Source organism: Echiichthys vipera, assembly GCF_963691815.1.
Source record: "Echiichthys vipera genome assembly, chromosome: 15".
Classification (NCBI taxonomy): Eukaryota; Metazoa; Chordata; class Actinopteri; order Perciformes; family Trachinidae; genus Echiichthys; species Echiichthys vipera.
Window position 1 is genome coordinate 7,733,501 of NC_139840.1, and position 127,632 is coordinate 7,861,132.

Consider the following 127,632-nt stretch of genomic DNA (forward strand, 5'->3'; position numbering starts at 1 on the left):
TTCGATTTAGACAAGTATGTGTCCATCAGCTGGTGTCAGACTGAAGACGGACCAGCTGACCTACCGTGAACCAGCTCCAGCTCTCCTCCTGGTGGACTGCAGTGTGAAAGGGAGCGCGCGTGTCTCGCACGTGTGCAAAAGTTTGAACAAGTCAAAGACCCGTGTACGTCTGAGCGGCAGACCGTCCTCATCCCATCCCAAACTCCGTCCTCCTCCAGAGTGTTTTTGATTGAGTGCCTTTATTCTGTGAGACAAAGAAGTTATCGGTCAGGTGAGTCAAATACAGCCAGACACTTCCTTAAACACCTACATTTAGAAGAACAGTCACGCTTTTCTTATCTGTTCGTTCAACATGAAGCTTAACACAAGGACTGGAAAACAGGGAGACACAGCTAGCCTGGCTCTTTCCAAGCACCTTTAAAGCTCATTAATAAATGTTATATTTTGTTTTTGCTACTTTGCGTGAAAGCCGAAGGTCCCTGCTTCCAGCTAAGAAATAGTTCCCGCACATAACACCCCCCAGAAAACCACAACCTACTGTTTGAATACAGATTTAACAAGCTATGACGCGTTCATTAGTGAGCTTTAGAGTTGCTGGCGGGCTGATTTTGTTACCTTCAGACAGAACCAGGCTAGCTGTCTCCAGTCTTTATGCTAAGCTAAGCTAAGCTAAGCTAAGCACCTGCTGGCTGTAGCTTTATATTTAACATGCAGACATAAAATGGTATCAATCCTCTCATTTCACTTCATTTTCATCCAATTCAAACAAAAGAGAGAGAAAATAGTACCTTTATCTTGTGAATCATCTTGAATCTTGCATCAAAAAACTAAACAAGGACCTTGGAGATAAAACAAACCAAAAAAAACAACATCAGACATTTTTACACAATCTCCGGTTGCTGCAAAGCACATTATCTCTGTACGTTACCTGTGACTTGTCGATCACCAGCCAGCGCTCGGTGCTCGTCTGCGTGTCCTGTCCGCTCAGAGGCTCCCGTAATCGAATCTTCACTTCAACGCGACCTCCCGTGGGTTTACGTCCGTCCATCACCTGACGCCACAGACACAAGGGTCCAAGTTACTGATGATCATTAGTCAGTGAACGCCTTAGAGAAGAGACGGTTGTGCGTCCATCTTTCTCCGTCGGCTTTGTGTTGTGTTTCTGTTGCTCTGAAGGCCGCCTACCTCTACGATCTCCCTGAGTTCACTCTGTGACTCAAGCTTCTCCAGCTTCACGAGGGCCGTGCCGATCGGCTTGTCGCTCCGCAAGAAACCGCTGTGAGGCAACACACAGCGACAGCATCACTGTGGCAGTCTCAACACGACAACACTGAACAAAGTATTGTTTATCTTTTTGGCTACTCTGACATGGAGGCAGTCATGAAATAAATAAATAGAATGATTTTCCTTTCACTCCAGTGTAAACAACAACACGCAGGAACTTTATTTAGGTTGGTTTAGGGTTGGGCGATAAGGTTTTGATATTAATATTTGGGTTCTTATGTTTGAATGAATGCTGTAAAGTGCAACTGCACCAAAATATTTCACTGTATAAGAACATTTTTATGTTTTGTTTTAGTAAAATTAGAAATACCTTTAATTCAACAGCATGGTTTTGATGCATGAATTTTTTTTGTATACATTTTTTACCTAGTAGTGCAACACCAATATTGTGATAATCATGACAACATTAACTTCCTGTCCGTTCGTATTCAGTGCCCATGATGTTGACCTCCTGAAAACTGCGACTCACCCTTTGTGCAGCAGCTCCAGTTTGAGGCCTTTAGACGCCACCACCCTCCTGAAGCCGCGGTGGTTACGGTTGATTGACAGGGTGAAGCTCTGGTTGTATTCTGGTTTCAAAGAGATCACACAGGAAGACACGGAGCTTTCTGAGACTTTACATAGCAAGTATTTTAGATGAGTCAACCTTTAAACAGTTTGGTTTTGCATTTTTCTACCTGAAATTCTTCACTGATGAATTTGAAAACAACTCAAACAACTTTGACTCAACATCCTGTAAATTATAGTCTGATTATGACGGCTTTATTTGTCCTGTGAACCCTCCATGTTTAACATTAATGTATTTTTTTTGTCATTTTTGTTTATATTCTTTGAAGATTCCATCCTCTTTATTTTAAAACATTATAACATTCATTTCACACATTTTTTATTGCAAATTTATGTTTGATATTTATGATTCTTGGCTCTTGCAATACTCATTTTCCCTCTTTCCTTCCTGCTGCTGTCAGACTTTACAATCAGCACTGCTCCCAATAGACTACTGACCTCATCCTGTACCCTGTACCCTGCACTGTGCAATATGCCTGTACTATGGGCACTTCTGCTTTTTGCACTATTTTGACATATTTAATCATATTTATTCACTCCATATTACATTATTACAAACAAACAAAACAAGAAAAACTGCACTATATCATGTGAATATGTACATATGTCTACTTTCCATTTTCTTCCCTTTTCAAATTTAACTTTATTGCTTCTTTTTGCTATTTTTTTAAAATCTTATTTTGTCATTCTGTTGCTGCTATGACAAAAGAATTTCCCCGTCTGCGGGACATTAAAGGTTTTCTGATTCTGATTTTCTTTTGCTATGTTTATTGTGACCTTTATGTACCAGAACACCACGGTAACATACTTGTACTTGGTGATAAACCTATTCTCAATAACTTGTATTCTTAAAACAGTACACATCTTTTCACTGATTTATTCTTATCCTGAAATAAAATCACTCATGTAGTCCGAAACATAAATTAGGTGACTCATCTGCAGTTCACGAAGAGTGTCCACACAACTTGGGGAAAGTCAGACTTAAATAGGTTCTGACACATTTTGGACAAACTGATGAGATTTAAAAGGACGGGAGAGAAATAACTTAAGTACTTAAAGTAAAAAAAAAAACTTTTTTCGAGGAGAGTTGAGTGTAATATTCTGAAAATCAACATCTATTTGGGAAAGAAGTGTCACTGCTGATTCACGTTGTTGATATAGAAACATATGACACACAGATCTACAGCGGTGTTCGCGTCTCACCTGGGGAGTTAGTGTTCTTGATGACAGCTGTTTTGTGTTTCTGAGGCTGCTCCTGGTGACAACAAAACAGAAACCAAACGCTTTAAGGAGAAAGTCCCCGGTTTAGCCTGTGGTGGCTGTGAAAATGAAAACTGTAGCTGTAGTTTGAGTCTCTTACCGTGCTGGGGTAGGGGAAGTCGAACTTGACGTATGCGTCCAGATCGTTTGTCTGGATTCCTGAAAGAAAACGAGAAATTTAAGCACAAATTCTTCCACAAGGCCGTAATGTCATGAAGCTAAAGGTCGCAGTAACTTATATTTAAGACTTTTAAAAGACATTAATAGTGTATTTCAAACTGAGAACACGACTGAATCAAAACAGAAAAAATTAATGTCGACCTACGGGGACATTTTAATGAGATTTAAAGTGTAACTTTTCACCAGACCTACAGCAAAGCATTTTTTTTTTTTCTAGTAGTTGCAGAAACCATGTGGACCAGTTGTACTTTATATAAAGCCTGATTTTTGTTTTTACCATTAGGAGCAGGAAGATTCATCCCTTTGACGATGACCACAACCATATCAGTGCTGCTCAGGTCTGGAAATATCCTGAAAGGGACGGTAGGTAAGAAAAAACACTGATTTACATCCTCACGTACATTAAAGCTGTTCTCTTAAAGAAGAATTGAGCATGTTGTTTCTAGCGGCCTCTTTGGCGGTAAGATGTAACTGCAGACAAGTCTCTTCCTTGAGAGCCCTCCATCTTGTCACATTTAGGGTCGCAATGAGTGTTCATTTTTTTTTTTTTGCTCTTTTGTAAACTTTATTGACACACATTCACCTCTCTACTTCTGGTCCGTCCCCTACATGTTACCCTCTTAAATCCATACACACAAATGGTCCTATTACACTTCTGCCCTTACAACAAGCCTGACTCAGAAGTTGGAAGTTACAGAATTACGATAACAAGTGAATGCAGCATAACTGTTGGTGACAATCTTGGCCGACAGACCAACTGCTGTCAGTAGCGTCACTAACATGGCGGCGCATTTACATCTAGGGAGGGAATGTCGCCACAGACACAGACATTACGATACTCAGCAAAAAGGCAACAAGTGCTTTCATTATTATGATTAATCACTATTGTTTTTCTCACTCTTTGATAGAAAGTGACTTAAAAGACAATTAACTAGATGAAAATCTTATGGAGTGCAGCTTTAAAGTAAAAACCTTTAAGTCAAAAATGCTTCAGCAAAAAAAAATAAAACATGAATAGGACGAGTAAGCGGTTCTAATGTTTGAGACTTACTTTCTTCAAGTTTGAGTAAAATATCAAAGCACATCTCAGGCGATACATAACCTGGAATATATCAACATTCACTCAGTGGCCATAAATAAGGAACACCTGTAAAATCTAACGCTGTCTTTGCCGGCACCTTGCTGGATGATGTTGCTTTGCAGCAGAAATTGAGCCTGGTTCAACTTCCTGTCCCGCTGTGTCGATGCACTTCACTTTAACTAACGAGTCAAAACTTGTCAGGACTGAAGAAAAGTCGTATGAACTTTCGCAGGATAATATCCACCTGACAGTGTGAAAAGATCTCTCCTCAAAGTGATGTTTGGGAGGAGGCAGACCTCTCGACTGAGCCAGCTTCAGCACCTCCAGACTCTTCTTACAGCTCTCTGCCATCTTCTCAAACCTGGAACACACACACACACACACGCACGTTTTTACATAATAATAAAAAAATAAGATGATTAATCCACTTAACTCCAATAGAGTTGGAGTTAAGTTCCAGTGTGAGAACAGAGTTTGTATGTAAACTGTGACACAGGAAGCTTACTTTGTTGTTTCGCCGACGTTCCCCAGGTGTGTGAACTGTTTGGAGTGAGTCATACATTTCTACAAAGGAAGAGGAGAAAGAAGAAGGAAATGTTTGTCTTCACACAGCGACAACACGAACAACAGTGTAGAGCAACCAGACTGGGAATAGAAAAACTAAATCTTCTTTTATAAAGAAATATCAGACATCCGAAAGGATAAAAATTAGTCTTATTAACATCCTGCCTTGACTGAACATGATGCTCGAGTAAACGTGCTTCACACTTTGGAACCAACATTTTTATTTTAGGAAGATGTTAATGAAAAAATTTGAGGTTTATCCAACTTCAAACATGAGTTAGATGGAAAAAGCCAAAATATAAAAAATTAAGGAGGAATAACATACATTTCTTCTCAAACTGTCAAAACGATAACGTTGATTACTAACCGTGGACACGAAATCATGATAATCAGTAATCTTACGTCGTACTGCTCTTTGAGGATCTTGGCCAGTTGTGTGTAAAGCTGCTCGGCTTTCTCTGAGATCTGCACGTCGCTGTGATGAACCAGGATGAAGTCGTCGTCTTCGTCACCGGGGGGTGACGGCACCTGCAGGGTACAGAACAGAGGGGGTCAGCCAGCAATAATGTAACAAAAGTCATAAAACTATCGTAATATTAAATAAAAATATTCAATAGAAAAAATGAGGCGTGCCACTACTCTCATCCAACTCAATTTCCTGTACTGAATCAGGTCTATTTCTAACACCAGGTCGAGTTTAGGTGAATCAAACAAAAGATTCAGTAGCAGAGGAAATCTCCCATCTGCTCACCGTGCTGATGTCCACAGTCTTGCCGCTACGTGCTGCTTCGATCATGGGGTCGAAGCCCTTGGCAGTGCGGAGGAAAATCTTGGCCTGCTCCATGTCATTCTTCTGCTTCGCCTGCAGAGCCGCCTTCATGTACTGCTTCTTCCTGCTCTCCAAGAAGTCCAGCTGCTGACCCACTAGAGGACGAGGAAAGAAAGTAAACCGACTGTAAACAACAATCTCTGCAGAGATCCAACATATAATTAGTTGCAGCACTCTCACACAGGGATCCAAATAAGGTCATTTGCATGGCTGAAGATGGAAAGACCTGTTTTTGTTCTTGTATTTGTCGTGTCCTGGGATAGTAATATCTACAGTATATTGTAATAAACTAGCTCTCTCAGAAATAAAAAGACGTCTGTGACCTGCTTCACGAGAGGCTGAAGTGAGTGTGTGGTGTTTCGGAGGAAATCTGTCTGTTTGGGGACTGACCTGTTGGTGAGAGTCCTTCCCTGGAGGCTGTTCTGTCGGGTGACGCTGACGGAGTCCTTCTCCGTCCTTGCCCTGCGGAGGGGACATCCAACATGGGCTTCTTTGGCTCTTCTGGAGCAGCAGGCTTACTCTGCAACAAAAACTAAACACTATCAACAATTTCTCGATAAAAACATAATTCAAAATGTGTAATGTGCTGCTGATGGGCCACCTCCTCCTTCTCCTCATCTTCATCGGCTACTTCGGCAGCATCAGTGGAGGTGAGTTTATCGGCTGCCTCCAGAGCAGCAATGAATCCCTGCTCTGCTCCTGTCGCCTTTTGGCCCGGGATTGGAGGAAAACCTGAAAGATAAAAAGAAAATTTGTCATTCTGACTGGCACCTAAACACTAGACATACTCATACATGCTTAAGTACAAAAACATATCTTGTGGTGCTGCTACAGAGATTCACAGACAGCTTTTTTAGTGATACAGTACAGAGTAAACCCCCAGGATTACAGAACCAGAAACACAATTACAATCCAATTTTACGGAGCTAAAAATACAATCAACTCAAAAACACAAATGGCAACAGGATCTCACCAGGGGGAACCGGCAGCTCATCAAAGTTGACCGCTTTTCCTGCTTTGTGAGCTCGGATGGCACTCTGGTATTGCTGCAGGAGGAGCAAGGTTAAATATTGTTACTGAGCTGTGCTAATGCAGCTGTAATTGGGTAAAAGGAGACAACATTTTTTGCTGTAAAGTGTTAGAAGTGTAGTGTGTAGGAATAGTGAGAATGTTGTTTTGTCCATTTCTAGTATTAAACGTCTGTTCTGGTTCTTTATTCATATCCACATATTTTTTCACATCATTATTCTATTTACATTATTATATGTGTATGTGCATATAATCAATAGCTATACAAGAACTTTAACAGATATAATCATGTATTAAGAGCCTGACAAACACTGCTTTAGGTTTCCACACCTTCTTAAACCTCAAATTCAAGGGTTTTTCAAGGACTTTAGAGGCCCAATCCCCTCAAATTCAAGGACCCACCACGGCATAGTTCAGGACACGGATCAAGACTGATTACTGTTACAACATTGCTCATTTGTATGAGATCCAGCTCACAGACAACAATTAAAAAGAGAGAGTTCAATGTGGGAATAATTCTCACACAAGCGGACAGAGAGGGATTGTAGCCTATTTACTAACATTAATTCAAAAACATTATCAAAAGGACTTGATAGCAAAATGTAGACACGTTATCATTAGTTATATGTGTTCACTGTTTTGTTCCACTGTGAGAAAAGGGACCTGTTCACACAGTGGAACCTGAGGAGAGTCAGCGAGACAGCGGATTGCTTTGGGAAAAGCCGAGATAAAGCACTTTTAAACTTTCAGAGCAAGACTTCAAGGACCCGTGGGAACCATGTGCAGAGATAAAGACATCAGAGTCTTCCCTTATACCTTGGCGATACGGTCGTGCATTCGGGCCTTGCGGTCGTCTCCCCCGGCTTTGGCCTGACTGGACGCCTCCACATACTTGGCTCGTCTCTGCTCAAGAGCCTCCAACACGTCTTTGGGAGCTGCAGGTGCTGATGGAGGGGCAGCGGCTGAGGTGAAACAACAAGGTTACGAAGAGTTTCTCTAGATGTGTTTAAAACATCAAATAATGTTAATGTTATTAAAGAGGACTAAGAGTATCTACGGGTACACAGCCATGCTGTGAGCCAGTACTCAGGGCTTTAAGCTAAATGCTAACATGCTTCCGATTTTAAGGTATAATATTTAACATGTTTATTCTCTTAGCAAGTTGAGAGACTGTACTATGTGACGAGCATTAAGTCAAAAAGAAACCCAAGCAAATTTTAATTGTGACTACCTGCAGCAGCTGTAACCGGTTGGGTGCTCTCAATGTTTTGACCAGGGGAAGGTTCCTTCAGTGGAGCAGCGCCTCCTCCTGTGGCCGAAACAAAGCAACATGAGATGAATGATACATAAAGAATCAGATACAACAGGTTTCTATCCAGTAAAATTATTATTTTAATACATTTGCTGAAGATATGTCTTGATGAAGCTACTGATTATACATTTCCTCATGTGCATTCCCTCCCAGAAGATACTTGTTACCTCTGATGGGTTTCTAGACTTGTTTCTGTAAAATATAATCCAGGGTTTGTGTTGAAAACTAAACCTTTTAGATAGTTATTGTTCTGCAGTTCCTCAGCATTTTGCTCCTGTTATTTAGGATTGATCATATTTCACCTGCACAATTACGTCTACTTTTTCCATCTTTTTTTGTAATTGATTTCGAATAAAGTCACATCAATTCAAACTTTTTAGTGCCAAATCATAACATAAGTGATCTCAAAACACTACATATAGAGAGCACACTCTGACTTATTTATGATTTAGAGACCCAACTATTCCTCCATGAGCAGCAAAGTACAACAAATGATAATTATTATTATTATCTATAATAATAATCATAGAAGTCAAATCAGTACACTGCTTTAAAAAGCATCTCAAAACCCATTTGTTTTCTTTGGCTTGTCTTGATTTAATTATTTTTATGTTTGTGTGTTGTACACGGTTTTGTCCTTGTTCGCTTCGGTCTCATATCCACTTTTCCCTTCTGTTCTTCCCGTTTTTAAAAGAGCTGTATAGACGGAAGTTTTAGTCTGGTTGTGTGTAAAACACTTATTTCCTCACCCTTTACTGGAGATGGAGGGAGGCCACTCAGGTCGACTGCTTGTCCTTTTTCCAATGCCTCAATCACCGCATCGAAACTCTGCAACAAAAAACACCAACAAACCCAAACTCTGTCAAACACAATGATGGTCTTTGTCTACTTCCAGATTGTTGTCATGTTTGACATACTTGAGAGAGAAATCCTGCAGCCAAAAATATTCAGGGACGGGCTCAGACAAGAGACTGTTAGCAATGTCTCATTAACCTTTATTTAGCAATAATGTGGTAAGAAAACAACCAGTGTGTTTATTGCTGCTACATACTCTTGAAACTTGTTCTGCTTAGCAAAATTGTTTGAATATTTTCACCCAGCTGCAGCAGAAACAATGCTTTATTATGTGCACTTAAACAGTTGTAGCTCAGCAACTACATATTTCATTTAATCTATAGGGATGTATCCTGTTGGTACTGGATGTTGCTAAGAACGTCATACTGGTTTCCTGTGTTATTTCGTCTTAAAATATATTTTTTTAATCTTCTAGATTCTACGAGGAAGTTGCTTTGTTCTACCTTAGTCTTCTGGTCATCTACTAGTCACATTTACCCCAAACAGTATCTTCCTCCTGCCTACGTGTTAAAACCTTATTCCTCACTGAGAGCAAAATACTGGCACAAAACACAGAAAACATTCAAAGTTATACAAAAACACTGCTGATACAAATGTCTGTGCAGGAGTCTTTTAGTCCCTTTACTTACCTTGCTGGTCTTGAAGTAAAGTCTAGCTTGCTCCACATCTCCCTGCTTCTTGGCTTGTAGAGCTGCCATCTTGTATTCCTTCTGCCTCTCCAAAAGCAACGTCTTGGATAGCTCGTTTTCTGAAGATTCACGAGGACAGAGAGGCAGAACAATAACCACATTCATCCCAAACTGAGAAGCTCGAGAATGTGTAAGTGTATATGTAACCTGCGCTGGAATATTTTAGTTACGGTTGCTATATCAGACGACTTTTGCTAAACAGTATGGCAACGTCTACACCTTTTAGACACCTTTTGATACCTTGTTTTAAGACAACAACTATCTAGGATACCAAATGTAACATATCACAGAGGCACATTTTTTAAGTGTCTTTGCAGTTTGTAACTCAGTGTAAACACAGACCATCAGTTGGACTGGTCTGAGGCTGGTCGACGGGTTCCTCTGTCTCTTCCTCCTCTGGAGATGGGACGGTGCTCAGAGTGTGAAGGGTAGTAAAGGACGACTGCTCCTCTTCACTGCTGGGGGTGATGATTTCCGGTACAGCAGGTGGCGGCAGCGTAGCCTCCGACTCGCCCTGCTGACCTGAAGGAGCGTGTTCAGGAGGCGAGGGTACTGGGGGAGCAGGTCGTTGGGGAACAGCAGGATGAGAGGTGGCCCTCGGGGCTCCCGTGGCAACAGGAGGAGGGATATCTGCCTCGTTCACAGCTCTCCCTTTCTTAACAGCAGCTAACATCGTCTCCAGAGTCTGTGGAGAGCAACGTTAAAAGTCAGTGTCATCTGTAATTGTGCAGGATGTCTGAAAGTTAAAAAAATGAAGGAAGCATCACTGCAGTCCAGTATTTACAGGCATAAATTATAAACACAACTATGAAATAAACATCTTAAATTATGGGTTTGGAGAAGCACTGAAGAGTGTGATCAGACACATGAATACCAAACGACTGCGTTTCTAATCCGTTGCTGTTGGGCTTGTTTAGTGTTGCTCATAATTTACAGAGGAGGCCTTCATTGAGGAATTATTTTCAGCTGACTTATTTTTGCCTCTTGAATAGAAGAAATTCATTCAAGTTTGGAAATGGAATCGTGTTACTCAGAAAATAAAGATTACAGATAATACAGTAAATAAACAAAGGCCCTCCTCGATTCTACTACGTCACATGCGTTAAGATGACAAAAAATACACTGAAATCATGTTGAATATCATATTAGACATTCTCAAATACTTCAAGATTTGATTTTGTAAATGTTTTTTAATTGTTCGTTGATATGACAAATCATTGCCGCTCTCTGGCGACGCACTGTAATTAAATGGCTGTAATTAATGGCGTCAGTAGTGGTTGGTTAATCATTTACTCATGCTTAACAGACTGATCATAATAAGAGAAAAAAACTTTTGGTTTGTGAAAAATCCCTTTTTTCAGGGATAATTTAAGAACACTTAACAATTACGACTGCAGACAGATTATTATGAAAACCAATTATTCATGTCTTATTAACATTTATAAGTGCAGACTTGATGGTTATTTGAGAGCATGGACCCATGAACATTCACGATTTGGATGTAAACATTCATAACCTTATTACCAAATAGAAAAGGACAAACATAATTATTTCACCATTTAACTGATTTACTATATATTCATGATAAGAAAGACATTAGTTTAAACTCATTACAAAGAGTGCCTTACGATAAACTGGTACCAACAAATCTGTACGTCACATTTCATGACATTTGTAAATCCTCCCATATTTTAACAAAGACAGACAGTAATTCATAATGAACATGTTGCTGCACCTGGAGCATCTTTTATCCTGTCTGCAGGATTCACTCACCTTCAGGCCGCGGTCGTATCTCCTGGCTTTGGAGGTCTCCCCTGCAGCTTTAGCGTTTTGTGAGGCCGTCTTGTACATGTCTGCTCTCTCCTCCAGGGTGTGTTGGAGGCTGCCGGGAGCTGCTGGGGGGGCCTTTACTTCCTGCGGTTTCACCAAAACAACAGGCAGGTACTGTCAACATTATCTGAAAACAGCTAGTAAATCTACGCTCGTGTGCGTGGGTTGAGAAAGCATTTGCCACAGATAAACAATAGGAGGACATAGCTAATTCGACAGATCTGAACCTCATCTTTATTCACTTGATTAACATACTTTTTTTTTAAGTATTCAAAGAAGACCTTAACACAGGTGGGATCAATATGAAATGTCTTTACAGGAATGCACAGACTTCCAGAATCACGTCATTAAGTTAACAACTATTGTTTGGAGATACAGAGTTACTAAAAAAAAAAGAAATAGGCAGCTAATTTTCAAATCCAGCGGACGTCTGCCCTTTCCTGTTACCGGCAGATTTGGACACGTGTTTTTGTGTCTGGTAGTGCGAGCACATGTTGTACCTGCGTCAGTGGCGAGTCGGGCGTTCCAGCTTGAGATGATTCAGCAGTGGCAGAGGATGTGGAGGAAACAGTTACAGCATCCTCAGCCTCCCCCTCACCTACCACTTCCTGTAGCTCGGCCTGATGGGGAAAGATACAGCAACTGATCAACAACTTTGACTGTTTATATGCAAGGCCGGATTTTAGAAGAACAGAAAGTGAGACGAGTTCTCTGTTTGGTAAAACTCGCAGTTGTTTGACAAATGAAATTCCTGTGAACCAAAATGTGCAAATTGAAATTAAGGCCACTTAATTTAAACTGCACACATTTTCCAGCATTACTTTACATATATGCCGGTTCAGGTGTTGCTTTTGGGGTCATGAGCCAGTAATCAGGTGTACCTCTGATGGTTACCTAGGTGACATTATTACATGTACACCTGCACCTGACAAGCTCAACTCTGCGCTGAAAAAAGTGCTTGGATAGATTAGCCCACATCTTTGCAGGAATATTATCTTTGTGGATACAAAACCTAAAAAACAAAGCATTTCAGGAATTAAAAGACTTGGAGAAATGTGTATTATATATGAAATGAATAGGTTTGATTTACTGTAGAGCTCTTTACAGGTCTAAGTAAAATTCAATTCAACAGCGGCAGCTTATTCAGAACGCTCCCACACAGTCACGCATTTAACATGTTGACACTGGGATTGCTCTGGGGATCCTTGTAATAACTCGTACTGCATCCTTGAATGAATAAAGTAGCAAACTTATCAAACAGGAACATGTTTGGGATAGCAAAGATACTAAGACATGATATCTATCAAACAGGAACATGTTTGGGATACCAAAAGATACTAAGACATGATATCCTCACTCTGTAACTTGTTGATTTCCTGCACTTTAGAAGTACACCTTACTTCCTTCATCCTTAAACTTTCAGCCATAAAAATACCAGTTAAAAATAATAACATTTTATTTGAAGCACCGTTCATGTAGTCTTGCGTTGCCACACCCTACTCCAGAGCTGAAGGCCTCATGTCTCGCTGCCCCACACATAAACTCTGGGATAAAGGAAAAAAAATGCTCTGGGTTGTTTGCATTTCTTCAAACCAATCTGAACTCCTATTGGGCAGCGAAGCTCCAGACGGGGCCGTGCCTCTGCAGTATAATCTCCGGAGGGAACTTGTTTTGGTGGAACATTTACACTTAGAGGTGAAGCGTGCCTATACTTTATCTCTGGAGGAGCTCACTGGACTCAGACGATATGCAAGCTATACTGTATGTTGCTGTTACAGAAACTTAGTAAACCACAATCACAGGCCACGTGCTGGATGTCAGGCTTTATTATATCTACTGAGCTAGACTACCTTTCAAGTGACCCAAGACACTAAATCAATAAAAAAAAAACCTCTGTCTAAAAACATTCAAAGAATTAAGATAAGTTGATATTAGTTACAGAAGTGACACCAGTTTTTCTTTCTGTTTTTGTACAACATAGGGTGCTTTGTTATTTCATTCCAAAAAGTACTTGAGTATCTACCATGTTATAAATGTAAAAATTGACATTATAGGCTCACAATGGGCACTTTTGAAACCACATGGATGATGGCCAAAAGGTCCACAAGCGATACAGTTATGTTTTTGATGACTCTACGGTTTGTCGTGTGTTGGATTTATTGGGTGTGTACAGCTGTTTAAATTAATTAAAGTGTATTTAAAAACACGTCTGATAAATAACCTTCTTTGTCCAGACTCTTGGAATCTAAACAGCCCATGGCGTTAGAGCAGTGATAAATATACACAACACCAACCAATAGATCTTCATCATCTTCCAGGTTACTGTCATCTTCGTCCTCATCCATGTCTTTCATACACTCGTCCGCCATTCTTGCGATGTCTTCCATGGGCAGGGGGCCTACGACACAAACAAGATGCCATGTATCCCGCTTTTGTATGTTAAATTAACAACATATATTACATAGTCATGACCGAAAGAACGAAGTCGCGTGTACAATCGTCCCAAGTGGGTTTTCTCAGGAGGGTGGCTGGAGTCTCCCTTAGAGAGAGGGTGAGAAGTTCAGCCATCCGTGAGGAACTCGGAGTAGAGCCGCTGCTCCTTTGCGTTGAAAGGAGCCAGTTGAGGTGGTTCGGGCATCTAGTAAGGATGCCCCCTGGGCTCCTCCCTAGGGAGGTGTTCCAGGCACGTCCAGCTGGGAGGAGGCCTTGAAGAAGACCCTGGACCAGGTGGAGAGATTATATCTCCACACTGGCCTGGGAACGCCTCAGGATCCCCCAGTCAGAGCTGGTTAATGCGGCCCGGGGGAGGGAAGTTTGGGGTCCCAAGCAGTTGAAGGTGAGAGAGTGAGTATTACATGGTAATGTAGTAAAAATTAGTGATAGACTGATATATCGGCCAGCCGATATTTGCGTTTTGTAGGTGTAACGGTATCGGCCACTGCAGGTTGTGTGTTCGCCGTGTGTTTTCCAATCATTATTCACAGACAGGCGTCAGAACAACATGCAAATAATAGTCAAATCACACAAAGATGGTTTGTTCACAGGACTGTTTGTCCGAACCACTGCACTCACTCTTCCTCTTCTGCTTGGCTCTTCCTCCAGCAGCAGCTTTATCTCCAGTGATCGCAGCAAGTTCAGCCTCCAGGTCCGGGTCGTCGAGAGTCTCCTCCATGCCCATCATCATCTCCTCGGGGTCCAGGTCTACAAACAGACCCATCTGAAACCAGGAAGTAACAGATTACCCCTTGGAAGCTGTTGTCAGGAGAAAACGTCAACACAAGTTCATCATTGTCGTTGTTGTTGTTGTTGTTACCTGCTTGGCCGCAGCAGCGCCCTGGCCTCTGGGCTGCGGTGCTCTCTTCTTTTTACCAAACATGTTGTTGTTGTTGTTGTTGTTGTTGAACAAGCCCCTAAGCGACACTCCAGCGGTCCGGACTAAAAACACATTAAAAGAAGCTCGTTTCCTGTGGTGTAAATGTCATGTGCGTGGTCGCGGCCGTTAATTGAAGTCATGTGAGCGGTTGTCAGGTGGCTCCGCAAACAGACAGGGTAACTGACGGTTATGTTAGCCGTGCGGCTAGCTGCTATGCTAACCGTGTCTGTCGCCTGTAACTGGAAAAGTTTGTTTGGGAGACGGAAGACGAATGTTAGTGTCCCCGTTAGCAAACGTTCAGGAGAGTTGCGTCCACGTTTAAAGCGCGAGTGCCTTTACCTGCTCGCTCATCGGCACTTCGTCAGGTAGTTTCCAGAGGTTTCATTTCTGCGGTTTGACACGGTGAAGGGTTCGCTTCAGTGCGCATGCGCAGGGCGAGGGAGCGTCCGAGGATAATTAAAGGTGCAGCCCTGCGTTTTATCTGACCGGGTTCAATGCACACATACATGGGTTAAGTAAGAAATACGTCTATAACTGTAATAAAATAAAGTTTTATTGTCATTTGCATAGGAAACATCAGATTTTCTTTCATTGACATTCCTGTCGGAGGCCCTGCAAGTGCATGGTATGGACATCTAACTGTATAGTATACAATGTGAGTGCTAAATGCTAAGCACAATTAATAAGCACACAAAATTGAATTTATTTTTATTTTTTATTATAAGAATATATTTTTCTATCAGTAGGACTTGTTTTTTGACGTGTGAGGATTATTAGATTTAACCATAGACAGAGGCGGTAGTAGCTCAGTCCATAGGTGACTGGGCTGGGAACCGGAGGGTTGCTGGTTCGAGTCCCTGTGTGGGCCATGAATGGAGTGTGGACTGGTGGCTGGAGAGGTGCCAGTTCATCTCCTGCCGAGGTGCTGTTGAGCGAGGCACCAAACCCCCAACTGCTCGGGGGTGTGTGTGTGTGTGTGTGTGTGTGTGTGTGTGTGTGTGTGTGTGTGTAAAAATATAATAGACTGAAAAATGTCCCCCCATTCGCGGGACATATAAAGGAATTTTTCTTCTTAAAAACATAAATAATAAAGAAATATTAAGTAATAATAAATTACCTGTTATTATATGTATTCCCAGTTATAATTATTTATTATAATAAAATAATAACACTCTAAATTTACTCTCAGAATGACAGGAATGAAGTCAGATTTCAGAGAATAAAAACAATTACATTCTAATATTAAAAACAAAACAATAAAGAGTATGTAAAAGTTTCTGACTTTATTCTCAAATCCCTGGTTTTTAATCAGTACATTATTATTATTAAATACAATTTTGGTCCTAACCATAAAGCTGTTTTCTTCCTTAACACAGTCAACTCTAGCGCTGTTAGTCAGTTCATAGTGCTGCCAGTTAACCACGGCAGCGCTGCCAAATAGTTGTTTTTGTGCTACATTTATGTGAAAACAGAAATAATATCTACTTATGGTAAATAAAAATGATAGAAACATCTGTTTAATTTAAGATCTTTAATAATACATAGTTTTAGGTAGGGCAAAAACGACCAACTGTATTTAGACAGACATTCCAGTTTACAGTCCAACTATGCTCCGTTTCTCTCAAACTCTCATGAACTCTTTGGCCTAATTTCACAAATAGGGGAGAATAACAATGTCAACGGTATTTTGTAGACAAATAAACTTTTATTTACTTCTTAATAGTATACAGAATAAGACAGATAACTGATTAATAACAAGCTGTATGCCTTCCGTGATATAAATTGAGATTAAGAGGTGTAGGATGAAAACCGCTCATTATAGACAGTTTAAGCCTTTTTAAGACGTTTAGTGTAGAAAGAACTTGATCCAGATATCTCTTTGGTGTATACTGCACAACAATAAAATCAAGTGTAACGCAAATTGTTAAAAATGCAAATGTTTACATGTCAGCTGACACATCGGGTGGAGTGATATTACAGATCCCTGTGGTTGCTGCTGAGCAGTTTGGGGTAGGACGTGCCGATGGATCGCCCGTGCCGATAGACAACCAGCTCCAGCACGTACTCGTCCACTTTCACCACCACAGATGTCGCCTTCTCAGTCGACATGAGGAAGATGATGGTGAACAGAGCCACCTCAAACTCCGGACTGACGCCAATGAAGGAGCCACCAATCGGCTTCACCAGACCTTTCCAACTGAACTGCAGGTTCAGAACGTGGTCGTCTTCATCAGGCTGCGAAGACCAAAAAGCTTCATGAAGGCACTCATACCATTATAAGGTGTTCAGTAAGTGCTAAATGACACAGTGTTTTCTTACTGTATCTTTTCTATCTCTTGCTTTGTAGCCTTTGTAGTCAACATGGTCGTGTTTCTCCTGCAGGTAGAACTGGACCCAGTTGTGAAGACCCATGATCTCCCGGTTGAACTTGGTTTCTCCCACAAACACATGTTCAAATCCACAGGAATCCTCTCTGTGATGAAAAGCATCAATATGTTGCAAAGATAGGTTTATCGATGTGTGCTCACATACATCCTGAGATTAGAACTTTATTTCCTCTTTATCTACTGTGTTTGCATTGCTGCCTAGATGAAGGATGAACGCACTAAATGTAAAACAACCTGCGACTCTCCCTTTAAGAAGCAGCTGAAAATCAAATATATGCAAATTAAATGTTTTTATCAGTACAACAAACAAAATTGAAGTTTAACCCATCCACAGTTCTTTAGTACGAAAGTGCGTCCTTGGAAAAAGAAGTTTGACTAGAAAAGTTTAAACTCCACTTACTTTCTACCTTTTTTGGGGCAGTTTTATTTTTAGCAAAACTCATTTGACTGATGAAGACTGTGAGATGGGGTTAAAAGCTCCAGAAAAGTCAGTGAGTGTTTATTATCAAAGTGTTTATATATGTATGTATTGATATAGGGCTACACGGTGGTGTAGTGGTTAGCACTGTCGCCTCACAGCGAGAAGTTTGCATGTTCTCCCCGTGTCTGTGTGGGTTTTCTCCGGGTTCCCCGGTTTCCTCCCACAATCCAAAGACATGCACGTGTTAGGTTCATTGACGACTCTAAATTGCCCTTAGGTGTGAATGGTTGTCTGTCTCTGTTCGTCTCTATGTGCCCTGCGACAGACTGCCGTCCTGTCCAGGGTGTACCCCGCCTCACGTCCGATGTAAGCTGGGATCGGCTCCAGTACCCCCGCGACCCCGACCCCGGGATAATCGGTTGAAGATGAATGAATGAATGTATTGATATATATTTCTTTCCACAGTCTCAAAACAGGATTACTACTAGGGCTGGAAGATATGCAATATTGTGTTGTTGAATATTGCAATAACAATATTACTTGTGATAATTACATTAAAGACATTTAAGTCTACTCAGCTCTACATTTCTGCTGATTTCAGTTTGCTGCTGAAATACAACCATTATTCTTAATTGTGCGTATTGTTGTATATTGTTTATACCTACGCTTAACCACAATGTCTATCACACTCAGTTAATTGTTTGATTTATTTTACGTTAGCTTTATTTTGATTTGATTTATGTTTATGCTTATTGTTACTCTGATCCTTTCCCATCTTTGTATTGAAACTGTTGCACAATGACTTCCCTTGGGATAAATAAAGCTTCTTGAATCTTGAATCTTAATGTTGAATGAAAAAAACTGAAAAAGTAATTTCCGCCATGATTTGAAAAATGAATTGAACACAAAAGGCACCATTAAAAAAAGAACGATCGTTACATTTTAAAGTGCAGTTTTCTACTGAAACCGAAACGCTCTCTCTTCATTACAGCAGCTCCCCCTGCTGTTAGTGTGAAACTCACCCTCCACTCCTGTCCCTGTGGTAGAGGCGGAACCAGATCTCATACAGTTGTCTCTTGAACTGTCCGGGGTCTGATGGTGACTGCCCCTTCCTGACCAGATACTTGTGAGCGCACTATGAAATAAAAAACGGACAGCATGATTACAGTTCAAGCTATAAAATAGTTTGTCAGGATGAAACTGTACTCTTGGAAACCCTGGAAATAGTCAATATGTTTTTTATCCGTTAAGCCAACATGGACGAGAATTCATAAAGTGCCAGAAAAACTGATATTTAAACATCTACAGATTGAGCAAACTTGCCGGGGAAGATCTTGTGATAAAGACCCAGAACGACTAACTGGCTTTGTTTTGAGATTGTTTTGTTCACTAGTAAAACATTTAACGTATAGTTCCTGTTATTGAGCACAAAATAAAGTGCAAGAAACATTTTCCTAAAATAAGGATGCAGCGCAGACTAAAAAGCTTAATGAAAGAGAAGTTACAGTTTTTATTTCATGTATTGTGATAGCATATATACAGTTGAACGCATTCTACCAATCTAGAATCATATATATTATTATTTTATATCTATCTGTATGTTGAGGATTAACTCTTTCGTATAGTCTGTGGCTGATTCAGATTTTTTTGAAGTGGCATTGTATGAGGTACTTATCCATAGTTAAAGTATACGGTATAGATACAGAATGCAATGTGCTGCTCTGGACAAAAACTGTCATTTCACCTCGCAGAACACGGGAGTTGCTGGTCTACAGCTGCCTCGATCTGTAACAAACCAGCATCTCCTGTGTTCTGTGAGGTAAAATTACAGTTTTTGGTCAATCTGGTGGCTTTGACGAGAGCATAGATAACGGCTTTAGTTCCCTCTGCTTATATTTAAACAGGGCTGTTCGACAGAAAGGGGCGGCACGGTGGTGTGGTGGTTAGCACCGTTGCATGTTCTCCCCGTGTCTGCGTGGGTTTGCTCCGGATTCTCCGGCTTCCTCCCCAGTCCAAAGACGTGCAGGTGTTAGGTTCATTGATGAGTCTAAAATTGCCCGTAGGTGTGAATGGTTGTCTGTCTCTGTTTGTCTCTATGTGCCCTGTGACAGACTGGCGTCCTGTCAAGGGTGTACCCCACCCCACCCCGATGTCAGCTGGGATCAGCTCCAGCCCCCCTGTGACCCCGACAGGGACAAGCGGTTGAAGATGGATGGATGGATGATGTTCGACGGAAAGATAAAGCAGTCAAAATATTCTAAATAAAGTCTACATTTAAACTGATATTGTATATTTTAGATGTTCCTTTTTTAGGTGGCTAAAACACGTTTTGAAGTGTGGCCCAATGTTCTGTGTCCACAGCACAGAACATTGCTTCAGTTCTGTGCCTGCTTGTCCAAACTGCTGCAGAATACAACCTCATATAACCCTACTTCAAATAAATCCAAACTACCCCTTTAACGACATGACTCCTCTCTCTCACAGCCACTGCACCTTCATGACTTCGGTCTCCATCATGGAATTGATAAAGAGCCTGTTCTCCTGAAGCTCCTCTGACGTCACCGTCTCTGACACGCCCGTGGACACCTCGTAGTTGTCCAACAAGTTGATGAAATCTGCATTAATAAAATACACATGCAGGTAGTTCTGGCAAAAGAAGGAGTGTAATGGGAAGAAAATGAACTGCTACTTACGTAAATATGTCTCGATACCCTTGAGTTTGTCTTCATTGACGTAGGTGAAGAGAGGAGCCCTTGCCCTGTCTCTGGCATAGTTACTGCCTTGAGCCACATAACCTGCCCTCCCCTGAGAAGAACACATACAAATACACAGACAGACATCAGCATGTAACTGTAAAGGCAGGGAAATTGACTGCATGGGTTGCGTGTATCTCTGACTGAGGGTTTTGCATTGCAGACTAGCGGGCAAAGGCTGATTTGCGGTACTGACCTGGAGGGAAATAATGTAATCAGTCCCCGGCCTGAGGCGGTTTGTATCCAGGCGCCAGAGTTGGTTTAGCACCTCGGTGAGCTCCTGGTCGGCCTTTTGACTGTGAAAAAGTGGGAAAGCAGTGAGTTAAGTTGAGTAGTAGTGTTAGACAAAACAGAGAGGGCACAGTAAAAATGAAGTTTGAACTAGTTCATATTGATAGCTGTACTTTGCTGTTTATTGTGTAATAATTGATTTAAAAAATATGTTATGTTTGATGGGGAAAAAAATGCTTTTGTTGCTTGTGTGAAATATTTGAGAGTATTTTGCACACAAAATGCGTCACTTCAAACTTCACTTTTAAACTTTCTCTTTAGGTTTGTGTGTGAACTGCAAAATTCAAAATGATAAAAATTGTAAACTGGTACCAATTTTGGAAATAGAAACTTGGCATGGCTGTTTTCAAAGGGGTCCCTTGACCTCTGACCTCAAGATATCTGCATACAAATGGGTTCTACGGGTACCCACGAGACCTACTTTTACAGACATGCCCACTTTATGATAATCTCAGACAGTTTCTCATGCAGTACAAATGTTATTTTCACCTATTCTAAAATGGTGTGGTTGAATATTCCTGCATACTGTCTTGAAGTGCATAAATTGAGTATGAGTGCTAAGCTGAGACTCTTGAGCAGATGCTGCTTCTCCACATCTACTGTACTCCACCAGTGAGGTGTCCTACTGCACAGCAGGATCTAATGTTTTACCAGTTTAAAAAGAGGTCCCTTGTTTTACCAACACTGATTAAATCAACCAAGTAATGACATTAAATAGACCTCCAGCTCATCACAATACCCTTTTACTGGGACACAGATAACAGATAACAGCAGTTAACAGGAAGTCGCCCTAATATATCAAATTCTTAGTAGAAAAAAAAGCTTGTAATCTTGTTTCAAACTGGATTTTCAAGTACTGTAATTTTGTTGGTCTAAAAAAATTTATATTTTCTGGAAGTGAGGGGTCAGTTCACCCAAATTACAAAAAAAACAACCACTTCCCTGTATTCTAGCTGTGTCTAGCCGGACTGACTGTATCTACAAAAAAGAGGAATAATGTTTTTGTGATTTGGGTGAAATTACCATTTCAAACAAATGCAAAAATGTCATCCAGGTGTTCGAAACTCTCGCTTGTCTAATCAAGTACAGTGATGAATATTGTACATTTTAAGAGTCAACTTGCACATGTATTACTTTGTTCCGTTTAAGTATCATTGAAATGTTGCAGTTCATGTCGGCCTTGCATTAAAACGTAGCCAATGTTGCACTTAAGCTCTCTGATGGGGAAGCTCCTTTAATTTGCATTCTTTTAAATAAAGTGTCTCTGGCCTGAAGCCCTCACATCAGCTGAAGGTCTTCTGTTATTTTATTAGTTTCGTTCCCAGGGACCAGTCTAGCCTCTGGTGTTTTCTTCCTTGGCTGCACGAAAAGACCCCATCTCCATCATTGAGTTACAACTCCATCACGAGGCCTAAAACCTCCAGATAATAGCTGTTAGGACTCAGGGTACAATGCGAGACCATGATCAGTTGCTCCCGTGGGTTTAAAACCTTTGCATCTGCTCATTATCTTCAAGTGACAATGCCATTAAAAGTGTCTCAAACAACCGCCACACCCTTCCTGCCATCTAGACAGAGCAGCTGTTCAACACTGAAAAAGACAGAGTTGAGTAAGAAGCAGATGACAGGAAGAAGGAGCCCTCTGACACAGAAACTTCTCTGTTCTTAAACAAGCCAGGGCACAGATATGAACATCACAAGGGAGGACAGCTGCACACTTTTATCACAGCAGAGACTGTTCCTTGTTTGTGCTGTTGCATAACTTTACCCACTCATCAATACCAGAACCTGCAGCACTCACTTACAAACAAACAAACAAACAAACAAACAACCTCAACATCCTTGATTACACTGTGCAAACCTGTCATCTGCACTGAGAACAGCTGTTGGACATTTGGAAACAAAACCTACAAACCTTTACTTATTCTCGACATCACCATCAATAAAGTATCACGTTACAGTTTGGCTGATGTTTACATGAAATAGTGCGTCTTGACTGTAAACAACGTGTTGAAACGGTTTAAAATGACTGGAAAATGCCAACAATTAGCTGATAGGAAACATGCACGTGACAGGAACTGTAGAAATTAGTTTAAAAGTTAAAAGTTATTCGGGTGCAGCGATGTTATTTGTCACCCACAAACCTACCTCCGTGCTATGACTCCGTTCAGTGCAGAGAGTTACTTCCCATCCTCTCAGTGATACTACCGTTTCATGTGAACTGTTATCTGAGGTGTCAATCATGACGTTACCATGGGAACCTGCAATACTCAGCCAATTATAAGACCCGAAGATGCGACACGCCCTCCTGTCATTAAAGGGGCGCACCCCATCCTCTGGTTAATAACGCAACAGTATTCACTAATATTTTACCTCAAAACAGTCATTAGAGTGTGATTCCTGTCTCCTGAGTGATATAGCAAATAAACAAAAATGTAGGCTATTTTACTAGACTCTGAATTAATGTCTTCTTGGAAATCCTCAAAGCAATTTCAGTCCCAGCCTGGTCAGATGCGTACATGAACTGATGAAGCCTCTTGGATGAGAGGTGAAACGTCTTCCTATACAAACAACCAGTCCAGTTGTTTTTTGACTGAAATTGCTTTGAGGATAACGATGACCTGGACGAATGAGAACATTCACAGGCTTATTGTCTTCTTGGAAAATGATTAAAGCCTGTGAACCTCCATGCAGGTGTTAATGTGGATGGTTAGACCCCTTCTCTGGACTGTGTGTGTATTGTGGCATGTTCTTGAGCCTCCTGTTAGCTTTGTTGCACCTGTTAAGGCAGGAGAAAAAATGACTATCATTCTTATTGGGAGATGGAGATTTGTGACCTCATAAATTCCCATCCAAGCTCCGCCCAGCTTCAACCCAGGCGTCAGCCAGAATAACTGAAACACTTGTGCGGGTGTTCGGTAACCTGACTCTCGCCAGATGAATTGTGTTCCGCCTTTCTTCACTCATCCATCTGGGATCGCTTCATAGGAAAGTGATTTCAGGAGGCTGGGCCTTGTCAAAAATCCTTGCATATGATTGGATAAACCACTTGTCCGTCATCTTTATTGATGTGCTACTTCAACCACTCACATCGAAACCAACCTGTGACACTGATGAGTGACGCCAAACACAACAGCCAACATCGTATCCACCAACAAAAGCCTTCAGAGCCGTTCTCTGGTTCTTTTAAAGAAGAAATAATCACTAGATCGGACAACACGGATGAAATAGCAGCATCCATGTTGACGCCTGCTTCCTCGATGCGAGCCGCCACAGTTGCTTCTCTGCTACGTCACATCTATAAAACCCCGCCCGGTGGTCCTAATTGGTCCGACCTTTTTTCACGAACCCTGAAGTCCCTCTGCTATGGAGCGAATCTAGATGGTTGAGCGGAGCTAGGGGGAGCCAAGGCGGAATGAAAGTCATCTGGCGATAGTAAGGTTTGGTGTTCAGAGATTTTAAAGTGAAATTCCAGCGTAAAATCATCCCAGGGTCTTTTTTGGCAAATACACTTATCAAATAAGCCATCGAGACAAATTTTTTTCGTGAATAAACTGTTAACGGAGAAATCCGGGAGAGTTGCTAACAGCCAAATGTGGCCAACACTGATTAGCTCGGGGCAGTACGGTGAACGCATTTGACCACTAATACTGCTCAAAATAACACCAAAACTCTGCAGTAGCATGAGAAGAGTCCTTACACATATTAAACAAAGCAACAATGAGCTCCTTCTTTTGGATTGCATTAGACAATCGACTTGAATGGACTTTACTAGGAGAGGAGCTGGTACCTGGGCCAGTAGGTAAGTCTTTAAAACACTCTTTTAATAAACTCCGGGTTCACTAACTACGTTGTTTGTGTAAAGACTCTTCTCATGCTACTGCAGAGGTTTGGTGTTATTTGCATTAGTGGTTAAAATAGACGTTTTCATGCCTTTACCGTACTGCTCCGAGCTAATCAGTGTTAGACCCGGGGATGATTTTACGATTTTTTGATCTCACAGATATGACTTGTTGTTATAAAAAACATGTTGTTATAAAAAAAGCTATCATGATAAACCGTCAACAAAGAACCCACAAATATTTAGTTATTTAATAACATGTTTTGAAATAATTCAAATTTCATCCCATCATCTCATCTCATCTCATCTCATCTTCATCCGCTTATCCGGGGTCGGGTCGCGGGGGCAGCAGCTTTAGCAGGGGACCCCAAACTTCCCTTTCCCGGGCCACATTAACCAGCTCTAACTGGGGGATCCCGAGGCGTTCCCAGGCCAGTGTTGAGATATAATCTCTCCACCTAGTCCTGGGTCTTCCCCAAGGCCTCCTCCCAGCTGGACGTGCCTGGAACACCTCCCTAGGGAGGCGCCCAGGGTTCATCCTTACTAGATGATCCTGAACCACCTCAACTGGCTCCTTTCAACGCTAAGGAGCAGCGGCTCTACTCCGAGTTCCTCACGGATGGCTGAACTTCTCACCCTATTTCTAAGGGAGACTCCAGTTCTTTCGGTCATGACCCAGCTTTCATGACCATAGGTGAGGGTAGGAACGAAGATTGACCGGTAGATCGAGAGCTTTGCCTTCCGGCTGCTCCGATTCTCCGGCCAAACTCACGCTCCATCGTCCCCTCACTCGTGAACATGATCCCGAGGTACTTGAACTCCTTCACTTGGGGTAAGGACTCATTCCCTACCTGGAGTAACAATCCACCGGTTTATTAAAAGTTAAAAGGCCATATATTGTGATTTAACACATAAACACATACATTGTCGTTAACCATTTGACCATTTAGTATTTTGATCGTATCAACCCCTGATTTTTCTATCAAACTTCTCAAAATGAGTCTTTCAGTCGTATCATATTTGTCAGGTCCTTCTCTGATGTTGAGGCGTTGACGCGTCACAACACCTGCTTTTATTTTGAAAACCACCACCGGAAAGGAGTAAACTTTTGCTTAAACGCGTCAGCCGCACGCGCACATGTTGTTGTGGAAGTGGGTTTGTCAAAACTAGCTAGTAGACAGTCAAGTTTAACTAGCTTCACCGCGTTTGCGTCGTTTATCGGCTCTTGTGTTCACACGTAGCCTCTGCGCGGCGGTTATCAGCTGTTGCCGCAGGAGAAGCTGACGTCTGACGGGAGAAAGCTGCTGTTAGCCTGCTAGCTTAACTTAGCCCCTGTAGCTACAGCATGGCAGCGCTGCTGGAGCTGATTGCTGGGAGCTACGAGCAGATCGCCTTTGGTTACCGACTGAATACTGATGAGAAGGTAAGTTGCGGTGTTTTATTTTGTAGTTATATATCACAGTTAATCTGCGTTGTATTTTCTTCTCTCTGGTTCTTAAAAACTAAACTGTCACTGAGATTGATGGACAGTTTTTAACAGGACAACAACCTGCGTGTGATACTATAACCAAAAATGTCATGGTCTTCAGTGCCTAACGGTGGGCAGTGTAACCAGGGATCGACCGATATGGATTTTTTAAGGCCGATGCCAATTTTTTTTCATCAGCCTTAGCCGATGACCGATACGGACTGCCGATTTTCTTGAGTAGTTATTGTTTCGTACATGATACAGGTTAACGCGAATAACATGGAACTACGTATGAAACACATCTCATCATTAAAGCTCTTCTGGGCGTGTGCTATGGCATCAGTGCGATGGCAAGGGAAATCTACCCTGCTCCAAGTAGGGAGAGAGGGAGTTGGAAACACACACACACACACACACACACACACACACACACACAGCCAAACCTCTAGTCAGGTGGTCGCTAAATAAAACTCCTAGAACAAGCACAGATCCCTTGAACGTCAGCATTACTTTATCCGATCTATGCATGGTCTGCAAGTGAACTGCAGCGTCTCCAGCTACACTGAGCTGTCTTTGGACGCCCGTCTGTAAATAATGCCGGAAAAAACTGTCGGCGAACACAGAAGCCTGCATCGGTCGATGCCGATACAACGCAAATATCAGCCGATAATATTGTACGCCCAGTGTATCGGCCTATCACTAAGTGTAACCTCTGCTGTCAGTGCATTTGGTGATGTCCAACTCTGTGTGCTTTTCTCCCGGTTTAAGCGTGCAAGTTGTTACAAATAGTCCGTCGTTATTTTTGTTGGTCATGCAGGAGTGGACAGCCAAGGCAGACTTCACACATCACGCTCACACAGCATCCATATCATGTGCAGCAGCCAGTGAGAGGTTTGTCGTCACAGGAAGCAAAGATGAGACCATACAGCTGTACGACATGAAGAAGAGGATCGAACACGGAGCTCTACTGCATCACGATGGTGAGTATCTTCGGTTTCACATCGGGTGAAGTGCGCTGACTGATTCTACAATGTATGATGATGATTTCCACAGATGTCTACAACTTTTCCTTGTCGTACCTTGTCTTGGTTTTTCCGTTTCTTATGATCCAACAATCTCTTAATTTACTTATTTATTTATTTATTTGATTTTGTTGGAATTCAGTAGCGTTCTTCCTTCTCTCTGGTTATTTAATGCCAGTATCTCCGGTTGTTCAGGTTTAAATTGTAGCACATTTATCCAGATGACTTCATTGATTGTCTTAACTTCAGGGACAAGATGTATAAATATCTCGCAAGACTTATTTGCTTTTTACCATTTGTCACACTAAATAAAGACATTAGCTTGTGGTCTGCACACCTGACCTTAACTCTCCTGTATTTCACAGGCAGCGTCACCTGCCTGGAGTTTTACGGGACGTCTCATTTACTAAGTGGAGGAGAGGATGGACTCATATGTGTGTGGAGCACAAAGAAGTGGGAGTGTCTGAAATCCATCAAAGCTCACCAGTAAGCACAGAGAGAGATGCTGCGTATTGCTTGCGCTCGTGTGATTGTTGTCTTGTGTTTTGTTGGCTGGGACGAGTCAAAGTTTAGTAACTTGCTTTATCCTCCCTCCTGTGTTCCTCAGTGGCCATGTCACATCGCTGTCCGTCCATCCATCTGGGAAACTTGCACTTTCAGTTGGGACTGATAAGACTCTCAGGTAAAATTCACAGCTCTGCAATGAAGTCTGTGACGAAGACGATTCATTTATCATGGAATCAAAAATGACTGTTGCGTCTTTTCTCCTTTTAAGAACATGGAATCTAATTAACGGAAGATCAGCTTTCATCAAAAACATAAAACAGAGTAAGCTTCCTTTTGGATACTTGACTCAAGTGCTGTTTCAGTTCTTCCAGAATTATTAGTACGTCTAACCTTTTCTTCTCTATACTTTTAACAGACGCGCACATTGTCAGATGGTCTCCAGATGGGGATAAATACGTGGCTGTGGTGAATAATGAGGTGAACGTCTACGACCTGGAGACGGCCTCTGTGACGGCAACAATCACGAACCCCAAGAGGATCTCAAGTGTTAAGTTCTTGAACGTGAGTTCTGCGACTATGACTGAGAAACTTGCACTAATATTGACGTTTATATGTGATCTGGAGATGTCACGGTTGAGATGACCGGTATCTGCCATTACACCAAGATGTGACAGTACTAAAGCGACGTTAGAATATGTTTAAATGGATGTTGTTATGCTGCTTGTTGTTCAGAACGCCATCCTGGCCGTCGCAGGAGATGATGAAATTGTGAGATTCTGTGACCTGGGAAAAGTGAAATGGTTGTGTGAGTTCAAGGCCCATGAAACCAGGTACATTCACTGTTTGTTTTTGTTTTTTACTTCACGCATAGATCAACCGCCATGCATGTCTGAAAGTCATCACATGCAGGTGTTTTTAAGTATGCATTTAGGTCTTTGGAGAATTACATTTTTTTATTGCTTGAAATTAAAAATGTACACCAATATTGAAAAACAAAAATGTTTCTTTTACAGCGCATGGCATATTGGTGAAAACTGAATATAGCTTTTGATTTCAGAGTGAAAGCGCTCGACAGTTTCATGATGGAGGATTACTGCGTGCTGGTGACGGCTTCAAACGACGGCTTCATCAAAATGTGGAAACAACATCTAAAAGAGGCACGTCTCTAGTGTTATTGTTGAATATTTGAGTGTAAGCCATTTATGTGAAACTTCGAACGAAGAGCAGAACAGTGTATGTATTAAAATAAGTGATAGACCGATACATCGGCCGGCCGATTTAGGCCCATCGTTCTCGGCTGATGCGGGCTGCTGTGTTCACCCGGCATTATTCTCAGACAGGAGTCCACAGGCAGCTCCTTATTGCTGGAGACGCCTTTTTTAAGTTGAATAGATGTTCCTTTTTTTAAATAGAGACTCGTAACATTTGTTATCATCATTGTGTAACTTTTATGATGTAAATTGAGGAAGCAAAAGTTATATTGGCTCCAAATATCTGCTCAAAAAAAATCAGCAGTCCATATCGATCATCGGCTAAGGTTAATGAAAAAAAGAATCAGCATTGGCCCTAAAGAAGAAGAAGAATGACTTTATTTATTCGGGGAAATTGAATTTTTTCACTCTTATTATTAATCATGTTACACACACAGGCCTGAAATACACACATGCACAGACAGGACCTATACATGCAACTAAGGAGAGATGTTGGAGTGAGGGGGTTGTGAGTGACTGGCGCCTCGAGCAGTTAGGGGTTCAGTGCCTTGCTAAACAGCACCTCGGCAGTGCCCAGGAGATGAACTGGCACCTCTCCAGCCACCAGTCCACGCCACATACATGGTCCACACAGGAACTTGAACCAGCGACCTTACGATTCCCAGCCAAGTCACCTATGGACTGAGCTACTGCCGCCCCAACACACTTGTGTCTCCAGTGATCCCAATTTCATGCCGTCTGATGTAAAAATGTTTCATAAAAATTACAAATAAGAAGTCCAGTGTCAGACTCAGTGACACAGAGATATCAGTTGTCAGAAATACACTTCGCAGCAGACTCTGACAACTGGGTGGAGGAAGGGTTTACTTTTACAAAGGCATCAGTTACGTCTGGGCCTTTTCCTTCCTTCCTACCCTCCACTTTTTGTCTCATCGTTTTCCATCCTCATTTCATCGTATCCATATCGGTCGATCCCTAGTTAAAATGTTATTTCCATTAATGATTACCTGTTGAGCTATATCAGCAGAATAATTAAGTTATTTTAAAAGGAATCATTAAAATAAGGTATTCACATATAATTGGATAAGTAGTAAAAATGGCAGACATAAAACCTGTTAGAAGAAGAAAACAAGGATTAGCAGAATGAGACTGTTGTTACCTACCGAGCTGCTGTTGATGTAGAAATGCTGCTGCCGTCCAACAGGAGCTGGAGTCCCCAACTCTCCTCTGGGAAGTGAACACAACGGCCAGACTGACGTGCCTGGCTGTGTGGAAACCTTCATCAGTGCAGCAGGCCGCTGAGGAACCAGCTGCTGAGGCGACAACATCTAAAGGTAGTTGTCCTGCAAACACTTGACTTTTGTTCCACATCATCATCACAATACGGAAGAGATTTGACCTTTAGATTTATGAAAGTATACTGAGGCTGTTGAGTTTCGTCTTCTTTTACCTTTAATGTTGATAGTAATGCACTGCAGGTGGTTCAGCTTCCTCCCACTGGAATTAAATATGGGTGAATCTGTTTGCTTCTGTCCACAGAGCTCACTCAGGAGCTTTCAAAGACAAAGAGAGTCCGAATAGTAGCAGAAGAAGTCGTTCTAGAAGATGAGAGCAAACCCAAAAAGAAGAAAAAAGGTGCTGCAAAATGAAATGGAAAATAACGTGTTTTATTATTCATGGACTGTTTCATATTTGGACTTATTTGGTCACATGCGTGCGCTCTTTGTGCTTCCCACACAGAGGGGATATAACGTACAGCTTTTTGTGAATATATGTGTTGTCAACGCTGAAAATAAGACAATAGGAAAGTAAAACGGGCGACAATAAAAATGTTTTATAATTCATCGACTGCTTTTTATTTTAAGTTTTCAAACGCATTCTCTTTTCTAACAAGTGTGTTTATTAATTTCCACTACAACAAGATAAGATACAGGCGCAGAATGAAACAATCGCAGTACCACTCGTCTTCAATGAGATAGACATCACAGGGCAGAAGCAAGTGTTATTTTTTCCACAGTCCAAAAACATAAACAATCCGTCAACTCCCTTAGAGTGAGAAAAGCATTACAAAATTATATATATAACATTATAAAAGACAGAGTGAAAAACAGACAGACGTATAATAAATACATTGTTACATGGGGCGGTAGTAGCTTAGTCCATAGGTGACTGGGCTGGGAACCGGAGGGTTGCTGGTTCGAGTCCCTGTGTGGACTATGCATGGAGTGTGGACTGGTGGCTGGAGAAGTGCCAGTTCATCTCCTGGGCACTGCCTAGGTGGCAGACACCGAACCCATCTGCTCGGGGCACCGAACCCAACTGCTCGGGGCCCCGGTCACTGGCAGCCCCCTCGCTCTAACATCTCTCCATTAGTTGCATGTATAAAGGTCCTTTCTGTGCGTGTGTGTATTTCGTGCCTGTGTGTGTGTGTACAATGAAAAATAATAGAGTGAAAATTGAATTTCCCCATTCGCGGGACTAATAAAGGAATTCTTCTTCTTACATCTTTTGTTGATGGTTTACACACGGGGAACATGCTTTCCTCCCCTCTAAGAACACTGTAAAAGATCCCCACATACGGTCAAAAATGAGATATTTACCCTTTAACAGGAAGGTGAGTTTTTCCTGTGCAAGTGAAGCTGATCGTCCTGAAGCCAGACACTAATACTTGGTTTGGAAGTAGATTTCCAGGATTTGGCTATAGTGTATCTATAGTGTGTTTGCCTTGTGGCATGGAAAGAATATCAAACAAGCATTTACTCAAAGTTACCAGGGGGAGGCGATAAAGCACAGCTGCTGAATGCATGTTGTGAAGGATATATTTGCTGGAGAGATAGTGATGAGTCGGTTATGAGGCACCACTGTTGTTCTTTGACACTGTTGAAAATCTCATTCAATGAAAAATAATGAAAAACTCTAACATACTTTTATTTTGAAATAAAGCTGTACGACACAGGAAGTGACAACATCAGGTTAACATTCGGAAGTTGCTAAGTACCCAAACTGTTGTCAGTTTAAGCGTGTTTCAAGTAACGTTTTCACTACTTTGTTGTAACGTTAACGTCGCGTTTGGTGTCACACGTTGTTGTTGAGCTGTTGACAAGTTGTGTTAAAGTCCCGGTGCTGCGGATATTCATCACACGGTTCCTGGAGCCCGACATGGCCGCAGACTGGATTGGGTTCAGCTATGCCGCTCTGGTGTCGGCAGGAGGACTCATGGGTTACATGAAAGCAGGTAGAGAGACACACCTACATGTCCTGTGTTTAGATACAACTACAGTGAAGGAGTTACTCACGTTACTTTAGTAAAAGCACCAAAACTACACTGTAAAAACCCAAAACACAACGTTTAGTTAACGTCAGTTGGTTGAGGTGGAGCTGTTTTTGTTTAAATTCTCTCTGTAACTAAGGATTATTTTCTTTTAAGGATGAATCTGCTGATTATTTTCTTCACTAATAATCAATGTATCAGTTAATTGTATAGAATATAATGACTTTAATGATCCCAGACTGGGAAATTATTGTGTAACAGCAGTAGTGGGTCAGCAAATAAACACTTTGTACATAACATACATAGAATCAAATATATACATAGTGTATATATACAGTGCACAGGGTGCCATAAACAATAATATATACATCAAAATATGCAAAATATACCTAACAGTAATAATATATACAAAAAAAAAACGAGAGAGAGAGTTATTATAAAAAGTGATGGATTGTGGCAGGAAAGATTTCCTGTATCTGTTGCTACGACAGCGAAGCTGAAGCAGCCTTTTGGAGAAGGTGCTCCGCTGTCTGACCAGTGTGAGTTGGAGAGGGTGGAGAGGATTATCCATGATGGAGAACAGTTAAGTTTATCGATTTATCCATGATGGAGAACAGTTAAGTTTATCCATTTATCCATGATGGATAACAGTTAAGTTTATCCATTTATCCATGATGGAGAACAGTTAAGTTTATCCATTATCCATTAATTCTATACAAAACTGTTTGGTTTGTATAGTGCCAATAGTGTAGAATACAATATTATTAATTAATAATAAGAAAAAAGGTAAAGCAGCAAATCCACATCTTTGCGAAACTGGAATCATGAAATGTTTCCAACTATTAAGAGAGATTGTTGCAAATTAATTTAGTCAATCAGCTAATTGCAATAATCCTACCTTCATGAGAGTTTTGTTTTGTTGAAACTGAAAAGGAGGCAACACATTGGTGATAGAGACTATGACCCACTGATGACAGTACTGTACTATTAACACATGTGCAGGGTTACAGACTGGGTGTCTGTGGCGACACTCCTGGAAGAGTGTTTCACTTAAACAGAAATTATAAAACCACCAGGACTGAAATGTTAAAGGATTTATTCCGCTATAAGTTTGGGGTGCTGTTGAAGTGAAGTTACATTTGAGAGGTGTTTCTAATATTTATTCTGACATCATTGATATGATTGTGACAGATGGATCCATTTAATTCCCCACTTGACCTGCGTTTTCCCCCACAGGCAGTGTGGCCTCTCTGGCTGCAGGGCTCCTGTTCGGCGTGCTGGCAGCAGTCGGCGCTTATCTGGCATCTCAAAATCCCAAGAATGTCTGGCTTTCACTAGGTGAGCGAGTTTCGCCTGTTGAACTGTCACAGTCCAATTGCATCTTTCACAAACGCAGGGTGATAAAAACGGTTTCCCTGCAGGCACCTCAGGAACTCTGACCGTGGTGATGGGACTGAGATTCCTCCACTCATGGAAGTTTATGCCAGCGGGTTTAATGACCTTAGTGAGGTGAGACACAAGTCCTTCTTTAAGATTTCACTTTCCATCTGAAGGATTCTGGGATAATCATTTACAATATTCAGACATGTGCTTTCATAAACCTGAGACAAATAGAAATGTGTACTTTTCAGTCCTTTTCCAAACGTCCCCTGATATAAATATGTCTTTTCAGTGCGCTGATGCTGGTGAAGATCATCACTGGAATGCAAAAGAAACCACATGCATCCCTCTGAATATACCTGTTCTGTGTGTCTGTACATATTCTTAACATAAAAAAGGGTCATTTGTGCAGCCCACATACTGTTCATTCACAAACATCGCCTCATGGTTTTCTATTACAGTCTGGTTATGTATAAAAAAATGAAATGAAATATTTTTTTAAGAGGAAAAGGTTACAAGAAAAAAATACATTTTTATACAGTTAGGTGATGCTTTTACTTTTAAAATATATCTTGTGCTGTAAAATAATAAATTTGATTAAAAAATATATACATTTTATTCCATTTTCTACTCTATTATTAAAAAAAACTACTAACTAATAACTAATACTAACCCTAGAAGTAATTATTAACTATATTTTATAACGTGGCAAATGTAAAAACAGACGGCAGGAAACACTTCTCTGAAGTCTATCTTTCCTGGCTAAAGTGCAGAGGGACATTTGTCCCATGGTGGCGCAGAGCGGACTGCGATGCTACTGGTGGCCTCCGTATTTGGCAGTCCAGTCCACCCGTCCGTGCACCGGCTGGGTGTTTGTGCTCCTTGGGCATGTGTTCCTGCCCGTAGCGCAGGATCCAGGGATCTGAGGATTCAGAGATCTGCTCCTCCACCCTTCGTATTCTGAGAGATCATCGTGAGGGAGGAGGAAAGAGTGTTTAAGTCAAACGTCAAGCTTCATTTATCATAGGCTGATTTAAAAAACCTTTACCTTCATTTAAGAGCGGCAGTTTCTTTGAGGAGGTCTTGCTCTTGGATGATTTGATTTTGGATTCAACTCTGAGATCAACTAGATTCACAAAAAGAAAGTGGGTGAATATTCAGGTTGGAAGAGTCAGGGTCTGAAAATACTGCTGAAAAAAACCCTGACAGCTCCTTCATCAGCGACGAGCCTCTCAGCCACTTCCATCTTTAAGAACACCTTTCTAACCCCAGGGGGCGCTTTTGTTAAAGTATGATGAAAAGGTTGCTCTTCTAACGCACAGAGAATTAGCTTTGTGATTGGTACCAAGCAACATAGAACCAAGTAACATCTCACGTGACCCATTTTCCATCTTAAAATCAAATCAAATCAAAATAAAAAGCACTCTTGTTTTGACTCACTAGCAGAGGTGCCTCCTATGGGTGCCAGTGTAATCCTCTGTCTAGCTGCTCCTGTTTCAGTCCGAAAAGGTGACAAGTGTGTCTTGTTTGGGTTGTTGCCGTTGCTCATGAAGGAGTCTGGAAAGGACGGTGAGATCCATCACAGGTTATGCATGATCTGCTTAAAACTGTAATCAATAAAGTAAACCCCTCCACTGATGTTTGCTTCATCTTGAAATTTCAACAGTGTCAGTTATCTCTAAACTACAGCAAGGTAGAGGCTCCTCATGAGCCACAAATATCACCACCTGTGATACTGTGAACTGCCCCTAAAGAGAGATACCTTTGGAAAGATCATGATCCTCCAGAGTCTTTTCTTTTGGAGGCTGCTTGTCGGGTACTTTAGGAAGACTAGAGTCTAAAACCACAGCACAACATAGAAAGAAAAGAGGAAATATGAAGTTTACTTTGAGTATTTCCAGTCGATATCTTGGATGGATGTAAGGTATAAATTAGCATTGGCCATGAAACATGAAATGCAATGAATAATATATTTTTCATATACAGCCATACCGTTGCATAGCTGAAACAATTGTAACCCTTCAAAGGTAGAAAAATATGTAATATTGTTTGTTGCAAAGAGATTTACGGTCAGGGCAAGCTGTGAGTGTACTGTGAGAGGGGACCCCCTTTTAACTGCACACCCTTCTTATTAACGCTTATAATAACTTTTAATGCAACAAATTATAACCCACAACTAACTCTCTTTAACAGGGCAAAACAACATGGCACACAACCATTTGTGACACGTAAATCATTTGCAACACTAATAACTGTACATTCAAAAATTTAAACCACTGAACGTCATGTTTTTATAGTCTATGTACTCCTGACAGTAGAATACGGCGCCATCAATCCATAATAAGGTCTAGCCATGGAATAAAGAAACACGATATACTATGTAACTGTATGAAACACAATTTTGGTCATACAACCCAGCACTAACTTCATACTTTAGTATTTCCATTTTATGCTGCTTAATACTTCTACTTCTTTACATTTCAGAGAAATGTTCTACTTTTTACGTCTCTACATTAATTTACAGAAAGAGCAACTAGCTCCATCTCCAACAAGTACATCAGTAATGTGCTTCTTACATATAAATATATACCAGCAATAATGATCCCATACTGTAACAGTAGACACTGACAGTAGACACTAATTTGTTGCTATTACTATTGTATTGTTTTGTTGTTACTATAGCAGTTAGATCATTTATGTTGTGTCACTTACCATTTGTGTCTTGTCTTTGTCTTGTCTAGTCTATGCATGGGATAGTGAGAAACGTAATTTCGATTCCTTGTATGTCTTGTTCATGTGAAGAATTGACATTAAAGCTGACTTTGACTTTTGACTTTGATTATAGGTGCTTTTATTTTGATACTTTGAGTACATTTTGTTGCTAATACCTGTAATACCTAATACCTATACTTCTACAAGAGTTCACTGTAACACCTCAAATCATGTGAATTATTTTGCAATTCACGATGAACTACATTATATAACCACTGTTTGAGTGGCTCTCATCTAATGATCTAACAGATTCTTTTACACTTTGAACTCCTCTTAGACAGAAAAGCACTCTTACCTGTTTCTCTAAACAGGAATCTTCTCTTACCTTTGTTTAGAGGAAACTCCAGCATATGTCCTCTGGTTAAACAGGAGCTGCCCCACAGGTTTCTCCCGGCCACCTGTCCTCCTGCTGACGATTGGTTCTTTGGATTTATGCCTGAAAAAAGAGCTCAGAGTTAACTCACTGTACCTGAGCTCACGCAACACTTTGCCCAGTTCTGATGTCGACTTCTGTCTGTTGATCTTTTATCTTCTTTCGCTGGTTTTAGGCAGATTCTTTTTTTAATCTCACATAATTACTTATTTTTTTGTGTTATTAGCAGTTTTTATCTAAAAGTGTTTGGAGTATAGTTTTGGGCTTCTTTCTGAAACTTAAAGTGTAAATCCGGCGCAAAATCATCTCATGGTCTTTTTCGGCACTAACATACATCAAATAAGCCAACAAGTCTTTCTTTCCGTTTAACAACTAATAATTGAGGCGACGCGTGGTATGGTGGTTAGCACTGTCGCCTCACAGTGAGAGGGTTCCTGATTCAAATCCCGGCTGGGGCCCTTCTGTGTGGAGTTTGCATGCTCTCCCCGTGTCTGTGTGGGTTTTCTCCGGGTTCTCCGGTTCCTCCCACAGTCCAAAGACATGCACGTGTTAGGTTCATTGATGACTCTGAAATTGCCCGTAGGTGTGAGTGGTTGTCTGTGTCTGTTCGTCTCTATGTGTCCTGTGATAGACTTGCGTCCTGTCCAGGGTGGACCCCGCCTCACGCCCGATGTCAGCTGGGATCGGCTCCAGCCCCCCCGCGACCCCGACAGGGACAAGCGGTTGAAGATGAATGAATGAATGAACTATTAATGGCAAAATCCTGGGTTGTTGTTAACCGCCTGACGTGGCTAACAGTGATGAGCTCGAGGCATTAAAAGGTCTTTTTTAACCACTAATACTGCTCAAGATAACAGCAAACCTCTGCAGTAGCATGATAAGAGCCCCTACTTGTAAAACAAAGCACAGATGGGCTCCTTCCTTTTGGACTGACTTTATCGACTTGAATGGACTTTACCATGAGAGGAGCTGGTACCCGGGCCAGATGATAAGTCTTTAAAACACTCTTTCTAATAAACTATTATTGCAGTTTATACACACAAACTTCACAGTTGGCCCCTCCTCTCCAGATTTACTCTCGTTCTAGAACAAACATGGGGTTTCACCTGTCATTATTTGTTTTTTCTCTGTGCTGTGCCCGCTCTCTCTTTCTTTCATAGCTTCCTCTTGGAATGCAGGCTTTTACATGCACGGGGGCTACACATCCAGTGCCCAAAGGTTGATGCCCATAAACGTTCTGAATAAAAAAATTGAAAATTAAGTATATAAAATAAAAAAAATACAGGCAGAGGGCAGGAGCGCTGCCGCTGCCACCACACACTTCTAGTTGGTCATAAATGATGATTGAGAGGGATTACTTTTCTCTTATTTACAAATTGTTTTTTTAGGGAAATCCTACTCACTGTGCCTTTAAGCTACATAATAAAGTAATATATGTAAATACATTTCAATTAAACCCTGCTTTGGGAGGCAGAGGAACTCAGAGGCCAAGGAAATTATGTGTGTGTGATTGTTGTGATACAGAAGATAATAGTTTCTCACCAGGCATGTATCTGGACTGGCGGAGGTAGTGCTGCTTGGCAGACAAGGTGGTGGAGTCCGCTCTGTTCAGCGCGCTGTTGCTCGGCAGCTTTTCTCCCGTGCTGCTCTTTGACTCTGGAAATCTAGACAAAAACGTATTACTGTATTTTTTCACAACTGTGATAAAAGCACATCTTTTACATGAAAACAAAGAGCTCTAACCGACAGCTGTCCAGTGCCCTGTTCTTCAGAGAGCTGATGGCGGGTTTTTTGGAGATGGAAACTCCTGCGTCTGCTTCGTCACCATCGTCCAAGCTGGCTATGGACCTGAAAGACGTCTGGCCCCATCGGCGGCGTCCTGTCCTTACTCCAGTCGTGCTGTTCTCTGCTCCTGAGGGAGCTGCTCTTATAGGCTTCAAAATGAACACACAAAGAAGAAGATTCTGTAAGTTCTGTGATTCTGACAGTGAGAAGTTGTAGCTGAGTGATACCTACAGCCTGCCAGCTCATCGGTTGCCTGTTTTTCACCAGGCTGAGAGGCTCCTGCTGCCCCTCTGTCAGCATGGAGGAACACATAGCTTGTTTTGTGCTTTGCTCCATGTTGTCCTGAGGTAAGAGCATCTGTTGAAGGGGCTGATGGAGAGACTGGCTGCAGGTCTGTGTCCTACTTGGTTCTAGGTCCGCCTTACAGAGGGACAGAGGCTTTGTTTCTGCGGGCGCCTCGGCTATCTTTGCCTGAGCTTTGTGCTGCTCTGAGTACTTCAGAGGAGAACCGAGTGCCTGGCCGACATGGAAGTATGGATACCGTAGAGCCTGGAACACAAACAGTACAGACAAAAGGAAAATATATCCTCAATTCACACTTTTTAATTCATTTTGATGAATTCGATTTTCCACTGGTCATGGCATCAAATGTGTTAACTATAGGAATAATACAGAAAAATATATTATACATTAAATTTAAAAAAAATGAGCCATATCGAAATAAAAGTGCAGAGAAGAACATGGAAATAAGGCAACATGTAATGAAATGAAAAATAGATTCATAAGTATGTGGAGCATGGGCAACTCCTTTTTTGGTAAGTGTTCAAAATTATATTATTATTTGAAGTTTATTTGTCAAGGGAGACAAAAAATACGTGCACCAGAATTAGTAAAAAAAACATTTTTTCCATCTGTAATCCCCCAAAAAAGTAGATACAACAAAATACAGTACACTCTAATAAAATACAGATACTCTATAGGTAGACTTAAAACAACAAAATGCTCACAAAACGGATGATGTGTCTATCTCACTTTGAATGAAGTCAGTGGACGTCCCTCGCCTCAGTTGTACACAGATATTAAGTATCTGCCAATGTAAGCTAATTGATTCCCACTTGGGCCACTCAGGCTAAAAATAGATGCACTCAAGGTTCTCAAGGAGCTCAGGATAAAAGCATTCACCAAAGGAGCTCAACATTCGTCAGTCGTCGTCACTGTAATATTTTCGTTTATTTCAACCGTTCTATGTTCAAACTTAATGGCTTTTAAATGTACCCGAGCAGCACTTGGTCTTTTCTCAGGGTCCCACTGCAGCATGTCTGTCATCAGTGTGATCGCGTCTCTGCTGGCGTTGGGGATCAGGGATCTGAGGCTGGTGGGGACACACTTTGGGAAGCGGAAGTTCATGGACGTGGCCAGGTTGTAGCCCTCGGGCCAGTCTGACTGATGTGGTGAGAGACAAGAGAAAACAACAAGGCCTCACGAAAACTTCACAACAAAAGAAATGAGATTAAATAGTTTGATCACAGAATGACACGGGCCCAAGCAGAGAGGGCGCCACAGCATGTGACACTTTACTGTGATGGTTCACCTTCTTCAGCGTTCCCAGCACCTGACAGATCTTGAAGATCTCGTCCACCTCGCTGTTGCCAGGGAACAGTGGTCTGAGTGTGTAGAGCTCCGCCATGATGCATCCTACGGCCCAGATGTCGATAGGTGAGCTGTAGGAGTTTGACTTTAGCAGAACTTCAGGGGCGCGGTACCTGTCAGAACACAACGGAAAGATATTTATAGATTGATTAAGCTCTACTCTTGCTTAAGTTCCTCTTTTGTTATTATTCTTTTTTCTATTTCATTTCATTTTATCTTACACAGAATGAATATTTGTGTCTCTTACTAGAAACTAATGATTGTTAATTAAAGGGTCAGTTCACCCAAATAACAAAACAGTGTATGTTTTCACTTCCCCCCTGTTGTGTCTAGCCATATAGATAGTGTAGGTTTGATTCACCCAGGTTTGAAGTCGTCTGGCTCTGAGATATCTGCTATCGCCCCAATACAATGGAGGTATTTTTTTATTTATGACGCTCACAGAACAAAAACATTTTACACTTAATATTTAACAAATTCAGTGGCATCTCTTTCCAAACACCATGAAGAAAGACCAAAGAATGTTCTAAATGAAAATGGTCACATGGCATTAAAACCCGGGCAGCTACAACCAAAGCTGTCTGCATGGCTTGTTGCGTGAAAAAACCTATTACGATAGAACCATATGACATATTTGACTGAATGCATGAATACATTTGACATTTTCGTCATGCCAAAGTTTCACAGATCGCACTCTTTTTCTTTACTGCTGCTGCCCGTATAGAGCATGTATGGTTGAATGCATTACACATACAATTTGGACATACTACTTAGGACATTACTCATAACATTGCACCTTGAACTTTGACCCTCTTGCTCATATACGCTGTGCAAAGGATTGTGGGTCTGAATAGCTAGAAAAGCATGCTGGCTTGTAATCTGCAAAATCCCACCAGACGTAGTAAGACATCCTGGTCATTTTTGCATACTGCATTTGACATAGAATGTATTGGGACATACTATATATTTATCTGGCAAACTAAATAGTGTCATATCATGGGTACTGGAACACATATAGCGTTTTTTCCCTTGTTTTTCTTATGTTTTTCCCCCTTCCCTTGTGTCTCCTGTCTATTGTTTCACCTGCTCCAAGTTGAACTCCTGCAACCAGCTCTCCCCTTCCTCTTAACCAAATCGTTCAGTCAGTTACTGTGCAAGCTTAATATTTATCTTTGCCTTTGCCTAGTGCTGTTTTTTCCCCCCTCTGTGCTTCAGGATCATCCTCACAACTTCTTCAGTCATCTCTGCAACTCATGTCATACTTGACACTCCACGCAACCACCTCCTCGTTCATTCCACCTCCCCATTCCCCTTGCAATCAATCTGTTAATCTTCATCTGCATCATTGTCAGTGTCCTGCATTTGGGTCCAACCTCCGTCACTAAACTACAACACAAAGCTGTGAATCCCAGATCAGATAATAATATAAATTTATCAGAATGTTGGGACAGCCAGTCACACAGTGGTTAGAGCAGTCGCCCCATGTAGAGGCTGAAGGTCCTCGAGGCAGCGGCTGCGGGTTCAACTCCGACCTGCTGCCCTCTGCTGCATGTCCCCCCCCCCTCTCTCTCACCCCCCTTCCTGTCTGTCCTCTCAAATAAAAGGCTTGAAAGTTGCAAAAAAAATTAAATCTTTAAAAAGCAAAAAATTATCAGAATGTTATTATGTAGTATAAATAGAGGACATCAGCCAACTGGGCCCTAATAATCTCAAAGTTCATCTTCAGAACAGACTTGTATATTGCCTTGATTGTAGATAAATGAGTCTCACCATCTTGTGGACACATAATCGGTGTAAGGTGGCTGTGAGCGTATTTCTCTTGCTAGTCCAAAATCAGCAATCTTAACCAGCTCTGGGCCCATGCAGAGCAAGTTCTCCGGTTTCATATCACGGTGGAAATACCCTGAAAAACATGAGACAGTTAAGTAAACCTGTTCTGATACTGATGTTTGTCTAGATTTGCATAATTTTCACCAATAAAGTTATTGCCTCTAAGTTTCTACAGCTATTACAACAACCACTAATACTTCTAATAATGACACGACTCTCTATTAATCTGAGTTAAAACATCGCTGAAAAAAAAAAGATGCTTTAACCTGACAAAGCACAGTCAAGCCAAGCCCTTAAGGAAGTGGGAAAGGAAAAGCCAAAGACAGCAGGAGTCTCTTACCGTGCTTATGCACAAATGCTAAGCCAGACAATACTTGGAACAGAATGTTCCTTATCTCATTTTCAGGAAACATCTTATCTTCCCTGGCAGCAGCAAAAAGTGGTAAAAGACAAAAGAAAGAAAGAGGAGATAAAGAAAATATCTCTGCAGTATGCAAACATTCATGCCTTATTGAAGTGGGAATGACATCAGCAGCCTCTAGCACTAAAACGAGTGCTGATAGAAAGGAAAGCTGTTGAGTTAAGCTTTGATACCACTCACACCTCCTCTTCTCACAGAAGTGAGTCATTTTTGGCTGGACAAAATCCTCATGTCTTATCAACCGTCCCGCATTCTTTTCATTCCTCAGGTTTAGATATGTTTTCTTTTTATCAAATCATTAACTATTTATACCAGGACAATGCTGACAACTTGATAACACACCATTCTATAAGACAGGAAAGACAGCAGAGTCAGTTTTACTTCAGGTTGTACTGAAAGGCCTTGCTGAAGTCACCTACCATGTTTATGAATAAAGGACAGTCCCTGTAATATCTGAAATGTCATATTTCTGGCGACTGACTCAGGGAGCAACTTGTTTCTGCAAAAACGACACATAATGACTCAATCTGCCCAAAGTAATTCTCACATTCCCAATGTTAATTCAAAATCACACTGCAGAATTATACCACAAAAATAATTCTGTAAAGATCTGGTAAGAGGCTGTAATACAGGAAAAGCATGTGTAAGTCCACTGCTCAGTGCGTTCTTACCTTTCTTTCATGAGCTGATAGAGGTTTTCTTTCATGTACTCAAAGACAAAGTAGAGGTAGTCGTTTTCTCTGATGACCTCCCTCAGTTTCACTACATTGGCATGGTTCAGCTTCTTTAGTGACTGACAACACAAAGTATTTAGGAAACGCATACAATAGAGTCATTCATAATCTGCTCATTATTTATAATAGATTGCCTCAAATGCCTCAACACAGTGTGTGAAAGCAGCTTTTTCACTCATCTCCAAAAGGCTGCTGTACAAAAAACACTTAATGCCACGAATGGTTTGAGTTACCTAAATAGTTTCACACTTTCACATCTTTGTCAGTGTGTTTTCATACACAGTCTCAGGTCGTGTCATTAATCACTTTTTCACTCACTTTATCAGTGGATCGAGATTGTTATTTATCATCCAGTGCAACAGAATTTAAAACGACAGGAGGGGACATCTTCCTTGTTTACTTTTGCCAAACAAAGCTAAGACTAGAGTTAGGCCTAGAACTAATGCTCATTTATAACAAACTCTTCAATGATATGTTAATATACCTGTTATTTATATGGTATTTATAACATTGATTGGACCTTTAACAAGTATACAACAAAATTCATATATATATATATATATATATATATAGTATATATTGCTGTTGTAATTCTCAACTCTCATCTCTCATCGTCAACGGCTTATCCAGGGTCGGGGCGCGGGGGTAGCAGCTTTAGCAGGGGACCCCAAACTTCCCTTTCCCGGGCCACATTAATCAGCTCTAACTGGGGGATCCCGAGGCGTTCCCAGGCCAGTGTGGAGATATAATGTCTCCACCTGGTCCTGGGTCTTCCTCGAGGTCTCCTCCCAGCTGGACGTGCCTGGAACACCTCCCTGGGGAGGCGCCCAGGGTTCATCCTTACTAGATGACCGAACCACCTCAACTGGCTCCTTTCAACGCAAAGGAGCAGCGGCTCTACTCCGAGTTCCTCACGGATGGCTGAACTTCTCACCCTCTCTCTAAGGGAGACTCCAGCCCCCCTCCTGAAAAAAACCATTTCGGCCGCTTTAGAATTGCTCTATTTGATTACTGTAATATATGGATGTTGCCGAAACACGAGCCGGGTTTTCCGTGCTGAAATATTGTTGGTTTTAAAATGATAATACTGACAAACATTATTTGCATGCATACTGTATCTAAAAGGTGCTGTATCAACCAGAGGAGATTTCTTGTCTGGCTATAATAATTCTCACCTTCACCTCTCGTAGATTCAAACACTCATCCCAAGAATAAAACTTCCTCTTCATCCTGTTGGGGACAAAACAGAGTTGCTTTACTGTAGGTGTTAGTGTTGACATTTTAACTGCTCTAACAACTGTGCCACCGGCCGCCCCACTGTATAATACTTTTGAGAGATTTCTTTACGGTGATTATGGGCTCCAAAAAATGTTTGCATCACTTATATACCCGTAATAGTGGTAAAAACAGCATCCTGGGCTCAATTACTATATGTATATGTACTTTATTGAAATGTCTTACATGCGTAACCCGTTTTAACCTTTCGTCCTTCTTTCTTCCCATACTTCAGTGGCAACACTATGCGGTGTACTTTCACTCCTTTCACTGTCATCAGTAGTATCAGCTTGCACGATAAGCTTACATTTACAAACAGTGCCTGAAGGAGCCTCGTGAAACATTCATTATTCATTTCTTGCCATCTTAAATGGCTCATTCTTAAATTGTGGTCTACTGACAAGGATGTTATGACATGATATAGTGACAATACTACTGCTACTTATGCTACTTATAATAATACTTAGAGCAAAAGTGTCTGTGCCTCTGTTGAGCTTCAAAATTATCCTAAACCTTGTCACTCCAGGAGCTTATTTACCCTAATATTCCTACACATGATACACACTGAGGCTAAACATTTAACTACAACTTTTTTTTTGAGTTTGGAGCCGTGAAGCACCTTGCCTCAGGGTTTAATCAGCTTAATGCTTTAATACAAAACAACAGTATGCCCCTGGCATGTTTACTGGGGCTACACTCACCTCTTTATGGCCACCAGCTCCCCAGTGTCATTGGTCTTTCCCAGGAGCACGCTGCCATACGTGCCGTCCCCCAACTGCTGCAGCGTGGTGTAACGGTTCATCGTCCACAGAGAGCCCTGCCTCTCCTTCACTGAGGAGCCTTGAAAGTCCCACACAGTCCAACAGTTGGTCATTGTACACACAGTAACATCCCTCCACAGATCAGCGGCCCTCAACGCCGCTCTGTCCTGCTGCCACTGTGAGTCTACTCAGAGGCTTCTACTCTAGAAACACAGAAATAAAACATGAGCACTTTTACCTTTCTCCCTGCAGATTGGTGATGAAGGAAGGTGGAGGTTTACCTGGTGAGTGAGAGTGGAAAAGTAAAGCCGTCTCGGTCCTGCCTGTTGCTCTGTGTCTCTCCCATATCCAAAGATAAGCCTTGACGGCAGACAGAGGAAGGGTGATCCCCTGCGTGGGGTCAGTGGATTAGAGTTGACATGTGATTAAGAAAGAGTGCCAGGAAACAGGCTCACGGGAGAACTTGGAGACGTGGTTTACCTCAAGTAAATTTGAAAACTTGACGCATGGTGATACATTTTATAAGGTAATTTGTGTGAATGTCATTTGAAACAATTTAAGCGCCATATGGAGGATGTTTTTGACCAGAGAACCATGAACTGGCTGTCGACAATGATGCTTGCCTCCTGCTTTTCTTTTATGACCAATTAACCCACATTTTGCAGTGGGCAGGACCTGAGAGTACACTGGCCAGACTTGAACAAATAAGGTCCGGTGTATTTACAAATGACATAATCCTAGGTTAAAGGAGTCAAACTAGTTCAAGAGTAGACTAGTTAGGATTAAACGCTGTAACATATGGGCTTATTAATAGTTAATAGAACATATATTCCATGCCTACAGCAATTCACATATGCATGAATTGTTTTACTGTTTTTCAAATGTCGAGGTTGATTCGAGAAATGTACCAAAGCAACTGAGAAAAACTGTAAGTAAAATTAAATAGCATGAAAATATACTGTAAGTAAACTAAAAGTAAAAGTACTCATTATGCAGAATGCCATAATGTCCCAGCCTGGTCAGATGCGTACATGAACTGATGAAGCCTCTTGGATGAGAGGTGAAACGTCTTCCTAGACAAATAACCAGTCCAGTTGTTTTTGACTGAAATTGCTTTGAGGACATTATGCAGAATGCAGAATTTCAGAATTGTTATTATTGGATTATATAATTCATTGATGTGTAAGTGTTACTTTAATGATGCAGCTGGTAAAGGTGGGGCTGATTGTAACTACTTAAGTAGGCCTACTGATGGATACAATCAATAATAATACATCATAATGTATTAGTTGATTATATTTTGTTTTAATAATCTGAATCCACAGAGTAACAAGAATGTAACTAAAGCTTTAAAATCAATGTAGTGGAGTAAAAAGTAGCAAACAGTACAATGTTTCCCTCTGAATTGTAGTTACATAGAAGTAAAAAGAGGCGGGAAATGGAAACACTAAAATTGTAATTTACTACAGCATGAGTAAATGTTCAGTTACCTCCCACTACAGAGTACACTTTATAATCCCGTTTTAAAGGTCGCACTATTATACAGTGGTAGCTGTAGCATTATGGATGCTTTTTAAAAATATATTACCTAATAACAACTGCTTAAATATAACCTAATTATCTTTGAAAGAACCCGAATAGCCTACAGAACTAAAAAATGTAACATTTTTCTCTTTTTATAAAAAAATATATTTGTATATTGACCCATTGAACAAAACATGACACATGTTTACACTTTAAATCTATGTAATCACCTTATAGTTAATTTAGCTCACGTTAGTTAGCAAATAATGCTATAGTGAAAACATTAGCATAAAAGGACAACATAGCCCTGTCCAGTCCTAATATTTAACCACACAGACAACAACAGACTTTTTAAAAATGAAGACTAGAACATACCTGCTGTATGTCTAAAGTATTTCACTAGGTAAAGTAAACCTACCACGGGAGGCACCGTAGCCCGGTGATGTAGCCGCTGCCAGCTCCGTGCCTCTGTACGGACGGTTCCCTGTCTCCTAGGCAACGCAGACACCTACACTGTATGCACTGGAATGCGACTGTAATTTTATTATAGCTCAGTCCATAGGTGACTTGGCTGGGAACTGGAGGGTCGTTGGTTCAAATCCCTGTGTTGACCATGAATGAAGTGTGGACTGGTGGCTGGAGCGGAGCCAGTTCATCTCCTGGGCACTGCCAAGATGCTGTTGAGCAAGGAACCGAACCCCCAACTGTAACTCTAACATCTCTCCATTGGTTGCATGTATAAAGGTCCTGTCTGTGCATGTGTGTGTATTTCGGGCCTGTGTGTGTGTGTAAAATGAAAAAAATAGAGTGAAAATTCCCCATTGCGGGGCAAATAAAGAAATTCTTCTTCTTCTTCTATCAGTGGTGGAATGACACTAAATACTTTCACCCAAGTAGGATATCTAAGAAGGAAGCCTATACATATTTACACAAGTGTTTTCTGTTACTAGTTCAGTTCAATGGATTTTGATTCTATCAAAAGCTCAAGAACAACTTCTTAATGGACTTGAAGGCACGTTTACAAGGTCAGTTATGAACTTCAGTCTCAGCTGTTTGAGATCGTATTAGATAGGGTATATAGAGAAGGTGAGGAACAGATATAAGCCTATTTAAATACAGATTTTCACATTAATAATACATTAAATAATAATAATAAGACATAATAATAACAATTAGACATAAATGTATCAGTATTAAATGTATAAATCCAAATATTTGAACCAAAGGGTAAACATTCAGACTATTTTTACCAAAATAATTGTTTCCAAAATGAAGCATTTTATTTGCTTATTTGATGAATTTATATGTAGTCTACCCGCGTGGTTCTTCCATTTTTTTGTGTGGTATATTCACTTATTTTAAACCGCTTTGGATGAAAGTGTCAGCCTAATGAATGTGATGTAATGTTATTGCAGAGGCTTCATATTGTATTGTATTATATCATATCACGAGTGCTCCATCTAGTGGTTAATTGTCAACCCTACATCCTATTGTGACTTTACCCTCTGTAACGCAGGTAAACCCACCCTTTTCTGACCCCTGAGTAAATATAGACTACATGTCACAAAGGTCATCGACCAGTAAATACTTCATTTCAGGAGCCCCTCATCTAAAAACAATAACACTGTCTCAGAGGTCACATTGCAGGTGAGGAGACTAAACTAATGATCCAAGTATGTTTTAAATATAAGACTGTGTGTGTGTGAGTTTTGAATTTGGATTACAAAATGAAAGAATTACTTATTTCCTGCGGAGCCCCCTGAGACCGACCCAGTTCCCCCTTGAAAGGTCCAAGGATCCCAATTTGGAGACCGGATATTTCTATTTACAGGGACACTTGAACTGATGCGTGGCTCAAATTAGGTCACGTAGGCCTATATTGAGAGATTTGATAAATGACATATGTTATGGGAATTCAGAAAACCTCACATTGATGAGAATAATTAATCAAATGCTGATATAAATACATGATCTAAGGGGATAGCCTATGTGTAAATGAGCCCGGTAATAAGGCTCAGTGTTAGGGAACACAATAATGCCTAAATGACTGTGGGCTAGTTATCTTTACAACTGTGTTAAGAAGTTTACATATTATTCCTTTTTCCAAAGGCTTGTGATTTTATTCGAAATAGTGTTTAAAGAGTGTCGTTGGTCTGATAATAGAGCCTCACTATCCGTGTGCAGTAGATAGTGTCTTTAGTATCTCCAGGCATGCAGGCATGAAATGTGAGGAATGAAAATCATGACCAGCATTCTCGAAATGGCCATACACTGTAGTAACATGACGTACCGTGCATTGCACCTAACAACTGTGCAGTCAGATTGTTGACTGTCTGCGCAGCCAATAGTCGCGTTTTTTTCCCAAGGTTGTGCTTTTGGTTACTTACGGTAAGATGGACCCGCAGTGTCCACTAAAGGATCAGGTGATCCACTAACTACGAAGTGAAGGCTGACTGGGGAAAATGCAAAATGACATATAGCAAATGTCGGAGCATAATTCATTCACATTTTCGCCTCAATTTTGGACTTAAATCCTGCGGCTGGAGCTCCAATGTAACGATGGCTCGTTAGGGCTGCTGGCGTAACTGCGATTTTTTTGATATTTTAATTTATGAAAAATCACATTCACAGGCAAATATTGGTTTCAACATGGGGCTGTGCTACAGTTTGCGTCCCCGGCTTTTCGGGGACCTGAGCGGGTCTATCTCCAACGCTACCTCGGACTCGGATCAGCCTCCGGACGCCGCCGTGCCGACCCGCGCCGTGGGAGCTCGCCAGGAGGACACCGGGGGATGCGGGGAGACTTCGTCGCTACGCGGCGGTGGCGGCGGCGGCCCGGTGCGCCCCGGGGACCCTGCCAGGCTCCCGGCCGGGGAGCACCGCCGTGGAGACACCGGCACCGACGGTGTGCTCATACAAAACGGAGGCGGCGGCGGAGGTAGCGGTAAGGGGACAGGGAAGGACCGCGGCCGACGCTTACAGCTGCTGCAAAAGACAAGCACTCAAAAGCAGAAAAACTGGGACAAATTGCTGGTGGAGGAGAAGGAGGCCGAGAAGGAGGCGAAGAAAGTCAGTAAGAATATTGACAGGGCGCTGAAGGAGCTCAAACGGGAGTACAAACAGACGCATCGGCTGCTGCTGCTGGGTAGGTTGAGCCCCTCACTGTTGTTGTTGGACTAGGGAGCCGCTTTATTATTAGAAACCAAAAACGTACTGGCCTTTTCCAGAAATTATGTCACTACTCTGGCGAGGCCTATTGCCACATCTGTCGGTTTGGCTGTGAAGACCACCTCCCGCGGCTGTCAATGACACATGATGAAGATGGACGTGTACACTCACTGGGCCCGCTGTCCTCTCACTGGTCACATTTGGGGCTGTGAGGAAAAAGCCAATTCAACATAACGTAGGCCGTCAAAATGGACCAGTACACACTATACAGCTATAGGATGTTTACTCTGAACATGAGCACAGCACTACAGTAGACTACAGATGAGAAATAGCTTTTTGAAATACATGTGTAGCCTGTAGTGTGGTATTAGTGTGGTTATAATGTGTCAGGGGAGTAATTCAGGTGGCGTAGTAGAGACATGTATAGAGACCACTGTTCTGAAAAGGAGTATAGTATAGTATAGTATAGTATATAGACTTTAGTTTCATTGTGGCATGTTTACAGTCATTCTTCTCAATAAGGTAGTATAGCAGAGTATAGTGTAGTGTAGGGGTCTGCAGCTAAGCAGAGTGGGGTAAAGTTTTATAGATAGGAGCCTATAATTAAGTTGGAGTACAGTGACTTGTGGTAGAGTACAGTTTTATACATAGTTTAATTGGCTTTAGTTTGAAAATATGTAGAGAGACTACTAAGCTCTTGGCTATTGGGCCATATGCACTCTGAGAGTTAGGACAGTATAGTATAGAGCACTGGTTCTCAAACTGTGATACTTGTACCACTGGTGGTACTCAAGCTCTCTCTGGTGGTCTCCAAAGGAATCTCCAAAAAAACAACAACTATTAATTACTCAATTAATATCATACTAAGAAAATACTTACACTTGTAAGATCTTTGATGATGGTAAGAGAGTAAGTAGAGGTAAAATGATTGGTTTGAAAACACTGACATGTCAGTTCTGATGCTACCCTTCCTGCAGCGTGGCTGTGGCTGAACACAGTCAACGATAAATAATCTCCTGATTAGGAATAAACCTTTCTGTCAGTAGATGAACAGTGTCGGCCTACACTGCTGTATTTTAACATTGGTCTTAGTGGTGGTGCTTGAGAGCCTGATATGTTCTGTGGTGGTGCGTCATGTACAAAGTTTGAGAACCACTGGTATAGAGTATAGGATGACTGATGAAAAATAGCTTTTTGACTGTGGCATATTTACAGTATTTTTATTTCAATAAATACATGTATAATAGAGTATAGTGTAGAGATAATGCCTTGTAATGTTCTATAGTGTTTTAGAAAGCCTCACTTGGCTGGCTTTGGAAACTAAGATGTATAGAAACCACTGAACTTGTGTCTATCGCGCCATGTTTTTCTCTTGAAAATCTGCATATTATAGTACAATTGAAGATCATATCATAAAATATATTGTACCAATGTAGTGTAGTGTAGTGACCTGTAGTGCAGTAAATGTAATATACGGTTTAGCTGGTTTTGGAATATAAAGATATAGAGAGAGAGCACCCAGCTCTTTGGCTTCTCTCTCTGAATCCCAACATACTGGTAGTACCATGTAGCGAAGCATCGACTTGAATAGTGTTGTAGATTATAACATGGTATATATTGTGTATTGTGACGTGTGTGTGTGGATCTTAATGATTCTCCCAGCCTTGCTCTTGCAGCGCGTCTATAAAGTACTTCAGGCAGGGTAGGGCACCGCCTATATGTTCAGCCGAACTAGCCACTCTTTGCAGAGCCTTGTGGTCCTGATTGGTGCTGTCTTTCGTACCAGTCAGTGATGCTCCCCGTCGGAAAACTCTTGATGGTGCAGGAGTAGGAGTGCTCATCAGTATTTGTTACAGAGACATCACCCAAGCTACCAAAAATAGTTTAATCCACATTGGGAAGATCAAGTCGTTGTCATCCTGAATAAAACATTAGCTTAACAGAACGTACAATGTGTAAACAGAGTGTAGGAATTTGTTAGAAATCCTCCGTATTTGAGGGGATACCTGGATTTTCTTCAGGCATCTAAGGTGAGACAGTCTCTGCCTTGCCTTTCTCATCACTGAGTCAGTATGCAGCGCCCAGGTCACATCGAGTGCATCATCAGTGCAATGGAAGGAGCAATAATGTCCTTAATCCAATATTGAAAACTGCATCCTGTCCGCCTCTCCATCACACATTAACAGCACACTGATAGTCTTTGATACTGATTCTGGAGAGTGTGATGCTTTCCAGCTCCACTGACGACCTACTGGAGCATTTTAAAGTTGTACTGGAGTTGAGGAAGGTAGTGGTTCAAACAAAATGGCAGCCGCAAACGCAGTTATTCAAATCTTGCAACACCATCTTGCCCTTGAGGACAGTCCAGATGTCCGCTGGTTTATCCTCCGGCATTCCGGTCTTTGATAACGTGTATCCCTTCTGTGGTCTCCTCAATGCATCCCGGGATGAGAGCTTCATGATCTGCAACCTGTAGAATGCACATTCACAGAATAAAACACAGTGAGATCAAATATGCACTATAAACATCACACAAAATGTCTGCATTCAACAATAAAGTCAGATATAATCAGGAATGTGGACTTGCAAAACAAGGGGAAAGCGTCCGAAGCGAGCCACTTTAAGCAAAACTTTTCCCAGCAGGTTGAAAGAGTTGTTGCTGCTGCTGCGCGTTATTGTTCCTCCTGTCCATATAGTCTATTTTTCTGTATCTCCACCATCGTGGATCATGCGTAAATTGTGGCTATTATTAATATGATTCATGCAAGAGAGTGATTTTCCATGAATTGAGTTCTTGCCGTCACAATCAAAGCGTGGCGGCGCAATATCAAAACCTTCACTCACTCACTTTAACTCAAAGATCAAAAAAAGTTCCACTCAGTCTGTGCACCGAATTGTCATTATTCAACCTCTCCGTGTCTTCTTTGTGCCAATTAACTATAGCATATAGAACATCACTCTGCAGAGTATACTCTATTGTTTTGCTTGGTTTTGATACCTGTGTGGAGGTTGGATGTGGTCGGTAACTGATTATTATGTATCCGATGTGCGGACATAAAGCTAATGGGCCTATAAGCTTGCAGCTTTGCAACAAGGGTCACTGTCAGTTCTCTTTTTGAGGCATGCACAAGCAATTGTGTATTATAGTGTATTGTAGTATAGTTGAATAACTAATGGGTAAAGTATAGTATAATATTATATTATATACTACTGTATAGTATACTATAGTATACTATAATATTGTATAGTATAATATTGTATTGTAAAGGATGATACAATATAATATAGTATTAGTGTAGTATAGTATAATATAGTATAGTATGTACAATATAAAGGCCATAAAAGTATGCTATGCTCATAAAGTATGCTTAATTGATCTTATATAAGTATAGTATGGGATAGTAGAGTAGAGTACTGTATTTTGTGGAATAGTGGTCTGTGGTGTATTAGTGTGACATGTTTGATCTGGACTGGGACCACAGATGACAAATAGCCCTTTGATTAATTGTTGCACATTTACAGTAAGTGTTTTTACCTAATACATGTACAGTACAGCAGGTTAGAGTGTAGTACAGTGGCCTGTAGTAAAGTATAGCACAGTGTTGGACAGTAGAGTGCAATAGATTATAGCTTAGTAGGCTATAGAGTAGAAGTGTAGGTGTCCCTGTGCTTTTACTCCTCATTGTTGTGGGGAATGGATTCAGTGCTGAAACGACGGAGTTTCAAGTATCAACTCACTGATTCCAATTCGTCATCATCATCACTTTGATGAAGATACCAAACACTTCCTGATTACAACTTTAAATATGCAAATAATTGTTTGCTTTATTATTTCAGTGTAAATAGAGGGTTTCTTTTCTTAGCTTCTATAGACTGCCATTAGTCATCAGTCAATCATTAATCCATCCATTTTAAGGCATCATTTAGGGCTCTAGCAACTCGTAATGTTGGATTGATATTATTTTGGGCATTTCATTGAGTGGGTTATAATTAGATACATCTTTACGTCATAATAATGGTGACTTAGCTGGAGCCCTCATCAGTTGTATCTATATAAATTACAGGGCACATGTCAGTATTAGGTCATACATATTATTACCTCTCTGAAGTATTGTTGCTGAACATTCAGTGTATTTCTAGTCGGAGGTGTTGTCAGGAGAGACCTCTTGAACCTTGTTGCCCTGTTGTTTGCATCCACTTTTAGTTTTGACACACACTAAATAACACATTGCATGTATTTACCTTACTTTTAACAGTTTAATGCTTAGTTACTCTGTATAATAAATGGCTGCTAGTTTCATTTCCTAATTGCATACAGGAAGAAATGGCTCATCCCAATGAAGTCACTCAGGGAAGTGTCATAAATTCTTCCATGAGCCGCTGCGTAAAGCTACACAGTGCGTGTAACCTGTGTTTCAGCATGTCATTATGGTTTGGGCGGCTTTCTACATCAGTGTAGAATGACAATTAAGTTCTATCTGTCCTGGTACACCCAGGAGCCTCAGCGCCAGCCACGGGCCACTTCTGGTTGTTCTTAGAGGCCTTTACACCCTTCAGGTCTCCAGTAGGACTCTTGTTGCATGCAAGAGGACTGAGGTGGTTTGTGTTCCTCTGAAAGTGGACACCTTTCAAATAGTGTTACATTTCAAGGAAACGTATGCTAGCTAATCTGGGTCACTTTATCTGTTTGTATTTGCTGCAGGTATTTAGTTGAATAATGATACGAGCTGTAAGGAGCTAATGTTTATCCTTAGCAGGCTGCCATGTGCAGCTTGAGCTGGAGCTGGAATCCATCAGTGTGAGGTATATTTATGACTTTGTTACTTACATTTTGTAATGTTTGATCATATGGAATCACAGTCTTGGGTATTATAGAGTATCATTTTAGACATAGTTCAAATCTTAAATTCTGTTTAGGTTTATTAAAAGGCCTGTTAAAAAATATAAATTATTGATCATAAATGTCTCATTGGATAAGTTTTTTTTAAACTGTTCAGCTTCAGAAATGACAAACCGTTTTCTTAATGCCTTGGAAAGTAAGGGTTGCTTAAGTAACGCACACATATCACCTACCCTCATGGAAATTAGGTGCAGTAAACCTGCTGAATTGTGGCTTTACAAATCAAAGTTCAAAGTTAAGTGGACTGATTTATTTCACATTGTGTGATAGGAAACCAGCTTGAAATTAAGCAAGTCATGTTGTCCCGGAGACATTTTCTGGGAATTCTGGGACAGTAGAGAGACTTAGCACATGGTTCCTATGAGGCCTTCAAATCATTCAAAGTTTGTGAGTTGGGGGGGGGATCAAGGCCTTGAAAGCTTTTAAAAATAGACATCAATAGATGTGGGTCATTGAAAGTGCTTGAATGTATGTATTTTGTGCAATAGTAGAAATTGTTCTTTTAATATACATATAAATTATATATATTTCTTAGTCTTCTGGGGGCATTTTTCACTATTTTCAGACATTTAATGGACAAAACAACCAATTGATTAATCACATAATAACCAAATAATAGATAATACAATTATACATCTGAAACAAACCTTAAGGTACATCACAAAGATGTTTCTGACCAAATAATAGATAATAAAATGATATGACAGAAACAAATGTTAGGGAACATCCCAGAGAAGTGTCTGCCCATGTCCTAGTGTCTGTCCAGATGCGTATAAAGTTGCTACGTTGGCCTCAATATTAAGTAGATCAGGGTAGTTCAACATCTATAAAAGAAAAACAAGATGTGTTATGCTAGCGGAGATGTGATGTGACCACAGTGGCCTTCAAATACAACTTTGTGAGTATGTATTTGAGACATGTTACATAGATGTGATATATTTTGTGTCAAGCTGTCCAATTAATATGGACTTCTTGTGAAACACAAGAATACATTAATGAAAGTTTTTAGAATGAGCTCTAGCAGGCTGGCTGCTGGAGAGAGCGGTACGTAGCCTATTTACTCATGTAAAAAAAATAACATATGTATATTAAAAGAACAATATCTATTCCTGCACAAGATACTTAAATTCAAGTACTTTCAATGACCAATATCTGTTGATATCTATTTTCAAAAACTGTCACTGCTGTCCCCCCCCCCCCCCCCCCCCCCCCTCAAATTCACAGAGTTTGAATGATTTCAAGGCCTCGTGTGATAAGTCCCAGACACTTTAACTCTGTGTCCCATGTCTCCGGGACAACATGACATGCTTAATTTCAAGCTGGTCGTGTCACACCATGTGAAATAAATCCGTCCACTTTACTTTGAGCTTTGATTTGTAAAGCTTCAATTCAGCAGGTTTACTGCACCCAATTTGCAAGGAATTAAGAAAAAACATTTGTCATTTCTTTACAGGCATTTTATAAAAAACCTACCCAGAATTTAAGATTTGAACTTCGGTATAACAATACTGTAAGATACCTAAAATAGACGGCACCATTATTCAAATAATGTGCAATTACAAACTCATTATTAGACATGGTTGACCAGAGGACAAGGTAGAAAATCTGAGTTCCTTTAGACTTCATACTTCGCCACAGGAATACAGAGATGGGAACTGGACGGCAAGTTCTGGTCATTTCTTGGAAAGGAAGTGAGTTTATTGTTAGGTCTCTTGGATCATGTTCTGTGTAGGCCTGTGATAATATCTGTTGCAGGTTTCTTAGATGTCCTTAACTGACCGTTTCATATCTCAGCCTTATCACCCTTCGTGAGCCTGAAACGGGCTGCTATAATGCTATACACCCCACAGAAGTGATGACGGACCTGAGGCAGGCGGGCCAATGAATAGCCTGTTGGAAGTCACTGATTGTCGTGTTTTTTTTGTGCATGTGAAGCCATATTTTGGAAAAGCTCACTCAGTAGAACTTAAGGCCCTCCCCTTTAAATACCAGTAGAGTCAGGTGAACTTTGCTTCAGTCTAATTGGGTTTTACCATTGCTGAACTTTGCTACTAACGGACTTCCCAGTTAATATAATGACCAACAGGAGGTAGTTGAGTATGAATTATTGTCATATTTATGATACTGCTAGCAGATACTTGTATCAGCTGAACCACGCCACACCAGAAGGACATTGGACTGTTTGTTCCCCAGGTTTCGCTTACTGTATAATTTAGGCTTTATCAAGAGGCTCTACCCTTTTAAGAGAGTGCAATAAAGTTATTTCCAGCTTGCAAAAAAAAAATTCAGGGTGACTAGTTTTAGCTTCATATCATATATTTGGATGTGTGTCTCATTTTTACACTACATGCTTCCTTCAACAGAATAAATGTAGCTTTAAATGTGGGAAAAACTATTTTAAGTGTCAGGTATTGTTAGATTTATTGTAACAGTTCACTGGCAGGTTTAATTAATGTATTTATTTAAGTTCAGTCATTTTCCCGGTTGTAACGGTTGTTTAAAGCTCCCCTCCAGACATGTTGGAAGACATATGAAAAAATATTCTGCCTTGAATGATATTTTGTATCTCATGGTTTAACCTCCCAAAAAAGTTCAACAACATCGATAGAACCACTTCTTCCACTTTGAAGAATCCAGAATCGATGGACATGCAAATATTGCTAATTTTAAAAAGTTAAACTGCCGGGCACAAGATGTCTCCGACTTCACTGAAAAATCCATTCATGTGCACAGGAGGCTCCAAGTTTCTGAATCACACGAGTGTAAGTTTGCATTTTGGAGCACACTTCAGAAGGTGATTTTGAAATCGGATATAAACCTTTTATCCAACCTTTAAGAAGAACCACAGCAAGTGAAACGTAGATATCAGACAATACTTCCTTGAAGAGACCATGATTTATGCAACAAAACCTGATTCTGCATCATTCACAGGGAGCTGACAGCATGTGTGCGGTGCTGCCTCTAACCACTAGAGAGTGATGTGGGACAGTCACTTGTTTTGTCCTGCTCTCTGAGGTGTGGAGACAGGATCTCTCTTTTTTTTCTTTTTTGATGAGGGTGTGTTGTGTGTGTGTGTGTGTGTGTGTGGGGGGGGGGGGGGGGGGGGCTGGCTGTTGTAATATTTCCACACTACTATAGGTGAAGTGAGGGTTCCAGTTGCGATTTGCATGCCACACAACTTTGCCGCACTCATTTCATTACATGAAACTCACATTTGCATTGTGTTTGCATAATGGAGACTATAACAGCACACTCTTTGTTGCATGTTACACACACAAGCATTCACGGTTGCCTCATGCTTTTGAGTGAGGATTTAATGTTTCATACAGGACATTTGTAACGTTTCTTTCTCATCTGAATACAAACAGTGTAGTGTTGTATGTTAGCTTAGCATGAGCTCAACCTTAAGGCCGGCCTACCAACTTTTACCCGTTGCTCTTGAATAAAAAAGACTTAATTCTCTGTCTTAAACATACTGACAGACACTTTGATGTCTGCTTTACTGCTACCTACAAATAACACAATGGTAGTGCACATGCAAAGTGCCATTTTGGTTACTGTAAAGTCAAACCTGTATAAACCCACACCCCATGTTGGCCTAGTTTAGAGGAAACCACAGCAGCTAAACATAAATGTCAGACAATGCTCATAACATTGACAGTTTCCTCCTTATTGGCAAAAGCATGACTTGCACTGGGACGGGAGTGTTGTTGTGGTGCGTGACCTTCTTTAAAATATATATTTGGAGATGAAACTTTATCAAATGTCACGAACATACATTGTTTAAAATAAAGACAAATAACAGACAAGTGTGGAGGGTCCCCGTGGTGGTCTCTAGTTAAGTGTTGCTATATTTCATAGTATTTGGCAGGTAAACAGTTATGGAAAAAGTTGGCATGAGATATGTTTGCACTAAGCGATTATTTCTTTTATCAGCAGAACTTGGGCATATGTGAGAAATATATATTAATTTTGTCCCCAAGGAAAATCACTTTGAGAGCGATAGTGTGCTTTTTTATTGTCTGTATTACAGTTGTATTCTTGTGCGACCCGTTGGGACTTGCAGTGTTTTGTAAGACGACTTTATGGTGACCTAATCAAAATGAGTGTCACTTTTATATCCTATGGTGTCACCACGATTTTACAGCAAGACGGTTTGCTTTGTATAGCTTCTGATTTTGCTTTGATTTGGGGGCAGTTATCTTCTCATGCTCTGGCCAGTGCATGCAGCTGGCCAGAAGAGTTTTGCGAAGGCTTTGAATATTGCTCAAGGGCACATAAGCAGATGAAAGATTGAAACCATTTTTGTAAAGTGTTTGCATGACGCGTAATCTATAGCAATGGTTCCCTTTGGCTTTAATATGTCTACTTGCCACCTCCTGTCACTGTTTGTCCATGTCCACAGGTTATGACCAGCAATCCGACCAACATGTGATTCTTCCTTCTCAGATTGTTTATTTTGAATCATTTTCAGAGACTTGAAGAGGTGAACTTTTGCTGAATTCACAAGAAATTCAAGGAAAAAAAGGAATTTTTGAAAAGAAACATGATATGTTTTCTTTTTCTAATTCCCGATCTTGTTAATTATTCTTCTCTTTTGGCTTCTTACATTTATCTCATGACTCTTCAAAACAGGTCTTGACCCCCAGGATGGGAAGGACTGGTCTATGGAATAGCATAATGGTTGTCAAAGGAGAATAAAGTAGACTTGCATTAGGTGAAAGGCCCTGATTAAGCAGATATTTGTTCATTTACTGTCTTTACCGTAGTGGGAAAAGAAGTATTCAGATCCTTTACTCAAGAGAAAATTCTGTAAAGTACTCCACTACCACATGTGTCATGTATTCAGAGCCAAAGTACATTTGTATTACCAGCAGAATTTATTTAAAGTACCAATTAGCATAGAGGGAAAACAAGTACTGAAGAACATGATAAAAAACATAGCTACTTCTCACCAATGTCTTACTGTACATATTATTGTAAGATATACATATATATCATTTTAATTAAAGTTTTTTTAATAAACATTACAATATACAAAATGACATGTCAAGGGAGGGACATTCATTTTGTAAATTCAGGGCCATGGTGGAAAGTAGCTAAAGTACCCTACTTAAGTACAGTTTTGGGGTACTTGTACTTTACTTGAGTATTCTCATTTTTAGACTTCTACTGTTCGACATGTTGGAAGCCAATATTGAACTTTTACCTCCGCTACATTAATTTGACAGCTGAAGTTACTTGTTACTTTGCAGATTCAGAGTGCTTATGCATTTTGATGTATTGTTATGGATTAAGGTACCCGGCAGTATATAAAGTAATTTGAATAAGCGCCACCTTTGAACGCTGTTATCAAATTGCCCTTTTGTGCATAATAAGTACTTTTACTTATAGTACTTTAAGTATATTTTGATGACAATACTTATGTATTTACTCAGTTAATGTTTTGAATGTAGGACTTTTACTTGTGATATAATATTTTTACAGTGTGGTTTTGCTACTTACTCTTAGATAAGATCATTTTAACTATACGCTTCTGGGTAAAATGAATCTATTATAAAGCATTAAAATGTATTTTGTGATGAGGTTTTGTATAAATAATCTGAATCTGCAATATAACTAGTAACTAAAGCTTAAAAATAAGTACAGTCTTTCCCTAGAAATAGTGAAGTACGAAGCTGCATCAAGTGGATTAGTCAAGTAAAGTACATGCACCTCAAAATTGTATTTAAGTACAGTACTTGAGTAAATGCAGTTACTTTCCACCACTGTATAATATGCATAACAATACAGTATAAACCCCTGAAAGAGGCAATTTTGCACAATAAGTACTTTTGATACTTTAAGCTCATTTTGCTGCATATAGGCCGATTTATGATTTATGTACATTTACTTTTTAGTGAGTGACCTGAGTACTTCCACCACCACGTACTAGTAGTCCCCATTCTCTCAAGGACTACCATGAAGTATAAACTACTCCAAAGATACTCATAGTACGGTAAAACCCGGTGTGCACACACGCACACACACACACACATACTGTAACCGGGTTGCCAGTTTGGGTCAGGGCCACCTCACTGACTGGAAGCCAAGAAGAAGAAGCAGAAGAAGAAGAAGAAGAAGAAGAAGAAGAAGAAGAGACCCAGCCCCTCTGTAAACCAGCACACACACAGGCGTCCGGGTTTCCACCCCTTTGCCGAATAGTTTGATAGCAGGATAACGACGGATAACCCGGGAATGGCTTCTGTCCTTTTTTCCACACGAGTTATAAAATGCAATGCGAGCGCGGGTCGTTAATGTTCCAGTGTAACGCAGGTTTGTTTTCCACCTCCACGGTCCACGGCTACTTCCTGGTGCCACAGAGAGAGGCAGTGCTGAGTTAAAGAGACAGAAAAGACTGAGAGAAATTCAGATAGAAAAAAAAAAACACTGAGAGAAGAGAGGGGTTGGAGACGCGATAGGAACAGTTCACTGGATTCCCAGAAATTGAAAACCCTCTCTCTCTCTTCCTATTTATATGTATTTTTGATATTTCTTCGTCAAACCGAGCCGTTATTCTCCGTCGGGTTGTGAACTAACCGACGGTGTGGATGACGGTTGGCTGCGGCTGAAGCGGAATTGTAACGGGGGAACATATTCCTCCCTCCGACGGAGAAGCCTCGCAGAGATTTTTCCCTTTTTTTTTATTTTTATTTTTACAGTAGACTCATTCCTGTGTTATTTTTAAAAACCACAAAATCATCCCGGGTGTTATTTTCTATTTTTTCTACGAGTCCACAAGGAAGGGTTAGGGCGACGGAAGATGGGTTGTTTGGGCAACAGCAAGACTGAAGATCAACGCATCGACGAAAAGGCACAACGAGAGGCTAATAAAAAGATAGAAAAGCAGCTGCAGAAGGAAAGACAAGCGTATAAAGCCACACACAGGCTCTTATTACTGGGTAAGGCTGCTGTATATATGTGATGGCTATCTGAAATGTAAGCTAATCCCTTTCGTTTACCGAACACGTAGCCCCGTTTGACAGCGCTTGCAATAATATGTCATGGGGGTGGTTATTGATGCAAGCGAAGCTCCGGAGAGCCTACAATTAACTGGCTTCATGTCCAAAAACATGTAGGGTTTTCACGCGAAGCTGGATGTCCCTGTTCGTGTTCAATCCGGTGATATCTCTGTGTGTTTTCTGGTGTATTTTTCGAAGGTGCGGGAGAGTCCGGAAAAAGCACCATTGTGAAGCAGATGAGGATCCTACACGTCAACGGCTTCAACGCGGAGTGAGTGCTGTTCAATACACTTATTAAATAGCGACATTAACGCCTCAGAGATCACATTAGTGCTTATTCTTATGACTTCTCTCCTAATGAATAACACTGTCGAGGCCAGAGTATAGCCTGTGAATGGATTTTCCCCAGGCACTGCAGCGCCTGTTGGGCCCAGTATCCCATGCAAAGCAGCTAATATCCCCCCTCCTCTCTCCCTCTCTCTCTCTCCCTCTCTCTCTGTCTCTCTCTCTTTCTCTCTCTCTCTCTCTCTCTCCCTCTCTCTCTCTTTCTCTCTGTCTCTCTCTCTCTCCCTTTTCCTCCCCTTTCGTGTACATGTACAGTTATCATACATTTGTGATGATCTTAGTGTCACACAGATGCCAAATAATGCACCGTTTCCTGTTTCATGTGAGAGGGTGAAAGGTTGTGATCGACACAGGCCTATTGATGATTTGTTTTGCTGCAAGGCCTTGCATGGCATTGATCTTACCAGTGGTCTATTTGAAACAGGCCTAGTCCATGTCAAGAGTCCTTTTAACTGTATGAAAATTCCCTGAATGTGTATGTGGGGGCTGGAGTTTTTATAGGCAAGGATACGAGGCATAATCTTGCATTTTTAAGATTAAAAAAAAGAGGAAAATCATGACTACAGCACATCATTTCTCTTTACTTTTGCATTTTACTGAACCCCATCCTGCATTTCACTGTTGCCTGGTACATCAGCCTCAGCCTTAACACCTGTACTATATGTATAATTGTATTGAGAATAAAGTTTCACTTTGCTGTAACCCCTATCTTACTCATATCCACCTTGATGTTACATGTTCTGTGGTCTGCAGTGGTTGATGTTTCCGTAACTGTGCTCCACACATCTATTCTGTCCCCATGCAGAGAAAAGAAACAGAAAATCCAAGATATCCGGAAAAACGTGAAGGATGCCATAGTGGTGAGTTTCATCTGTGTCCCTTCCTAAAATGTGCTCAATGTCTCTGTTGTTACACCCACCGCAATCACATTTTGCTGATTATTATTATTATCATTATACAGACTCATGATTAGATTTTTTTCCCCTATTCATCCTGCCTAATGCATGTTTTGTTATTTTTCTCCCACAACTTGTGTTTTGTAGACTATAGTGTCTGCGATGAGCACTTTAATACCCCCAGTCCCGCTAGCCAACCCAGAGGACCAATTCAGAATCGAATACATCAAAAGCATAGCACCTCTCTCCGACTTTGACTACTCACAGGTAAGACGTTCATAAAGTTTGTGTGGGATATAAATATGTGTGAGAGAGACTGGTACAGTGCGTTGTGTCTGTGTGGTTGTTGGGTGGTGTGTGATGAGAGCATTTGCTCTTTTTATGGCCAACGATGCACAGTAGATGTTGCTGATATAGCTGAGGGATGTCAAATGGAATTTTCTGTTCTTATATTGACTCTTTTTTGATGACGTGGGAGGGGTCTTTTTAACAAACCAAAGCTCAGGGCATTGTTTTTTCTCTTGGGAGATATGTTATGAATGGAAATGTCAGCTATCTTGTAGGAAATCAACAGTTAGTTGATTTAAGTGCTTGTCAAAGGTTTGATTCCCCTACGTAGCTGGAGCAGATGTACTGTATGTTGATTTGAATGTAAATTGGAGCACATGGCATTCTTTTCAGTGTGTGATGAGCCATTCAATAGCGCAAGGTCATGTGTTGGAAATGTAGATAATGTTTTACATAATTTTGAAAGTCTTCCTGGTTTGACACCGGCTGTGCAGCACCACAAAACAGGAATGACCGGCAACAATAAAAGGCAACTATTTGGATCATTTAGGTTATTTTTCAAATGTGCATTTGCCACATATCTTTTGTTTTATATCATTGTTAAAGGAATATCTTTGAGTTTTGGACTGTTGGTTGGACAAAGTGAGATGGTAGCTTGGGCCTTTATAAATTAGTCATTTTCCACTATTTATAAATATATATAAATCTATTCATGCAGCCCTACTTCTTTTATCTTTGGGAACATCTTCTATAAAGTTTGCAGTTGTTCACCTTTTATAAAAAAAAAAGAGATTTGGAGAAACATAATATGGCATATGATATTTTCAACAAGGCCTAAACATTATTACATTCAGATCTTTTACTTGCTATTTTTTTGTTGTTTCTCTCAGATCTTTACTTGCAACTTTATTTAATGCTACATCACAAGAATATCCATTAAAAGGATTTGGGTGTTAATTTCCTCACAGGGCCCACAGTGGGAGTGTTAACAGGGCAGTAGTAGTCTCTGCTGATGTGATGTTGTGTTTTGTGAGGGCCGGGGCCATGGGGGAGAGCCGGCGTTGAGTTCCCAGGCCCAACCAGGCCAAAGGGAACAACATGGCTCTGTTTGGAGTGTCTGTGCTTGTCATCAGTCTCAGGCTTCACTTGTGCCGTCAGTGTCACCACTACATTGTCACTTAGTGCCACCAGGCATGATATCCAATACAGCAGCACAGGAACACGGCCAATCAGGAACCTGTGGCTTTCACCTGTTGGCGCCGTTGTGAAATGTGGAAGTTGTTTGACCTGGAAACTTCTGGATAGATGATGTCATGGTGAACCAAGTTCATTAATCTTAATGGGAAACTTTCTCTTGACAAACATGATGTACTGCAATCATTTTTGTAATTGTTTTGTGATAAGTTATCGCCATGAATGGAAAGAAGAAGAAGACAATAATCCCTGACTTCCTACATTTCCCTGAATGACTTGCTGTATGTGTATAGACGTTGAGAGTGATGGTGATACCTTTGGTTATACCATATTGAAAGTTTTTTAAATATGGCTGCAACTGAAGATTAGTTTTATCATTAGCTAATCTGACGCTTGTTTTCTTTATTTTGCCACTTTGTCTTTTATATCTTCAAATGTCTCGACTGGAAAAGATATGATTAAACAGTAGTCACAATTGGTTTCTCTCAATTAGCTAAATCAATTATTCAACTAATTGATTTACAAAGTTGTTGCTCAAAATTACCTCGTCATATGATGTACCTTACCGAGGCGATATGAAAGTCTTTTATACTTGACTAAAATGCTTTACTGCGGAGTGGTGACCATGAAGATGAGTCATGAAACTTGCTTTTATTAGCTGCTACTCTCCGAAAAATCCGACTCATTCTAATCTGCTTTTTTTTAAAACTGATTTAATCAAAGCATCTTTGTTCTTTGGTGAAAGAAAAGAAAAGTTATTCAGGCACTCTGAGGTAGATCAAACCTTCATTTACTCAGGTTCATTAGAAGTTAGAATTTAAGAAAAACTTTTCGATCTCTGCTGTGTTCTCTACCTTCTTTCATGAAAGCTGGACTCACCCTTATGTTTTGTTCACAGCTGTTGGTTTTTGCAGTAGTGATGGAAATAGTAGTGTTGTTTATCAAATTACATAACACTACGTATTATGTAGTATTATTAATTTGACGTGATAGTCTAGTTGAACAATGGTGTGGTATGCTGTTTCTGGTTAGTCAAACAGGAAGGTGATAAGCTACAGAACCATGGCTGCCCTTTGTCATGGTCTTTGGAAGGTACTGTTTGGTGGAGAGGTCGGTGTCTCTTCTATGTGATAAAGGGATGGCTTTCTTCCTGTATGGATTTTGTATGTTTGGGGCAAAATCATGACATTTACTGTTGATGTTTTACATGTTTTTTGCTGTCAAACTCACGTGAAATATCTTCATGTAGGGATCTGTTTGGTTGGTTATGGTACAGCTAGATCATGAATATTATACATGCCCCCAAACACTAAAACGACTGGAAACTTATGTAGGACAACCTTTAGGAAGGCTTAGTTTTGCTGGACTGTCCTCTTTATCATCAAAACGTCTTTTTTTTGTAAAACTTTTCCCTTCAGTAGCTTGGGATAACAGAGGGCCAATGGAAAAGAAAGCACGGACACAAACGGTCGTCTATGCAAATGGAAACAAATGCCACTGTGGTAGCTATGCTAGTGTCCGTCAACTGAAGTGGAGCAAATTCAAATGAGCCCCTGTTGTTACACCATGTAGCTTTCTCTCTATCAGGCGTGTTAACACCTACATGTCCTGTACATCTAATGCAAAAACAAGGTCACTGTAACTATGAAGTAGCATTTGAGACCTGTCAATGATATTTCTATACACTTTTAACAATAGGACAAGGATCAGGTCCACAAAAGTTTGAAATACAGTCTGTTACGGAGGTGAGCTTCATATTAGGATCAGCCCCACCCAATGTTGAACTGATCTATTTTTGTGTTAGGGTGCAGAATTGCTGTACCGTTGAATTGTTTGAATTTTACACCCTGGCACATCAGCAACTGTCAGTGAGTGAGTGTGTAACTTTATTGACTGTTGTCTGATGTCCGTTTACAGGCCCACCTGTAATCATGACTTTCTATTAAGGAACATGACCTGCTTTGTGCTGCTTTTGTTCTACTCTATGGCCGTAAAGGGTAACACCTCTGTTGCATTCCCAGCTTCTTGGCGATTTCCCAATGATGAACAGCTTTCGATCTTAGAAGCTTGTTTTTCCTTAAATTGATTACCTGAGGATGCGTGATGTGGGGCAAAGGGTGGTGCGAAGGGCTGCACACTGGGACAGTGTTATGAAAGATAGAGTCTTGAGCAGTTGCTCCATCTCTCCTTGTGCTGCTTTTGCTCTCTTTCTTAAGCTAAATTTGTCTGTAATCTTTTTTTAAACCACGAAAGTCAGGTCTCTGTGCTGGGTGTTGCTGGTTTACTGGGGAGCTAGCTAGTTGTCTGCCTGTCTGTGTACAGAGGGATTTGAGATTAGTGGCTGTACATTTCGCTCTTAAGGCCAAAGCTCTCTCAAAAACTTTACCCAAAGGAATTCTAGTGTCCCCCATGCGACGGAAGATGCAAGCCATTTGCTCCGCAACTTTGTTTTGCAAATCAGATTTAGGCCATTTTGTTCCCTGTGTCAGCCTGACCTATATGATTCAAGTGAAATATTACATTACACACAACTTGATTGAACATGGAAACTAAGGCTGAAGTGAGAATTGGTCCTAGCAGGGTCACCAGTAAATCAGCATCTCATGGCTAATGATGGAGGGGGAGTTGAAGTGGACTGGGAAGAGCACAGGAAAGAGTTAAAAAAGCTTGTGTTAAAGCAAATTCCCTCCTGGTCTCTTTCTGTGTTATCAGTTCCTCTGTAGGGCACTGCAGCACACACTGCATTTATTCAAAGGCCCAGTGTCACACGCCTCTGTGGAAAAGAGCCCTGAGGACCATACTCTGCTCCCCCCTCTCTGCCCCTTCCACCCTCTACCCCTTGTCCTCCCTCCATCCACTTCCAACACTTGCTAGCTTTGGCGGGCCCTTCTTGGTTTAAAGAAATTGTCAAAATCTGCAGAACTAACAGCTGAATACTGTAGCCAGCGCTGTTGAATCTATTTTAAATAATAGTTGAGGAGGGTGTTTGACTGTAACAGAAGCGGAAGCAAATAAAGGCAGGAAAGCAAATATGGCCCCATTTTCTCGGTTAATCAAGCGTTTGGTGTTGCAGGTCAATGGAAAGCTAAACTATGGTTGTAAAATTAGAATAATGCGTTAGTGTGTGTCATATTTATATTGTACTTCTATTGTGTATATAAGTACAACCCTAACTCGCTAGCATAAGGTTATATCTGACTTGTGCCTGAAGTGTAAGCCTATATTCATCTGTAACAACAAAAGTAAACAAATATTAACATCTCTCTCGCTCTGTGAGACTTCTGCGGACTGGATTTCCTCCATGTTGAACTTAATCACCGGATCTGCCGAGAGGAGATCTCCCGAAGCATGTGATCATTTATCAGGCTCCTTCTCCCTCGCTCTCTCTGGTTCGGGGCTACTTTCACCCTCTCTCCAGTCAGAGCGCAGAGCCAGTGCTGAGTGCAGAGAGTCATGTGGTGGTTCCAGGCTAGAGGAGGAGCCCATCTCAAAGACATGTGCACAGGAGGCCAGGGATTTTAGCCCAATCATCTATGTTTAGGGTATACAGAGAGTCCTGGGAAATTGCTCAAAGTCATTGATAAGATGAGCTCCCCTCATAATGCTCCCACAGAGACATGTATCGTCATGCAACGTATCATGTCTATGGAGGGATTTTGCACAGCTGGAATGCTGCTTTTATTATGTATATTTTAGGAGGTGTAGTTGTTTTTGTAGTGTTGTCTGTATTTGACCACAATTAAGTTATGCCTTCCAAGTACACCACCTTTGTTGCTTTAGTTTACAGTTGTGGCCAGAAAGTCATGAGCTTAAATTCAATTTTGTATCCAGGAAGTAAACGGGAACCTGAATCACCACCCAGTGCTGCTGCAAATAGCCTTTTCTTGTTCTTTTTTTGGAATTAAAATCCAAATTTCAGGTTTCACTTCCACAGATTCTTGATGAAGTGCTGCATGAAAAACACTTTTTTCAGAGTAGCCTACAACTATGCCGTTATGGCGTAATGAAAAGGATATTTCATTAAGTTAGAATTGACTCTCTTTTCCTTAGAAAGGAAATGGAATATGTGAGGAGCTGTTAATATTAAGAAATAGAAAAATCATTCATGCGACCATTTGTTACTGAGTTAGTGTAGTCTTGCCAGTGCTATTTTTTACTTGAGTAGAATTCAGAACGACTAATTCTACTCATACTATTGACTTGTAAATGTTAAAGGAACGCTTCACTATTATGGAAAATAGGCGTATTTGCTTCCTTAAAGAGAGTTAGAGGTGAAAATGTATATTTATATCAATGAATGTCAGTGCATAACGTACGTAGTTGGAGCCTGTATCTTGTCTGTTTGATCCGTATACAAAAGAACAAACATGTTCATGTAACTATTTCTTGAAAAAAACAACAGTTTCTATCCGCTAGCATGTTTGTGCAGTGTCTCTGGCTACATCGTAGGTTGCTAGATAGGGTCTGTGAGCGCAGGTTTTAATATACTTCCCCATACAGGCTTAATCGTATAGTACCATATCTAGCAAGAAGACTCTGGTCGCTCTTCCTGGCTGTTGTTTACCAGGAAAAAGTGACAGCACATGCTTGTAGACAGGTTTTTTCACTTTAGGTAGAGTAAGGCTAGCCGTTTCCTCTTGTTCCAGTCTCTATGCTAAGCTAGGCTAAACACATACCTACTCTAGCTCCATATGTATTGTACAAACATGAAAATCCTGTTAAGAAAACAAATAAGCGTTCCCTTAATGTTGAACTATGCCTTTAAGTAAATACTAATACTTGTTGAATAAGATATTCTACTACTCTCTTTGCTCCTACTAATGAACGGCAGTCCTTGGCACCCAGCTGCATTTGACTACAGTTCAGTGACCAAAAGTAGAAGATAGTGGTTGTGCTGGGCATAGTGTGTATGCACTATATGTATTGTCTCTAACTGTAAATGTAATACTTGGTGTGGATGAGAAACTGTGTATGACCAATTGGTTCTTGTTACAGTTGGTGGAAAATCTGAAGTAAACTGCTGTCAATGTACCCAAAATATTCACGATTATCCTTATAAAGAAAATTCACCACAATGAACTTATTGTTAGTGTTTTAATCGCTTTTTGATTATTGTTCCATCCCTATGTGTAGCTCACCAAAAGTTTTTTTTCATAAAGTGAGTTTAGTGTGCTTCAACAGTGTCAGTATCAGTGAATTCAAAGCCTCTATCCTTCCCATCCCGACATTTGAATTTAAGTCTTTTTCTTGTCCAGGCTACGTTATTAGAAGTTGTCTGTTTCTTAATATATTTTCTTTCTTTCCCTCAGGAGTTCTTCGATCATGCAAAGAAGCTGTGGGACGACGAAGGAGTGAAGGCATGCTTTGAGAGGTCCAATGAGTACCAGCTCATCGACTGTGCACAATAGTGAGTCCAAACATTAAAAGGCATTTTGTGGTGTGATTTTTGAGCTTTGGATATTTGCTAGCTTACAAAAGATTGCTTATATATATCATGAAATCCGTTATTTATGCAGCTATAGTATAGTGAGAACAAAACCAATGAGCCTCTTTGTTTTACAGCCTGTTAACTATTGTCACATCCCTGCTCTGTCTGTCCCCTTTCATGTTTGAGGTGAACGCTGTGCGTTGATGCTGGTGTCATGGCATATATGGATATGGCTGAGATATGTTTACTCTGGGTGTGGCAAGGAAAGCAGCAGTTGTATACGTCCTTTGGAAATTTATACATCTATCTCCTCATGTCAGCATGTTTGACATCTCACCATGGCAATATGCAAAGCCTTGTCTGCCAGTATTAAAATGCCCAATTCATAGTTGTATTGATATAATATTTGTCTGTAAACACTGTAGTTACTGTTGGGATTTCTCATTTTAGCGTCCTTGATGGTAAAACCTACATGTGGATTTGATAGACTAAATGTCGTTGTCTTTAAGGCTGGACAAAAGCTATGTGGGTCATGATTTGATTTTGGCTACAATCTGCATCGAGCTATCCAAGTACAATTGCAGTCCTGATACTGTAGTTAGGTAATACTGATAACTGCTGTGTGGCAAGGTGCAGAAAGGGATGCCTCCTTGCACGGTGCCCCAGATTGTTTGGAAGGCTCCTACTTTACCTTGGGCCACTATAGGGTTCTGGTTGTACATAGTGGAGGGCCCCTGTCTTGCCTGTAAAAGGAAGTTTGGATATGCAAAGTGACTCACTGATTACAGTGCTCTCCTTCTGCTTCCTCTCTGACTCACCTCTAGATTCACATGTAAATATGAGGACATGTACATGGTACAGACTCAGGAGTGCGGCCCGCTGGCTGTTGTCCCCTCCCGTCCCAAAGGTTGCCTCCCTTTATCTCACAGGGTTCGGTCAAAGGCTCACTTTATCAGCGACTGCAGATATTGTCTTGTCGTCAGCAATCTGAGTGCCAGCGTTACATGGATGCACTGTTGAGATGTTTTAAAGATGGTAAAGCACATAGAAAAACAGCATCTTCACTCTCTTTCTGAATATGTTCCGTTCCTTGAACATAAATTTGACTTCGGGTCAAGTTTTCCCCTAGTTGCCCTGCCTGAAAGCAGCTTCCATAGAAAGGAGAGAGATAGTCAGGTGATGGTTGGAGAGTCACATGAATCTGTAAGGTGGAGCTGTTACAGTCCAAAGCCTGTGTTTGTCTTTGCCGCTCTGAGTCAGTTTGTTTCTGTGTGCAGTACGACAATATGTAAGAAAGCATCTTGTGTTTATTTTTAATCCCTACTCCAAAATCATAATCCTATGGTATCATTAACATTTAAAAACTTTTTTTCTTGATGGCCTTCTTACAACTATGTAAATGCTGTGGTCTTCGGTCTGAACGTTATAATCAGAAAGAATATATTGTAACTGAGATCACCGAGGCTTGCAGCTAGCTGAAGCACTGAAAATACAGCTGTCCTGTGAGTAACATGAGTAAACATTAACAGAGTGAAATGAAGACTGTGACTAATCTGGTGCATTTATGGGGTTTGAACTCAGTTGCTATAATTTCTGTCCATATCTTGAAAGAAGCCAGTATTTATTTTTATTTATTTTTGCATAGAAGTTGTGATACATCTACTCTTCCAAATCCAAAATACTGCCAAATGACTTATGCTTGATTGTTAAGTTTAAGTCTTCCCTGTTTCCAACCTCTTCCTCCTTCAGTATCATTCATTTTTTGATTGCTTCCCTCTCCTGCCCTTCCTGCTGTCCCACCTGTCACCGCCTCTCTGGCTGTTACGTTGCTGTTCCTGATTGGTTAACAGCTGGTGAGCAGTTGTGTGTTTGGCCAATGCATTTTCATCAAGCTCACAAATGTATTTTACTGGGGTGTAGAGGATATAAAAGTGGTTTAGTGTACAAAAGTACAAACTGCGATTTCAGTTTTGAGGTGGTTAATCGTCTTGCATTCCTGGCGTGGTGGCTCTTACTTTTATCTGTCAGCAGTTTTTTTGTTTTTCCTAGTGTGTTTCCTTGTCTATAGAAACTTAGATGCATCACACTGTGTCTGATTTAATGCTGTGGATTTACTTCAAACCATTGAAATATTGAAATTAAATAAATCTACTTCAATAACCAACACAATTTTTGGAACAAGCAAAACATTTTCACATTTTTTTCCCCAGTGTGTTTGATTGATGTCTGGAATTTGTCAGACTGCTCGGCCTCTCACTTTTACTTCCTCTCTCAGTTTTAACCTCCGTATGAACTATGTGGACGGAGGGCATTCATAGATACTCTGTCCTACATGGCAGCAGACCTGTCTGTGTGTAAAGGCCCACACACGCCTATTGTTGTTATGACCACTAAACTACACTAACTGTTCTCAGCGACTATCCTGGAAGCAGTGAAACACTGGCAGACGGCTTCAGCAGCCAACTGGGTTGAAAGGAATGGAGCAGAGGTCATAACTTTGGACTCGGGCTGTATTTAAACTTTATATTGTTTGGGTAATGTCTGTGTTGTTTTGGCTGTTCCTCTAAATTCAAGACTATAAGGGCTCTGTCTCTTAGCTTGTCCCTTCTTCTCGGTGCTAGATACTTTTGAGCTTCACACCGACCCAGACCGCTCTTATAATCTTATAGTCAGTCCAGGAAGCTTTCATTTCATCTTCTACCTTTGTCCTGTACACCTGCTCTCTCTTATCTTTTTTTTACTTCCACAGATTTGCGTTTGCGTTATAGGGTATGACTTGGATCAAGTGTAGGAAATTAAAAACATATCTGGGGGGGCATATATATTCCGAAATCCCTGAGGGAATTGTTTTAGGGGGATTCTGAGATTTCTTGAGGCATTTTTGCCCTTTACCCCCTTATTATCTGACACTGTTTGGATCACAAATGTGATAAGAGTGCTTTCAGTCACTCTTGACGCTAAATAAAAGAGGAAGTTGGCCGAGATGTGGCTGTTTGTGGGAGGAACAGATTGGCAGGCTGCAACCTTACATGCTAACAGTCAAACACAATAGATATATTGTCATAACGCCACCAAACAAAATCACAGCGGAAGAAAATTGGGTTAGATAATAATAAAAACCAATAAACCCAAGGGTGCTTGACATATGAAGGCAGATATAGCCATATGTGGTATGGAGACTTTGTGAAGGCAGATTATATACCTCTGCCATCTCGTCTGTGTTGTCCTTCACAGACCTTGCCACACTGGCAGATATTTTTCCAGCAGGCCTAACGCCGTACGGCCAATTGGACAGAGGCACAGGAAATAAGTATGGGCCGATGGCGAGCGCTTGTTATGCCAAAGAGCATGTCCATATCGATGCTTGTGGAATCCTGTCACCCATTGATCCGCCCTCTGCATTGCACATTTATACGTTTTAAGAGCACAGATATGTGTCTGCCAGTTGATTGATTATGAGCTATTTTCAGCAGCGGCAGGCTGGTTCCATTGCAATGCCTTGGATGTGTCAACGGCAAAATCTAACACTTTTTCACACGCAATTCTGAACTCCCAGGCCTCCTGCTGTGTTATTTATGTTTTCTGTGGCGAGTGTTTGTTGCAGTCCGCCAGAAATATGGCCCTTTTTAAGACCTGGCATTAACATGCGTCTTGGGTGAGCCAATCAGAACGCTGGTTATCTGGAGCTCTGGGTGTGGTGTTTTTTTTTTTTTAGGTTCATAAAATGTACCTTAAATACCAAACATGTCACACACCTCCGTCAGCATACTTTTTTAAATTAGTCATCTCTAGTTTCTCTAATAATGTTTGATTTATGAGATTTATGAGATTTTGATTGAATAAGAATTGAAATGTATACATACATACACACAACACAACAATAACAAAGAATCGTTTTCATTAAAATATGAATTTATTACGTGTTTGTTTGCACACAGAGCAGATTACCAAAGACGCATGTCAATGCCAGGTCTGAACACGGCCTATGACACAATTCATGACATAATTTATACACAAAGGTATTTTTTTTACTGTAGTGGATGATTGTTAAATGCTATCTCGGTTGGTATGGAGCACTCACTGTGTAGGTGTGTTCAGTGGCTGGGAAGCCAGGCTGCAGCAGCAGGGACTGAGCCAGAGGAGAACTGCCCTGAATGGAGCTGGGCGTCTGGGAAAGTAACTGAAGAAATTAGGTTATAAAACTGCCATCCATCCATCCATCCATCCAACCTTCCTTCCACCCATTGTCAACGGCTTGTCCCTAACGGGGTCGCGGGGGGCTGGTGCCGATCCCAGCTGACACTGGGCGTGAGATGGGGTACACCCTGGACAGGACGCCAGTCTATCGCAGGGCACATAGAGACAAACTGAGACAGACAACCATTCACACTCACCTTCACACCTACGGGCAATTTAGAGTCATCATCATCATTATCCTAACACATGCATGTATTCGGACTGTGGGAGGAAGCCGGAGAACACCCACGCAGACACGGGGAGAACATGCAAACTCCACACAGAAGGGACCCAGTCGGGATTCAAACAAGGAACCCTCTTGCTGTGAGGGGACAGTGCTGGGGTTTATTCCTAATCTGAGCAGGGCTCTTAAGTTTTGAAGACAGGCAAGACTGACATTCTATAGTTGTCGCACCCCATCATTTAATTAAATTCATCAATTAATCAACAAAATGGTTGATTATTTGATATAGAAATAATTGCTAGTTGCAGCTCTACTTACTCTACCTACTCAGTGTTAGTCATACTTTTGTATGTCCCTGAGTTTTCAAACCAAATTATCATCCCTGTACAGTTATTAATCCCCATAATCCCATCTAGAGTTTATGGTAATCCCACCACACACACCAGTAAATAGACACATTGCAAAACATACAGGAAGACGAGACGTGGCCCTGACTTTTTGGCACCATCGCCATTGATTCTAATGAAATATCAAATACAAGGGGAAAAGACCAACTACTGACCAACTACTGAGGAAAAGTGGGCGCTTTCCAGTGTGGATTGGAAAATGGGTGTCTTCATCATGACACACATGGGAAAGATGTTAATCACTACATGTCTGGATGTAGCTGCAACTGAAATAGTTTCAATGTTTTGACATGCAAAACCTCTGGTAAATCTAAACTTTTTGGACTTGTTGAACTTATCTGAAGTCTGAAATATATGTTGTTGTTTTTTTTTTTTTAAATGATCATCTTGTCATCTTAACCCTTTAAAATCCCAAACATTTAATGAAAAAACAGAAGAGCTGCATCTAATGGTTATTATTATTACTGATTGATCTACTGATTATTTCTCAATTAATAGATAGATAGAAGTCATAATAAATGACTCATGGGACTAATGAAATCATAGTCGACTAAGCGACTAAGAGGGGGCGGTCATTTCCACTCCAAAAAAAAAAATGAGTCCAGTGGTTTGCTTAACAAAATAACATTCATCATGAATGTTTAAATTCACATTCACATATCATGATGTTATGTGGTGTGTTGCTGGTCCAGGGTACAGCTGGGATGGGACAGATCTCTGGGCTCCCAGAGATGGGACTGTGGATGGATATATCCGAGGCTGGGTCTGGTTCTTGGCCTAGGCTGGGGCTGGGGCTGGGGTGTAGTGCTGGTCACGGGACTCTGTCACCAGCCTGGGGGGCACTGACACAGTCATCTGGGGCGGTAAAGTGCTAAGAATGGCCGGCATTGTGAGCCAGCCCCGGCCCCTTAAGGGCCTACAGAAACAGAGGGGCTACGCTTTGCAAACAGTAGATCTCCTCAATAAGGAGCCTCTTCTGTTCACGGAAGAGCCCGAGAGAGCGATATTTATACACCAGCTGTATGTCACTACTGCTTTTTCCTGCCACCAATAAGTTGCTTCGTTTCTTTATGTTTTAGCTGCTTTGATGTTACACAGTTTAATACCAACAGATGAGGCTGATTGTGACATCCGTCTGAACTGATGTGTGTGCGCGTGCATATTTCAATGTAATAAGTTATTTCAGATCGGTTATCAGGTTATTTTTAACACACAAGAAATTGATTTCTCTCTGCTGGGATGTTTGTCTCACTGCACCCAGAGCAGCATTTTAAATTGTGTTAAATCGTCATTGACTGTATTAAGTTTTGCATAGTTTGAGAAAGAAAGCTGAAGTCACAGTTTGAATTCATGCATCTGAAAAAGCACGAGGCAGAGAGACTCACTTTGACTATCACAGTCACAGACGCAGAAGACTCCATCCCTGTTAACAGCTAAACTTAACAGAAAGGCAGTGATGGCCAGGTATGAAGTTAGAGAAAGAAGTGGAGAAATATGAGCTTTTCAATAGTTATTTTTTTCAGCATTTATTATTTATTTTTGCCATGAATGTTTACATCTATTTTATTCGTGTCCTTGTGTGTTTTAGTTAGTGAGTGCTTTAGTCACTTCAAGTAAAAATAAACTCTTAAAAAAAGCCAGGTTGCTTTTTTAGTTTATGAAATCTTTTCATATTTTACTAGTAAATTATGTTTTTTTTGTTTTTTTTTAGCATTTTAACAAGTTTACAACAGCAAAATTCAATTGACACCAATCAGAAAAAATAATAAATACTTCTTTGTAAAAAAGAATCATAAAATGCCTTAATCCAGATTAACAAAAACCTTTGTGTCGCTTTCTAAAATCAGATGACCTGCTGTCAGATGACTGAGGAATAATCAAAGAGGGCACTATGGAAGTGTGTGTCTGTGTGTCTGTGTGTGTGTGTGTGTGTGTGTGAGAGGGATTTCTGAGGAAAAGGGAGGAGTGTTTTTAGCTGAACTGTAGAATCTGATCTACTGGAAGCTCAGTGGGACTCCATCTACACAAACCACTGTCCTTAAGGTTGTTAGAGCCCCCTGTGGGACTCTCTCTCTCTCTCTCTTTCTCTCTTTCTCTCTTTCTCGCTTGCTCTCGCTCTTGCAGTCTATCTGTTCAGTCCTCTCTTGAGGCCAGAATGCGACAGCAGAGAGGATGTTGCAGAACACATGTTCCCTATATGAGGCCTTTTCCAAAGTGTGTGTGTAAACCCAACATTTAACATCTTTAACAGTAGGGCCTGAAATTTAGTGTTTACTGTAATTGTTAATGGATTTTTCTATCCATTAGGTGAGGTTTTAAAGTACTCTGGATGTTGTTTGAGGTTTCAAGTTGTAGATGTCAGTTTTTAGAAAGCTCTCAGCTTACCTGGGAATTTGGAGACAGTAATAGGCCTTGACACACCAGGTCGTCCACAAGCATCTGTCGCCTAGTTCTTGCAGTTGCACTGTTGCACAGTTGCACTTGATGGCTGCTTTTCGGCCGATTGACCGTGTTGAATTGGCGGCGGAGAGACATCACTTTCATTGGCTGTTCAGTTTACATAAATTAGTGCTCAATAAGAGAAATGGAAGTAAGGAAAGCTGGCTAACTAGCATCTTGAGCCATCCTGTCAGTCTTTCAGTTTTCAGTGACAGATACAGACCGCCGCCACACGCTGGACACAGAAGAGAGAGTACATACTAGTTGGCTGTTGACTGTAGTCTTTTTTATCATCTTAGAAGCAACTTTTTGGCCCAGACACTGGTGATATGAGGGGACCGCGACGAACAGTTCAGCCACTGGTTCTTTGATGATTGGTTTGGTGTGTCTGGGCCTTAAGACAGCCTAAAGCTGACCAGCATAGCATGCTACATGTCACAAGATTAGCTACGCTGTCAGTGTATTTTTATTTTGTTCCTAGAGACCAGAGGCTCTGAGGGCCTGTGTTTAGTTTAGCAATAAGTTGGATCACATTTGAAAGCAGGCATTGCTCAACTGAAAAACAATACACACATATACACATATAGTATATTTAACATCTAAATTCTATCAAAATGTATGTACAGTTTTGCCTCTTTTAACATGTTGAGTAATATCTATAAAGAGTAAAATTATGTTATTAGTTTTGTCTCTCTGAATGTGTTTACCAATTAACTCCCTCATTCCTATGCTTATCAATGTCTTATAAGTTATTGCAGCAATTTTAGGGTTGATGCCATTTGTTACAAAGATTTGGTGCTAAATTTAACAATTTTTAACACTCCAGAATTTACTAAAAATTGTCAAAAACACCTAAAAAATTCCACATCCTCATATAGATCTTGAGGAACACCATAGCAAAATCCTTGCTGTGATCTGATATAAAAAACATTTGGCATTTGAAAACTGCAAGAATTGTATTTTTTGGCGATTGAAAGCTACAGAAATGAGGATGTGATTATAGACCATTTCACAGTTGTAAACATTAATTTAACAGGTCTATCCTAGAGGTCACAATGGGTCATTTTATACAGTGAGGTCAACAACATCATCATACATAAATTCAATTGGGCTTATTGGATCCACAAGTGTCTCAGTTTTCCAGTCATACAATTTATGCAATTCCAAGAGTGTTTAGTGACCCCAGTATGCAGAAATATTGAAATACACCATTTAAGAATAAGCCAAAATAACACATTTTACTGCATGACAAGAACTGCCTGGTCTCTACACCAGTCACTCAGTCCCTCCATCTTTTGCTTAGGCTTTCTCTGTGAAGTAACGCTGCCTTCAAGAGTGGTCAGAAATGTCGTGTTCATAACAACGATCTGTCTCCTTGTGCTACATTAGGGGGTTAAAGAACACAACACTCCCACCACCGGACAACTTTGTGGCAATTTGCCGGATCCAGCTGAGTGTGTGTGAATGCCTTAGGGCATTTAGTTTCAAATGACACCCGTAGAGTACTGCAGGAGTGGGCCCAAAAACCTGGGACTGAGTTAGCATGTTTCAAAGTCAGTGGGGTTTTTTGTTAAATAATGCATGTGGTTAACACAGGTTTAACAGATTTTAACATTTTGTTTTACAAAATAATATACTTCAGTAAATACCCAACTGGTAAAGCTAGCTAATAAAAAGGAGGTTGTAAACTAATGGCTAAATGAGACTACAAATGTCATCACGCTAGACAAGCAAGATCAGTTGGAAGCTAGTGGGTTGTGTCATTTGTTTAAAGCCGAAGTCCAAGATTAGCTTTTTACTTCAGATGATTGCATTTACGCTTCATCGCATAAACCTTATCTTGCTGAACAAAACACGTAAAGTCCTTTGCACACCAAGTCTGTATTTTGCGTCCAAAATTATTGCAATTTTAAAAATACACACAACCTCATGTCGTGTCAATCATGTTTACACGTGTTAAAGTTTTCAGAAAAGTTTTTTCCCAGAGCCGTCAAAAAGCCGTTGGGCTATGCAAACGTCATCCTCCAAACCATCTGATAAACTGATGACTGAATGACTTTGTCTCCCTTCACAAAGCACTTTACGAGAAAGAGATGCAGAATTTAAAACATTAACCACATTATAGCCTACCTTCAACAGGTCAGATAGTTGTTTTGAATTAGACGAAAATGAGAAGAGCGATAAAATAGAGGAGAGTGACAGTGGATAGAGATCAAGAGGGAGGACAGCTCAGCCGCTTTAGGTAGCCGCGGTGCCACCTACAACCCACGGGCAGAGTGGAGAGGAAACGAGAGAGAAAGAGCGAGCAACAAAGCAACAGCATTCTGTCTCGTATTGCGAATTTTCGCAAGGAAAAAAAACAAAAACGCATCCGACTCAGTGTGCAAGGTTTACCGATTTATTTCTCTCTCCGTGTAACGGATTTTAAAAATGCATGAAAAAAAAATAGACTCAACGTGCTAATACCTTGAGCACCAAACCTTTGTTCGCCACAGAGCTTATTTTCTGCAATAATCAAAAAGCCAATGGAAAAATCTCATGGCCTTTTTGTCGAGGGAGACCAGGGTTATGCTAACTTCCGGATCGGCCTACAAAAATACGTCATCCCTGCAGAACTCTATATCTTCACTCTAGCCTTATATCGGAGCTCTTTAAAACTGTATGTCGGCTGGGCCTGCTGGCAGGTTGTTGGGACATTATGAGGTTAGAATGAACAGTGCTGCAGAGAGAAATGGGAATTTAAGTTCCACTTAAAGAAGGGGAATTGTATCCATAAATAGATTCTTATTTTTGGTTTAAAATGTGCGTCCATTTTAAGGGACAGACAGAGACACAGAGCGAGGCTGGTGAATGGCGGATATCTGCGGGTCTGTTACTGTATGCTACACATGCGTACAGTACACACCGACACACACACACACACACACACACACACACACCGAGATACACCGACACACACACCTTTCTCATACTCTCACTCTCTCTCTCTCTCACACACACACACACACACACACACACACACACACACACACACACACACACACACCTGCTGTTGACCAGGAGTGTAAAGGCACAGACTGCTGGAGGACAGCAGTGGCGCTGCAGGTTCCTTGCACAGAGATTGTGGAATGGTCGTCCATAGACACACACACCCCCCCCTCCTCCTCCTCTTCCTCATCTCTCCCTCTCTCTCTTCACTGTGCCCCCCCCCCCTCTGTCGCTCCCTTTTCTCCCCCTCCCCTTCCACCCCAACCCCCCACCCCCCTTAGAGCTTATGTAAACTAGCTGTGGAGCCAGGGCAAGCTGAGGCTATTTTTAGCAGCAGCACTGCAGAGCAGAAACTGGCTGAGGGTCACGTGTGCGCAGCCGAATCAAAGGGAGTATCCCGGCAATGCGCTGTAAACAAAGGGAAGGTCAGTTGCAGAAGGTGAGACACAAAACGCCTCTGTGTTGGTTTTGTGTGTGTGAGCGACTACGCAATGCCTGGCCATACTTTCTCGTCCTGACATTAAACAAATCACCACAAGTGTATGAATGCACCCATATGCTTTTCTGCTCACTCTGTCTAACCCCTTCTCCACACACATGCATACAGCTACTAGAGACTAGAAAGAGGGGGGGGGGCTGGATTGATCAAAGCGGGGTTTGACACGCGAGGAGACATTTTGCTGTCTAATCATGACAGGGGCTCCCAGCTTCACAGTCTCTCCCTGTTGCTCCCGAGCCGGCCTGTCAGAGTGAGCAGCAGCCGACTTGGAGACATGCAAAATCCATCAGAAGGCACATGACCATGTGTGTTTAGCATTGACATTGGCATGTTTTGTATCACATGGGGGCTTTCAAACCCTCAGCGCCTGCTCAGAGTTTGGCCTGGTTGTGTGCTGTAGCTCAGGTTATGTAGCCTGCAGGCCTGGCTAGCAGTGAGGCTAGCAGTTAGCAGTGTCCAGCCACACCCAGGCAAAAGGTCTCCCTTCACCTCGGTAAATAGTCAACTTTCACCTCCTGTGGAATGTGGTCGGGGGGGTGGGGGTGGGGGGGCACAGAGCTATTTATAGAAACCTTTTATATTTTTCTTTCACAGGGAGTTTGTTTGCCTAGACAGTTTGAGCTGTTAGCTGTGTCATCAGGCCAGGCTGAAGGAAGTAGCTCGGAGGCTAACTTAAGTAAACATTTGGGTCCAGCACAAGCCATGGTTGGGCGGTTTGGATGTATCATCTATTGTTGCAGGCATTCTAATACTTATATTCTGCAGCTTTTCCATTCTGACCAGATAGATAAGGAGCCCATCTTAAAGTGTCCCGACAAAACAAAATGCTGTCAAGTACGGTTATCAATAGTGTCAACATTTTCATACGTTTCAATACCACGTGTTACAAGATCTACAGTGTTACAGTACAAGAGCTACTTTTTATAGTATTGAAAGTACCAAAGCTATAATAATGTCCTGAATACTATTTCTCGAGTTGAGTGGTACTAAGAAAACAGCAATTATTATATAATATTTGGATATTTGTTGGAAAGTGGTGATTTGCTCCTGCTGCGCACCTAACCCCAGATTGAGAGGAGGAGCCAAACGTGAATGTAAATAACAGCAAAACGCAGTCAAGACTCTCACACTGAGCTGAAATGGAAACACTGTGCTGCAGGAAGTCTTTCGGTTTAATTAAAGGTTTTTTTTGTTTTTTTTTAAGATTTTCTGTTACTCTACAGTTTTCAACATAAATATTTGGATCTTAAAGACCACATACCTACCCAACGAAGCACTATGCGAATAGTTGAATATTCTGGTCCAAACCTAAAATCTGCAATCAATCAATCAACCCAAGGCTTCACAGATATGCCGTGGAAACTAGACAAATCTGCCAATCTCATATTTAATTTTTTCTGGCGGATACGTTGGTACTATATTGCCCATTCCTTGAATAAAATGTTTTTTAAGAAATGCATTTTAGTGTAGCATGTAGCTGTAATTGGAGAAAGCTTGTGACCCATCCTTCAATTTTTTCCACTGAGCAAGCTCCACCGTTTCATGGCTCTGATTGGTTGTTGGTCCATCCAAGAGACATTTTTCACAGCAGACATTTGCCAAAGCAAGAAAAGCACAGGTGGAATTAATAACAATAATGATGGCTGCGGTCCAATTAGGAAGCCGGTACCAGTATTGTGCATGCTCGCTAGAGAACAGTAACCATTGTGTCAGAAGAGAAGATTTAAACAATGTTTTCTTGGAGCTATAGGATTCAGAAATGAATAGGAAGTGTAGAGGCCACAGCTTTGAATGACTTCAGCCCATCTGCACCCACAGGACATCACTAGTTTCTCAGACTGCTCTGGTTTGATCTTGGTCCATTCTTATTGGATAACTGAATCAGCGTCAACACATTCATGAACACACTTCAACACAAAATCACCAGGATCGCAATTATACAAGCAATAATCAGAGCCACAAAGCAAATTAATTTCTCTTAAAATCAGTGTATTGCACAATGAGCTACACAATGAGCGCATCATAAAATGTCTTTTAAATAATTTCCCAAAAGGTCCAAATAATGTTTTCCAACAGAAACAGTCCAAAGATAAATCTAAATCACTTTTGATGCTGATGAGAGGTTTGGTCACTGCAGAGTGAGCTTTTAGTCCAAATCGCCTTGAACGACAAGTCACTGTGTGCTGAGACAGATCCTTGCCCTGTTCAGCACTGAACTGGTGAGCAACTCCAGCTGCAGCGTTTAACTGTTTCCCCATTGAGTCTTTGCATAATCCTGTTCTCCATCTCTATCGTTGACGACCGGCCTGTTTTAGGGACTTAAATCAATCTGTGTCCGTAAAGTTTCGATATTTTTTAAATCACAGACTTGGAACGCCCAACCTCTCTTGCAATGATGTGAGGGTCATTCCTTTGACCTTCATCTAGACAACCTGCTGTCAGAGGATTTCAGTCACCTTAGAGCAGCTTATCATCTTGCAATGTAACCAGGAGAGCTGCCAAATAAATAGGGTGTGTCCAACAATTAAGTAAATTATCACCAGGTGCGCGACAGGGTGGTGTGGTGGTTAGCACTGTCGCCTCACAGCGAGAGGGTTCCTGATTCAAATCCCGGCTGGGGCCCTTCTGTGTGGAGTTGCATGTTCTCCCTGTGTCTGCGTGGGTTCTCTCTGGGTTCTCCGTCTTCCTCTTACAGTCTAAAGACATGTATGTGTTAGGTAAATGGATGACTCCAAATTGCCCGTAGGTGTGAATGTGTGTGAATGGTTGTCTGTCTTTATGTGCCCTGTGGTAGACTGACGTTCTGTCCAGGGTGTACCCCGCCTCACGCCAGATGTCAGCTGGGATCGGCTCCAGCTACCCCGCGACCCCAATAGGAACAAGCGGTTGAAGATGAATGAATGAATGAATGAATCACCAGGTGCCAGATTAACTCCAATAACTGTGAGGGATCTGAAAGTGTTCTCTAATTTTGCTCGCTGTTTTTTTCACAAAATAAAGGTGTGTGTGTGTGTGTGTGTGTGTGTGTGTGTGTGTGTGTGTGTGTGTGTGTGTGTGTGTGTGTGTGTGTGTGTGTGTGTGTGTGTGTGTGTGTGTGTGTGTGTGTGTGTGTGTGTGTGTGTGTGTGTGTGTGTGTGTGTGTGTGTGTGTGTGTGTGTGTGTGTGTGTGTGTGTGTGTGTGTGTGTGTGTGTGTGTGTGTGTGTGTGTGTGTGTGTGTGTGTGTGTGTGTGTGTGTGTGTGTGTGTGTGTGTGTGTGTGTGTGTGTGCTAGTGGGAGGTTCCAGACTAAAACACATTTGCGATAAGTCTGGTAATGCCAAGCTAGCAGAGATGAAACAAGGGGGAAGAAAATCAACTGTTTGTTTGTGTTCAGTGACATTTTCTGTATTAGTAGTGTATGCAGGTCATGGAGAAAGAGGGGAAAAAAAACCCGCTTTTTGTGTACGAAGGACTTTTTTTTCTTTTTGCTGTGGTATCAAAAGAGGTATTGAGTGTTATTTTTATACTAGTATTGTATCGAAGTTTAAAATTCTGGTACCGTGACAACATTAATGTCAAGGGAACATCCAGTTCCTCTTCATATGCCTTTGTTGGTCTTCAGAGTGATACTGTACTCTGAAACAATATTTATTTAGAAATTTAATTACAGTCCACACCTATTGTGTTGTTACAGCTGCTACAGGTTAAACAAAGGCGCAATGTACCTAAATGTCCCTTTGTGTCCTTTGCTACTTGCTAATTTCTCTTTCTGTGTCTGCTGGAGCATAAACACACAAACAAATGTATGAATCCATCAATTGAAAAATGTATCTGTAACTATTTTGGTGATGTAGAAAAACATTTATTTATCCAAAAAAAAAAAAAAAAGCCCATTTCCATGTCCTATCCTCTAGGGGCGCGCTCACACTATCCTCCCGGACCGAGACCCGGACTTTAGGGTACTTGTCCCCCCTCCCTCTCCCCCCCGCGCCCCAGCCCCGTTTGTACTCACACTACCAGGGCCTCGGCCAATACTTCTTGCTGTCCATACGCCTTCAAGCCGTAACACGTCACACGCATTGATCGCGTGTGTGTGGCTTTGTTTACAAATCTTTCCATAGACCTCGGAGTTTTTGTGCGTCTTGTCGACTGTTTTTGAATATTTTCATCCGACCAAATCTGCAGTAAACACTCCACCTCCGCATCACACCAACATGAACCTTTCACCGCCATTGTTGTTGTTGTTAAATGTCCGCGCATGGTCCGTCCTTCTATTTACATGTCCGAACAGGCGGACATAACGCTACTGCCGTAGGGCTCGTGCTCGTGCGCGTACACGTGCGCACGCTCGTGCTCGTACATGTGCAAACGGCTCCGCTAAAGCCCACCTCTTTCAAGCGGGCCGTGGAGGGCCAGCTGGCCCCAGTTGAGCGCGAAGCGGGTGCGCTCACACTACTTAAAGGTACTAGACTTTAGCTGAAAAACCGGTTTTGGCCGCGGCCAAAAGGACAGTGTGAGCACGCTGTAGATTGTCAGGATTTGGTGTTTTTATGCCTCCGCGCATTCTTTTGAATGTGATATGTCAGGAACCCCTTAAGAGACTTTCTTCAAATGTGGCACAATTATCCACTTGAACTCAAGGATGAACTGATTTTGGAGGTCAAGGGTCAAGGTCACTGTGATCTCAACATTTCACACAGATGTCTAAAAGAATACAATTATGAAGTGAAGATATTAATATCCAAAAGAAAGCCCACTTTTATTATTCCCTCTGGGATGTTAAATGCTTTCACTCTGTGTGTGTGTGTTCGTGTGTAATGTATAAAATAACTTCAAAGACTTGAAATGCATACATGCAGGACTTATACGCACTTATGCACTAATGGAGAGATGTCAGAACGAGGGGGCTTCTCATGGACAGGCGCCCCGGGCAATTGGTGGTTTGGTGCCTTGCTCAAGGGCAGTGTCCAGGAGGTAAACTGGCACCTCTGCAGCTCCCAGTCCACACTCCTCATCTGGTCAGTACAGGTGATATTTGAACCCTTTCGGTTCCCTGAGACTGAGCTACTGCAAAAGGCAGAACCACTTTTCTGTCCATTATTCAACGCCATAACTTAGAAGTGGAGATATTTGGTCAGATACTGAATTGGTGACGCGTATCTTGAAACTGTTGTGATGGTTTAGATATTCTGTCCTGTAGGATTGAGAATGTGTGTGTGAAGCATTCACTCTTCCCCCAAAAATACGCTTAATTCCTTTTCATTTCATTAAATTCCTTTACTAAGTCTTTACTACTAATAGTATGTAAGGGCGCACTCACACTTCCCTTCCGCACAGGGCCAAAACAGGTTTTACAGGTAAAGCCTAGCTCGTTTGACCAGTGTGAGTGCAACCGCCCCACGCCTAGCTGCGGCCAGCCGGCCGTCCACGGAGAGGTGGGTTTGTAAAGCTCGTTTGCACATGTACGAGCATGAGCACGAGCCTGCGCACGTGTACAAGCACGACGCCTACGGCGGCTCTCATGTCATTTATGTGCGCCTGTTCGGACATAGAAAAAAAAAAGACAGACCATGCGTGGACATTTAACAACAACAACAATGGCGGCGACAGGTTCACGTTGGTGTGATGCGGAGGTGGAGTGTTTACTGCAGATTTGGTCGGAAAAAAATATTCAAAAACAGTCGACAAGACGCACAAAAACTCCGAGGTCTACGGAAAGATTTGTAAACAAAGCCACGCATCGCAATGACGTCGATCAGCGCGTGTGACGTGTTGCGGCGTGATGACGTATGGACAGGCAAGAAGCATTTGCGCGAGGCCCCATAATCATCAATAAAGTGACTAAGTGGGTAAAGACAAATAATAGAATGGCTTAAACAGTCTGGTAATTTCAGAAAATTTTAGTCTCGTATCACAATACATGCATCTATATATTACCCAGCCCAATATGGGTGTTAGGGAATTGAGATGGGTATTTTCTTAAACATTTTATAGGCCACACAAGAAAGTAAACATTGATTGAAAAAATAATATATATATAATATAATACATATATATATAATATAATATCGTACATATCCTGAGTCTGACTTTACCAAAAACTATTAATTGTTGAGCAGAAAATTTATAAACCAGAAGCATACATATATTTTGTCACACTGTGTATTCAAATGCAGCTCTCATTGTGTAAAACAGTTGAGGCTAATTGTGTTTTCATTCAACGTATGGAACCACCACAACCTGTATCTCTAGACAAATAGTTTGCTGGGCCACTTCTAGCCCGGTATATTCATAAAAAATAAAGGATGACTTGAATTTGAGGGGAAAGAAACATCACTTGGAACTAAATAAGAAGATTTTGGTGTGTTTGGCATGATCTTAAGCGTATTTTAGAGCTGTATATAAGTAGTGTGAAACGATGGATAATGGTGTATAAGTACATTTAGGGACAGTAATTTAATGAACAGCAAGTTAACCAAGATTAGGAGTCCTCTGAGCCATCTGCACTCACCTGTTTGTTGTCAAAGTGCACTGTATGCTAGGGGTGGGCGATATGGCAAAAATATCATATCATATAATCTGTTTGATCATGTTTCTTTTAATATTGATTTTTAACTATTTTGCAAGTTACTGAACAGTGCAACCAAACTATTCACTATGTAAAAATATCGCCCTAAAAGAGAAAAGCTATGACAGAGAATTAAGACCAAAGAACCTTTCTCAACAGATTTTATAGTTGATGCAATTTTTCCAACTTGTGCAAAGTACAACGGACATTTAACAAAAAGCTACCTAAAGCTCCCTGTTGCCTTTGCTGGCTGCGGTGTGAGTGGTCTCCCCGTCGTGTCACTTAAACGGACTGTTTAGGATCCCGTCTCTTTAGGTGGTAGAAAAGGTTCGTTGTGTTATCATCCGATGTGTGCACCTTGTGTGACTGTGTGTAGCTAGTTTGGGCAGAAAGGCGGCCTCTGTCTCTGTGAAGTGAAGCCTCCTTGTGAAACACATAGTAGTTTGCACATTTTTTAGGCGCATATTTACCAGCTTGTTCCACACATTCTATGGACAAATGCGGACTGAGACTGTCGATGCGACGCAATAGTCTGACGTCTGCGTGCTGTTAGGACACGGTAGTTTTGTTTTCATTTTCAGCCATGACTTCCCTCTACTCTCCGAATCAAACATGATGGGGAATGAGACATCCTCCTCACTGCCGGTAGTTTGCTAGGATTAGTTAATCTTCATGTCTTTAGGACGGTGCATGAGGCGGACTGGCCAATAGTGGGATTTGGCTGAGGGAGCAGAGAGTGGCGAAGTTCCACCTTTGTATTTCCGGTACATGGGACCTCAATATGAATTTCTGATGCATATATTCCTATTGCTGATAAAAAATTACCTTCTGAAAAGTTTGAATCGTGCCATGAATTTCACATATGTTGTTTGTGGTTTTAAAGCTAATTTTTCATGCAGAAAAACTACGATTTATCACAAAGAAGTTTAATAATGGTAGGTTTTTGTGTGAGGCCGCTTTGTGAACTACAACTCTTGATGCGAATCATATACGCTTGGTACTCTGGTACAGAGATCTCTGATCCACTTCGCTTTTTTCCTAAGGGGAGGATAATAGCATCGTGAGGTGTGAAAACCATTACAAGTCCGGGCATGTGGAGAGTTTTATTTGTTGAGAAATGGTGATGACGTGACTAGGGATCGAGCAATATCAATATTTTAAGGCCGATACGATACCTATTTTTATTTCCATCAGCCTTAGCCGATGACCGATTTTCTTGAGCCCATATTTGGAGCCAGTACTACTTTTTCTCCCTCAATTTACATTATAAAAATGACACAATGATGATAACAAATGTTACTAGTCTCAATTTAAAAAAGGAACATTTATTCAACTTAAAAAGACATCTCCGGCAACATGGAGCTGCCTGTGAACACCTGTCTGTGAATAATGCCGGGAAAAAATCGGCGAATGATGTAGGCACACGGCCACAATGCTACGCACGCTCCCGCTACGCACGCTCCCGCTACGCACGCTCCCGCTACGCACGCTCCCGCTACGCACGCTCCCGCTACGCTCTTCTTCATGGGTTTCTGAATCCTCTGTCCTTCAGTCAGTTCAGTGATTGCTGTTTGTGCGTATTTTAGTGAAAGAAAACCTATTTTCTTAATTTTTTCTAATATTTGATAATGTAAAAGTGTTTATATTCTTACCTAGAAGGCAAACAATTGTTTACCTTTTTGCCAACTAAATATATAAACGTGTAAATGCAGCAATTTGTCTCCTACTGTTTCAAAATCTCACTTCACTTTAATTTAAGATTATTAATCCCTAAGCAAGCTGCCTTATTATTTCAGTTTTTGCATGATTGCATGACATGTCCTTAAGAATATCTGATTAATTTTTTTTAAATTATTAGGCTACAGATCTGATACATGGTATTTTTAGAATCTAAAAAAATAGAAAAAAACAACTGAACCGAACCGAAAAACCGTGACCCCAAAACCGCGATATGAACCGAACAGTGGATTTTGTGAACCGTTCCAGCCCTACTCCAAATCCATTTCCCCTGATCTGCTGGTGCCACAGAAATGAGAAACTACCTGGCTAATTTGTTGTAATCTGTTGTTGCTGCTGGGGGGGTTGATTTCTCCATGAAGGGTTGTTACAAAGTCGTCACAACATCACCACAGTTTGCAGTTACCACTTGGCCATAAAGGGTAATTTCCCAGTGTGCATTGCTGTAACCGGGCCAGGAGTCATGGGACTCCTGTTGACTGCTCCGTGACTTGTAACATCCTTATCAATTATCCCCACGGCTCAGCTCTCAACTATCATCTGCTCTTTGGATTTTATCCACTTATCGTAACTTATTTTATATGCTTTTTACCAGTGTAGTATGCTTTTTACTATTTTTGTTTGGTTTGGTGTAATAATGTTGTATTACTTTAATATTCTAGGATGCCTAAAAACATCAGGCAAAGGGACTGCCGATAAAAAAGTAGCCTTTCAGCTAACTTAATAATAATAACTCTTATAAACCTGCTTGTCTAATTTATCACAATTGACACTGCGTCTGTCATGTTGTAACACACTTTGTCTCTTAACATACTACGGACTACACATTACATTCCTCCCCTTTGCTGAAAATGTGACTTATTTTTGGTTGTATGCTTGAGACGATGGCACTTTATAATAATCTGTCTTTATAAGCCTAAATTTGCTGTGCCCTCCCACCAAAGACACACACATACACACACACACACACACACACACACACACACACACACACACACACACACACACACACACACACACACACACACACACACACACACACACACACACACACACACACACACACACACACACACACACACACACACACACACACACACACACACACACACACACACACACACACACACACGCACGCACGCACACACGCACACACACACACAATGTAGAAAGCTATCACAGTTCTGCTTTGTGTTGATGTATGGGAGAGTCTGGGAATGGAAGCATACAAGTGCGGCCTGGCTTAGGAAGAGACAGGGGGATAGAAAGAGAGAGAGAAAGAGAGAAAGAGAGAGAGAGTGGTATGGACTGACTGGGGTTGCCATGGGAACCCAGCTGCTAAAAGCAGGCAGGGTCAGTGTGGAAGAGAGGCTGTGTGCAGCAGGAGCGAAGGGATGCCCCCCGGAGGCCAGTTTGTGAACTACACAAACAGCACGGAGGCCTCGGCAGCTTGAGTTCTTGCAAACAATCAGCATGTTTAAAATCTTAAAATAAGATGAATTTGCCTTTTTTTATGGAGAATTCCTTCTGTGTGGATTTCTAATCATCGCCTGGTTCAGCCAGCACAGCTCAGTTCAGGCTTATGCAATCTGCACTGATACTGTAGACTCCCCTGTCTGATATTAGTGATTGGTTATTGACTTATGATTAGGGGAAAAGAGGAAAAGCTAATTTTCACTGGGTCACCGGTTGACTTCCAAGTGGAACAACTAATTTGACGTGGAGGCTGTGGTTGTTTACAGGCGAGAAAACTGAAACCTACTCAATATTGTCGATTAGACTATTTTTATTTCCTCTTCTATTTTTGGCGCAGACTAATTCAGTAGCTGACAGATAGTGTATCGATGTTGGGCCTCAACATTATTTAGAGGAACCCATACGTCAATTTCACTGAGAACTGTAGTTGGGAGCTCCACATGGGACATGGTTCAGACCTGACAGAGTCCCTGTGTTCCCACTGCAGCTTGAATTTGGGGCCTGATGAGTCTATTTTAAGCCAAGGTAATGTAATGGTCCATGTAGACATTGAGCAGAGACAAAAGGGCATTACATTGTATTTCACATTTTTATACAACACCTTTCAAAACCATGACTTGATGCGGCCCTGGAAGGCGAATTGGCGGCCTTGAGATAAAGCAGGCACTTTTGTTTACACAAGATTTGGTTTGACTTTCAGGAGTGTCTCCGTTCTTGCTCCTATATTTAGGAAGTACCCACTGAGCCGTTGATGGATTTGTCTAGTTTCAGATCCATCTCCCAAACTGCACAGTGTTCCTGTTTGGATGGATGAGATGAACCCCGGGCTCAGATCTTTCCACCAGGTGACCAGCATCCTGCACAGCTCCACCTTCACTTTGTCCTGCTGCACGTGGCTCTGCGCGCTGTAGCAGCTCAATACCTCTTGACAGTCTGGGTTATGTGGTGTGTAGTGCAGCTGGTTTTGTTAGGATACTGGGTGTGTTTTGTGAGACAACACAGAGGAAGCATGCAGGAAAAGTTTTCAAGTTGAAATATGAGATTACAGTTTAACAGCCATATAATTTTAGGAATGATTCAGGTAATGCTAAAGATTGTGCTCATTTATTTGATTACTGATGATGATTTAACCATTATTTTTAAATCAAGAACCCAGCTTCTTTAATGTGAGGCTTTGCTACTTTTATCTAGAACTGAGTATGATGACATTTATCATCAAAACGAAATAAATTAATATATATATATGTTTATATATAGTATATTTTTTTCTATATCGATTCTATTTTGATATCGAATAACCACCGGCCAAACTGCATTACAGCAATATTTATGTCATTTGGACAACGTTTTACAGTCTAATCCTTGCATGTTATGTTAATTTTGCACTTAAGTTTTTAAGAAAATGAGAAATACATACTTTTCATTTGTGCAGTACTAAATTCACACAGGAGGTTACAAAAATAGGCTTTGCCATGTGGTTATTGCACATGGACTATTTATTCATTGAATTGCTACATCATGAACATACATATATTGTTATCGAAATATGAAATGACCTTTATCGGGATAGATTTTGGCCATGTCAATCAGCCCTACTTATACCTGTTTTATATCATTTTAAAACTGAATATCTTTCTGTTTTGAACTGTTCATGGACTATTATTTCAAACAAATGCCATGGATTGTAACTTTAAAATCATTCTCTTCGGTCATGGCGAGATAAACATAAAACGAAACTGAGCTACAGTAAATATATGACCCTGGAAAATATGTACAGGCCTTAAGAAAAAGATTGAAATAAAGTTTGAGCAGTTAGAAACAGTGTGCCATGTCCAGCGGTGAGTTTTTAAGCGCTGTCACCAGTCAGTTGGGGACTAAAGTGAAAGTCCATTAGGCCGGCCTGAGCGGCTCAAAATATGGAAACTATTGATCGGACCCTTTGCTCTGCTAATTAAAGATGGTCCACTATTTGTAAAAAGTCAACCCAATTATCAAATGAGCACATGAGGCCGGGAGCTGTTGGTTGGTGTGAAGGTTGCCGGTCTGTTGGAGGGGACCTTTTTCCAGTCTTTATCCCAGCGTTGATGCTACAGTTCACTGTTTTTTTAACTCTTGTACACATCCACTACTGGCTCTTTGTTTTCGGACATGTGTTGTCTTGATGCATACAGTTCATTTTGAATGTTTAAATGAAATTGTGGACGTTTGATTCACTTCTTCTCCGGTTGGCTACTCTATTCTGTTTGTGTCCTTGTTTGTATTTAGGCCTGTTTGTTTATTTGTTTGTTGTGGCTCTTCGAAAGTGACCTAATAGTACAAGAGCCTGTGTCAGTGCTCCGGTTAAGGGAGAAGCCCCGTTGAAGCTGAGTGACCTGCGTTCCTGAGTCCCTTTGTGAAGCGTTTTAATGCCCCGCCTCTCCACTGGGCAGAAACATGTGACCAGGACCACGTGGAGGCTGGGGCCTGAGGCCTCCTCCTTCCCTGCATTAACTGTTCCTCAACATATTGGTGTGTGTGTGGGTGAGATTCTGGCTGTGTGTGTGTGAGCTTGTGCATATTCATGCCCATGTCTGTGTGTTATGGAAAGATGAGGCCAACAACACAGAAAGACCAGGCCAAGTCAAGTGATACTGTCCACAACAAAGCCTATACATAGCAACACAGACTGGCCCGCAGGACGAGTACAGTGTGTTTTGGCTAAATACAGAGACAACCCAGCCCTGCAGACAGAAAGAGAGGGACTGTAATAGACAAGACAGTAGTGCAGTTTTCTTTTTATATTCAACTTGCCATTTAAGAACAAACTGTCATGGCCTAGTAAAAGATAAATGTTAAGTTACAGCTGGATTCATGTGGTTTCATGGTTTTGAACAGACATTAAAGTGGAAAAAAACAAAGAGACAAATTCATAACAAATAATAAACCGTATATGTACTGTACACATGCATACTAAGAACAAAGTGGAAAAACCGGTGGCCTGTTATCCCTCGAATCCACAAATCTGACTGAACGACCACATCACATAGCGAACCCTGGTGCCAGCAGAGAACAGTTCTGGGAGGAAATTGAAGAAACCAACACAAACCACAGATTTGACCTGAAACCCAGCTAGTCTATTTGTAGATATGGACCAAAACAGCCTTCCCCTCTGAAAACTGCACCCAACCTATTGATAAGTCATTATTCTGGACAGCCACTAGCTAATCAGTGTTATCTTTTTCTACGTTTTTTTTTCCTGGATCCAGGAACCTTGTCCTTTTTCTCCTGCTGGGTATGAGGACTATATTTGGCTCTCCAGTGCTCTACCAATAGTACTTCTGTCACATGGCAGTCACAAAGCGCTCAGTAATTATAACCTAGCTAGGTTTCTGCAAGGAAGGCTGACTGAAAATGCTCCCACATTGTTGCAGTGATGGGACGAAAGCTGGAGGTTTTTGGAGATTTTGCAAATGTTTTTGCTTGAATCAGTGTCCGCTCAGGGGAGACGACTGTGTGTGACACCCTGTATCTGTAACTGTATATTGTGTCTTGTCAAATACAGTGCAGTTTATTTTATTTATGTATTTATTTAATTCATTTGTGTTCATTTAATTTGTTAACAAGTCGCTGCCACTGCAGATGAGGGCTGGGTAATATGGCCAAAATCTTCTATCCCGGTACACGTCATTATATATCTGAATAACGATATATATCACAGTTTAGCATGTTTACTGGTAAATTGATAAATACATAGTCTTTATGAAATAACCACATGGTAAAAACCTATGCCGTATGAATTAAATACTTAAGACAAATTAAAAGTACTGAATATATTCTCATTTTATTAATAACTTAAGTACTTTTTTATTGTTTTGACATATAAAAGCTATCTCAAGATGTAAAACACACTCACTTTGACAAACTCCATAGTTTTTAGAAGAACAGGTATTGATGTACAACATGAATATGCATGGTATAGGTAGATGATGAAGAATAGAAAAGAAGGAAAGGAGAAAAAAGGGAATTTTGGTTTGCAGGTTTTGGTTTGCCTGCCCAGGTGTCAGGGAAATTTAGTGGTTGTTAAACACAGTGCAGTTTAATGAGTTTACTGGTTGTGTTCACATTGGTTCCAGTGAAGCACTAAATAAAAAATAGATACAGTTAATTGTGTGATTTGCTAAATGTGATTCTTGAACCAACTTGATGCCAATGTACATCTCTGCATGCACCTCTATTTCAAGGATGTCTGTAGTTTTCCTTTATCGTTTACATTTACTTGAATTGAAACACACTCTCCTATGACAGACCTGAAACCAAAGACTATTAATTGATTAGACAAAAAGTAATTGACAACTGTTTAATAGTGTTAATTCAGTATATATATATATATTTTTTCACGCAAAATCACTAAGCTCTTTTCAGTTCATCTGCTTCTGTGTTTTATGTGATGATAAGTTGAATACCTTTAGGTTTTGTCTGACATAACAATCATAATAGCAATTTGGTGACACCACATTGGTTATTAGGAAACGTTGTGGTCACCTTTTTTTTGACATTTTATAGATTAAATGATTAATCAATAAAATAATAAGCTGACTAATGAAAAAAACAACGTGATAAAAACATTTGTCACGCCTTTTTGAGAATGTTTTTCTCACCTTCTGGGCTTCTTCTTCACGTGTTTTCTACTCACTGCTCTCTTTCTGGGGGCCACCAACTGTCTTTACTTATCAGCGCCCTCTATAGTCAGTAGAAATCATGTTAACCTGGCTGTTGGGAAGCCAGCAAGGAGTTACTTGTTAATTCTAGTTTTTAATGAAATAGTTGCCTGGGTGAGAAATAAGGAAACACTCAATTGACATTTGAACTTTGGCCCCCTTGGTATGTATCCGCATAAATCAATCTGAGAGGGGGAAATGAAACTTTGAACTCCTCACAACTTATAGATCAGCAACTATGACTAGGGGTGACGGTCGCACGGAGATATTGCTTTGTATTTAAGGGGTCACAAGTGGAAAAAGGTTTGGAAACCACTGTGATCAAGCCTGTGGTGTAACTGCATTGCTCTGCAGTGCTCCTAGTGGTCATAAACTCTTACGGGTGTCTTAAAGCTTCAGGTTTAGCTGTCAAAGGTCTTTAGAAGGAGAGTAGCGACCGTCGGAAGTTGTGAGTTAAGTACAAGGTGTTGAGGACTGTGGGAGTTTCTAATGCTGGAGTAGACCTCTGATCTTGCCTGGGCAGATGACTTGGCACACATACCTCGTCTGGTTAATAAGTACATAGCACAGCATGCACTAAAATAATAAATGAGCAATTTTTAGATGTGACTTTAGTCTGTGGTAACATGTGGCGTGCATTTGTCATTTTTGTGACACTGTAAAAACCAAATCAACAAGTCAATATAAACACCAAGTAGACCGTTTTGCATACGATTTTCTCATGGAAATGAATTTTAAATGCTCCCTTCCTTTCCTCCATTCTGTTTGGTCTGTCAGAAATAGCCTTACTTCTCCTTTTTTGTGGACTGTGTGAGGCAGAAATAAAGTCGGTATGATGAAAACCATGTCTGAGCACATGAGTGGTGTCTCGGTTATCTAATGGTTCATAACAGAGGATTCATTCTCAGCTTATTTTATTTTACATGGATGTGTTGGCTGTCCTACTTTTTAGGGTTGATTTGAAGATGAACTAACAGCCATCCTCGGCTGAAACAACACAAAAATCCTAATTTACTAATCTTATGTGCATCAGGTTTCTTGTCGCCGTGTGGCCTGTCTTGTGACATCCTCAAGCTACAGACGGTTTGGGTGAAAACTCAAGGATGGTGAGATTGGCCACATTTGTGTCCTACAAACTGGATTCACTCACCAAACTTCTCCAGAAATACCAGACGCACCTTTATCTCCTCTGCTGTATCTTTGACTTCATTTGTACCTTTCTCTCTTTAGTACTTTTTTGTTATTTGGCCTGGACTACCCCCCTAGTAGTGATTTGAATGAATTTGATTGAATTTAAGAACAATCTAGGGTAATAAATAGAGCTGCAACTAGCCATTTTCAGTTTATCTGTTGATTATTTTCTTGATTGTGTATTATTTAAGAGTAAAAGAAGCAGCAAAGTAGTAAGAGATAACACGTTTGCTTTTTATGCTTGCAAACATATTTGTACCACTAGTACTGTTTAGGCCATTTTTTCTGTAGGCCCAGGTTAATTTGGAGCTCTGGTGTAGTCCACTGTTGCCCCTGTAGTCAGTCAGCTCAGGTGACAAAGCTAAAATGCCTTAATTGTTAGGAGAGACCGGCTGAACCTTGAGTGGCTCTTTTGGAAAACGTGTAGATATTTGCCTACATTTCAAACTTCGTATTATGTAATTTAATGTACCTTAAACACCTTTTATATTGCTTTTTCCACAGCAGTGCAGTAATGGAGCTTTAAAAAAAAAAAAAAAAAAGTCTATAGCATTGTTAGTCTTTTGATTGTGTGAGCCAGACCATCCAGGGGCCTGTGTGACCGTGTGTCCCCAGCCTTAGTGTGCTGAGCCTGCTGTGCTGCAGAGAGGCCCAGCTGCTTCTGCTGCTGCTGCACATGCTCTCCTAGTAGTGGAGAGATGGCAGCAGCAAGCTGTCTAACCTCCACAATAACCGCCTTATGTAATCACTCTGGCTAGAGACAGACCAAAATAGCCCAGACTGAGCAGCCCTGCCCTCTTGTGGCAACCAGCTGCCTTAACACCGGCCTACCGAGCCCCTACACGGAGGCAGACATGGCGGCCTCCTTTTGCGGCATCCAGTGTAGCTCACAGGAACGTCTGAAACGGTGCAAACTGACGCAGCGCAAGAGATCATGTATGATCGTGATCAGATTTGATGATTGCAGTTATTAGATCAGGGGAAATACATTTTAAAGACTGTGTTGTGACTGGTGAAAGTGGTATTGTGTTTGTCTGAGAGATAAGTTTCCTGTCTGTTTTTGTTTAGGGATCAGTATTCATGGAGACTCATTTGATTCACTTCCACCTGGTGACTTGTTTTATGTAGTTGTTGCATTTCATGTCCCCGCTGCATATGTTAAAAATGAGTGCAAAATCTAAGTGTGTTCTGTTTCTCTCTCTGCAGTTTCCTGGACAGAATTGACTCTGTAAGACAGAACGACTACACACCAACGGACCAGGTCAGTCCTCCCATTAATGTACACAGTTAATAGTTTGGAAATCCACTGCAAAAGCATGCTCGTCTTAAATTTTACTCACCTGGATACGTCTTTATATCCATGTTTTACAGGACCTGCTACGCTGCCGAGTGTTAACTTCAGGGATTTTCGAGACGAGGTTCCAAGTAGACAAAGTGAACTTTCAGTAAGTGTTGCTCAGCTTTCACTCTGGCAGAAAACACTCACGATGAAGATCGTTGAATGATTAGTGCATAACACTTTTTAGCATTCAGCTTGGTGTTATATCATATACATTTTTCATTTGCCAAGTAGCTTGTTAGCAAGTTCTAGATGTTAACTAGATGCCTTCATAAATGTGCCATCATCAGAACGGTAACAAGGATCTTTATTGTCATTATACTCAGGTACAACAAAGTTCTGTATGGCTTCTCTCAATGTAAATAAAATTAGTAACAGCATCAATATCAGCGCAAGGAAAAGTGACAACTTGGAGATAAATAAAGTATAAAGTACAACTTCAAAATAAACGATAGAAGGCAAGTGAAACTTTGAAAGGAGATTTTAAGAGGCACTAGTTAAATCAGATCTACACAAATTTACACATGTTGAATATTAATAGATAGATGCTAAATCTCTGTTTATAAATGTTTGTTCACAGTTCTTGTAGTCTGTTTTAGGGTTGGGTAGGGAGGGGTGTGATGGAGGTCACAGCTCTAAGAAAGAAGCTGTTCCTCAGTTTGTTGGTGCATCGTCTCATTGTCCTGAACTGTTTGCCGGACACCAGCGTTTCAAACAGGGAGTGGTCGGGGTATGTGGTGTCCCTGATAACGCTGCTAGCTGTTTGTCTCAGTCGACTGGCATAGATAATGTCCAGTTTTGAAAGATCTGTCCCGACAATGTGCTTCACCACACTCCATGTCCTTTTGTTTGGCAGCTGTGCAGCTGTTATACCACACGGTGGCGCAGTTACTCAAGATGCTCTCGATGGAGCTCCTGTAGACATTTAGCAGCAGTTTCTTTGTGAGCTCGGCCTGTTTCTGCGGAGGACAAATAGTCTTTGTGGGTAATAAAGTAAAGCAAGTAACCTCAGGTTTTTTCACGCTTTCCACTGCTTTTCCATGTATGTGGAGGGGGAAGTGGACTTTTTCCTCTGTTCGCCTGAAGTCAATCACATTCTCTTTTGTCTTAAAGCCCAGACACACCAACCATAGTGGTGACGAAGACCGACTGTTGCGCTGTCTCACGATGTCTGCGAGAAAGGAATTAACTCTCCATACCAGCAGGTGGTGGTAGTCTGTTTTTGTCGTAAAAAAGGGAAACCGTAAGACTTACAGGACCGATTCAAGACGCTAGTTAGCACATTAACAACACAACCTATTTAAAAGAAAAGAAATCTATTTACCGTGCACTAGCAAACAAACAGTTACCAAGAGCTCAATGGCTAAAAAATAATCTTACCTGATGTAACAGTTTGTTTTGGATCTCATGCCCTTTTGACTTTGGTCCCTTGTTTAATTTCCTCACCTCCGTTTCTCTTCTTGTGCACTGATTCGCTTAAGCTGAACAGCCAATCAGAGTGTGAGTTCTCCCACCGATGGGTTCCGCAACTGATTCAACGCGCTAAATCGGCCGAAAAAACAGCCCTCAAGGGCCGCCTCATGCGTACGTTGCGGGATAAGCACAACTAGGGCAACAGACAATCACAGGCGGCTCAACATTAATCAGTGACCATCCATCAGCCGTCATTGTCTGAAACCAGCCTAGACGTTCAAGGTGTGGATGACGGTTCAGTCGTGAGTGAAGAGTGTGAAGAGTATGGGGCCCGGCACACAGCTCTGTAGGTGAAGGTGGAGGAGATGTTTGCCAACTGTGACTCACTGTGGTCGGTTTGTGAGGAAGTCCATGAGCACAGCGAAGAACCGAGGCCCAGGTTGTTCAGGTTGCTGACCAGTTTTGTGGGAGGTTATGATGTTAAATGCAAGGCTAAAGTCCATGAATAGCACCCTCACATAAGTGTTTGGTTCCTCTACTGTAAGTGTGTCATAGGGGTGTGGAGAGCTGTTGTGATGGCATCCTCTGTGGAGCGGTTTAACTGGTGCAGATCAGGTGGGATTATGGTTCTGATGTGTGAAAGAACACAAAGTTTCTTGAATCACTTCATAGCTATGGGTGTTAGTCATCGAGACACTTCACAGATGATTTTTTTTTTTGGACACTTGACTGACGGTGGAGTATCTAAGACCTGTTTAAGTTGGAACAGCTTGTTGTAACAGGAGGTTGAATATTTACCTCAAGCATGCTGACTAGAATATGCCCTTCAGTTTCTGGCCGGGCACTCCATCTGGGCCTGCTGCCTTACCTGCATGAACCTTCGTCTTCAGACTGATTCAGCACATCCGGCGGTTTGGGTTCATTTCCAGGCAGCAGTTTGATGGTCTAATAGTCAGTCAGTGATTAGCCACTCACAGATTTGAGTTATTTTTACGACCCGTTTTATTTTCTATTTCTTTTTCTCGCATTCTCGGCAAGTTGGCATTAATATTTTACTCTTTTTACTACTACTTACTTCTTTTATAACCAGCATTTAATACATTGCCCACACAGAGTCAGAAACCCACATCTCATCTCTCCCACTATTTATGGGGAACCTGTGTCAAACCTTTATTTAGTGTCCAACCTTTAGGTACAGGAACTTCATTACTTTGCCTCAGTTACAAACTTGATAGCCTATATAAGTGCCCCATTTATTTTATTTTTTATTTATTTATGTCATACAGTTTTTATTTTGAAATCTAACACCTTCACTGTATGCCAGAAAAAAATAAAGCCTATTTTCCAAACACAGAACATCCAAAATATCTCAGTGCCATCCACCCAAAGACAGAAACAACTCAACCAAAATACCAAGTAGATTTCTTAGGAAGTGGAAGTGTAAAAGCATCAATGTGCTTCCACCTCACTCTTTTACATACACCTTTATAAAATAATTACATACATGCCCCACTGAAGGAAGTATATTCAATCCTGTCCACATTCTTTCAGCAGCAGCAGCAGCAGCGTCTCCTAACTCGCTCACCCATTCCTCGGGCATTTTCCAGTTTCTGTGAATAAACTTGAAGCTGAGGGGGAAAAGAGCGTCATCAGTGCGTACAATCTCAAATGAATCCTCCGTGGTTGACAAGTGTGATTTCTAAGCAGGTGAAATCGGATGAGATGACCCAAATCTGCAGTCGGACACAACAGACAAAGCTATCATCTGAAACGGACCTTTGTATTAAATTATATCATCGTCCTGCATGAATGACACAACGTCCCCTTGGGTGTCCATTTTTCATAATTCACCTCGGATGACTTCCTAACATCCAGCCAGGGTCCCGCAGGGTACGGAGTAATGTGCAAACGTGGTTCTATATATTTTATGTTCATTAATTGATTACTTATGTATCCAGACTTCTCTTATCACGATTTAGGATTTCCCTGACCTGAGATCAGGAGCAGATCTAGCTCAAGACAAACAAACAGATTTTTTTGTGATGATCTACAAAGAAAATGAAATAAAAGAATATGGATAATCTTTAAAAAAATAAAACTGGCATGTCAACTTACTCAGGCCAGGACACTACAGTCCCACTAGAAAAATGAACTCTTTCATTAAAGAGGGCAGCAGTGAGTGTGTGGTTGTGTGTGACCCAGTATTTTGTTTCCTCCATAGCATGTTTGATGTTGGGGGCCAGAGAGATGAGAGGAGAAAATGGATCCAGTGCTTTAACGGTGAGTCTTTCAGCCTTTTTGTTCTTGTTCTTGTTCGACAAATTCTCCTCCTATCAGCACGTCTGTCTTAAAGTATTTTCTGACAGCTTCAGCATCACGTCACCTCTTATTTGACTCAATGTCTGATGTAGTTCCTCTTCTCTTCTCTTTTTTTTTCTGAAAAATAATTAATAATCATTTGAATAATAATTAAAGTATTTCTGATTCTGATTTTGATTCTCCTATTCCAGACGTCACTGCTATCATCTTCGTGGTGGCCAGCAGCAGCTACAACATGGTAATAAGGGAAGACAATAACACCAACAGGCTACGGGAAGCCCTGGATCTCTTCCGCAGTATTTGGAACAACAGGTGAGTCAGAAAAACAAATGAAGTGGTTTATGAATTTACGGTAAATCTACTGAATATTTTGTAGACCGATACTTTGTCAACCTTACTATCATCCATCGTAACATTTTACTCACCACTTTCAGTGTAGTGTTTTTTCTTTGAATTAACTGTTGCTTTATTCAGAGCCACTCTGACTCTGCATGCCGTGCTAATACCGTCTCTTCAATGTTGTTTTGTTGTCTGTTTGCAGATGGTTACGCACTATATCGGTCATATTATTCCTGAACAAGCAGGACATGCTGGCTGAGAAAGTATTAGCTGGAAAATCCAAAATTGAAGACTACTTCCCTGAATATGCTCGCTACACCATACCAAATGAAGGTTTGTTCCTCACTGAAACACTCACAGTACAGAGTTCCTCTTTACGTTGGTCAGTGTTAAACTGTGAATCTGTGGTTCTTTTAGCAACTCCTGAACCCGGCGAAGACCCAAGAGTGACGAGAGCTAAGTTCTTCATCCGAGATGAGTTTCTTGTAAGTATATCTCTGTATGTCTGGACTGTTTGAAGTGAGCTGAAGGTAATTAATATATAGCTGTGAATAGCTTGTCCTGCTGGAAGTCAATCAGAATGACCGTCTTAACTTAGTCATCAGAATGAAAGAGAGAAAAACAGACGACAGATGTGAGCACCAACATACTGTTTGTCAAAGCAACCACAGCAAGTACATGCAGGAACACTGAAGTGATGCATTAGAGTTGAGAGTAGAGCCCCTTTGCGACCACAGGAAGTTTCCACTGGGACTAGGGACCTTCTGACTAACTAACTCAGGGACGAGGATCTACATTAAGTTCTGGGGAGGTCAATTTAGCCCCCAATAGGTCCCTGATCCAAGTTCAGTACTTATTGAAAGTACAGAAACATTGGGGTGTGGTTTGCATGGATGACCGTCGGTGATGAGTCAAACACACACAGCAATCCTCCAACTTGCCTAGCGCTTTGTTCATAAAACAATGAATTACTCTAGTATCGATTTAGGATGAGGGGAGAACATTGAAGCGCAGTTAGGCTTTGCTGATGGCTTCCTGACTTATTTTGAATAAAAGACAGGGAAAAGGAGGACGGCAGGCTGCAGAGACAAAAGCTAAGGTTTTTTTAAATAAACCACGCGGGCACACACATACTCAACTGCAGGCCGCAGAGTGTGTTCACCCTGCCACCACCAGCAGCCCTACTCCGGTCATGTTGCTTTTTTCATATGTCAGGGAACTAACCTAACCTTCACCGGTCTTTAGGCTGCAGTGGAAACGCAGACAACAACGGGCTGAAGGAACCTTTTAGTTTTTTGAAAAGTTGTTCCTAGGGCTAAAATTCCCTGGAACTTTGGGTGGAAACCCAGAAAGGGTTTTATATAAACGCAGTGCAGCGAGGATACATACAATTCATGCATTGAGAAGTATTTAACAAGGACGTGCAGATGTGCAATCGCCCCACGGAGGTTCATATGAGTCAGCTGTCATGCTGCAATCGTTAACAGACACCCCAGTCTGCAGTGTAGTTGTTACACTTCACCAATAAACCACAAGATTACACAGAATTACATTAGGCATCATGATCAAAGAGAGTTTTTGTATCATGTCTCCTTGTCTGTCCATACATGCTGTCTTTCTCTCCCTGTCTGACAGGATGATCGGTGCCCCGATGTCTTAAGTTAAAGGGACACTTTGTTGATTTTAAACCAGCTCTGCGTCATGATAGTGTGGGTAGTCCGGAGCAGCGGGTGTCAGTTGGTCCAAGCTCCATGCGCTGCAGCCACGAAGTGAAGCCAAACACCGTTCATCTGCACACACTGCCATGACGCAGAGCTGGATTAAAATCGGCAAAGATTCTTTTAAAGTCTCATTCAGTGGGAGACTTAAAAACGTCCCCTAAAATACTTTAATGTTTCTGCGCAAAAGTTCCAACCTGCTGCGAGTCTGTTTGCAAGGTATATAACAATGGACTTAAACACATGGTAATAAATAAATAAATCCCAAGTTAATAACTTTTTGCAGCCACATATACTTGTGTGGCCTACACATATAGTTGATCCCATCCCAGTAAGAAAGGGGAAACCGTTCAGTTCAAACTAAGTGAATGATTTTTACAATGCCTGATTTCAGGGGGTGCAGCAAAAATAATGGGATACCTGAGCAAATACCTGAAGGTCAAAGGTCAGGAACAATCACAGGGCAGCACACCTGAAGAAATTCAGAGACCAGCTGAAGATCGAAAGTTGGCACACACACACAAAAAAAAAAAGCTTGAACCCGGCTGACATTTCATCCCTAATGCCTTCTGTCCCGTCTCTTCCCCTCAGCGGATCAGCACTGCGAGTGGCGACGGCAGACATTACTGCTACCCCCACTTCACCTGCGCCGTGGACACAGAGAACATCCGGCGAGTGTTCAACGACTGCCGGGACATCATCCAGAGAATGCACCTGCGGCAGTACGAACTCTTGTGATGGGAGACCGCCTCCGTCAGCCTTCTGTGTTTTTTCTCCACCATTCTGCATCCTTGACGAACCTTTCCTCCTCCTCCCCCCTTACTCCTCCCCCCTTCCTCTCCCCAAAGAAACCCTCAACAACCCCCTGACCACCCCTCCTGTCGAGGACTATGAAGTACTACTGAAGTGTGTCAAATCCTCTTCTTAACTTCTTAGCTTTTTCTACTTCTTTTTTTGTTTTTCTCTGAGACCGATTCATCCCCATTTCACCGATGTGAAAGGAAGGTTGGGGAACAAAGTTGTTGCGTGCCGCTTCTTGTTTTCTTCTCTTTCTTTTAATCCTTCCTTTTGAATGCCTTGATTTTTGTCATTCCACTAAGCCTTGGGCTACCTCCTTTTTTTTTTTCTTGCCCCTTTGTGTCCTTCTGTTTTTTTTGGCTTTGTCATTGGACCTGGACTGGTTGGTGTGAATACATAAAAACACACCTACAGGACCTCAGTGTAGAGGCAGTGCGTGTGTGCGTGTGTTAATGTGTGTGTGACGAAGAGAAGGAGGAATGCCATGTGAGCGAGCGCATGTGTTTATGTCTGTGTGTCACCTGCCGGTTAAAGCTGGCATCACCACCATGACCTTTACCCCCTTTTTTTTTTTGCCCCGTCACCCCCTCCGACCCGCTTCTTCTTTCCGCGTGGCGGACGACTGGACGACACCGGAGAGGAACGGGAGCGGACGGAGGGGAACCGAGTGGATGAAGAGATAAATGCACTTTGCATCAGGTTCCTTAATAACTTTTTTTTGTTTTTGTTGTTGTTGTTGTTTTTTCTCCAGAGGAAGCATACACACAATGTAGCATCACAATATTTATTACCCTGTCACGATGTTAGCTTGCTGAGCTGCAGGGTGCACCGAGCAGCCGAGAGACTTGTGGAGCGAAAGAGTAAAGTGGGAGGGGGGCACGAAATATGGCGACACGAAGAAGGATTTAAATGAAGGAAAAGGGACTGAGCTCTCTGCACCTTAGCCCTGCTGCCTCCACGGACTCGGACCTGCCTCCTTTTTTCCAAACAAACCATCCTTTTAGCTTAGAGATACTGATGGGAGGGGAGGGGCGGGGGGGACGGGAGAGAAAAATGTATTGTTCTCTTTTTTTTTTTTCTTTTTTTTTTTTTAAACTTGTACACTGTGCAAGGTTGAATTATCCTGTACAGACTGTAAAATGTAATATTATTTTGTACAACTTAATTGAAAGAAAAACAAATCTACTTGTAGATCTTTGTGCCTTGATTATGGCTGTACCTGTAAATGAGCTCAGATGTAAGTATGTTTTCGACTGCGCTGTACAGCTTGATGTCAATCTCTATCAGCAGCGGAAGACTGCGGGTAGGGGACTTTCTCTGTAGAGTTTAGTTTTTTCTGGTTTATAAAAAAAAGGAAATGCTGTTTAGTAAAAAATAAAAAATAGGGAAAAAATCCTAAAAACCTGTATACATTATGCAAATTAACCACTTACCTGCAGTGAAGACCAGATGTTGCAGCGCCATGCCTTTTTTTTTTTTCTTCTTTCTTTTGTTGGTTTTAATTTTTCCTCCTTTTTTTATTTTGATTTCTTTTGAATTTCACAGCTTTAAACAAACATTGGAAATCCATTGAAAGTGTCCAAATTGCAACCTGGTGTTGTTTTAATAGGAACCAACGTTTTTTCGATATGAAGTGTGTCTGAGATCTGTACTGATGTGTGTGCCTGTGCGCATGTGTACATAAAACAAACATAGACTCACAGACGCATTGTGCGTGTGTGCGTGCGTGTATGGGGGCGAGTGTGCGTTGTGTGTAAAATTTTATAAATGTATGTACATGTAAATTTATAGGTCTATATAAATATATATGTACAATTATACATGTTTAATTATGTGTGTGCCTAGGTGTACATACCTATGTATGTATACGGTAAATATGTATACATACACACATAGGAAAGCATGTTTAGAATGGAGATGAATAAATGAGAGCGTGCAATATTAGTAATTCTTTGGTCCTTTGGAGCCATACCCAATGGCACAGGCACTATGAATGTGTGAGCAGCACCCAACAAGACAAGCTCTTCTCCTTGTACAAACAGCATCAGCCTTTTCTTCTGCTACAGTACACATCTATCCCCAAAAGAGAGTGAACTGACTGGAGGTGCAAAAACCTTGTTTGGCCTGGGAGGATGATTAAATGACATTTTTATTTTCTTTAAATAAAGAGGCACATTAGAGGACTTTGCTTTATTTCCATCTTGGTGTCCAGTTGTGTCCACATTTGTTACCCCTGGGTTTTGTTTTCGATGCTTCACGCTGACGTTAACGCAGGGGCTCGTACACGCGGTACAGTTACAGTATGTGGGAGAGTGGGCCTGGGTACATGCAGTATCTTCCACTGTGTCTGCAGAATTGTTGTGGTGTAAATATAGGCCTTTTTCACAGCAGACATTTTGACTTGTCGTAGTAGGGAAAGCACAGCAGGTAGCACTAATAACATTAAAGATGGCTCCGTTGTGTCCCGGTGTCTGTGAGAACAATGACAGTGTGACAGCATGCACAGCACCAGGATCCTGAAAGTGAAGCAGCAACATGGCATCCAACCGTCGTTCATTTGAGTGTTTACACCAGTGCTTTGCTGTGAAAAAGGCCTGATGAGATATCCTGATACATCATGATATGCGACTCCTCACAGGTGTTTTCAGTTCATACCTGATCAGACCTCTAGTGAGGTCACAGCTACTCTGAGCTACTGAATGCTGGGGATTAGTCCCAGGAAAATCACTAAAATCACCTGTGAGGGTGTGCCTCTGGTGTTCAGGTCCGATTTTTTAAAGAAGGGATTATATAACTTTCATTTTGCCATACTTGATGACCGTTTATGAATGCAATAACTAACAGCAGGCCGTGGTATATTGTAATTATGTCAGCGCTAAGGGGTGTAGTTTGATGGTACGTCACATTCCCTCACTCCTGATTCACTGAACGTCAGTTTTACTAAACTGCGTGAAGACAACACTCCCTTGCTCTGTACCGATGGCATAAACCCTGTCACATGTAAGGGATAATGTAGAGCGAGGTCATTATTGCACATAACACCGCACAGGGTGATGTAGGACCTGTCTTGAATCACCCTGAAGCGGTTTAATTGGGCGGTGACGACTTATTACACGGCTACTTAATACAGAAATCCAAAATTTGATACAAAACATTTATTTAAACACAGTCCTCCAAAGTCTATGATCAGAACTCTACATATGAACGATGATGTGATGGACGAATCACAATAGATCATTCAACGAAGGAGATCAGGAGTGGATCATATGGAAACTAGTCTCCCATCATCATATATGTTATTTTAGACGACTGTATGTGCATATGTGCATTTTCTGAAAATGTATCCAGCACCACTCAGTTTTTTGGTTTTCTTGACTACAGCTGAGACGATTATTTGATTTATCGATTAGTTGATTGACCGTAAATTATTTGGTGACAACTTTATTAATCAGTTAATAAATTAAATAATTGAATTAGTAAATTATTAAGCAAAAACTGTTTAAACTTCTTAGCCGCGCAAACATCAGGATGCTGTTTGATATCCCTTTAGCCGGGTTAACTGATAATAATAATACATAACACCAAAATCATATAAAGATCCAATATTGCTGCTTTTGATTTGCAGCATTAGTAAAAATAGCTAAAACACACAGATATTACAGTGGGTGCCACCAAGTTCAAAGTCTCATCCTCACAGTAAACATCTTCATTTTGTTAAAACCTAAAAAAACTGTTTTGTGTTTCAATCACATTCATTTCTTTTGGTTACCGTGACGTCGTGTCCTTCTCTGCTGCCAGGGTCCAGATTTTGAAAAGTTGACGGTGCAGAACTCCCATTGATATTTTACCTCTTATATCAGGGGTGTCAAACTCAAACTCACAGGGGGCCAAATTTAAAAACTGGGACTACGTTGGGGGCCAAACTCAATATCTACAAAAACAAACAAACAAAAAACAAGACTGCAAATGTGCATGTGTTCCCTTCTCTCCAGATGTGTAACGTTGAACCTTCTCAGTGCAGGTCCTTGTTCTTGTCGTGGTGTTTCTTCTGTTTTATTCTTTGGTTACAGCCACGGTGGCTCTGCAGACGAGACCAACAGCTCTTTACCTTCAGACACAGATCATCTGCCTCCCACCGCTGCTGAAAGCTCCTGTTCTCCATCTTTCTTTGGGTCGTTTTTGGGGAGGGGTGGATTAAGTTTGTCTGCAGAGACTGGTAGCATGGATGCTCATGTGTGTGAACAGAAAAGTAGTCGTGTATGTGCTTTATACTCGCGGGCCAGCTCTCATAGAACCTTGATATGATCTTGGGGGCCAAATATAATTACACTGTGGGCCAGATTTGAACCCACGGGCCTGAGTTTGACACCCAACCTCTAGTTTAAACCACAACTCTCTTAAAACAGACCTTAAGATTCAGATTTATTATGTACAGTTCATCAGAAACATTTCAACAATTTGGCAAAACCCTCACAAACATTTGGCACAGAAAGTCAGCAATAAATAGATTTAGATATGCGTCTTAAAAACAACGAGGAACCTAGATGGCTTATCAGACGTCAACAACGGAGACAAAGTGTTCAGAGTGTGAGATGATCGGTGTGTTTACATCAGATCACAGTTAACATCAGGGTGAAGCCAGCATCTGACTTTACCACCTTAAATCAGACGCTTAATATTTACATATGTACTTTTTGTTTGATTTGTCTCAATGTGTACTTTTTAATACTTCAGCCCGTCAGTGACAGACACTTCTCTGTGATCGAAAAGCTTCATTTTCACGATGCATTCGCCTGCCAGGGAGGCTAAAACCAACACCAGTGATTTGAAACAACAATTTGGCCCAATATCTGCTCTGTCATCACAGGCAATAGTGACATCCTCACCGTCAGAAGTGATAAACTTTGAGTCCTCTCATGATATTTAAAACATATATCCGTGTCCTTCACAGTGCCGTCGAACATTTGGAGGAACACGTCAAGGAAAAGATTTTTGACCCGTTCTGAAGAGGAAACGTCACATTTGCAAATCCTCACATCAAGTATTTACCAAGTCAAGTGATCTCTGCTCCCCCGTGGCTCTGTCCTGGTGAACTCTGGGTAACGTAGTTCACAAAGACTTGTGCTTTCCCAGCAGACAGAGGCTGAGGCACTGCAGCAGGCCTTTCATCCACAGACAGTGAGCCATGAACAGCAGCAGCATGCAGGCGCCGGCTGAGCAGTAGACGCCGATCACCGTGCTCTCCTCCGGCAGGAAACACTTGGACAGAGCGTAACCGCCGGGCGACACCGACGCCTGGAGACAAGGAGGACATATGGGAGGTGATAATCAGTGTTAATATTGGCAGAGATGGCTCCAACATTTCAAATGGGAACTCTTATTTGCTTCCTTGCGGCACATTTTATGTCACTTTGACTATTTAAAAAAATACAATCCCTTATTGTTTATTATCCCAATAATATGTTTTGGTGCTTTTTAAGAGTTCGCCATCAAAACACACTTTTGTGGCATGATCATATATTTTCAAAACTGAAATCTCCCCACAAGGTCCATTTGACAGCTGTTCTAGAGCTTTCCATTATATCACACATTTCTATTTCTTCATTACAGTTACCTTTATGGTAGATATTCATATTGCAATATGGACAAGAAGTCCTTAAAGTGCTCAGCCGGACAGCTGCAGTGAACAATGATAGGATGAGTGTCACAGTGAGAAGACCTTTTACACACATCGAGCCTCACGCATGAATGCTTTCTTATTTTTCTCTCTCTTTTGTTCTTGCACAAAGCAATAAGAGAAAACAAATAAGAAACTTCTTCATAGTTTCCTTCATGAGACCTGCACTGACTGCCAGTCTGTACTCGCCCTCCTGAGTGTGTTGATGATCAGTGTGTGTCTGATCTTACATTGCATGTGCTTGCCGGGTAATTTGGAATTAAACGCTCCAATAATCCCATATCAGGGCAGGGGACTCCAGTGCCAACCACCCACTGTTGTTTGACAGGTAACGATAAACTCAGACAAAGGAAGGGAACGCCGCCCGAGGGCAGCAAATGGAAGAGAAAAACGTTTCTTCAGCAGATAGAAACTTTAATTAATTAGGTTATGTTAAGAAATCAAAATCTTATTTTCAAGTGTGTGAGCAAGGCAATTTACTTTAGGAAAACAGAAGATTTTTCATTATTTCATCTGTGAGTGTGTGTGTGTGTGTGTGTGTGTGTGTGTGTGTGTGTGTGTGTGTGTGTGTGTGTGTGTGTGTGTGTGTGCGCGCGCCTGCGGGCATATTGGTCTACAGTACTGTCATTTAGGCTTCGCCCTAATTATCTAGTATAAACATTTAAAATGATTGAATTAATTATTAACCGCAGAACATTTTTCTTCTGTCTTTTTATAAAGTAAATTGCTTTTTCATCATTGTTAATATTTCACAACTTTTGTGCGTGTTGGCTTGAGAGTACTCCAGGGCGCCCTTACATGGTGATCCTACAACAAGAGGGAGGTGAACGTAGTTATAGTATGTACGTGTAGTATCAGATCTTCATGCGTGAGCCTATAAAAAGGTTCATTACGACCACTCATCCACCATCATTTGTTTACATCATCCCTGAATAACAACAGAGCCAGATGTTGTTTTCCCCTCACCAGGATGAAGCTGGGGTTGTTTCTGTTCCTCCAGCTGAAGGACGGCACGCTGACTTCTGGGTACTTGTTGTCATGGAGAACCTCACATCCGCTGTGTGTGTGTCCACTCAGGATGAGGCGGGGCTTAAACCACTGCAGCAGCTGAGGAGAGAAATCCCACATCCAGCTCACACTCCGCTTGCTGATCGCTTACATCATCAGTCTGAGCATCGTCATCTGCCGTTTCTATAAGGCGCTATTTCTGACAGCAGACTGTACTTGAATTAGACGACACCGCTTCAGAGCAGATCCGAGCTTAGAGAGAGAGAGAGAGAGAGAGAGAGAGAGAGAGAGAGAGAGAGAGAGAGAGAGAGAGAGAGAGGGAGGGAAGAGCAGAGGCGGTGTGATGAGACTGCGGAGTACTCACCCTCTGTGAGGCCTCCTTTGACAACACGTCATACTTCTCCCTGAACAGCAGGTGTCGCTCTTCAGGCGGTGCAGCATCCAGTCCTGTGCAGCTGGCGTCGCTCACTCTGTACAGAGGATAGTGCTGGAGGACAGACAGCACGATTATTATCACCGCCTTACGTTTTGCAATTTTATCAGCTCAAAGAAAAGAAATAGAGAGAAGATTGTCAGGAGTTTGTGTGCAGCAAAGATCCTGGGTGAGTTCAGTCCAAATATTGTGCTCCAACAGCAAAACACACGTCCAAGAAAGTGGATTAACACTTGCTGCTAAAACAATTAACGACAATAAATCAATCAGTCGACGGAGGAGGAATCCTCAACGATTGATTTGATAGAAAAGATTTTTTGTTTCAGTCATTTATCAGAAGATCAAAATACATAATGTTTGCTAGTTTAAGTGTTTAAAATGTGAAAATTTGCTGTTTTTATGGATTATAAGATTGAAAATACTTGAATATCTTTGGGTACAAAATTCATTTGATGACATTATTTCTCTGGACTGTTTTTTCACTTTTTTCTGACACTGTAAAGACATTTGAAAGAAAAGAGTAAGATTAGATAAGAGTTGACCCTTTGTTCATTTAACAACAAACAAACAAAGTAAGTTCAGCCCCTTTGTTTCACATCAGACTGGGTCTATCTGTAACCTCTCAGTTTTCCTCATCAAGCAGCTTTAAGATTGTTATTAAAATCATCTTATTCCACACTGTCTGATAATATCACATATAGCACTTCATTAAAGCCGCAGTATACAGTGTTTAAAGGGGACATATTGTGCTCATTTTCACGTTCATACTGTATTATAGGTTTCTACAAGAGACACTATTTTTCTCATACTTTCCGTCTGAAACGCTCTCTCTGAGCCTGTCTCTGTGGGGCCAACGTCACAAATCAACCAACAACAGATTCATCCCGTGCAGCCGAGCCACAGCCAGACATGATAGCGGGCAAGCCAGCTAAGGTTAGCCAGCTAGCTGTAACGTTGCTACGCTGCTACGCGGATTTGGCGTTGCTTGCTTCGTAACTTTAGCTGATAATGTAATTTGCAAAGGTAGAGTCAGCCAGATCTGCCGTGGTAGTCTGGAGTCTCTATGTTCCTTTGTTCCCAGGTCCCATAAGCCTCTGCCTCCACTGGTTTAATTCAGCATTTTGTTTGGGTTAGGGGTTAAGGTCAGGGTCAGGGTCAGGGGGCAGTGTTAGGGTCTACATAGACATTTTTGCTAGGGAATTCGGCACTGATGTGGAAAAAATAACAGACTAGGGAACCCCCAGCCACATATAAAGCAGGGAACATAGGACCTGGGGAACATAGGACCTGGGGAACATAGGACCTGGGGAACATAGGACCTGGGGAACATAGGACCCGGGGAACATAGGTACGCTCCCTAGCCACCATTAGCACACACAAGCCAACTCGCGTTTTTAAGAGAAATGATCTACAATTAATGATTCCTTTAATAATTTTAAATGTTTACCCTTATTGAAGATAATTCGGTGGAAGCCTAGAAAACTTTGCACCAATATGCCCACAGGCACACACACACACACACACTGCAGAACAGTTTTCTTTCTTTCTTTTCACAAACTATTTTTGCACTGCTCGATAAGATAAGTTCAGTTTCAACATTGAATGGTCAGGTATTTGGGAAGACACCTGAAATAGTGCGAGAGACACTTTAAGGCCACTGTGGACAGGAGGAACAATCACATCGACCAATAACCCTCCATGTACAGATCAGTCTGTGAGTGTTGTATCAAGACAGAATGATTCCTCTGACCAGAGCTTCTGAAGAGGAGCGATCGTACCCTTGTCTGCTCTATGTCTGCAGACAGATAAGAGAGTGCATTCAGACACCTACATCTGCAGTTTGTTTACCTGCAGCATGATGGGGGGTGTTGGGGGATAAAGCTGCGAGCCCTCACAGCTGTCCGTCACTCCGCTGCCCGGCTGCGAGTTCTGCAGAAAAGACCACATGAAGAATGAATCGGTTGTCTTGTCACAGCGCGTCCTTAATTTCACACCTTCTGTTTCCAGATTTGTGCCGTTTGTACGTAGAAAGAAAAGCAATCGGCCGCCACTATGAATGTCTACAAACACTGTTTAAAAAGAACAAAACACAGCTTCGACTGAGCTTCGGATATAAGTGTGTGTTTCCCTTCTTCTCACTTGACTTGAGTCTTTCACACTCAGTGAGCAGGAGAGTGTGTTCGGGGAGGTTGAGTGCATGAAATGTGCCAATGACTTTCAGAAATGTTCCTCCCACCTGAAGAGAACAGTTGAGGTCTCTGGAGAGTTTGATCAGCTCCTTCTCCACCGACTGACAGATGGGACACCCGTCGCCGTGCAGGGCCACGCTGTTCACCAGCAGGAAGCTGAAGAGAGAGAGAAACGTCTTAGTGACTCTGGTACAGTAACTTCAGTGAAGTACAGCAGAGATGCAGTGAGGCTGCACACATGCATCATATTACGGGTTTTTTTACGGCCACATACGCGCATGGCTGGATTATAACACACACGGAGGGGGAGTGACTTAATACTGTGCACAGGACGCCATTACTCCACTATAGTTTTATTACATACAATATATATGTTTGCTGCTATATTAATGTCCTGAATAGCAAGTGTAGCGCCTTCAAATACTACTACTAATAATAATAACAATTAGAAAAACAATTTGTGGACATTAATGTGAAAATATATTTACATTGGAGTTCAATACTAAATATTTTCATCATAAATAAACAGTTTTATAGTAAATATTTGGTTCTAGTTTAATAGCATGTTAAGTGTACAGTATATAATATGTCTTTTGGAGTACTCTCTTCTACAATGCATACAAAAAAATACATCATGAATCATTCATTCATTCATTCATCTTCAACCGCTTATCCCGGGGTATTTTATCTTATTTCAGATACGTTTAAATGACTTTCTCTGTATATTTTTGATAATTATAGCAACAAATACTGTTACATGAACCAAAGGACAAAAAACAAAAAACATTTACTCTATATATTTATCATATTTTACTTTAACACTGTTTTTACCTGGTGTATTGTGTTTTATATTCTATTCCTTTCTTTGGTCTATATATTTTATATATAAATTAGTTACATTTTTGTTATAACAGTAGTCTCACAGGAAAACTCCATCATATCAATCAATCAAGTATTTCTCTCTGAATTGAAGACCGTAAACCGTATTTTCTTAAACAAGACGAGTTAATACTATAGAATATTCATCATCATTCATCTTCAACCGCTTGTCCCTGTCAGGGGGGGGCTGGAGCCGATCCCAGCTGACATCGGGCGTGAGGCGGGGTACACCCTGGACAGGACGCCAGTCTATCGCAGGGCACATAGAGACGAACAGAGACAGACAACCATTCACACCTAAGCGTGCATGTCTTTGGACTGTGGGAGGAAACTGGAGAACCCGGAGAAAACCCACGCAGACACGGGGAGAACATGCAAACTCCACACAGAAAGGCCCAGGCCTGGATGCAAACCTGGAACCTTCTCTCTGTGAGGCGACAGTGCTAAACTACACCACCGTGCAGCCTATAGAATATTAGAATAAAACAATATTTAACCACCACCCCCCCTTTTTTTTTTAAAGGAATTAATGTTTAAATCACGAAGCAAACAAAGAAAAAGGCAGGTCACCAGAACTAGAATTATCTAGTGACTAATAACAAACTTTGCTTAGTTGATTTGGAAACTAAATTTAACTGGAAACTAAATTAAATACTCCGTCAGGATTCAATGACAAACTCAAATGGCTTGATAGGAAGGAGATTTTTGCAGTGCTGTGTGTTCATCAGCACAAAGTGTGAAAATATAAATGCAATTTGTCATTTGAACCTACAGTATTAGCAGATATTTAGGACTTCTGGAACAGTTTACCCTCTGTTGACTTGTTTAAAAGCACATTTTTGCCCCAAAACGCCCCTGACTCAGGATATTCAACTGTGACCTTCCAGCGTGCTGAGTCATTCTGCAGGGTCATCGTGTATGTCACGTCCTCCTGTCACTCACTTAACTCCCTTTTTGGTGACGATCCTGGTGGATGAAGCGTTAAAGACCTTCTCGAAGCGTTGCAGCTTGAACCAGTCCATCCTGCAGGGAGACACACACAAGACGCGTGCAACATTAAAAAAAAAAAAAACCCAACCTGCTGCTCAGTCTGTCACGTCTGTCATACGCGTTACATAAGAGCTTTGCCATCTCACTTCCTGTGGCACGCGTCCAATCAAAGCACATGCGAGCCGCACTGTGTGTCTGCATAATCCCATTTTTCTGAATTAAACAACCCAAACACACACTAAACTGCAGGACCATCGCATGCATCGTTGTGTATTTGCTTTCACTGCTTCTTCCCCTGAGATATTAAGAACAAGAGTTTCAAAACAAAAAGAGTGTTGCATACAGAGGGTGGACATAATAAACGCAACATCTCTGCAATATAATGCAATCCAATACAACCATACAGGCTCTACAATTACCATTAAGTCGAATCAAGACATCTGTGATACAAGTATTGCATTATATTGCACAGGTGATTCTTTGCATTTGCATTTGTTTATGTGACCAAATGAACTACAGTGCCCATGTTCACTGTAATGAAGTGTCCTCACATGTATCTATGGCCCTGACTGCTTTGACTGTGTTCAACTCTCGTACAGTGTGTCTCAGTAATTGGCTGGTGATCAAGTATTTCCTCAAACGTTATATAAAATGTGGGCAAAGTCCTGTAGCTTGTGTTGTTTGCGCAGTAATAGCATGAGGCATTTATTGACATTCTTTTGGCCTCTGGAAGTGTTTTCTTTCTTTTTGTCACAAAACCTTTTTGAGTCAAGGTCTGTTGTCAGATATGTCTGTTAACTGTGGGGTGGATAATAAGACTAGAAACCACCGTGCTGAGGTATTCTGAGGTCTAAAAGGTGACAGACGGTGAAATCAAAGTCTTTATGTCATTGTGACTCTCACTCTAAACCCTGCACAGCTTTATCTGGAGTACGCTGAAGGTGATCAGGCAGTTAGTAAGACTAAAGGTCGAACAAGTAAAACCATAAAGTTGTCGAGCCTGTCCTTACTCGTAATGGAAACCGATGTCGTGATTTCCAACCAGTACGACCAGTTCTGTGTCAGTGGAGTGTCTGAACATCCTATGGAAGCGGCGCACGTCGTCCTCCCAGTGCTGCAGAGAGGCAGAGAGAACAACACAAACACACAGCTGAAGCAGGTCTCAGTGCAGGCCTTTAATACGGCAGAGACTCCCATGGGAGGCTCATGAGACTTAATTGGATCTCTGGTCCCCCAGCAGCCCCCCTTGGGTGGCTGAGACGGGCGGCTTTGATTCAGACTCCAGATTCACTTTGGCACCTGCAGGGGCCTTTAATTACATCAGTGCTGTGGCTTCACGTGATGTTTTTCATACTGATGTGTCTCTAAATGACTCCCCCATGCTACTCTTAATTAGGGCTGAGTGACAGGCGATTAACTGACAATACTTTCCATAATCGATTTATCTTTGGAGTCACTTAACAGGCAAAAATAACCATACATCTGCTGGTTTTAGGTTATTGACAAAGAAGTTTTAGATCCTTTTAAATCAAACGTATTCAGAGTACGGGATAAAAAAGAGAGATGAGGATGCCACTTAGGGTTTTAAGAAATAGTGATGGTTACTTTGAACATTTATAGATCAAACTGTAAAAAAAAGAGTCATTGGTTGCAGCTAAAGCCGTCCTGATACTGATACCTTTATCGCAAATGCCTCCGATCCTGCCCAACAGGCTGGTATCGTATCCACAAGTATGTGAGTCTATGTACTGATCTGAAACCACGTAATTAAGCCCAGAGAAAAAGCTAGTAGTTTATTTATGTTCTTTTAATGTTATGACTGATTGTCAAACTAGATAATAAAATAAAGTTACATCACATTTTATTCTCTGCATGTTTGTTCATGTTTTAAGAACTTGCAACAATAGGAAATCATAGCACACCCATACATACAGTCTACAGCTGATAAAATACATTTTATATATATCTATAGTAAATATAGTAAGGACATTTATTATTAGTATTTAGTATTATTTCTCCTTCTGCAAATTCAAAGCTCCGACACAATTAGTCGATTAACTGAAATTTTAATAGTCAGTCAATTGTCAAAGTCATGTATTTGCTGGTTCCCTGTTGTTTTTTATATCTCAGATTTAAAAAAATCTCTAACCGCAGACCTACTTTCAGTCTTTCTCTTTCTGCAAATGCAATGATTTGAGTCCTGCCTCTTGCAAAAACATCCACTGAATACAAATTACATGAAGAGATGCCAACTGTGTTGAGTGTGGCAATGTATGAGGAGCCTGATGGGGGAACACAGTAGATTTAGTGGAGATTTTACAGTCTGCAAGCTCTGTTTCCTGTTTTAATGAGGGTTTCCTGTGTGCTGCACTTGCTCAACACTTACTCTTTCTTCTATCTGACTTGAGTGATCGCATTTGACAATCCAGTAATAGATGTGTGAGGATTCCCGGGGGATGCTTCCTTTTTTCTTCTTCTTCTTCCCTAAAGCAGGCTGGATGTAGGCTATGTTACCTAGGAGAGCTGAGAGGATGCAGGCTGCAGATGCTGTTGCTGTTGGTGTTTTCTCCAAAAACCTGCAGCCTCTCAGGCCTGAAAGGTTCTCCTCCACATCATCCCCACCATTCCCACCACCATCATCATCATCATCATCATCCCCACCATCATCATCATCATCATAAGCACTGTGGGTTTGCAGGCAAAGCAACAAAGGGGGAAAGGGAGCTCTACGTTACCTTCTGGGAGCTCCACTTGCCTTCGTCGAAGATGTCCCCGAGAATAAACACTATTTCGGGCCTGAGCAGCCACAGAGCGGTCTGGAAAGCCCTCTCCATCTGCCATTCCCTGTGGGTTTTGGAGACAACAAGTAAGCATTATTTGTTGTGTTGTTTACACTCCTGCAGAGCCCGGAGCACAGACGGATGGAAAGAGGAACAGTGATGGATTGCTTTAAAAAAAAAAAGAAAAAAAAAAAAGACATCACCTCCTCAGCTTGTCGAACCAGTGTCCCCCGACGGCTCCGAGGAGGTGGGTGTCCGACAGCACCATTGCGCGGACCGTTGTGTCCATCGGCCGGCCGTCGATGCCCTCTCCGCCGCGGGCATGGTTGGTCTTCGGCCAGGCGCACTTGAGGATGGTCGGGAAGTAGATGAGATACTCGCAGAAGAAGAAAGCGCCGACGACCAGGAGAATCAGCAGCACCGCAACCATCCATCTGACGCTAAACCTCGGCATTTCTTTGTTATTCGGTGTTTGGGATGCCCTGAACTGGCGCACTGGCGGTGATGGAGCGGTCCATGAGGCATCTTATCCCCTCTCTTCCAGACCGTCCAGACTGTTCAGGTCTGCAGCCGAGCGATGCTCATGGCAACTGCTCCGAGGCTGAGCCCGACCCCAAAAACATCAACTCCGTGCGTCGTCCCGGTCCTCCGGAATATCAGATAAAAAGTTCAGATAGATGAGCCAGCCGAGAGGAGCAGCAGCCGCTGCCTCTGTCTCGCAATCAGATCTGCTCTCGGCTCTCAACAGTCAAGCTACAAGCAACACTGCATCTGCGCGCTTTTCAAAATAAAAGTCACAAGCCTTTAAGACAACAATGGAAATGGGATGTCTTCAGAGCAGTGGTGGAAGTACTGGAGTCAGAGTAGCAATACCACAGCAGAAAAACAAGGAGGCTAAATGAACAAAAGTAGCCTATTATTATCAAAATCTACTTAAAGTACCAAGAGTAAAAGTTCTCATTATGCCTACCTTCACATTTGATAAGAATATATAGGCTATTATATATCACTGTGGTCAGTGGCAGATTAAGGTGGTCATGGGCTACTGTTGGTTTGGTCCCCCCACATTATTATTCCTGCTTTATCAGAAATGAACCCCGCGAGAACAGAAGAGTACGCCACCTTGAAAAATCCTGTCAGTTAGGGAATTTTCTTTAGGAGATCTTGGTGCCTTGGTCTTGTACTTTTCTTTTTCGTGCTCCTCTATCACATTTCCTCTCTGACATTTTGCTGCTATACTTTCTAGTAACAGTCAGTGAAAACAAAAGTGACCACATGATTGCAGCTGATTGGGTAAATGAGTTTCATATCTATCCAATCACCAATCAGCGACTTCATTTCTTTGAATGTTTCTAAGTTTTTTTTTCCTAGTGTTGTAAATTATTAAAGAAATTCATATAGTCTGGCCAATCTGGGGCCACTGACTGTGGTGCATTGATCTGTACGCATCACTTATGTTGCAGCTGATACAGGTGGAGCTAATTTCAGCTACTTTATTTGGCCTAAGCTGGGCACCCGAATCTATGATAACGCATTGGTCCATTTACATGTTTGTATTTACAATCCGACTCTGCAAAGTAACTATTGTCAGATTTCATCACATTAATGTAGATTGTGAAATGTAAAGTGAAAGGTTGGCGACAACATGAGCGTCCAGAAGTAGAAGTAGGGTTGTAGCATGACATGGAAAATACAAGTGCAAATTTACAAATATTAAAAAAGTACATAAATAAAAAATACAAAACCCTGTCCAACATTGATTGTGGTTAATAACTAAATAAAATAAATGGAACTTAAAGAAGGAGGACATTTGTGTATGCCCTGTCTGCAAAGATGATTTGGTGTTAGAAACCTGACAAACATAAAAACACAACCATGTAAAAATATGTTTAAAAATATTATCTTTAACTTTTTTGTTGCTCTCTCTCTCTCTCTCTCTCTCTCTGTGTCTCTCTCTCTGTGTCTCTCTCTCTCTCTCTCTCTCACACTCTCTCTCTCTCCCTCTCTCTCTCTCTCTCTCTCTCTCTCTCTCTCTCTCTCCCTCTCTCTCTCTCTCTCTCTCTCTCTGTGTCTCTCTCTCTCTCTCTCTGTCTCTCTCTCTCTCTCCCTCTCTCTGTCTCTCTCTCTCTCTCTCTCTCTCTCTCTCTCACTCTCTCTCCCCCCCCCCCCCCCTCTCTCTCGTTGCAAGTTTTCAATTTAAAAGCAAATTAATTTGACTTCCGGTATTTGTCTTGCTAACACTTGCTGACTTGACTGTGTGTTTGTGGAGCAGTGAGTGATGATGGGCAGGAGAGATTCTTAAAAAAAACAACAACAAAACACTTGAATTAAAAGTTATTAAAAAGTCAGAGTTGCCCGTCTGTAATACTAAAGGCTAATGAAAGCATTGGTAAATCTCATCAGTGGTAAGAAAACCTGGCATCCGTCCGCACAAATTCTAACAGATGGAAAGGATCCAAGAGCTATGGGACAAATGAGATTAAGTGATTAGGAGCAGAAATGTGATCAGCAAGAAACTGCTTGTGTGAGCAGCTCTGACTGAAACTAAGGAGGAAGCCCAAACAGAAAACTGCTCTAACAAACCTGTTATATACTTAAGGCCCTTCACTCAGGCAACCTGCTAAACTAGTTAGTTTGCAAGTCTCATGTAGGCCCCAGTCGTCACTCATTTCCTGTCTTCGCCCTGACCCTAAACCTTTGTTCCAGCAGCAGAAACAGACGCTCGGCGCGAGATTTGACTCACGCAGAGAGAGGAAGCTGCAAGAGTGAAAAGTAGAGCACAGCAACAGCAGCAGAACAGAGGGGAAACTGGCGCATGACAGCATGATTAAAGGGAAAGGCATCTCTTCAGACATATGATTTGTCTGTGATCATGAATGAGCATTTTTGTCTCTAGAAACCAAAAAGGGTGGAGGACTCAAAACTCCACTCCCCTCCAGATGTGCAGCCTGGCTTTACTCCAGGAACAACAGGCTGTGAGGACATGTAGAGTGTTGGGTTTTAACTATAAACTGCCCTTCAAATGCTTCGGGACTGATTTTGAAAGACTCCCCAGCTTTCAGTCTAGAGGAGAAAGCGCTGAGAGTGATTCACTAATACCAACAAATCCACACTAACGACGAGTCAAACAACACTCTTTATATTACAAATCCAGCGGTCAGAGTGTTAGCTAGCCGAGATCATGTTCTCAGAAGGTTCTCTGGGAATTTGCGGGGAGCCATCAACCTTGGGGGAGCTTATAATCTAGTTAGAAATTGCACAATTCTTTAACTCATGTCAGTTTTGAGGCTGGTATTCAGCTTTTCTCCACCTGAATTTCATTCCTGGCGTCATGAAGAAGGCTTTAAAACAACATTTAAGCCTTTATGTTAGGAACTTAAGAGGATGTTAACCACACACACACACACACACACACACACACACACACACACACACACACACACACACACACACACACACACACACACACACATTAGCTACAGCTTCATGAGATGCCAGACTACCAGCTGTATTTGTTTATCTGAATGCAATGCAGTCGTTTGTGTCTGGTATGGGTCAAACTCCAAAAACATGACTTTAAACAGCTGAGTGTTACTTTAATTAAATAGTAAATAGTGTATGGGGACTATTTTCAAATGTGCACTGAGGAAAAGGATGTATCAGTCTACATGAAAGATACCTGGATCAGCTAATTGATGGCTTTGTTGTCGTGTGATTTGTTGACAAACTTGGATGATTAAAGAATTTGCCCCTGGGATTATTAAAGCATTTCTGCTTCTGATTCTGAACATCACCCGTCTTAACCGGTATCAATCCTTAGCTGATTAATGAACACATCAAGTGTTTCCCCATGGGAACTTTAATCCTAACACTGTTGAGACGAAGACAATGTTTAGATCATCATGTCGAGAAATAAAAAGCTGTGAGCAGCACTATAAATAAAGAGCTGAGTGTTAAAGTCATTTAAGAGTTAGGTCACTTAAAAACTCCAAACTTCCAGAAGAAACACACGGAGAACATGACCTCAGTGTTCGTAATGGCCCCTTTTTTAAAAAATCTGCAGGAAACACTCATTCAGGCTGTCATTAACGTAACAACTGAAGGCGACACAGAAGACAAGCGAGTCAGATTTGCATGAGGACAAAGGGCACCCGCCTGTGTTAGAGTATCTGCTGCTTCTCAACGATTCTGTGTCCAAACCAGATTTGATTCATGTTAAATTCCTCCTATTGGTCAGCCTCCAGACACTCATTAGAAGCTGATTGTGCAGTTATTATGCAGCGTTGGTAAAAAGAGAAATTGCTACTGTAAGCTTCCCTTTGCCCAAGACCTGCCAACACTGTTTCACCGCAGCGGATTTAACTGTGTCTCAGCTTCCCTGTCGTTCTTTAGAAATGTGACAATGGATCGGAAGTGAAAAGTACTGTTTTTGCACACTTTTTTTTTTAAAAGATTTAATTATTTTGAGTTTAAATGGGATAGATTTCAACTTGCATTTATTCATTCTAACAAATATGTAATAAGTGTTTCTATAAATTGTAAAAAATGTGTACAGGTTTAACACATCAGTGGACAAAAATGGAGCTAATCCTTCCTTCTTTAACGCAAAGAATTAGTCAAGACTTTTTGAGAAATAAGCTTTTTCGCTTCTCACCAGCAGCTGGTTAGCTTAGACAAGGCAAGGCAACTTTATTTGTAACGCACTTTTCATACACAAGGCAGACTCAAAGTGCTTCACAGCACAACAGCACAACATGTCATGAATTAAAATGCATTACAGAAAGACAGAGAAGAAAAACAGTGCGGACGTTAAAAGTGCAAAGGTTTAGCAGAAAGCTGAGGTGAACATAAAAGTTTTCAGTCTAGTTTTAAAAGTGGTCAGAGTGGGTGAAAGTCTCACATCTTCAGGAAGTTTATTCCAGCTGTTTGTTGCATAATGACTGAAAGATGCTTTCCCTTGATTTGAGTTTACTCTGCGAACCACTAACAGATTGGTCTCAGAGGATCTCAGTGATCTAGAAGGCTTATGTAGTGGGAGCATATCAGTGATATACTTCGGCCCTAGACCATGTAGTGATTTATATGTGAGCAGGAGGATTTTAAAATCAATTGTCTGACGTACAGGAAGCCAGTGTAATGATTTAAGAATAAAAGAATACAATTTTCTGGTCTTTGTTAGAACTCTAGCAGCAGCGTTCTGAACAAGCTGTAACTGCCTGACAGTTTTTTTGGGAAGTCTTCCCAAGATAAAGACTGGAAACAGGGGGAAACAGCTAGCATAACTGTGTGTGCAGGTAACTAAGAATGGTCTTAATGGGAGGTGTGCAAACGGCTTGAACCAGGCAACCAGCTCAGTCTCCAGGAAACGGCCGCTCCCGTCCAAGAAGAAGTTGGCAAAAGCCTTTGTAACACACATTACTGTCATTTCTCAACAACAAATAAATGTATTTCTTAAAATGCTGAACAATTCCTTTAACGTTGCAGAATCTTCAAAGTTAGTTGTCATGAATGTACAGTTGTTAAAAGAAAAAAAAATGAGACATGACAAAACTAGAGTCTTTCTATCAGTTTAATTATGTCACCACAGGGTCGCCATACGCACAATTTCTCTCAATACCCAGGTTAAACCAATTGCCTTTCCCTCCCTTGTAGGCACTGGTGACTATTCTTGCCCAGCCGTGTTCTCCCTGAAAGCAAAAAGAGAAAAAGAAATCCAAAGTCAGTGAAACAACTTCTTACAAACACCGGCCGGCGACTAAATGGTTAAAAAGTTTATTCATGACGAATACAGGAGTGAGGTGTGCATGTTTGAGATACAGAGTGCAGTGATTCAGAGAGCGAGAGACCAACCCAAAACTCTCCCCAGGAGTTCCTGACAATCCAGTACTCGCTCCCGTCCTCCGCCACGCCCCAACCGGCCACAGAAACAATGTGATTTGGCAAAGACAGCGGGTGGAACTCTGCGAAGAGCCCTCCAGAGTATTTCTCCAGGCCGTCGGTGGCCATCAGGGCGCAACTGTAAAGACAGAGTGGAGAGTTTCTCTTCTTTTCACATTGTTTTGTTCACTTAAATGTGATGATGTGATGAGTTTGTATTTGACAGGTCCTTCAGGCTGTAAAAGCAGGAACTGCATCTGTTCTTGTGCCTTTAATGTGTCTCATGCAGTGTGGGAACTTTGAGTGCCAGGTTTCTGCTGTGAATCAGGACTCACCTTAGTTGATATGTGAAAGAATATTACGTGGACACTCAATTCTTTATTCACAACTATACTTTTTTTTTGTCTGTTCTTAAATCTCTCATGCAATTTGAAGAAGAAGAAGAATTACTTTATTTATCTCGCAACGGGGAAATTTATTTTTTTCACTCTTATTATTAATCATGTTACACACACAGGCCCGAAATACACACACATGCACAGACAGGACCTATATACATGCAATTAAGGAGAGATGTTAGAGCGAGGGGGCTGCCAGTGACCGGCGCCCAGAGCAGTTGGGGGTTCGGTGCAGTTGCTCAACAGCACCTCGGCAGTGCCCAGGAGATGAAGTGGCACCTCTCCAGCCACCAGTCCACGCTGCATACATGGTCCACACAGGGACTTGAACCAGCGACCTACTACTACTAATACTTTTGAAGACCTTGTTCATAATGCATGGATTTAATTTAAAGACAACATAAAGCTGCCAAAGCCAGATATGTACTAAAAGAATAATGTTAGATATTAAGCTCCACATGGACAGGATAAGGAAAAGAACAGTAAATTGTTATGACATAAACTTCAAATATATGTATTAAAGTGGACACATACAGTATATGTCTGTATGAAAGATATAAGATCAATACTTTTAAAGGTTACACAATGAATATAAATGATTATATTTTAAGACTTACCAGGGTGAAATAAAATAACAATGGCTTCTGTTATGTCTCTCAAAGTTTCTAAGAATGATTAAATATGCATCTACTAATAAAAACTTCACTGTGATTAAGACTCGCTCTGTGAAAAGTGGCGGGTGCAGGTGGATGGATCATTTGAAAGTGACAGGGATGACTTACTCTACCTAATGGGCCCGTTGGTGTAAAGTTCAGCTTTTATCCGGTCTCTTCCAGAAACTTCTCCATAGTCGCCCACTTTCCAGAGTGTGTAGTTCTTCACAACGGCGCACGCCTCAAAGAAGGAACACGTCCCGCACTGGTTAAACTGCTCACACTCTAAAGCAAATGAGAATGATTATAATGATTTACAGGGCAGTGCAAAACTCATTTTACTATTCAATTCCATACAATTTCCACGAGGTTATTTCCAGTGTGCTGTTACAGTTTAGTGTGAAATAACATTTAAATTCTGCGTGATATTGTTCATGTATTTAGTTTGAGTTAGTTTAAAGATACAGCCGTCCTTAAAAATGCACAAATAACAAACATTAACAAGGTTTTCTCCGGGTTCTCCGGTTTCCTCCCACAGTCCAAAGACATGCACGCGTTAGGTTAATTGATGACTCTAAATCACCCGTAGGTGTGAATGGTTGTCTGTCTCTGTTTGTCTCTATGTGCCCTGTGATAGACTGGCGTCCTGTCCAGGGTGTACCCCGCCTCACGCCCGATGTCAGCTGGGATCGGCTCCAGCCCCCCCCCCCCCCCCCCCCCCCCCCCCGACCCCGACAGAGACAAGCGGTTGAAGATGAATGAATGAATGAACAACACCACAGTCCTCATTTTACAACAAAACAAGACTTCTTGGTCTTAATTTCATGTTTTTGCCCTACAATAGATGTGCACTATATGGCCAGAAATATGTAGACATACCAAACCCTTTCAACCGTATGTGACTGTTGAACATGTCATTACGATATCATGGGTATATTAATATGATGCAACAGAAAACAGCCCTCACAGGATTTTGGAGCCTGGCTGCAGGGATTTGCTCCCGTTCAGCCACAAGAGCGTTAGTGAGGTCCAACACTGATACGTGATAAGACCTGGCTCACATTTGGAGTTACAGTTCATCCTATCCGGCTGTTAAGTCTGACGTAACACCCTTTCAAAATAAGATTTCTGGGTCCAAATGCTCCGTTGAAACAAAACAGACACAAAGGTCAAACATGTGAACCATTACATCACCTCTTTCGTCTGTTAAACACCTTTTTAAATGATGAGAAAGAGGTAAAATGACAATTACGTTGTTTTTTAAAAACTCAGATCTGTTCAAACAACGGGGAACTCGGCACTGCGGCGTTGTAGAAATAAAAGGCTTGGACCCGGGAATCATATTTTGAAAGGGCGTTACGTCACGACTTAACAGCCGGATAGGTGGTGGATGGGGTTGAGTTTAGAGCTGAGATTTTCCTTATTGGAAAGGGTCTAGCACTAACCACTAAAAAAAAGCAGTCAGAGTGATCAGAGTTAAGAAAAGATTGAAATTGTATTTTTATACTTTGGTTTATGGCTTGGTAGTTGTTGCAGGTTTCATCAGGAATGCCTTTCTCGTGTGCGTAGGCGTAGACTCTCAGGTGATCTCCTCCGTGACAAGAGCCCGCCCTCCCACAGTCGATCACATTCTGGACTGACAGGTAGGCCGACGGCCACACTCCTCCACGCTTGATGTTGATACGGTCTTAGACAAAAGAATAACAACAACAACAAAGGTTGAAATGGTTAGATTTCCTCAGGGGATCGTAGATATCTTTCTTTTGCCAGCCTGTAGGGTGGATGTTTCTCTTCATGCTCACTATGCCAATGCTGCCACACTAATGTGATACAGCGTAGTCAATAAAAACTGTTCGATATAATATCTATATAATATTTTGTGTGAACAAACTGTGTAATACGTATATTTTAAATGGCATATTAATATATAACTTATTTTACATTAATCCCATCTTCTATCCACCCCCTCTATTCTCATCTTGTTTCCTCCCTCCGTTGCCATGGTTACCAGCTAGTGCGCTGGTGGCTCCCATGGCCCAGCAGGACCCACAGTACTGCGGGATGTGCTGGTTCCGCGTGACGCTCACATAATTCTTCCCCTTGATGTTCCTCCAGTCCCAGGACGGAGGAAGGTCCGACACCTTCACATACTCATGTGGGCGGGCCTTTGTCCTGAAGTAGATGAAAGGGTGAGGCTCATAGTGTAAACATTATCAGAACATGAACATGAGGAATCAGAACATAGAACCATACTAATCTTATTATGGAAACATATAAGATCCGTGATATTATATAGAAACACATATCACAGAAAAGTCATGTTTCAATATGACATTTAAAAGTAACTGTCAAATTGAAAGTACTATCACAAAAAGGCAAAAGGTCATAAAGTACACTTCATATACTGTAATTAATTAGCTTTAATTGAATGGTATTAATTGTTTAATGTGGTGCAATTACAGGTAATCAGTCAAGGACCATCAAAAGGACTTTGATCAATTTAATGGGCCTTTTCACATTAATAATAATTACCCTACAAGCCATGCAGGAATAAATGAAGCATTTTAAAACATCTATGGTACTCATACCCTTTTAAGGTTGTGGCATTTTCATTTAACAGTCACGTTATTTTTTAATGGAAAACTTAGATATGGATCATAATGATACAGGCT

The 127,632-nt window shown here is 41.3% G+C and overlaps 8 protein-coding genes across 14 annotated transcripts in view; 3 read left to right on the forward strand and 5 right to left on the reverse strand.

The window, feature by feature from the left end:
* The window catches only part of cc2d1b (coiled-coil and C2 domain containing 1B), a 17,253-nt gene extending 1,992 nt beyond the window's left edge, over nt 1-15,261 (reverse strand). Inside the window, exons 1-26 of one of the 3 annotated variants that reach the window (XM_083928888.1) lie at nt 15,193-15,261; nt 14,794-14,915; nt 14,553-14,697; nt 13,775-13,878; nt 11,981-12,100; nt 11,424-11,564; nt 9,993-10,335; nt 9,591-9,709; nt 8,856-8,934; nt 8,026-8,103; nt 7,611-7,756; nt 6,739-6,811; nt 6,367-6,497; nt 6,156-6,285; nt 5,688-5,860; nt 5,339-5,464; nt 4,878-4,936; nt 4,617-4,733; nt 3,569-3,642; nt 3,212-3,270; nt 3,055-3,106; nt 1,754-1,853; nt 1,186-1,276; nt 929-1,051; nt 789-839; nt 1-244 (exon numbers count right to left, since the gene is read on the reverse strand). The exon at nt 1-244 is cut by the window's left edge and continues 1,992 nt beyond it. In XM_083928888.1, the coding sequence (XP_083785014.1) occupies nt 828-839; nt 929-1,051; nt 1,186-1,276; nt 1,754-1,853; nt 3,055-3,106; nt 3,212-3,270; nt 3,569-3,642; nt 4,617-4,733; nt 4,878-4,936; nt 5,339-5,464; nt 5,688-5,860; nt 6,156-6,285; nt 6,367-6,497; nt 6,739-6,811; nt 7,611-7,756; nt 8,026-8,103; nt 8,856-8,934; nt 9,591-9,709; nt 9,993-10,335; nt 11,424-11,564; nt 11,981-12,100; nt 13,775-13,878; nt 14,553-14,697; nt 14,794-14,856 (2,658 nt within the window). In that variant the 5' untranslated portion in view covers nt 14,857-14,915; nt 15,193-15,261 and the 3' untranslated portion in view covers nt 1-244; nt 789-827. Of the gene's footprint in view, nt 245-788; nt 840-928; nt 1,052-1,185; nt 1,277-1,753; nt 1,854-3,054; nt 3,107-3,211; nt 3,271-3,568; nt 3,643-4,616; nt 4,734-4,877; nt 4,937-5,338; nt 5,465-5,687; nt 5,861-6,155; nt 6,286-6,366; nt 6,498-6,738; nt 6,812-7,610; nt 7,757-8,025; nt 8,104-8,855; nt 8,935-9,590; nt 9,710-9,992; nt 10,336-11,423; nt 11,565-11,980; nt 12,101-13,774; nt 13,879-14,552; nt 14,698-14,793 lie in introns of all 3 variants that reach the window. The other 2 variants (XM_083928889.1, XM_083928887.1) reach the window with 2 other exon arrangements.
* Nucleotides 15,262-16,375: 1,114 nt separating this feature from the next.
* On the reverse strand, nt 16,376-22,907 carry LOC310957241 (uridylate-specific endoribonuclease C-like). The gene is made up of 7 exons (XM_083927729.1): nt 22,853-22,907; nt 20,611-20,710; nt 20,355-20,466; nt 20,155-20,276; nt 18,684-18,796; nt 17,173-17,326; nt 16,376-17,088 (listed from the first exon to the last, which is right to left on the reverse strand). Exons 4-7 carry the CDS (start codon nt 20,176-20,178, stop codon nt 16,828-16,830), a joined length of 552 nt encoding a protein of 183 aa, XP_083783855.1. The 5' UTR covers nt 20,179-20,276; nt 20,355-20,466; nt 20,611-20,710; nt 22,853-22,907; the 3' UTR covers nt 16,376-16,827.
* Nucleotides 22,908-25,675: 2,768 nt separating this feature from the next.
* Nucleotides 25,676-30,597, forward strand: pak1ip1 (PAK1 interacting protein 1). The gene is made up of 10 exons (XM_083928724.1): nt 25,676-25,968; nt 26,831-26,993; nt 27,401-27,521; nt 27,643-27,717; nt 27,811-27,863; nt 27,958-28,103; nt 28,275-28,372; nt 28,600-28,699; nt 29,958-30,087; nt 30,293-30,597. The coding sequence occupies exons 1-10, from the start codon at nt 25,891-25,893 to the stop codon at nt 30,400-30,402; spliced, it is 1,074 nt and encodes a 357-aa protein (XP_083784850.1). The 5' UTR covers nt 25,676-25,890; the 3' UTR covers nt 30,403-30,597.
* Nucleotides 30,598-31,745: 1,148 nt separating this feature from the next.
* LOC310957972 (transmembrane protein 14C-like) lies at nt 31,746-33,940 on the forward strand. The gene is made up of 4 exons (XM_083928740.1): nt 31,746-31,988; nt 33,261-33,362; nt 33,446-33,533; nt 33,697-33,940. The coding sequence occupies exons 1-4, from the start codon at nt 31,913-31,915 to the stop codon at nt 33,755-33,757; spliced, it is 327 nt and encodes a 108-aa protein (XP_083784866.1). The 5' UTR covers nt 31,746-31,912; the 3' UTR covers nt 33,758-33,940.
* A 278-nt stretch (nt 33,941-34,218) lies between these two features.
* Nucleotides 34,219-45,094, reverse strand: LOC310957849 (serine/threonine-protein kinase MAK-like; the record flags this gene model as incomplete). The annotated part of the gene is made up of 15 exons (XM_083928583.1): nt 44,946-45,094; nt 44,145-44,199; nt 42,907-43,028; nt 42,155-42,237; nt 41,755-41,887; nt 39,926-40,097; nt 39,610-39,777; nt 38,562-38,883; nt 38,293-38,470; nt 38,092-38,213; nt 36,502-36,612; nt 35,167-35,241; nt 34,845-34,961; nt 34,453-34,530; nt 34,219-34,364 (listed from the first exon to the last, which is right to left on the reverse strand). Exons 1-15 carry the CDS (start codon nt 45,044-45,046, stop codon nt 34,219-34,221), a joined length of 1,983 nt encoding a protein of 660 aa, XP_083784709.1. The 5' UTR covers nt 45,047-45,094.
* Nucleotides 45,095-49,178: 4,084 nt separating this feature from the next.
* gnal2 (guanine nucleotide binding protein (G protein), alpha activating activity polypeptide, olfactory type 2) lies at nt 49,179-104,520 on the forward strand (the record flags this gene model as incomplete). Of its 4 annotated transcripts, none has more annotated exons than XM_083928940.1 (12): nt 49,179-49,674; nt 61,797-61,869; nt 62,749-62,803; nt 62,987-63,106; nt 69,631-69,728; nt 97,357-97,411; nt 97,522-97,595; nt 101,124-101,182; nt 101,413-101,533; nt 101,763-101,893; nt 101,978-102,045; nt 103,870-104,520. In XM_083928940.1, the coding sequence occupies 12 exons, from the start codon at nt 49,179-49,181 to the stop codon at nt 104,014-104,016; spliced, it is 1,497 nt and encodes a 498-aa protein (XP_083785066.1). In that variant the 3' UTR covers nt 104,017-104,520. The 4 variants fall into 4 exon arrangements, with proteins under 4 accessions (XP_083785066.1, XP_083785065.1, XP_083785068.1 ...); XM_083928942.1 differs by lacking the exon at nt 49,179-49,674 and adding an exon at nt 61,089-61,538; XM_083928939.1 differs by having other exon boundaries at nt 101,763-102,045.
* Nucleotides 104,521-108,248: 3,728 nt separating this feature from the next.
* mppe1 (metallophosphoesterase 1) lies at nt 108,249-118,697 on the reverse strand. 2 transcript variants are annotated; one of them, XR_014593531.1, is made up of 10 exons: nt 118,236-118,697; nt 117,988-118,096; nt 116,263-116,366; nt 115,205-115,285; nt 113,431-113,539; nt 113,043-113,123; nt 111,126-111,248; nt 110,720-110,860; nt 109,126-109,371; nt 108,249-108,289 (listed from the first exon to the last, which is right to left on the reverse strand). XR_014593531.1 is itself a non-coding variant. In XM_083929100.1 (9 exons), exons 1-9 carry the CDS (start codon nt 118,484-118,486, stop codon nt 109,186-109,188), a joined length of 1,185 nt encoding a protein of 394 aa, XP_083785226.1. In that variant the 5' UTR covers nt 118,487-118,697; the 3' UTR covers nt 108,564-109,185. The 2 variants fall into 2 exon arrangements, 1 of the variants encoding a protein (XP_083785226.1); XM_083929100.1 differs by lacking the exon at nt 108,249-108,289 and having other exon boundaries at nt 108,564-109,371.
* A 4,890-nt stretch (nt 118,698-123,587) lies between these two features.
* The window catches only part of LOC310957473 (cathepsin Z), a 5,054-nt gene continuing 1,009 nt past the window's right edge, over nt 123,588-127,632 (reverse strand). The window contains exons 2-6 of the mRNA XM_083928049.1: nt 126,969-127,132; nt 126,468-126,647; nt 125,095-125,245; nt 123,883-124,048; nt 123,588-123,719 (exon numbers count right to left, since the gene is read on the reverse strand). Of these exons, the coding sequence (XP_083784175.1) occupies nt 123,606-123,719; nt 123,883-124,048; nt 125,095-125,245; nt 126,468-126,647; nt 126,969-127,132 (775 nt within the window). The 3' untranslated portion in view covers nt 123,588-123,605. The remainder of the gene's footprint in view (nt 123,720-123,882; nt 124,049-125,094; nt 125,246-126,467; nt 126,648-126,968; nt 127,133-127,632) is intronic.

What these genes read in the sequence shown, in the direction of transcription:
- mppe1 (XM_083929100.1), bottom strand. Translation starts at nt 118,486, where the DNA reads ATGCCGAGGTTTAGCGTCAGATGGATGGTTGCGGTGCTGCTGATTCTC. An exon ending in TGGTTCGACAAGCTGAGGAG is followed by an intron (nt 118,097 to 118,235) that starts GTGATGTCTTTT and finishes CAAAACCCACAG; the next exon opens with GGAATGGCAGATGGAGAGGG. An exon ending in ACAACCCCAGCTTCATCCTG is followed by an intron (nt 109,372 to 110,719) that starts GTGAGGGGAAAA and finishes CCTTGTCTCCAG; the next exon opens with GCGTCGGTGTCGCCCGGCGG.
- LOC310957241 (XM_083927729.1), bottom strand. Translation starts at nt 20,178, where the DNA reads ATGATGGAGACCGAAGTCATGAAG. An exon ending in CACAGGGACAGGAGTGGAGG is followed by an intron (nt 17,327 to 18,683) that starts GTGAGTTTCACA and finishes TTTTCATCACAG; the next exon opens with AGAGGATTCCTGTGGATTTG. An exon ending in CAAGAGATAGAAAAGATACA is followed by an intron (nt 17,089 to 17,172) that starts GTAAGAAAACAC and finishes TGGTCTTCGCAG; the next exon opens with CCTGATGAAGACGACCACGT.
- LOC310957972 (XM_083928740.1), top strand. Translation starts at nt 31,913, where the DNA reads ATGGCCGCAGACTGGATTGGGTTCAGCTATGCCGCTCTGGTGTCGGCA. An exon ending in GAATGTCTGGCTTTCACTAG is followed by an intron (nt 33,363 to 33,445) that starts GTGAGCGAGTTT and finishes GTTTCCCTGCAG; the next exon opens with GCACCTCAGGAACTCTGACC. An exon ending in GGTTTAATGACCTTAGTGAG is followed by an intron (nt 33,534 to 33,696) that starts GTGAGACACAAG and finishes ATGTCTTTTCAG; the next exon opens with TGCGCTGATGCTGGTGAAGA.
- pak1ip1 (XM_083928724.1), top strand. Translation starts at nt 25,891, where the DNA reads ATGGCAGCGCTGCTGGAGCTGATTGCTGGGAGCTACGAGCAGATCGCC. An exon ending in AAATCCATCAAAGCTCACCA is followed by an intron (nt 27,522 to 27,642) that starts GTAAGCACAGAG and finishes TGTGTTCCTCAG; the next exon opens with TGGCCATGTCACATCGCTGT. An exon ending in GGGACTGATAAGACTCTCAG is followed by an intron (nt 27,718 to 27,810) that starts GTAAAATTCACA and finishes TCTCCTTTTAAG; the next exon opens with AACATGGAATCTAATTAACG.